Source organism: Schistocerca piceifrons, chromosome 2 (genome assembly GCF_021461385.2).
Source record: "Schistocerca piceifrons isolate TAMUIC-IGC-003096 chromosome 2, iqSchPice1.1, whole genome shotgun sequence".
In the NCBI taxonomy this organism is placed as follows: domain Eukaryota; kingdom Metazoa; phylum Arthropoda; class Insecta; order Orthoptera; family Acrididae; genus Schistocerca; species Schistocerca piceifrons.
Window position 1 is genome coordinate 961006398 of NC_060139.1, and position 144179 is coordinate 961150576.

At 44.0% G+C, this 144179-nt stretch overlaps 1 non-coding gene across 1 annotated transcript; it reads right to left on the minus strand.

The window, feature by feature from the left end:
• Positions 1–68184: 68184 nt before the first annotated feature.
• Trnat-agu lies at positions 68185–68256 on the minus strand. Its single transcript has one exon. It is a non-coding gene; the product is annotated as a tRNA-Thr (tRNA).
• Positions 68257–144179: the final 75923 nt, after the last annotated feature.

Here is a 144179-nt window from a genome sequence, read left to right on the forward strand (position 1 = left end):
TGAGCAGAGATGAAGCTCAACGGGAGCCAGTATTGTGGACGATCAAGCACTTCCCATCGAAAACGCTGGAGGAGCATCTTCATTGCGCCTGCAGGGAGCGGCCGAGAATTGTCATGAAGAAGGAAACGTATGATAGTTATGTTATGTGGGCTGCATGATATCGGGAGAAATTTCTCACCAGGCCCTCGTACTTGGCGCGCGGCACTTGTTTTCTAGGCATCTTTATATGCTCATCAAGCGCCCAGAACTGAAAAGAGCGACGTGATGCGATCGAGGGTATACTATGAACACTGGCCAACACATCTCTGAAAAGCTTCATCGGATTTTCACAGTGGTTTCCATTTCCTGACCGATCAGAACTTACCTTCCGAAGATCCCTCGCACATTGTCGTGTCCAGCCGTAGAGAAACGGAGCCAATGGTTTGACCAAGGCGGCACAGAGCTAGGTGATGCTATACCGGAAGAAAGGCCATCGACGTCGACCACGGTCGACAATATCAAGGCAATCGAAAAAGCAATAGAAAAACTAATTCGCCATAAACGCAAATTTTCCAACAATGAAGAAGCTCGCACGGCAGTTCTCGAGTGGCTGCGTGACCAGGGAGAGGATTTCTATCGTCGAAGAATTGAACGAGTGGTAGAAGGTTCTGGCCGCCCTTCGTAGGGTTGGTGACTATGTTGAAAAATAGTGTCACGTGTCTTTGTCACTCTGTAGTGCAATGCAGCTTTCAAGAAAAGTTATATAGTAATGTATAGCTTACTGTCTGAAGAGCCCACGTAAAAAGACACACCATCTCCCAATTCCAGCCAAATTCGATATTGCAGTGCCTGTGTTATTCTAAATTACGATGCAAAGTTCCTTTGGAAATGCATGAATGCATCGCAATTTAGAATAACACAGGCGTTGCAATATCGAATTTGGTTGGAATTGAGAGATGGTTTGTCTTTTTACGTGGGCTCTTCAGACAGGCACAGTGTCGACTACTGCGGGAAATCCGTGTTCGAATCGCGGTCCGGGAGAAATTTCCATTGTCGTCATTCCAGTCTACAGCTGAACGTTTCTATATTCGCAATAGCGAGTACATTTAATCCAACAATATTGTCGAAAGGTGTTCCTTGCTGGCAAGGCAAACGCTGGAACTAATAATCCCTCCCGAAATACTCTTGAATCGGGGCTTTCTTTGTTCCAGTCACAGCTCGCTGAATTTCCGTGAAAGATGTCGAGCTCTAAAACGGACCGAACGAATGCGAACCGTAACATTTACGGCGACACGACTAAATTCTTTTATGCTCAACGGCACACAAAAATATTTTTCACACCTGTAAAAAGAGTTACTTACTGTCGTTATCAGTCATTCCTGCGTTAGTGATCCATAAAGAAGAAGAACTACTAGTTGAACCACGACTGCTTTGAAATATTTCATGGTTGCTCAAACGGTGAATGGTATACGTTGCATTTCGGTGAGTGAAAATAACACGTCAGAAATAAATACAATATTTGGGAAACAATCTGAGCAGCCGTCTTCGGTTGTTAGCAGATGACGCTGTCGTTTATCGACTAATAAAGTCATCAGAAGACCAAAACAAAGTGAAAACGATTTAGAAAAGATATCTCAATGGTGCGAAAAGTGGCAGTTGACCCCAAATAACGAAAAGTGTGATGTCATTCACATGAGTGCTAAAAGGAACTCGTTAAACTTCGATTATACGATAAATCAGTCTAATCTAAAAGCCAAAATTCAATTAAAGACCTAGGTATTGCATTACGAAGAACTTAAATTGGTAGGAACACATAGAAAATGTTGTGGGGAAGACTAACAAAAGACTGCATTTTATTGGCAGGACACTTAGAAACTGTAACAGACCTACTAGGGAGACTGCCTACACTACGCTTGCCCGTTCTTTTAGAATACTGCTGCGCGGTGTGCGATACTTAGCAGATAGGACCGACGGAGTACATCGAAAAACTTCAAAGAAAGGCAGCACATTTTGTATTATCGCGAAATATGGGAGAGAGAGTCACAGAAATGATACAGGATTTGGAATGGACATCATTAAAAGAAAGGCGATTTTGTTTGCGACGGTATCTTCTCACGAATTTCCAATCACCAAGTTCCTCCTCCGAATGCGAAAATATTTTGTTGAGACCGACTTACATAGGGAGAAACTATCACCAAGATAAAATAAGGGAAATCAGAGCTCGTACGGAAATATATAGGTGTTCATTCTTTCCGCGCGCTATACGAGATTGGAATAATAGAGAATTGTGAAGGTGGTTCGATGAACCCTCTGCCAGGCACTTAAATGTGATTTGCAGAGTGTTCATGTAGATGTAGACGCACTTTATTGTTATCTGAGAGGTCCCTGAGATACTCCAAAGCACATAGCATTTTCTTCCTTACCAACATTAGTCACGACACTACCTCCAGTACAGCTCTTTCTTTGTCGCGCCAAACGAATCACGCAACGCAAATAAAATGACTGAACTTCCCTCGCGTATCGTTTACCGTTGCAGGCTTACTAGATATGCACATATATGTGAATAGAAGCCCACACCTTTGTTTATGACTCCTGTTGCCCCATCATACAAGTGTCAGAGACAGACTCTCAGAGTGACGCAGAATCGTGACGTCAGAAATGTGTTTACATTCTTGAGCCTCATTAGGCGGTCTTTACGACAAATGCATCGAGATATTCGGGAGTTTCTCGAAATATGCGCTCTTATTTCCGACGCTAACATTCGCTTGCATTATCAACATGAGGCCCCCAGTGTTATGACTCTTCCACATACGTAAAACAACGTCTTAAGCAAGGCTCAGGGCTACGTGCGTTTGTCTTTCTGCTATGGGGACAGCTGCGTGAAGGATTTCGCAGTTGACAACTTAGTCTAGAACACCCTTTTTCGTTTGCCAAAACACTCCACGTCATTTTCAATCTTCTATTTTTCTTCCATCCATCCAGTCGCTATCTTTTATCGTCCTAAATACCAGAACTCATAAACTGGTTTTATAAGTTCATTGTTAATTAGCGCTATTTTCTTTTCGAAAGTTCAGCGAACATTGTTGTTTTTGTAGCTGTCTTTAGTCGGAAAACTGATTTGATGCGGCTCTCCCACGTCAGTCAAATCGGTGCAAGCCTATTCATTTCACAACAACTACTGTAACCAACATCATCAAGAACTGGTTTACAGAAGTCGAGCTTTGCTGTTCCTCTACAAAGTTTACCTCTCAATCTTCCTTCACTCTGACGATGCCGCAAGATGTGTGCTACCAGTCGGTTCGTTCCTGTAGTCAAGTTGTGCCCAAGTTTCATTTCTCCCCAGTTAGATTCTCTTTCTCTTCACAAGTTACCCTATTTACCCATATAATCTTTAGTATTCTTCGGTAGCACCAAATTTTTAATGCTTCTATTCTCTTTTTGGCTACACTTTTTATCGTGCAAGTTGCAGTTCCGTACAAGGCTACACATCAGACATATATTTTCAGAAAAAATATCCTAACACTTAAAGCTGTTAACAGATTCCGCTTTTCATTAAATGCTTTTTTGCTATCACCAGTCTACATTGTACTACTTCCATACTTCGTCTATCATCAGTTATTCTGCTGCCCGAATAGCAAAACTCTATCGCTTTTAGTATTGCATTTCAAATTCCTTCAACTTCACCTGATGTCATTCAACTACTTTCCATTACCCTTGATTTACTGTTACTGGTGTTAATACTATAACCTCTTTTCAGGACACTATCCATTTCGTTCAACTGTCTTCCAAGTTCTTTGCTGTCTCAGACAGACTGTCCCACATAACTTCATAATTTCAGTGAGTATATTTCAGTCTTATTCTTATTTTTCTTTCGCCTTTATCCCGCATTTCTCCGGCATCGGAGGGGGCTAATTTCAGATTTGACATGGTTAGTTTAAGGGCTGGCCGGTTGCCCTTCATGTCGCCATCCCACCACTGTGCACACACTCAGAGACGATCATCGGTAAGATGGCTGACGTGACAAGCTACATCACTAGATATTCAATTCTACTGACTAGTATTAACTCCTAACCGGTCGCTACCAACTTTAGTTAGCAGAAACGCTGTATTTAATGGCTCTAGCTTGTCAGTAGATGAGATTTATTTAAATCTGAGTAACACAAGGAAATTCTGCTACTACCAGCGTCGCTTACACTTCTGATATACGCCGGCCGGAGTGACCGAGCGGTTCTAGGCGCTACAGTCTGGAACCACGTAACCGCTACGGTTGCAGGTTCGAATCCTACCTCGAGCATGGATGTGTGTGATGTCCTTAGGTTAGTTAGGTTTAAGTAGTTCTAAGTTCTAGGGGACTGATGACCATAGATGTTAAGTCCCATAGTGCTCAGAGCCATTTGAACCAAAATACTGGTCGCCCACATAAAAGAGCATACTGGTCGCTTCGGAACCATGTCGATGCTGTCGAGATGACATCAGGTAGTCTGTGACCGTCCACCTATGATGTAGGTCACATCAGTGAAAGGGGAGGGGGGTGCATGTGTGAATAGTTTACGTAGAACATGAGCAATAACACGGGTGGGCATAGAGACGCGACAGAATGGCAAGGAGAAGCTATCGTGTTCAGAAGTACCCATAAGCACACCGTAAATTAAGTTGTCCGACTGGTTGGTCTGTCAACACGGACAGTCCAATGCGTCTGCAAGGAACTGAGTACCAGTCGCAGCCGACAATCGTTTGCAGAGCGGGCATGAATTGCTGCTTTCGGTGAATGCAAGTCCGTCTCATCAGGGGACCACGCCTACTCTAGCTCACCGATTTCGTCCAAATTTATGGTACTTCCAGAGCTTGGCCAGAAATGAAGGTGACAGAAGCTGGAGCTCCGGACGACCAATCATTTAGAGAAAATGGCGTTTTTTTGGCGCAGGTCGGCGAGGCATGAACCATTTATGGCGTTCAGAATGAGATTTTCACTCTGCAGCGGAGTGTGCGCTGATATGAAACTTCCTGGCAGATTAAAACTGTGTGCCCGACCGAGACTCGAACTCGGGACCTTTGCCTTTCGCGGGCAAGTGCTCTACCATCTGAGCTACCGAAGCACGGCTCACGCCCGGTACTCACAGCTTTACTTCTGCCAGTACCTCGTCTCCTACCTTCCAAACTTTACAGAAGCTCTCCTGCGAACCTTGCAGAACTAGCAGAGTGAAAATCTCATTCTGGAAACATCCCCCAGGCTGTGGCTAAGCCATGTCTCCGCAATATCCTTTCTTTCAGGAGTGCTAGTTCTGCAAGTTTCGCAGGAGAGCTTCTGTAAAGTTTGGAAGCTAGGAGACGAGGTACTGGCAGAAGTAAAGCTGTGAGTAGCGGGCGTGAGTCGTGCTTCGGTAGCTCAGATGGTAGAGCACTTGCCCGCGAAAGGCAAAGGTCCCGAGTTCGAGTCTCGGTCGGGCACACAGTTTTAATCTGCCAGGAAGTTTCATTTATGGGGTTGCCGACCGCAGATCCGCATTCTGCCTGTTTACATATTTCTGTATTTGAATACGCATGCCTATACAATCTGTGTTCACAGAGCTACGTGCATACGTTTCTGCTTTGATGAAAGATCAAGCGATCTTTAGGACATTGACTGGCTCGCTAAATCACCCTATTTTATCCCCATAGAAAATGCCTGGGACTATTTGGAACAGCGATTGAAAGGTCGTAATCAACATCCATGCAGTTTGGTAGGTCTTCGGGATCTAATCAATACTTAGTGGTTTCGTCTGTTTATGGCCACAGTTACGGCATAGCTGAAGAAATTTGGCTAGAACCGAAGTCAGATGGCATTAACGTGACTTCGCCTTGGGGTGCTTATGTTTTGTCCCATGTTTTCGACCCTCGCATTACCAAGCGCGTTATTATGATTACCCCACGGTGATTGTTTCAGTATTATAACCTTATGTGAAGGTCTACACAACTGTGGTCTCATAACTATGCCTAAAATGGCTGAAATTGTATTCACACTCGTGAATCACGCGTTTTTGTTCTATTTTTATAGTTATTGACTGGATATATTGGTGGAGTAGTAAGACTACCCCACTTGACATGAAATGCCTTATTTTCTTATCTGCCGAAAATGAAAGTTTTACAAAATATTTCTCACATCCATCTTCGTTAATTAATTTCTCCACTGTATAATTCCAATAAGAAAGAAATACCGAAGGAATTTTTGCCCGATTGAAAGAAAAATATTCATTCTTCAACATTTGGTTTCACAAATCGATTGACTGTAGTTTGCCGTGTTCCAAAAGCAGACAATTCGGTAATCTTACGGTGCACTCAGCATCATGAGAGGCAATGAATGCATAAGAAATCGAATACAAGCCTGAAATCATATTCCTTTACAACAAAACTTAAGGTGCCGTAGATAATGGAGAAAAAATGACAAGGTAGTACTGCTGTGCTAGAGGAACTAGGTGGTACCCTATAAGAATTTTCATGGAGATGGTAGGTATTGCAACACTGTATGCATAATTATATTCCGTACACACAAGAATTTTCTGAGTGGCGGGAGAATAATCGTAGCCGACGGAAACTGTTCACCATTGAGGTTGCATGGCACCATGGAAGAGATAACTATAAATATTATCTACATTCATAAGGATGTACAAGATGCACTGAAAGCATGTGATATCGAAATTCCGACAGTAGTGATACATCCCCAGTGTTCCAAGTTACCAACACCATTGCGATTTCAAGGCTGCAAGAGGAACGAAGATCAGATAACAAGATTCCCTTGTGTAACGTATAAGAAATCCGTTTGTAGTACACTCATAGAAAAAAGTGTTAGTGTGAATTCCGACAGTAGTGATACATCCCCAGTGTTCCAAGTTACCAACACCATTGCGATTTCAAGGCTGCAAGAGGAACGAAGATCAGATAACAAGATTCCCTTGTGTAACGTATAAGAAATCCGTTTGTAGTACACTCATAGAAAAAAGTGTTAGTGTGAAGTGCATGGTGTGCAAAACTAAACAGTGCATGGGGGCTTTATTAAATATATGATTGAAAATATTTTTTGTTTTAGTATGTCTGTCCGATTACGCAGTGTCTCGTAATCGGTTGGCCCTGACTATTATCGTAACGCAATCTGACTGCAACAAACAATGTAAGAAAATTTTCGTAAACACAGTTAATTAATTAAGTCCCCAGCAACTATAAAACCTACAAAATCCAAGCACAAATGTAACTGTTCTGTATGTGGGAGTGTGACTCAACGTCCACATCTGGCACGGTTCTTCTCCAACAAGACAAGAATTTTTAAATACCAACTATACTGACGTGACAAAAGAAATTTAGAAAAACTATAATTACGCAAGAAAACCAAAATTCACTCTAATACCAGAACACAAGCCAGATACTTTGTTGACTGAACCTGTAGTGACGCATTATTTCAGACACACAATTAATAAAAGAACATTGTAGTTTTTACCTTCATATATATTGACGAAATGCACTCATTACAATAACATCTGCTATCTCTCCCATCAAATAACTGCATAAAACAAGGAACAACACTCTTTACTACCACATCTCACTCCGACTTCACGACAAGCAGTGCCCACTAGCACATCTCGGTACGAACTCTTAACACACACACTGTCCTCTACGAGCTCTCTACTACACTGTCCTCTACGAGCTCTCTACTAGCACTGACTGCTATGAATTCTTGACAATCACTGACTGCTATGAACTCCTAACACGCACTGTGGAGGCGGCTTAATAGTACTCTTTGGCGCAATCTCTGGCGCAGTGGCACAGTGTAGCCACCTTTCATATGCCCCTCCTCCACAGGCCAGAATTTGATGGTATTTTTGCCAGCATTGGTGGTGAAAATACCACCAAATTCGTCCACAAAAATACAGACAAAAATAAAAGATAATATTAATACCTAAATATCACATAATTAGTTAAAAATTTTGGCTTTGCACTGACCTTTTACTAACCTAATATATGAAATACAGTAAGCAATACAACTTCTTTTCATACATGTGACTTTACATAATAGTTTACACAATATACAAAAAAATCAGTTTATACAAATGTTCACATAAAATGCTTTCAATGATTAGTTTATACAAAAAAAGACACTAACAGGTGACATCTTTTCAGTAGAAGCAGTCCATCAGTTGCACCCAGTAAAGTTTAGCAGGTACACCCAGCAACAAGTAACATTAGTTCAGTAGAAGCAATCCATCAGAGGTACCCAGCAATGTTAATCAGGTGCAGACACCAATAAGTGACACCATTTCAGTAGAAGCAGTCCATCAGTTGCACCCAGCAAAGTTGAGAGCAGGTGCAGACACCAACAAGTGACACCATTTCAGTAGAAGCAGTCCATCAGTTGCACCCAGCAATGTTGAGCAGGTGCAGACACCAACAAGTGACATCATTTCAGTAGAAGCAGTCCATCAGTTGCACCCAGCAATGTTGAGCAGGTGCACACAGCAACAAGTCACATTAGTTCAGTAGAAGCAGTTCATCAGTGGCACCCAGCAATGTTGAGCAGGTGCAGACACCAACAAGTGACACCATTTCAGTAGAAGCAGTCCATTAGTGGCATCAGCAATGTTGATCAGGTGCACACAGCAACAGGGGACATTTTTTCAGTAGAAGCAGTCCATTAGTGGCATCAGCAATGTTGATCGGGTGCACACAGCAACAGGGGACATTTTTTCAGTAGAAGCAGTCCATCAGTGGCACCCAGCAATATTGAGTAGGTGCAGACAGCAAAAAGTCACATCTCTCAGCAGAAGCAGTTCCAAAAAATTCACCAGCACTGATCACACTGTTTATCAGAGTTTATGAGCAGAAATTAAACATGTCCTAGTGGCACCAATCATGTAGAAAAGGTACAGGTAACAGTCCATAATTTTTTTTTTTTTTTACAATCACTGATCACACAGTTCATCAGCAGAAATTAAACACGACCAAATGTCACACATCATGTTGAAAAGTGCAGGTAACAGTTCAGAATATTTATCATCACTAATCAGACAGTTCAGGCATGAACAATAGTTTGAATGCACATACAAATGCTTTTACAGTAACATACAAATCATAACAAACACACAAATGATATCAGATAATTGTCCTATTAACTATTACAATACACAAATACCAATAAACCTATAATATTTATGGGTGTCAGTGCAAGCCACTACAAACAAATAAAATAATATTTAGGAGATAGGTGGGTAGGATTAGTAAAGGAAAACACACAAAACACACTCACTCAACTTTCATCCACATTAAGTACTACTGTGTAACTGAATAGTGTTAATTGTGTAAATGAAATTCTGTCTAAATCTGATGTTCATCATGTGTATCAAGTAGTAGTGGCAGCAATGTATAACAGTCAATAATAGTTAGTCAACGTCATAGTCATCATGTCAAGACCAATGTTTGCCAAGCCAGATCAAAATGTACTGTTGTTGAACAACTGTCAGTGAGCCAAGATATGCAATTACTTCCTCTCTCCAAAAAAAAGTATATACTGCTTAGTTATTTAACAAAGTGTGTGTATAGACTATCTTCCTTCTATTTTAGTGTTCTAGTCTGCTCTCTTCATCCTCCTTGTTCCATAAGACCAACAAAAAAATATGCTCCTCACTTACTTTACCTCTTATACACCAAAACTCCAATAATCATCAACTTAATCTCAATACGTCACTAATACTTCTTCAATACGTCGATACATATAACTCTTATCATCAATATCATTTACCTTACCTCTTGTCCACAAAAACTTCAATAATCATCAACTTCATATACTCTCAATACCTATAATAATACGTCGATAAATATAAACCTCAGCACCAATATCATTTCACTTCCATAACAACTCTTTCCTCTAGTCAGTCTCCTCGAACAAGTACAGATAAAATCCTAATGCAACTTCAATTCAGCATCCCATACAATCCGAAGACACAGTGTCCACACACAACCTCTGTGTAATCCATCTGACCCAAATTTTCTACTCATTATAAATTATAAACAAAGAAATGCATACATGACCTCTAACAGACTTAGTTCGAATAACTCTCAGTAATTAAGTACGATTACGGAGTGTGAATAATCATAATGTTTCACAGTGTGTACACCACTTCAAGAATCATAGCAGAAGCAAACATGTGGAGTATTTTTTGTGTCGAGTGTCACTTCCTATTTCAATTGCTCACGAAAATGCAGTGTAATACTGTCAATGGTCTAAACCTAGTTTCGGTCTGTCATGTCGTTAGCCTCCTTCCTATTAGCATAAATTTATACAGCTTCCATAAAACCTCAGCTCATGTGACTTCTATGACTTCCTTGTACTAATGTCGTTCGTCGAATTATAGCAGTTAATTTTCTTATCTTAAAACTATAAGGCACTGAGCGTAAGCAAAACTTGCAATAGCGATTAAATATACCAGTAGAGAACAGAATGTCAACAAGTGGATGCAGCACAATTCCTACAACGAGGCTCTGCCAAGCGAACAATCTATAATTAATACAGTAGTGTGACCTAAACTCTATGTTTATACACAGTATATCAGCATTTCTATACACCAAATTAAAGAGCAGTTATGGCAACAAAACAGAAATGTGTAAATATGTAATCCATACGCATAGCAGTAAACATATATCTTACGTAATAAACAAGTCATTAGCATCATATCAGCATAAGCAAATAAATGTTCATATGTCATCTTAACAAGTAAACATGGAGGCCCAAGCAGATAAATCACAAGGTATAACTTACATACCTAAACACATCAGCACAATAAATCAGGTTACAATTATAATTCAAATAAATAAGCACAGCAGGCACATAATAAAAAAATATGACATTAGTGAAATAGCAGTGCAGCCAAGCGATGCATAATATACACAAATAACAATCCTGTTCATTAATCAATAATTGTCAAAATCAGTAAATGTACACAAGCATGTCGCTTCACAAGTAAATTCATAGAACATAAAATTTAGCACAAAGTATGAATCACGTAATCGCGAGCAGCAAATTACGTCTAAAGTACGTACCTAAGTGAATTTATGTTACCTGAAAAATAAACTCAATTAATAGTTACCCTTTTTTGTTTATTAGTTTCTTCTTGGAAATTACATTCTTTCTGAAATTTTCTCGATAGCAAGTCCTCTTAACGTCGGACACGCACAGAATTTACCTGAAGTTCTTAAATACTTTATACAACCGTATCCTGCAAAATACTGAATGTTAATAACACAATTCAACAAGTCCTTATAGCTTTATACAGAATTTAGTCGGAGAAATTAGACTGTGTATTTGTTTACGGCTGTCAGTGCATTCGCACTGAGCGCTCGATCAGCTGTAGGCGCGTGACGTAGGAAGCAATTGTTTGCGGTCAACGACTGCCTTGTGCGGCGCGCAGACTTGACTGTTGCTTTGAGTATGTGCCGCCGCCAAAACACAGCGCGGTATCCTTGTACTCTCTGCGTGTTTACATCTAGCTGTTAGTTTTTCACAAGTATGTCATTCCACAAAAATTTTTACGTTAGATATGTGATGTATTCCCTTAGAGCGTCGTGATTTAAGAGTTTCTACTTCAACAGTGTTATCATGTATAATTTTGCGAATTCTATATGGACCGTTATAAAGCAGAAAAAATTTGCGACACAAGCCTTTTCCTTTATGCGATAAACGGTGGGACTTAATTAATACCTTTTGACCAACTGACAAGATTTTTAAACGACCAGGACGTTTTGCTGATTTCTCTCTTCTAGCAGCCGCAGATGCAATATTTTGTAGAGCCAGGTTAACAACTTCAGAATGCCGCAGTTTCCGTGAAGGCGGAAAAGGAATGATTTCAGATATGCGATTTGTCGGTGCTTTATTTTTTAATATCAATAGAGGCGGTAAAGAAGTTGAGTCATTAGGAAGTTCATTCAGAATGTTTTGAAAAATATGAAGGTACTGATCCCAAGTTCTGTGATTCTGATGACAATAAAGACGGCACAATTTATTGATTTCCTTCATCCATCTCTCTGAAGCGTTAGATTGAGGGTGAAAAAGTGAAATGAAAATTGGTTTAATTTTACGACGCTGTAGAGTACGAAGCCAAATTTTAGAACGAAACTGTGATCCATTATCTGATATAACCTTATCAACACGCCCAACTTCTTTAAGAAAATGTTTGAGGAAAGCATTAGATACTGAACGAGCTGTTGCTTTGCGTAACGGTGTAAAACACACATATTTTGACGTCAGTTCCACTGCTACGAAAATGTACGCAAAACCATTAGTAGAACGAACCACTGGACCAAACAAATCGACTGCAGCCATCTCCTTTAATTTCGCTGGAATGATGGGAAACAACGGTGCTCTGTGAGAAATCGTTGGAGGCTTAGCCATTTGACATAATTTACATTTGGCAAGAACAGATCGAACACGTTTTTCCATATTACTGAAATAACAATTTTCTCGTAATTTATGAAAGCATTTTCGGGGACCAAAGTGTGCATAACTGAGATGCGTATACCAAATCAATTTATTGACCCACTCATCAGGAATACAAACTAACCAAACAGAGTTGTCGACCGATTTTCGTTTAAAAAGAATGTCATTGCGAACTAAATAATGCTGTCTAATCGCTACGCTTTCCTTTCTCCTCCACTTCTCCTTAATGTCCTTCCAGATTGGATCCTTATTTTGCTCCTTAGCGATGTCCTGGAGCGAAGACGAAATAAAGTTCTCAAACGCAACACCTTGAATATACATCAAACAATAATTGTTTTCCTTGTAGTCCTCTTCAGCACTTTGTTTCAAACCCATAGGTGCACGTGATAAAGCATCGGCAACAATATTTGAAGAACCCTGTATGTAAACAATACTAAAGTCAAATTCCTGTAGGTACAACGCCCATCGTGACAATCTGCCGTGAGTTAATTTTGTTGACATAAGAAATTCCAGAGCTCGATGATCGGTGTAAACCTTAGTATGTCTGCCAAACAAAAATGTGCGAAATTTTGTGAAAGCCCAAACAACAGCCAAAGCTTCAAGTTCCGTAATCGAATAATTCTTTTCGGATTTAGAGAGAACGCGACTTCCAAATGCAATAGTCTTCTGTACTACAACGCCGTTTTCTTCTATCTCTTGAAATAAATGTGCTCCTAGGCCTTTGTATGATGAGTCCGTTGCCAAACAAAATTCTTTTGATAAATCCGGATGTGAAAGAAGTGGAGCAGCAACTAAAGCATCACGAAGCTGTTCAAATTCTGACTGAGCTTCCTCATCCCAACACCAATTAGATTTCTTTCCAGATAGTTCACATAAACGAGGTGTGGCCAAATCGTCTAATCTAACAAAACGTCTAAGAAAATTACAAACACCAAGGAAACTACGAACATCACGTTTTGTAGTAGGAACAGCATAATTACGAATAGCATATAATTTTTCTGGATCAGGAAGAATACCTTCTGTAGAAATAATGTGACCGAGAAATTTCACCTGAGAACGACCAAATTCAGATTTTTCCAAGTTTACTGTAATGCCAACTTTTGCAAAGATACGTAATAATGAGTCCAAAATTTTGTTGTGCTCACTCCAAGAACGTTTAGCAATAAGAATATCGTCAACATATGAAGTAATGTTGTCACGAAGATAAACAGGTAAAATTTCATTTAAACTACGAATGAATGCTGCTGAAGATACAGTAAGTCCAAATGGTAATTTACGAAATTGGTAACAGTTACCAAAGGCTAAAAAGGCGGTGTATTTTCTACAGTCAGGGTGGAGTTCTATTTGCCAAAAACTTGCGCGCATATAAATCGTGGATAAAACTTTAATTCCATGGAAATGTTGAAGAAGTTCATCTAAATTTTGTGGGCGGTCAGTTTCAGGAATGATGATGTTATTTATCTGTCTGGAATCCAGAACCAGACGAATTGACCCATCCTTTTTAAGAACAACGTGTAATGGGCTAGTATAAGGACTGACTGCAGGCTCAATAATGCCCTGATCTAACATGTACTGAAGTTCATTCTTAACCTTGTCTCTGTAAGCCAAAGGAATAGCGTACGTTTTTCCGCGAAATGGTGTGTGTTCTTTCACTTTAAATAAATATTGTAAGCCTTGTATAGTTCCTGTGTGATGACTAAACACTGTAGCATGTGAAGTTAAAATGTGGTGCAGCTCTTCTCTTGCAACGTCATCTGGCACTTCAGCTTTCTTAACCTTTTCATTAATTAATTCTTCGCTATTAATTATATCATCCATCGCGTCCCTGTATCTATTGTCATTGTCATGAATAAACACATTGTCGTCATAATGCTCAACGAAAACATCAGAAGTAAGAAACCTTAAACATTTTGTATCTGACTCAGATCTTGTTAAACACTCGAAAAATTTTAAACATTTCGGCATTCCAGTAACAGTCAAATTCACACTTCCTTCTTTAAAGTTCAAAATTGCCTTATGTGCGTTAAGAAACTCCATACCTAATATAATTTGTGTACTGAGTAATGGAACAATAATAAAATTAGCAGAAAATTCGTATCCTTGACAAATGAAATTTAAATTGGTCTGTTGTCTGACCTCCACACTTTTTCCAGAAATCGCACCTCGAATTGTAGTTTTAGAAATAGGTAACACAGGACAAGCAATAGTTCTTTCACATATACGAAAAACTGATTCACTAATGACATTCAATGGGCTCCCAGAATCTAAAACTGCAGTGAACTTATTCTTACCCACACATACTTCAATAACAGGATGTAAAAATGCGTCTACATTATTTTCCTTTTCATCTAACAAAATGTCTCTCATGTCTTCCAGGCGTACGTAGTGTAAAGTCGTAGTGTCATTACTTTCTGAACCGTCTATATTGCTGCCAGAAGCCGAAGCTGCAAGTCATTGTCGATTGTTTGCGTCATGTCTTTGAGTATTCGCGTCATTTCGCGGATCAATTTCTACGATTTGCACTTGTCTCTCTGAAGTTCTGTCACGTGGAGGATGCCAATTAGGTCCCTCCTGTCTGTTGGATGCAAATTCTTGGCTGTGTCTGTTATTAAAATTTCTGTTTTCCTGTCTGTCTGCATAACTACTCCTTGTGTAATTTCGACTGTCACTTCTGAAATTATTGTTGTATCTACTACCCTGATTGTTTCTGTAGTAAGAATTTCTATTACTGTTTGAATAATTTCTGTCTTGATAATACCGATTACTGTTTCCGTATGATTGATCATTCCGATACGAATTACCGTTGTTATAGTTGTCTGTGTAATTTCTGTTAGAACGTCTGTTATTGTCATAGGGCTGGTATCTATTGTCGTGTCTGTTACGTCTGTCATTCTCAAAATTACCCATATAACGCCCGTTCCGATCACTATCTCTTTTCTCTGAAAGTCTATTGTAAATACTGTTACTGAAAAAGTTACAAGAGGTCCCGTCATCGTTGTCATACTCAAGTTCTTGCAACAAAGTCTTAAAAGTCTCAATGTCGTCTTTACATCTTCCAGCTAAAGCAATTTGTCTTATGGATTGTGGCAGCTTAGTTAAACAAATGCGAATTAATTCAGTCGGGCTATAAGGGTTGGACAAGAACTGATTCTTTCGAATCATGTCTTCAAAGTACTCTGCCGGCGTGCGGAACTCAGACTGTTTGAAATTACGCTGCATAATAAGACTGTGTTTGACTCTGTCTTGTGTGTTTTCGGACCAGTATGCCGATAGAAATGCATGATAAAAATCATTTAGATTATTACAATCTCTAATGAGTGCACGCATCCTCGTCGCCGGTTCGTTTTCTAAATATCCACACATAAATTCCAGTTTGTGACTTAGTGGCCAATTTGGTGGAAGTGCGTACATAAATTGATCTAACCATGCACATGGATCTATGTCATTCTTAGAATTGCGGAAGATCTTAAATTTCCGGACAGTCAAAAAGTGTTTATAGTCAAAGTTTTCGCCTCGTGGCGACAAAGACCTACCGCGTCTGTCCCAGTCCGAATGTCGATTATTGTAAAGTTCACGCGCCTGGCGCTCTCTTGTTGCTTCTCGTAAATGAAATAAATTACTTTCTTCATACCCCTCTGCTATCTGTGATTCTAAGTTCCTTCTACTGTCCTTTCCTACTATTTCACCTTCAATTTGTTTGACTTGCTTCCGTAATGCCTCAAATTCCTTTTTCACGCGTTCATTAAATTTTCCCTGATTTTCAACATGCTTATTTATGTTCTGATACTCTTCGGTTTCTGCAAATGGTAATGGAGCTGTATCATCCGAATCTCTGTCCCCATGTAAACTAAGATTTGTCAGTTTATCTGAAATTTCCTCAACTCTTTCCGATAAGTCACCTAATTGTTCTTTCTGTTTATTTACGTCTTCCGTAAGTGTCGCGACTCGTGTTTCAGTGTTGACACATTTGGTAGTTAACTGTTCATATTGTTGTGTTAGGTTATTTAATCTGTCATTTGGTACGGATTCCTCGATTTTTTCAATTATTTCTTCCTTGTCTTGTGCGCGTTGTAAATTTAACTCTGAAAATTTCTGTACTATCACGCGATCTCTTTCTTCCTGTTCTCTATCCTGTTCCCTTTGTCTGATTTCTACTGCAATTAATCTATTATTGTGAGAATTCAGAATCGGTTGTACTTCTTCCCTGATTTCTTTCTTTAATTCATCTTTCATATTTTTGAAACATGTCCCTATTCGTGAATCTATCCGTGTTTCCAAAGTTCCCATCTCTGTTTTAAATTCAGATCCTAACCGAGTTTCCATTGTTCCCATATCAGTTTTTAATTCAGCCCGTAAAGTTCCCATCTCTGTTTTTAATTCAGATCCAAACCGTGTTTCCATTGTTCCCATCTGTGTTTTAATTGTTCCCATCTCAGTTTTAATAGTTCCTATATCAGTTTTAATTGTTCCTATTTGTGTTTCCATATCTGTTTTTAATTCAGATCGTAACTGTGATCCCACATTTAATATAGCACTCATCAACTGCTCCATAGTAACTGTTTCAAAATTCTTTTCACCCCTCACATTTCCCACAAAACCAGCTTCCTTCTGCATGGCTATAAAGCTATCTGTGTTCGATACTATTCCAGAATCTTCTATCGTTGATCTCGTATTCTGTGAATTTTCTGATTGAGAAAAATTTTGAAATGGTTCCGGACTATTTTCCCGACTTATCACATTGTTTTCCACCTCATTATCCACCATACTGTTTTCCTCTGTTGGCGAGTTCGCCATGTGAACAATTTCGTCATTCTCACTATTCATCATTTTTGCCTTTTTCATTGATCGCGTAATCATTTACAAAATATACGAAAGATTCGTCACTGTACGAAAATCACACACAATAACCCCTTATCTCCAACAATACTATTCACACGCAATGTCTCCCTCAAACACGATCAACCGAACAATTGAAATAATTGCACAAGATTGTCAAACGCGTATACAAGGCAATAAAAATTAAATTTTGAACAATACCATTAGAAGAATGCCAATTACCAAATCTACACATGCAAAATAGACTACAATTACTAACTACAAATTACTACAACAATACCACTGTCTACTATTTTTTACAGTCAGAAGATTCCAAGGGACGATCCGAAGCAGCGGTCGCCACGTGCATGGGGGCTTTATTAAATATATGATTGAAAATATTTTTTGTTTTAGTATGTCTGTCCGATTACGCAGTGTCTCGTAATCGGTTGGCCCTGACTATTATCGTAACGCAATCTGACTGCAACAAACAATGTAAGAAAATTTTCGTAAACACAGTTAATTAATTAAGTCCCCAGCAACTATAAAACCTACAAAATCCAAGCACAAATGTAACTGTTCTGTATGTGGGAGTGTGACTCAACGTCCACATCTGGCACGGTTCTTCTCCAACAAGACAAGAATTTTTAAATACCAACTATACTGACGTGACAAAAGAAATTTAGAAAAACTATAATTACGCAAGAAAACCAAAATTCACTCTAATACCAGAACACAAGCCAGATACTTTGTTGACTGAACCTGTAGTGACGCATTATTTCAGACACACAATTAATAAAAGAACATTGTAGTTTTTACCTTCATATATATTGACGAAATGCACTCATTACAATAACATCTGCTATCTCTCCCATCAAATAACTGCATAAAACAAGGAACAACACTCTTTACTACCACATCTCACTCCGACTTCACGACAAGCAGTGCCCACTAGCACATCTCGGTACGAACTCTTAACACACACACTGTCCTCTACGAGCTCTCTACTAGCACTGACTGCTATGAATTCTTGACAATCACTGACTGCTATGAACTCCTAACACGCACTGTGGAGGCGGCTTAATAGTACTCTTTGGCGCAATCTCTGGCGCAGTGGCACAGTGTAGCCACCTTTCAACAGTTCATGAATATTTTTCCAGTACTGACGTATTAATGGTATAAAATTATTGTACAAGGTGTCCATAAATTATTTGTACAGTTTAAGAATTTAATACCTTTAAAACTATATTAGGCATTAACAAACGGGTTTCAACATGTGATAACATAACTCATAAAGTTTTGTTTATGGTTCAAATGGCTCTGAGCACTATGGGACTTAACTTCTGAGGTCATCAGTCCCGTAGAACTTAGAACTACTAAAACCTAACTAACCTAAGGACATCACGCACACCCATGTCCGAGGCAGGATTCGAACCTGCGACCGTAGCGGTCGCGCGGTTCCTGGCTGTAGCGCCTAGAATCGTTCGGCCACACCGGCCGGCTAGTTTTGTTTACTCATTTATACACATCAATGTGTGCGTCCTTAGTGGAACGGATAATGTGTAGTCAGAATTCCATTTCTCTCCACGTACGATTCAAGATCTCTGCGGTGACATTTTCAAATGCGTTTCGAATGCGTGCTTTCAAGTCCTGTAGGTCTCTAATCTCGGTTCAGTACACCTGATTCTTTACAAAACCCCACAGGAAGAAGCCTAATGGTGGGAGGTCAGGGGACAGTAGCGGTCATCGAATTGGACCATCTCGTCCAGTCCATCTGTCTGCAAACTTGTCATCTAGAAACTGATTTAGGTACCAGTTGGGTGGTGCCCCGTCGTGCTGGAACATGACATCAGGTTGCAGGTGTTCCAGCTGTGACACAGTAAACTCTTGTAACATGTCCCGATAACATTACCGTTGACGGCAGGCTCGATGAAAAAGAACGGACCAGTGATGCACCTGTGCATCAGTCTACACCAGACATCGACCTTTCTGATTCACGTGTAACAGGAAGATGCTGTGAACCACGTATATGAACGTTATGACGATTGAGTTTGACGGATAGTTGAAACGTTGCCTCATTGAGTAAAAAACTTTTTCCATGAAGTTACTGTCTGCTGCAGTTTTTCCAGTAATCCACTGCAAAATGTTCACGCTGAGGTTTTCTCATAGGTTCTTATGCCTGAAGGAGCTGTACCTTGCAGCGATATAGCCGTAACCTCTTATGGAAGACATTGTGCCCTGTTCATTGCCTCATGTCCAACTCTCTGGCTGTCAAACGCAACGATTTTGTCGGACTCCTTAAAAACGCCTGCCGTACTTTGCCTACGCTGCCATCTGAAACAGATGTGCGACCAGCCCCCTTTTTATCGAGAACAGTATCTGTCTCAATAACTGACGCATGCCAAGCCTGAATAGTTGACGGGAAGGTGGTTGCCTTCCACACCGCGCTCGCAAGTCTCGTCTGCATGAACCAGGCCACACACTGACAAGGAACCCCTTGAGTGCGTGGTCTTAAGTTCGACCTTTAGAAGGGCTCATTTGAAAGTGTTCTGTTAAAGATTATGACTGGAAAATTATTAGCTGCTAATGACTCACCACGTGCATCAGGTGGGCGACAGAAAACGACTGTCCGGGAGGTGCAGAGATCAACCTTCCGTGGAATGTATGCATTAACTTCACAAACTGGACGTCGTCGACATTCAAGAAATGTTCAAAACAAACCATTAACCTGCACCGTGAACAGCGAATGAAAAATGCAGCGCCGGCCGGGGTGGCCGAGCGGTCCTAGGCGCTACAGTCTGGTACCGCGCAACCGCTACAGTCGCAGGTTCGAATCCTGCTTCGGGCATGGATGTGTGTGATGTCCTTGGGTTAGTTAGGTTTAAGTAGTTCTAAGTTCTAGGGGACTGGTGACCTCAGCAGTTAAGTCCCATAGTGCTGAGAGCCATTTGAACCATTTGAAAAATGCAGCGGGTTCCCGAGTTCGATTCCCGGCGTGGTCAGGGATTTTCTCTGCCTCGTGATGACTGGGTGTTGTGTGATGTCCTTAGGTTAGTTAGGTTTAAGTAGTTCTAAGTTCTAGGGGACTGATGACCATAGATGTTAAGTCCCATAGTGCTCAGAGCCATTTGAACCATTTTTTTTTTTTAATGCAGCGCTACTGTGATCACAAAACTTTTGTGTTCTGCCTTACGGCAGGTCTTGTCATGGCGGAGGCCTCGTCAGAGAGGTCCACCGCATGAGCGTCGAGGGAAGTGATTCCAGTGGTGGTTTCCCGTTGCCTTCCACTGGTGATGATTAAATGATAATGAAGACATCACAACACTCAATCCCTGAGCGTAGAAAATCTCCGACCCAGCCGGGAATCGTACCCGGGCCCCTTGGCTGACCACTCAGCTATCGGAGCGGACTATGATCACAAAGGTTCTCACTATTAAGATCGAAGGCAAAATCCTTGGGAGATACAAGCCGTGCAGGACATTCAGCTAGGTATCCACTCTTAAGTAACGCATATAAAATCATATTTATTTAATGGCACGTTGAGGACTGATGGAATGTGATTGCATTCACCGAAGCGAAACAATTTGCCATGGAGATTATCGTGAAACCGGCTATCCTATAAGGCGTAGCTGCAGGTAGTGCGATAATATGTTTTATAGGCACGGGAGAAAAAACATCCAGAGGCTGAATTTGTCCAGTGGTTCCCGGTAGTATGAATTGAAATGGTTCAAATGTCTCTGAGCGCTATGCGACTTAACTTATGAGATCATCAGTCGCCTAGAACTTAGAACTACTTAAACCTAACTAACCTAAGGACATCACACACATCCATGCCCGAGGCCGGATTCGAACCTGCGACCGTAGCGGTCGCTCGGTTCCAGACTGTAGCGCCTAGAACTGCACGGCCACTCCGGCCGGCTGAGTTGAAATGTCGCACACTTTTAGGGAGGGATAGCTGTAAAGGAATACGATTCTTGTGCGCAGACCAGGAATCTTTAAAATGGAAGTTATTTTGAACAGCTACTGACGAAAAACAGTGGTAATACCCTAGTTGCAGTTCTCTTACGCCTGTAGGCCCGCTCTTGCTTGTTGTGATGTAAATATTCCCTACTGCTCTTGCAAGTCCACGCGCACGATGAAGAGTCGTAGGGGCAGAGCACCTCCAGTCTCTCGCAGCACAATAAATAACTTTCCAGCCAATTTACAGTCCAGATTAACAGTCGGCGTAATTGTATACGAATTCGTTAAGGTATTGATGTCAGTTGATCTTGATACAAATCTGTTGGTACCTCTAATTTTCAGGATATCTTTCATATGCAACTCCTCTTCAAATCCCGACTGGTCGGAGTTGAAAACAAATTCCCTACTGAACGATGGGTTGAGTTTGTTCATCCCATCTACAAATTTTTGGAGCGATTCCGCACTATGCTGTGAATTGTCAAGTTGACGCTTTGAACATTCGTTATCCTACGTCTTCCAGTACTGTAGCAATGCTTCTCTTGAAATCAATGAAATCAATGTCGCGCAAAATTTAGTGTGGATGACGTAGTAGGTAACTATCATGCACATCCCGTAAATTGTATCGAGCATCCTGAAATGCGCAAACACCAGTTCTTGTAACAAATGTGCCTTTTCCCCCCTTGAATACCCGTTGTTTTTCTTATGCAATATACAGGGTGAGTCACCTAACGTTACTGCTGGATATATTTCGTAAACCACATCAAATACTGACGAATCGATTCCACAGACCGAACGTGAGGAGAGGGGCTAGTGTAGTTGGTTAACACAAACCATTAAAAAATGCACGGGAGTACGTTTTTTAACACAAACCTACGTTTTTTTAAATGGAACCCCGTTAGTTTTGTTAGCACATCTGAACATATAAACAAATACGTAATCAGTGCCGTTTGTTGCATTGTAAAATGTTAATTACATCATAACTAACACTTGGTTTAAGAATCATGAAAGAAGGTTGTATACATGGAAGAACCCTGGAGATACTAAAAGGTATCAGATAGATTATATAATGGTAAGACAGAGATTTAGGAACCAGGTTTTAAATTGTAAGACATTTCCAGGGGCAGATGTGAACTCTGACCACAATCTATTGGTTATGACCTGTAGATTAAAACTGAAGAAACTGCAAAAAGGTGGGAATTTAAGGAGATGGGACCTGGATAAACTAAAAGAACCAGAGGTTGTACAGAGATTCAGGGAGAGCATAACGGACCAACTGACAGGAATGGGGGAAATAAATACAGTAGAAGAAGAATGGGTAGCTTTGAGGGATGAAGTAGTGAAGGCAGCAGAGGATCAAGTAGGTAAAAACACGAGGGCTAGTAGAAATCCTTGGGTAACAGAAGAAATATTGAATTTGATTGATGAAGGGAGAAAATATAAAAATGCAGTAAGTGAAACAGGCAAAAAGGAATACAAACGTCTCAAAAATGAGATCGGCAGGAAGTGCAAAATGGCTAAGCAGGGATGGCTAGAGGACAAATGTAAGGATGTAGAGGCCTATCTCACTAGGGGTAAGATAGATACCGCCTACAGGAAAATTAAAGAGACCTTTGGAGATAAGAGAACGACTTGTATGAATATCAAGAGCTCAGATGGAAACCCAGTTCTAAGCAAAGAAGGGAAAGCAGAAAGGTGGAATGAGCATATAGAGGGTCTATACAAGGGCGATGTACTTGAGGACAATATTATGGAAATGGATGTAGATGAAGATGAAATGGGAGATACGATACTGCGTGAAGAGTCTGACAGAGCACTGAAAGACCTGAGTCGAAACAAGGCCCCCGGAGTAGACAATATTCCATTGGAACTACTGACGGCCGTGGGAGAGCCAGTCCTGACAAAACTCTACCATCTGGTGAGCAAGATGTATGAAACAGGCGAAATACCCTCAGACTTCAAGAAGAATATAATAATTCCAATCCCAAAGAAAGCAGGTGTTGACAGATGTGAAAATTACCGAACTATCAGCTTAATAAGTCACAGCTGCAAAAGACTAACACGAATTCTTTACAGACGAATGGAAAAACTAGTAGAAGCCAACCTCGGGGAAGATCAGTTTGGATTTCGTAGAAACACTGGAACACGTGAGGCAATACTGACCTTACGACTTATCTTAGAAGAAAGATTAAGGAAAGGCAAACCTACGTTTCTAGCACTTGTAGACTTAGAGAAAGCTTTTGACAATGTTGACTGGAATACTCTCTTTCAAATTCTAAAGGTGGCAGGGGTAAAATACAGGGAGCGAAAGGCTATTTACAATTTGTACAGAAACCAGATGGCAGTTATAAGAGTCGAGGGACATGAAAGGGAAGCAGTGGTTGGGAAGGGAGTAAGACAGGGTTGTAGCCTGTCCCCGATGTTGTTCAATCTGTATATTGAGCAAGCAGTAAAGGAAACGAAAGAAAAATTCGGAGTAGGTATTAAAATTCATGGAGAAGAAATAAAAACTTTGAGGTTCGCCGATGACATTGTAATTCTGTCAGAGACAGCAAAGGACTTGGAAGAGCAGTTGAATGGAATGGACAGTGTCTTGAAAGGAGGATATAAGATGAACATCAACAAAAGCAAAACAAGGATAATGGAATGTAGTCTAATTAAGTCAGATGATGCTGAGGGAATTAGATTAGGAAATGAGGCACTTAAAGTAGTAAAGGAGTTTTGCTATTTGGGGAGAAAAATAACTGATGATGGTCGAAGTAGAGAGGATATAAAATGTAGGCTGGCAATGGCAAGGAAAGCGTTTCTGAAGAAGAGAAATTTGTTAACATCCAGTATTGATTTAAGTGTCAGGAAGTCATTTCTGAAAGTATTCGTATGGAGTGTATCCATGTATGGAAGTGAAACATGGACGATATATAGTTTGGACAAGAAGAGAATAGAAGCTTTCGAAATGTGGTGCTACAGAAGAATGCTGAAGATTAGATGGGTAGATCACATAACTAATGAGGAAGTATTGAATAGGATTGGGGAGAAGAGAATTTTGTGGCACAACTTGACCAGAAGAAGGGATCGGTTGGTAGGACATGTTCTGAGGCATCAAGGGATCACCAATTTAGTATTGGAGGGCAGCGTGGAGGGTAAAAATCGTAGGGGGAGACCAAGAGATGAATACACTAAGCAGATGCAGAAGGATGTAGGTTGCAGTAGATACTGGGAGATGAAAAAGCTTGCACAGGATAGAGTAGCATGGAGAGCTGCATCAAACCAGTCTCAGGACTGAAGACCACAACAACAACAACAACATCCGGAGATATTGTAACCTAAAGTTGACCCTTGAGTACCACTCCTCCGCTGTTCGATCGTGTGTATCGGGGAGCACCGAAATACACTCCTGGAAATGGAAAAAAGAACACATTGACACCGGTGTGTCAGACCCACCATACTTGCTCCGGACACTGCGAGAGGGCTGTACAAGCAATGATCACACGCACGGCACAGCGGACACACCAGGAACCGCGGTGTTGGCCGTCGAATGGCGCTAGCTGCGCAGCATTTGTGCACCGCCGCCGTCAGTGTCAGCCAATTTGCCGTGGCATACGGAGCTCCATCGCAGTCTTTAACACTGGTAGCATGCCGCGACAGCGTGGACGTGAACCGTATGTGGAGTTGACGGACTTTGAGCGAGGGCGTATAGTGGGCATGCGGGAGGCCGGGTGGACGTACCGCCGAATTGCTCAACACGTGGGGCGTGAGGTCTCCACAGTACATCGATGTTGTCGCCAGTGGTCGGCGGAAGGTGCACGTGCCCGTCGACCTGGGACCGGACCGCAGCGACGCACGGATGCACGACAAGACCGTAGGATCCTACGCAGTGCCGTAGGGGACCGCACCGCCACTTCCCAGCAAATTAGGGACACTGTTGCTCCTGGGGTATCGGCGAGGACGATTCGCAACCGTCTCCATGAAGCTGGGCTACGGTCCCGCACACCGTTAGGCCGTCTTCCGCTCACGCCCCAACATCGTGCAGCCCGCCTCCAGTGGTGTCGCGACAGGCGTGAATGGAGGGGCGAATGGAGACGTGTCGTCTTCAGCGATGAGAGTCGCTTCTGCCTTGGTGCCAATGATGGTCGTATGCGTGTTTGGCGCCGTGCAGGTGAGCGCCACAATCAGGACTGCATACGACCGAGGCACACAGGGCCAACACCCGGCATCATGGTGTGGGGAGCGATCTCCTACACTGGCCGTACACCACTGGTGATCGTCGAGGGGACACTGAATAGTGCACGGTACATCCAAACCGTCATCGAACCCATCGTTCTACCATTCCTAGACCGGCAAGGGAACTTGCTGTTCCAACAGGACAATGCACGTCCGCATGTATCCCGTGCCACCCAACGTGCTCTAGAAGGTGTAAGTCAACTACCCTGGCCAGCAAGATCTCCGGATCTGTCCCCCATTGAGCATGTTTGGGACTGGATGAAGCGTCGTCTCACGCGGTCTGCACGTCCAGCACGAACGCTGGTCCAACTGAGGCGCCAGGTGGAAATGGCATGGCAAGCCGTTCCACAGCACTACATCCAGCATCTCTACGATCGTCTCCATGGGAGAACAGCAGCCTGCGTTGCTGCGAAAGGTGGATATACACTGTACTAGTACCGACATTGTGCATGCTCTGTTGCCTGTGTCTATGTGCCTGTGGTTCTGTCAGTGTGATCATGTGATGTATCTGACCCCAGGAATGTGTCAATAAAGTTTCCCCTTCCTGGGACAATGAATTCACGGTGTTCTTATTTCAATTTCCAGGAGTGTACGTAGGGATCCAAAGGGAACGGTGATGGACCTTAGGTACAGAAGAGACTGGAACAGCACATTACGTCCACATGCTAACACCTTTTTATTGGTCTTTTTCACTGACGCACATCTACATTACCATGAGGGGTGAGGTACACGTTCGACGGGCGTTTCATAGGACGTGGAGGACGCATAAATTGGCCAGCCCGTTCTCCTGATCTTACACCTCTGGACTTCTATCTGTGGGTACGTTAAAGGAGAATGTGTACCGTGATGTGCCTACAACCCCAGAGGATATGAAACAACGTATTGTGGTAGCCTGCGGCGACATAACACCAGATCTACTGCGACGTGTACGACATTCATTACGCCAGAGATTGCAATTGTGTGCAGCAAATGATGGCCACCACATTGAACATCTATTGGCCTGACATGTCGGGACACACTCTACTCCACTCCGTAATTGAAAACGGAAACCACGTGTGTACGTGTACCTCACCCCTCATGGTAATGTACATGTGCGTCAGTGAAAAAGACCAATAAAAAGGTGTTAGCATGTGGTCGTAATGTGCTGTTCCAGTCTCTTCTGTACCTAAGCTCCATCACCGTTCCCTTTGGATCCCTACTTAATTCGGTGCTCTCCGATACACACGATCGAACAGCGGAGGAGTGGTACTCAAGCGTCAACTTTAGGTTACAATATCTCCGGATGTAATTTACATTTTACAATGCAACAAACGGCACTGATTACGTATTTGTTTATATGTTCAGATGTGCTAACAAAACTAACGGGGTTCCATTTGAAAAAATGTAGGTTTGTGTTAAAAAACATACTTCCGTGCATTTTTTTTATGGTTTGTATTAACCAATTACACTAGTCTATCTCCTCACGTTCGGTCTGTGGAATCTATTCGTCAGTATTTGATGTGGTTTACGAAATATATCTAGCGGTAACATTAGGTGACTCACCCTGTATATATGCCTTGAGGGATCAAGGGATCACCAATTTAGTACTGTAGGGCAGCGTGGAGGGTAAAAATCGGAGAGGGAGACCGCGGGATGAATACACTAAACAGATTCAGAAGGATGTAGGTTGCAGTAGGTACTTGGAGATGAAGAAGCTTGCACAGGATAGAGGAGCATGGAGAGCTGCATCAAACCAGTCTCAGGACTGAAGACTAAGCGTGCTACAAACAGCGTGCAGAATGGCCTGTAGGTGGCAGCATAGTGCAGACGCACATGTACCGTCGAAGTATCAGTATAAAGATGGCCGCCCCACTTGTGACTTGCACCAGGGAAGAACAGCGTTCCGTTATTCGGTTTTCGCGTAGTGAAGGTGTGAAACCTATTGAAATTCATCGACGAATGAAGGTTGAGTACGGTGATGCAAGTTTGTCACAGCAGCAAGTCTACGAATGGAGTAGGAAGTTCGCAAATTTTGTGACTTCAGTGGAAGATGCTCCTCGTCCAGGTCAGGCACAACGAGTTTTGACTCCACAGAACATTGCAGCAGTTGATGTCATAGCGAAGGAAAACCGCCGAGTGACACGGAATGACATTGGAGCATGTTTACAGACTAGTCATGGGTCAGCACACCACATTGTGCATGATGTGCTCCAGTTTCACAAAGTGTCTGCAAGATGGGTGCCACGGCAGCTGACTCCGGAAATGAGAGAACGGCGTGTTGATGGTTGTGAAGAACTTCTTCGGCTCTTTGAACGAGAAGGTTATGGCTTCCTTGCAAGAATCGTTACTGGGGACGAAATCTGGTTTCACTTCCACTAACCGTAAACGAAGAGAGCAGGCAAGGAATGGCGCCATTCCTCATCACCAAAACCAAAGAAGTTTCGAACAGAACCGTCAGCAGGGAAGCTTATGCTGACTCCCTTTTGGGACGAAAAAGGCGTCACTTTGGAGCATTACATGCCGAGAGGAACCACTGTCACCAGTGCATCATACAGAAATCTCCTAAAACATCATCTGCGGCATGCAGTCAAATCAAAGCGACGTGGATTGCTGTCAGCAGATGTCCTATTGCAACATGACAATGCAATGCCCCACACTGCCCGTACAACAGTTGCAACAATCACAGACCCGCATTTTGAGTGTATTCTCATTCACCATACTCACCAGACCTTGCCCCAAGTGATTTCCATATGTTTGGACCACTCAGAGACGCAATGGGAGGAAAGAAGTTCCGTTCTGATGAAGAGGTACGCCACGCGGTGTATGAATGGTTGCGCGGAACACCAAAAGAATTTTTTTCTAAAAGAATTTATGCACTTTGTAAGTGCTGGAGGACTTGCATTGAGCGTGGGGGAGATTATGTTGAAAAGTGATACAGCTTTGTACCACTTCTGCACAATAAATAATATTTTAAAAAATATTTAAGGTTTTCATTTGACTCACCCTCGTATGTTTCACTGGAGACGGGTTGCTGCCTGTCGGACAAGGATGATGGGCGACATGGCTCGACACCTATTTCAGTGCCAGTTTCACTTGTTAAGCACGTATTATCGTCATTGTACTCGTGTACATTTTCCGCACAGTCGAGCTTACACGACGCCACACATCCACTGACTCATCTTGCCAGAAACGCTGATACTTCAACTGCTGCTTCTTTCTCACTCCACAAAATTCCTTTGGTTCCTTTCTGACGAAACGTCAGCTTCGGCAACTGTTGTTGTAGGTACAAATCAATTATTCCTATGTTGATCGTTGCCATTCCTCTGCTTGATATCAACACCACAAGTACTGTAACACTGGTGAGAGTTACTCGTCGACTAAGCAGTTAAACTACGCTCCGTACCCTCATGCTGTGGTCACCATTGGACACCTCCAGTCCCGCACCTTGTTGCCACTAGCAGCCAATATTGTGGTTGCATGGTAGACGACTTGTGCGGCGTCCAAATCCGTAAGCTTCATTAGCCTTGTGCGACCTCACACTCAAGTGCTTCTTTGTGAACTTTCTTCTGTGGCGTCCACGTTTTATCAGGTTTACAAGTTCAATTTTGCGTCAAACTTGTGTCACTTGGGAGGTTAAGAAAACTTTATGGGTTTTCTTATCATTTGTTGCAAACCATTTGTTAATATCTAGTACAGTTCTAATGTTATTAAAGTCTTGAGTCGTAAAGATAATTTATGGGCATCCACTGTAACGTGTATATCTTTAATTTAAAGCGCATTAACAACTTGAAAAACTGTTTTTCAGTATTAAGTAAGCCCATTCATTGAAAATAACAGAATCTAAAAAGAAATATTACACTAAATCAGAAAACTGTATTGGGGTATTCGAATATCACGCTTGGTAAAATAAAGGTGTTGAAAAACTTGGCAACGGGAGGGTTTAGTGCAGTGGTTCCCAATCTAAAAGGTTTCAGATAAATTATATAATGGTAAGACAGAGATTTAGGAACCAGGTTTTAAATTGTAAGACATTTCCAGGGGCAGATGTGGACTCTGACCACAATCTATTGGCTACGAACTGTAGATTAAAACTGAAGAAACTGCAAAAAGGTGGGAATTTTAGGAGATGGGACCTGGATAAACTGAAAGAACCAGAGGTTATACAGATTTTCAGGGAGAGCATAAGGGAACAATTGACTGGAATGCGGGAAAGAAATACAATAGAACAAGAATGGGTAGCTTTGAGGAATGAAATAGTGAAGGCAGAAGAGGATCAAGTAGGTAAAAAGACGAGGGCTAGTAGAAATCCTTGGGTAACAGAAGAAATATTGAATTTAATTGATGAAAGGAGAAAATACAAAGATGCAGTAAGTGAAGCAGGCAAAAAGGAATACAAACGTCTCAAAAATGATATCGACAGGAAGTGCAAAATGGCTAAGCAGGATGGCTAGAGGGTAAATGTAAGGATGTAGAGGCTTATCTCACGAGGGATAAGATAGATACTGCCTACAGGAAAATTAAAGAGACCTTTGGAGAAAAGAGAACAACTTGCATGAATATCAAGAGCTCAGATGCAAACCCAGTTCTAAGCAAAGAAGGGAAAGCAGAAAGGTGGAAGGGGTATATAGAGGGTCTATACAGGGGCGATGTTCTTAAGGAAAATATCATGGAAATAGAAGAGGATGTAGATGAAAATGAAATGGGAGATATGATACTGTGTGAAGAGTTTGACAGAGCACTGAAAGACCTAACTCGTAACAAGGCCCCAGGAGTAGACAACATTCCATTATAACTACTGACAGCCTTGGGAGAGCCAGTCCTGACAAAACTCTACCATCTGGTGAGCAAGATGTATGAGACAGGCGAAATACCCTCAGACTTCAAGAAGAATATAACAATTCCAATCCCAAAGAAAGCAGGTGTTGACAGATGTGAAAATTTCCGAACTATCAATTTAATAAGTCACGGCTGCAAAATGCTAACACGAATTCTTTACAGACGAATGGAAAAACTGGTAGAAGCCGACCTCGGAGAAGATCAGTTTGGATTCCGTAGAAATGTTGGAACACGTGGGGCAATACTGACCTTACGATTTATTTTAGAAGAAAGATTAAGGAAAGCCAAACCTACGTTTCTAGCATTTGTAGACTTAGATAAAGCTTTTGACAATGTTGATTGGAATACTCTTTTTCAAATTCTGCAGGTGGCAGGGGTAAAATACAGGGAGCGAAAGGCTATTTACAATTTGTACAGAAACCAGATGGCAGTTATATGAGTCGAGGGGCATGAAAGGAAAGCAGTGGTTCGGAAGGGAGTGAGACAGGGTTGTAGCCTATCCCCAATGTTACTCAATCTGTATAAAGAAAAGTTCGGAGTAGGTATTAAAATCCATGGAGAAGAAATAAAAACTTTGAGGTTCGCCGATGACATTGTACTTCTATCAGAGACAGCAAAGGACTTAGTAGAGCAGTTGAACGGAATGGACAGTGTCTTGAAGGGAGGCTATAAGATGAACATCAACAAAAGCAAAACAAGAATAATGGTATGTAGTCGAATTAAGTCGGGTGATGCTGAGGGAATTAGATTAGGAAATGAGACACTTAAAGTAGTAAAGGAGTTTTGCTATTTGGGGAGCAAAATAACTGATGATGGTCAAAGTAGAGAGGATATAAAATGTAAACTGGCAATGGCAAGGAAAGTGCTTCTGAAGAAGAGAAATTTGTTAACATCGAGTATTGATTTAAGTGTTAGGAAGTCGTTTCTGAAAGTATTTGTATGGAGTGTAGCCATGTATGGAAGTGAAACATGGACGATAAATAGTTTAGACAATAAGAGAATAGATGCTTTCGAAATATGGTGCTACAGAAGAATGCTGAAGATTAGATAGGTAGATCACATAACTAATGAGGAGGTATTGAATAGAATTGGGCACAACTTGACTAGAAGAAGGGATAGGTTGGTAGGACATGTTCTGAGGCATCAAGGGATCACTAATTACTGGAGGGCAGCGTGGAGGGTAAAAATCGTAGAGGGAGACTAAGAGATGAGTACACTAAGCAGATTCAGAAGGATGTAGGCTGCAGTAGGTAGTGGGAGATGAAGAAGCTTGCACAGGATAGAGTAGCATGGAGAGCTGCATCAAACCAGTCTCAGGACTGAAGACCACAACAACAACATTTCCAATCTGGGGGTAGTTACACTCTGAGGGCTAAAATGAAATTTTCTGAGGGGTAAAAACTAACCGACTCGATCCTGATTCATTCACGAAACTAAGTTATTTTCGAAATATCATTACCATTATCATAAATCTGTAAGACTCTAATATTGATTATATAATTTATCAATATTTACTTTTTCTCAATTAGTAGCATTAATACGATTTAGGTTACAGGTTCCTCACACAGTCCATCCACTACAAAAGTACGTTGTGCTTTGTCTCGTGCATCATTAGTGATAAAAGTGAGACACATACGTAACAAATGTTAAATGTCTCAAGAAAATGTACTCTCCAAGCTGTAGATAGTATCTGCAGCAGCCGGCAGGGGTGACCGAGCAGTTCTAGGCTCTACAATACGGAACCGCGCGACCGCTACGGTCGCAGGCTCGAATCCTGCCTCGGGCATGGATGTATGTGATGTCCTTAGGTTAGTTAGGTTTAAGTAGTTCTAAGTTCTAGGGGACTGATGACCTCTGACGTTAAGTCCCATAGTGCTCAGAGCCATTTGAACCTTTTTTTTTTATCTGCAGCAGTCCAGAAATTGCTTCATTACTCGATTCGAAACAGACAAATGAATTAATTGATACCATGACATGACTGCATAAGGGCTACAATAGTGCTGTACACAGTATTATTATTGTTTCTATTAGTGGCTGTGGTCAGACACAAAGCATTAACTGCCTGAAGTCTTCCAATTTCTAGCAGTTCAGAAGTGAGGAGTGCAGCAATCAACTGATTAATGATCAGTAAGTATAGTGCGCACATTTTAACTTCTTCGGTTTTAAATGGGGTTGCAGAGTGCAGGTCAAGCAAATGTCACAATGGAGAGGAGTAGTGCAGGGGAAGTATGTTTTGTAACAAGTGTCTACCCACACGTTGGATAGTTAGCTTTCAGTTTTTTTTATCTGAGAAGGAGTTGTGGGTAGCACTTCCGATGCACCACGAATTCCTTCGTCATTCAATCTAAAACACATACACAAACTAAATATCATTCATATTTCATCATTAAAAAAATAAAAAGTGGTCCAAGAAAAAGTCTTTCATTCTACAGTTTAGATGAGAGCTAAAGTTGGTGATAATGTGGAGTGGGAATAGGCGGCGGTACTAATTAATGTCTCGTTGCACTCACCGGTAATGGTCTAAGAAAAGTTGAGAACCACTGGTTTAGTACGAGGCGTGCTTTTTAAATAAGTACCGTTTTGAAATTTAAAAAAAGACGTGCTAAGATATCTCAATAGTTTTATTTTTGCATGAAAGCCTGTACCTTGATCTACGCACTGACGCCATTACAGTCTGATTCTTCCTTGTTTACGTTGTGTTTAAGATGCCTCCGATAATCGTGAGTCCCGCCGACTGTGAAGTACGGGCTGTTATAACATTTCTTAGTGCTAAAGGCCTCAAAGCAATCTATATTCATCGTGAGATCTGTGCAGTTTACGGAGATAATATTATGAGTGATGGAATAGTAAGAAAGTGGGTGAGAGCATTTAAAGGTGGCCCCAGAAATGTGCATCATGAACAACGGAGTAGGCGTCCTTCGGTCGTTAATGAAAGGTTGGTGCAGGAAGTGGACAATAAGGTGAGAGAAAACAGACGCTGTACGATTTCCTCCTTGTGGGATTACTTTCCTAATGTTTCTCGTAGTGTTTTGCATGGTATTGTGACCGAGCACTGCCCGCATCAAGTGGTCGTGCGGTAGCGTTCTCGCTTCCCACGCACGGGTTCTCGGGTTCGATTCCAAGCGGGGTCAGGGATTTTCTCTGCCTCTTGATGGCTGGGTATTGTGTGCTGTCCTTAGGTTAGTTAGGTTTAAGTAGTTCTAAGTTCTAGGGGACTGATGACCACAGATGTTAAGTCCCATAGTGTTCAGAGCCATTTGAACCATTTTTTAACCGAGCACTTGAATTACCAAAAACCGTGCGCGCGTTGGGTACCGAAAATGTTGACGGATGTGCACAAAACCAAATGTTTGGACAGTGCATTGACTTTCCTTGAGCGGTACCGCAACGACGGTGATGATTTCTTAAGCCAAATTGTTACGGGCGATGAAACATGGGTGGCCTACGTCACACCAGAATCAAAGCAACAGTCCATGGAAGTTGAGCAACGGGATCGTTTTGCTGCAAGACAATGCCCGTCCGCATGTGGCGAATCAGACCAAAGATCTCATCACATCATTTCGATGGTAAACTCTAGATCATCCTCCGTACAGTCCCGATCTTGCGCCCAGTGACTACCATCTGTTCCTGCACTTGAAGAAACACCTTGGTGGTCAGCGTCTTCAAGACGATGACGAAGTCAAAACAGTGGTGATGCAGTGCTTAGCAAGTCAGGTGGCAGACTTCTATGAGGAGGGTATTCAAAAACTGGTACAACGTTATGACAAGTGCCTCAATATTGACGGAAATAATGTAGAAAAGTAGATTAAGGTACAGGCTTTCATGTACATCTACATCTACATGATTACTCTGCTATTCACATTTAAGTGCTTGGCAGAGGGTTCATCGAACCACAATCATACTATCTCTCTACCATTCCACTCCCGAACAGCGCGCGGGAAAAACGATCACCTAAACCTTTCTGTTCGAGCTCTGATTTCTCTTAAATTATTTTGATGATCATTTCTACCTATGTAGGTTGGGCTCAACAAAATATTTTCGCATTCGGAAGAGAAAGTTGGTGACTGAAATTTCGTAATTAGATCTCGCCGCGACGAAAAACGTCTTTGCTTTAATGACTTCCATCCCAACTCGCGTATCATATCTGCCACACTCTCTCCCCTATTACGTGATAATACAAAACGAGTTGCCCTTTTTTGCACTCTTTCGATGTCCTCCGTCAATCCCACCTGGTAAGGATCCCACACCGCGCACCAATATTCTAACAGAGGACGAACGAGTGTAGTGTAAGCTGCCTCTTTAGTGGACTTGTTGCATCTTCTAAGTGTCCTGCCAATGAAACGCAAACTTTGGCTCGCCTTCCCCACAATATTATCTATGTGGTCTTTCCAACTGAAGTTGTTCGTAATTTTAACACCCAGCTACTTAGTTGAATTGTACTATTTATCGAGTAATCGAATTCCAACGGATTTCTTTTGGAACTCATGTGGATCACCTCACACTTTTCGTTATTTAGCGTCAACTGCCACCTGCCACACCATACAGCAATCTTTTCTAAATCACTTTGCAACTGATACTGGTCTTCGGTAAATTACAGCATCATCTGCGAACAACCTAAGAGAACTGCTCAGATTGTCACCCAGGTCATTTATGTAAATCAGGAACAGCAGAGGTCCCAGGACGCTTCCCTGGGGAACACCTGATATCACTTCAGTTTTACTCGATGATTTGCCGTCTATTACTACGAACTGCGACCTTCCTGACAGGAAATCACGAATCCAGTCGCACAACTGAGACGATACCCCATAGGCCCGCAGCTTGATTAGAAGTCGCTTGTGAGGAACGTTGTCATAAGCTTTCCGGAAATCTAGAAATACGGAATCAACTTGAGATCCCCTGTCGATAGAGGCCATTACTTCGTGCGAATGAAGAGCTAGCTGCGTTGCACAAGAACGATGTTTTCTGAAACCATGCTGATTACGTATCAATAGATCGTTCCCTTCGAAGTGATTCATAATGTTTGAATACAATATATGCTCCAAAACCTTGCTGCAAACCGACGTCAATGATATAGGTCTGTAGTTCGATGGATTACTCCTACTACCCTCCTTAAACACTGGTGCGACCTGCGCAATTTTCCAATCTGTAGGTAGAGATCTATCGGTGAGCGAGCGTTTGTATATGATTGCTAAGTAGGGAGCTATTGTATCAGCGTAATCTGAAAGGAACCTAATCGGTATACAATGTGGACCTGTAGACTTGCCCCTATCAAGTGTTTTGAGTTGCTTTGCAACCCCTAACGTATCTACTTCTAAGAAACTCATGCTAGCAGCTGTTCGTGTTTCAAATTCTGGAATATTCCATTCGTCTTCCCTGGTGAAGGAATTTCGGAAAACTGCGTTCAATAACTCCGCTTTAGCGGCACAGTCGTCGGTAACAGTACCATCGCCACTGCGCAGCGAGGGTATTGACTGCGTCTTGCCGCTTGTGTACTTTACATACGACCAGAATGGAACCTATTAGCCTGGCCGCAAGTTGAGACGCTGGTCCGTGAGGTGACGCAGGGTGACTCACGGTGAGTTTTTGCGAACCACGCAACTGAATGGTCGTGCGGATGTTAGAGCGCAGCGTGACGTGACACAGTTCCTGCGCTTGGTGACCCTGCGGACCGCAGTTTCCTGTACGCAGTTCACTGCGAGGCTCACGGTGGTTCTGGCTGTTGGTAGTTCGAAATGGAAGAAAAGCTAATTGAAGCCGTACGTTTGCGCAAAGTGCTGTATGATACAAGCCACGAAGATTACTTGAAAACGAAGCTGAAAGCTGAGAAGTGGGAGGAAGTGGCCAAGGAAACGGACATACGAAATGGTAAGTTGCATTGTAATTCGTTAACATTCTACATTGACATTGTTAAAACTCTGTAGCAAATTTTCGTGATGTGCTCTGTCCTGGTTAATGTTTATCAAAAAAGATGCCTAGGTTCCTTACAATATCATTCCTTACTAGCGTATAGTCCTCCATATGTACCAGTGAAAACGGAATAGATGGATTTAATCACGCCTTTGATATCAATATAGAATCGAAACTATCGTCCAAGTGATGACACGAAGTTCTATGAGCACTGTTTAAATTGATTTGTTGTTGGATATTCCTTATGACTAATAGGATTCTGTTTCTGCTACGAAAATACGGTTTCTGTTAATTGATAATTCTGTTAATTGATAACTGCGATCCAACTTGCGATGATTGTCGCCGTGACTGACACTGCCTTGAGGATTGATGGTTCAAATGGCTCTGAGCACTATGGGACTTAACAGCTGTGGTCATCAGTCCCCTAGAACTTAGAACTACTTAAACCTAACTAACCTAAGGACATCACACACATCCATGCCCGAGGCAGGATTCGAACCGGCGACCGTAGCGGTCTCCTGCAAGACAGCCAAGCCACTATGACATAGCCGAAAGGCACGCGTTTAAGCTCACGCAGGCTGGCGTGAGGTCTGGAACAGTTAATGGAATAGAGACTAGCAAAAAAGGTACGTAGCTTCTGGAATACTTAACTTTAATCCATAATTGGAAAACACTGGTCTGACGGTACATGCATCACAAGATAAATAGCAAATGATAATGGCGCCTTGCTAGGTCGTAGCAAATGACGTAGCTGAGGGCTATGCTAACTATCGTCTCGGCAAATGAGAATGTAATTTGTTAATGAACCATCGCTAGCAAAGTCGGCTGTACAACTGGGGCGAGTGCTAGGACGTCTCTCTAGACCTGCCGTGTGGCGGCGCTCGGTCTGCAATCACTGATAGTGGCGACACGCGGGTCCGACGTATACTTCCGGACCGCGGCCGATTTAAAGGCTACCACCTAGCAAGTGTGGTGTCTGGCGGTGACACCACAATAATAATCAAATTTGCCCACTTCTCGCTATATATACAGTAGCCCTGGCGACACCAAGGGCTTTTCTCACCAGCTACTCTGCCCCTTCTGACTCACGCCATATGGTCCTCCTCGTGCCTTCTTCGGCGTGAGAACCTGTAGCCAGTTTCATCTAAGCGATGTAACACACCCATTCGAACTCAAACTCAGAATCGTAATCCGATTCTGAACTTATATCTATTAACATAGCAGAAGTAGTCGCCATCTCTGCCAGAGCCAAAGTTCCTCAGCAAACTGCGTATTGAAACTGCGATCCAACTTGCGACGATTGTCGCCGTGACTGACACTGCCGTGAGGATTGATGGTTCAAATGGCTCTGAGCACTATGGGACTTAACAGCTGTGGTCATCAGTCCCCTAGAACTTAGAACTACTTAAACCTAACTAACCTAAGGACAGCACACACATCCATGCCCGAGGCAGGATTCGAAACTGCGACCGTAGCGGTCTCCTGCCGTGAGGAATTTGGCGTGAGCCCCCCTGCGTCACCTCACGGGCCTGCGTCTCATGTTGCGGCCCGCCTTAAAGGCATCTCGCAATGAAGTCCGTGCCAAATTTCGCGCGTCTGTAAATGTAAAATAAAATTATTGAAATATCTTAGCACGTCTTTTTCTTAATTTCGAAACGGTACTTACTTAAAAAGCACGCCTCGTACCTGCCTGTGACAGAGGGCAGAGCGGCACGTTCACGTTGGAAGGGAGTGCGGCGACGTTCTCCAGGCTGGTGCCTGGTGTGTGTGTGTGTGTGTGTGTGTGTGTGTGTGTGTGCGGGTCACGGCCTGGAGCTGGAGCTGGAGCGGCGCCCAGCTGGGGAATGCGGCCAGCCGGCAGCAGTCGTGCGGCCGGCCACAGCCACCCTTCTCCGCCCGCCTCATTTCTTTCGCCACCGCGGCTGCCGGCGCTAGCCCGCCCTACACACTTTATGTCACGCGCCGCTTAAATCCTCCGCCGTGTGTTGACACACTCTGGCAGCGTGCAGGCCGACACACGCGCGCTCGCTGCACGCTGGCGAAATCCCCGCACTGTCACCAACTGAAGCTTATAAGGCTACCCCAGATGACCGATAACGTTTTAGCGTCGGTGCGCTGTAGACCGATAAGACGTGTGTACGCGACAAGTTTATGTCGATTTCGAATAAATCGTGTTGCGTATCGCGCTTCACATTTATGTCACTGGTCTAGATGTAGCTAACGGAATTTCATTCTCTGTACACTGGCTGCAAATGGACAGTGTTACATCATGAAGCACCAGTTCGACATTTACCAACTTTGAGGCGATGTCCAGCACGTAACCGGTATTAAATTATTAAACTTCCGTTCCATGAGGAAGTGATGTCCATCATCGACATCAGTATGCCGTGCGACGTCCCACAGGAACGAATACACTCGTGTATTCGCTGTGCCATGGAAGCAAATGACCTCAGAATGTCATCTTGAGGAATTTATTGCAATGTCTGACATACACGGTGTTAAAAAAATGAGAGGTGGTAGTACTCATAGAAACAAAAAAATAAGTCCAATAAATAGTGGTCCGGAAATGCATACTTTCTGAGGTAAGTCCAGTAAACAAGGGAATACATACTTCCTGCGATAAAAACCTATTTACAAACGTGTTAAGCGTGGCGTTCATTCATGACGATGCACCCCTCTGCCTTCTGGCATAATGAATGACGCACCCTTTGAAGTATACGCCGTTGTTGCTGTACCTGCTGGCACGAAGGCGCCACCCTGTAGTATCAGCACATCGTTGATTGGCGTAGCGTAGACCAATTCCTTCAAGTGACTCCATAGCTGGCCGGTGTGGCCAAGCTGTTCTAGGCGCTTCAGTCTGGAACCGCGCGACCGCTACGGTCGCAGGTTGGAATCCTGCCTCGGGCATGGATATGTGTGATGTCCTTAGGTTAGTTACGTTTAAGTTGGTAGAGCACTTGCCCGCGAAAGGCAAAGGTCCCGAGTTCGAGTCTCGGTCAGGCAAATAGTTTTAAACTGCCAGGAAGTTTCATATCAGCGCAAACTCCGCTCTGAGTGAAAATTTCATTCTAGGTTTAAGTAGTTCTAAGTTCTAGGGGACTGATGACCTCAGATGTTAAGTCTCACAGCGCTCAGAGCCATTTGAACCTCTTTGACCCAATAACCAAAAGTCTAGGAAATTGAGGTCTGGGTAATTAGTAGGCCACGGTGTCCCTACCCCCTCTTCTCCCCTGCCCCTGACCAATCCAATGGCCCTGAAAATGCCTGCGTCAAATGTTCGCACATGTTGTGACGAAAGTGTGCTTGTACGCCACATCATCCATGAAAGAAATTTTTTTTTTGCTGCAGTGGCACAGCCTCCAGCCGGCCGGAGTGGCCGAGCGGTTCTAGGCGCTACAGTCTGGAACCGCGCGACCGCTACGGTCGCAGGTTCGAATCCTGCCTCGGGCATGGGTGTGTGTGATGTCCTTAGGTTAGTTAGGTTTAAGTAGTTCTAAGTCTAGGGGACTGATGACCTCAGATGTTAAGTCCCATAGTGCTCAGAGCCATTTGATCCATTTTTGAACCACAGCCTCCAGCAAAGTGGCCAACACATTAATCAGGAAGTCCAGATCATGCCTCCCAATTAACCTTTACGGTAGCACATTTGGCCCTATTAATCTATAGACAACTACGCCAACTCGTATGTTGACTGAGAATCGGTGTTGATGCCCTCTTTCCTGAATTGCTTGGGGATTTACATCTGCCTATACGTGCTGGTTATGAAAATTCACAAAAGCATTGCTTGTGAACCCTACCTCATCGGAAGATAAAATCTTGGATGTGAACAGGGGATCTGCAACACACTTCTTTAGCAGCCATTGACAGTACCGCCGTCTGCTATGATGATCCTGTGGCCTTAGGGCCTGAACGCGCTGTAGATGATACGGGTACAGCAGTTGTTCATGAAGTACCTCTCAGATAAGAGAGTGGGGTACCTCTTCTGCTACGGCTGCTGCTGCTGCTAATCGTGGCGCACTGGTTCTAGGGGTTTCTTCCACCGAATGTAAGCACACACTGCTCCGTGTCAGCCGTGCGGACTGAGCGGGGCCTTCCACTGTGAGTCTTCCAAGGTGCAAGGATACCTGTGTCCCTCAGATGATAGAAAAGTCTGCCGAACAGCTTATCAGAGGACTCTACACTGTGGATATTTCTCAGCCTAAGAGGGCATGAGCTCCCAGGTTACGTCCATTGACTAAACCATAGCAGAATATCATATCCGCTGTTTCACTTGTCGAGTAGTAGTCTTCCATTGCTACTAACAAGTGGTGGAAGAGAACAAATGTAAATGAATCACACCATTTTTGCGTACAAGCAGCGCAATAACAGTAGACACAACACTGAATCCGCGTTTGGAAGGAGATAAAACACCATGATACGTACCCAGGGTTGACAGCACTGTACAACAAGGCAAACAAACACAACGAATACTAACATAGTCTACAACATGACTCGAACCACACAACTGAAGACCAATTAATGTCGGCCGCTGTGGCCGAGCGGTTCTTGGCGCTTCACGCCTGAAACGCGCTGCTGCTACGGTCGCAGGTTCGAATCCTGCCTCGGGCATGGGTGTGTGTGATGTTCTTAGGTTAGTTAGGTTTAAGTAGTTCTAAGTCTAGGGGACTGATGACCTCAGATGTTAAGTCCCATAGTGCTCAGAGCCATTTGAACCATTTTTGAACCACAGCCTCCAGCAAAGTGGCCAACACATTAATCAGGAAGTCCAGATCATGCCTCCCAACTAACCTTTACGGTAGCACATTTGGCCCTATTAATCTATAGACAACTACGCCTACCCATATGTTGACTGAGAATCGGTGTCGATGCCCTCATTCCTGAATTGCTTGGGGATTTACATCTGCCTATACGTGCTGGTTATGGAAATTCACAAAAGCATTGCTTGTGAACCGTACCTCATCGGAAGATAAAATCTTGGATGTGAACAAGGGATCTGCAACACACTTCCTTACAAGCCATTGACAGTACCACCGTCTGCCATGATGATCCTGTGGCCTTAGGGCCTGAACGCGCTGTAGATGATACGAGTACAGCAGTTGTTCATGAAGTACCTCTCAGATAAGAGAGTGAGGTACCTCTTCTGCTACGGCTGCTGCTGCTGCTAATCGTGGCGCACTGGTTCTAGGGGTTTCTTCCACCGAATGTAAGCACACACTGCTCCGTGTCAGCCGTGCGGACTGAGCGGGGCCTTCCACTGTGAGTCTTCCAAGGTGCAAGGATACCTGTGTCCCTCAGATGCTAGAAAAGTTTGCCGAACAGCTTATCAGAGGACTCTACACTGTGGATATTTCTCAGCCTAAGAGGGCATGAGCTCCCAGGTTACGTCCATTGACTAAACCATAGCAGAATATCATATCCGCTGTTTCACTTGTCTAGTAGTAGTCTTCCATTGCTACTAACAAGTGGTGGAAGAGAACAAATGTAAATGAATCACACCATTTTTGCGTACAAGCAGCGCAATAACAGTAGACACAACAGTGAATCCGCGTTTGGAAGGAGATAAAACACCATGATACGTACCCAGGGTTGACAGCACTGTACAACAAGGCAAACAAACACAACGAATACTAACATAGTCTACAACATGACTCGAACCACACAACTGTCTGAAAACCAATTAATGCCGGCCGCTGTGGCCGAGCGGTTCTTGGCGCTTCACGCCTGAAACGCGCTGCTGCTACGGTCGCAGGTTCGAATCCTGCCTCGGATATGGATGTGTGTGATGTCCTTAGGTTAGTTAAGTTTTAAGTAGTTCTAAGTCTAGGGGATTGATGACCTCAGATGTTAAGTCTCATAGTGCTCAGAGCCATTTGAACCATTTGAACCAATTAATGGTAGGTACAGTACTGTGAGTAAGACATCACATACCCTGCCGACACATTTGACGGAGCGCCAATGCAGCCACTGTGCTAATATCTGCAACCAAGAGTCGCACATCCCTTCCTATACATGCGTGTTTATCTCGGAAAGTATGCGTTTCAGGACACATGTCTTTTGACATATTTTACTTGTTTGGATGAGTACTGCCACCTCTATTCGACACTTTTCTTGAGCACCTTGTATATTACATTGCTGAGTAAGTTCGTAGCGTTTTTGTTTTGCATGTTGGTGTTCCGATTCCTATAGGTTTATTTAGTGATTGTCATTTTTTATTTGTGGTTCACTGTCGCTACTTGAGTTTACGTTTGGTCATTTTCTCATTTGGTGATAGTGAGTGGAGCTTTGAACGCTAGAAAATGGAGTGCCTAGTGGAGAAATCGGAACATTTCCGACACGTTCTTCTGTTTGAGTTCAGTAGAGGGGTGACAGAAGCTGAGGCAGCCAGAAACATTTTCGCCGTGTATGGCGATAATGCCATTGGACAGAGTATGACAATAAAACAGTTTTCTCGTTTTAAGGAGGATCGATTTGGCATTAGCGATTCTCCACGTTCAGGAGGACCTTCGGGGTTTGACGAAGTTCGTTCAAACGCATTAATCCACAATGACCCTTATCAGTGTACTCGAGGACTGGGAAATGTGATGAATTGCAATCATTCCACCATAGTGAGACATTTCCATGCCATAGGGAAAGTTCAAAAATCGAGCATAGGGGCACTGCATGCTCTCATAAAAATCAGGGGGTGGCCATTAGTGCATCCCTGCTTGCTCATCAGTTGGCTTGTAAATAACACCGACCACTCCTATCCTCTGTCGTCAACGGTGACGAAACCAGTCTCTTTATTTTAATATAAGTCAATAAGAAGGAATGATTGAGCCCAAACAGAGCAGCGACTCCCCATAAAAAGACCTGCGCGCATCCACAAAAAATAATGTTATGCATATGGTGGAAGAGCGAAGGTGTTCTGTTCTACGAATTGTTTCCCTAAGGAATAACCATCACTGTTGACATTTATCGTCAACAGGCAAGACGTCTTGCAGACCAGTCCAGGAAAAACGACCAGGAAGTCTGCGTGAAGTCATGCTACTCCACGATAGCGCTCTCCCGCATTCTGCTAGACTGACGATAAGCGCTATACAGAAGTTGTGTTGGGAAGTCATTCCCCACCCACCTTATTCACCTGATCTAGCGCCCTCTGATTTTCACCTTTTCCACTCTGTCAGACAGCCTTCAGGAACTTCCTTTCCTGATGAAAATGCGCTCGTAACATGGGTCCCCATTTCATCGCCTCAAAACACGGGATTTCTACGGTCGAGCAATCAAAAAGTTACCTCAGAATTGGCAGAATGTTGTGGTATTTAGTTCGAAGACTGATGCAGCTCCCCATGCTATTCTATCCTGTGCAAGCCTCTTCATCTCTGAGTAACCTACATTCTTCTGAATCTACTTACTCTCTTGGTATCCCTCTACCATTTTTACCCTCCACACTTCCCTCCAGCACTAACCTGGTGATTCCTTCATGTCTCAGAATGTGTCCTACTAAGCGATCCCTTCTTCTAGTCAGTTTGTGCCACACATTTCTTTGCTCCCCAATTCTGTTCAGTACCTCCTCGTTATTTACGTGATATACCCATCTAATCTCCAGTATTCTTCTGTAGCGCCACATTTCAAAAATTTCTATTCTTTTCTTGCCCAAACTGTTTATCGCATATATGGCTACACTCCAAACAAATACTTTCAGAAAATACTTCCTGGCACTTAAACGTTGACGAATATAAGTGTCTCGTTTCCTAATCTGATTCCCTCAGCATCATCCGAATTCATTCGACTACATTCCATTACCCTCGTTTTGCCTTTGTTGCTGTTCATCTTTATTCTCCTTTGAAGACATTTTCCATTCCTTTCAACTACTCTTCCACGTCCTTTGCTGTCTCTGACAGAATTACAATGTCATCGGCAAGCCTCGAAGTTTTTGTGTTTCTCCCTGGTCTTTAATTTCTACCTCAAATTTTCTTTTGTTTCTTTTACTGCTTCCTCATTGTACAGATTGAATAACATATGGGATAGGTTACAACTCTGTCTCACTCCCTTCTCAACCACTGCATTCCTTTCATGCCCTTCGACGTTTATAACTCCCGTCTGGTTTCTGTACAAGTTGTAAATAGCTTTCCTCTCCCTGCATTTTACCCCTGCTACTATCAGAATTTCGAAGAGAGTATTCCAGTCAACAGTGTCAAAATCTTTTTCAGAGTCCACAAATGCTATAAACGTAGATTTGCCTTTCCTTAACCTATCTTCTAAGAGACGTCGAAGAGTCAGTATTGCCTCGCGTGTTCCTACATTTCGCCAGAATCCAAATTGGTCTCTAATAGTTCTTCCATTCTTATGTAAAGAATTGGTGTTAGTATTCTGCAGCCATGATTTATTAAACTGATAGTCCGAGAATCATCACACCTGTCACTACCTGATCCCTTTGGAATTGGAATTATTATGTTGTTCTTGAAGTGGCGAATATTTGGCCTGTCTCATACATCTCGCTCACGAGATGGAAGAGTTTTGTTATGGCTGACTCTCCAAACGCTAGCAGTAGTTCTAACGGAATATTGTCTACTCCCAGGACATTGTTTCGATTTACGTCTTTCAGTGCTCTGTCAAATTCTTCTCGCAGTATAATATCTGCCATCTCATATTCGTCCACATCCTCTTCGATTTCGGTATTATTGTACATTTCACACATATAGAACCTCTATATACTCCTTCCACCTTTCAGCTTTCCCTTCTTCGCTTAGTACTGGATTTTCATCTGAGCTCTTCATATTCATTCGGCAGCTTCTCTCTTCCCCAAAGGCAGACTGAAATACCTCGTGGTCCGACTAGAATTCGATCCCACGACCTTACGGTTTCCAGACAAGCACCTTACCACTAACATCAGACCCAGAGCTTCCTCATTTATCTGTTGCGTCTATTCTGATACCTATCTTTCCCTACAATTTTAAAAATTCGTATGCTACTGAGGTAGAGGTTATCTAATGAAAGACTGCCTAAACGAGTTTTCGGTTACCGCTCATGAGAAAAAGGAATGCAGGCAGTTCATCCATAATACAGGTGGAACAAACGCATAATTTAATCTGCACACAAACCGTAAAGTCTGCTTCTTGGTAGAGGAGGCAGAACATAGTTTCCTCATGTAAGAACCCAGAACCATTTAAACCTTAAAATCAAATCAAACAACTTATCAATTTTTTATAGCTGTCTTGTGCTGTAGTCTTTCCCAATGGACATCAAATCAACGTTCCTCTGAAGATATGATAACTAGAATCTTCAAGCTGCTGCGCATCTTCAAGTCATCTCCAAGAATTTCCAGATCCGTGTCGTTTCTTGGTGCCAAGGAATCAAAACAAAGTCATTAAGAATAATACGTCTCCACTCACACAGGTGAGCTACCATTGGCCAAGACAGATAGATTCATCTTGATACTAAAGCCTGTCGCTTAGCGTATACATGCAATACTTTATCAGCTGATGCGCGATTCTTAACTAACTGCTTCATACGAATATATTAAAAAATGATAGAAACATTAATGTGACCACCGCCTATGTTCGACGTCAATGTGCAACAACCAGTCATAGCCGACAGGTGGGAGTACTAGCAGTATATGAAGCGAGCCAGGAGGACGCGGAAAAAAGTGCACTTGTTGTCAAAATGCAGAAGCGAAGCGATTTGGTTCAAATGGTTCAAGTGGCTCTGAGCACTATGGGACTTAACTTCTGAGGTGATCAGTCCCCTAGAACTACTTAAACCTAACTAACCTAAGGACATCACACACATACATGCCCGAGGCAGGATTCGAACCTGCGACCGTAGGGGTCACGCTGTTCCAGACTCAAGCGCCTAGAACCGCAAGGACACGAAGCGATTTATCTGACGTCCGAAAGGTCATGATCATTGACTTTCTCTCCAAGCGTTTCCAAAACGGCTAGGTTTGTAAACTGTTTGCTTGCCGTCGGGGTTAAAAAATACTGTGCATGACAAAATGACGTTATCCAAAACCTGGACTGAGGTAACTGTGTTGTACCGCAGGCCATAGATGACAGCAGTGAACGACGACTGCGGAGCTGTGTACGGGTGAATAGATGTGCATCTATTGAGCAATTGTCCGCCCAGATGAACCAAGGAGCCACCAACAGTGTGGCCTCAACGACCATTCAGCGAAAGTTGATGGCTATGGGACTGGTTGATGCACCCATGCTGACTATTGCTCATGGGTGACAAAGGCTGGAATCTGCACGCCAACACAGCAACCGGACGTCCATTGGGTGGTGACAGGGGGCTTTTTCAAATGAATCACGTTTTATGCTCCATCGGACAGCCGACCGTTGGCGTTTACAGCGTTAAATGCCAGAAAGCAAATACAATGCAAACAATTGTCGGAACGTCCCAGGGCGAACGAGGAAGTCTGGGAATGTTTTCATGGCATTCCCTTGGTGATCTCTTCATTCTGGAAGCGCAATATATCAACACTAGTATGCCTCTATCCTTGACGACCCTGTCCATCCTGCATGCAGTTTGTTCCTCCTCAATACAATGGCATGTACCAGTAACGTGCCACATGGCTCGCAGTGTACGTGCTAGGTTCGAAGAGCATCACGATGAGTTTGCCCTACTCTCCTGACCGACAAACTTCTCGGATTTAAACCGAGTCGAGAATCTTCGGGACCACCTCGATCAGGATGTACGCGCCATCGATTCTCAACGAGGAACTTAGGGCAGTTGGCCACAGCACTGCAGTCGGCGTGACTCCAGATTCCTGACGGTGTCTTCAGAAAATCACTGACTCTCTTCCTGCACGTCTCGCAGCGACTTATGCCCCAAAAGGTGGTTATTTAGACTTTTGACAGTTGATCTCATTCATATGACTAAGTTTATAAGATTTATATATTACATAGCTCCAAATACTCCTATTTACAAAGTTTTCTAAAAAAAACTAATTAAAGATGACGGTTTAATCAGAAATGCCCTGTTATAGTTTATCTTCTCCGCCCCTGGTAGCTGAGTGGTCAGTGCGACGGAATGTCATACCTAACGCCCCGGGTTCGACACCTGGTTGGGTCGGAGATTTTCTCCGCTCAGGGACTGGGTGTTGTGTTGTCCTTATCATCATCATTACATCCCCATCGACACGCAAGTAGCCGAAGTGGCGTCAACTCGAAAGACTTGCACCAGGCGAACGGTCTGCCCGACGGGAGGCCCTAGCCACACGGCGTTTCCATTTTTGATTAGTGTACCTTGAAGTATCGTTGAGCCTTGAAGACTCTTCGAAAGTCGCAGTATTAACAAAAAGATGCCACAGTGACAGTGAAATGAGTAATAAATAAAATTTTCGTAAGTAAGACGGGATCGCTTTGTAGGTCAGGCATCAAGTATGAGTATGTAAGTATGTAAGAAGAGCAATTCAAAATCGTAATGTTACTGACCTTAGACTCATCTGAGCTGTTCTCTCCACGGGCAGCGAACGCAGTAGAGTCGGGGGGTGACTTAGCTAGAAATCGAATGCAGTGGAACCGAAATTTTCAACTTTCGACGGGTCGGGCTGTAATAAAGTCAGGCGAAGAATCTCATACGTCGTTTAGCAGTGCAATGATGATGATTCTGGCTGTTTTGTGACTTACGGTTAATACCGCACTACAGTCAGCACAGGACGCGATGCAGAATAAAATTGTTGTCTACAGAAAGTGTCATACATTCCGGCAGTAGCGTATCTACTTATCAGCCAAAGACATTCACATATTTCATATAAAAGTGTGGTGGTTCTTCTGTGTACTGACTCCTTGAGCAGCCTGCAAGCTATTGACCAGTGCTACCCTCATCATCCTTTGGAAGCCACCATCCAGGAGTCAATCAATGCCCTGGGATGGTCCAGTCATTCAGTGGTGTTTGCGTGGACCCCAGGACACGCAGGAATCCCAGGCTACAAACTTGTTGACAGGCTGGCCAAACAGGCTAAGCGGAAATTGCTTATGGAGATCGGCTTCTCTGAACCTGAACTGCTTCTGTCTTACGCCAAGGGTTTTTCGGCTTTGGGAGACGGAATGGCATACCAGTACACACAACAAACTGCGTGTCATTAAGGAGACTGCGAATGTGTGGGAGTCTTTCATGCGGGCCGAAGACATTCACGTACCTCATTTGAAACAACAACAGTTGTGGGACGATACAAACTATGTTCAAATGTGTGTGAATTCATAAGGGACCAAATTGCTGAGGTCATCGGTCCCTAGACTTACACACTACTTAAACTAACTTATGCAAAGAACAACACACACACCTATGCCCGAGGGAGGCGGGAAGGAGGCGCCGCGCAATCCGTGCATGGCGCCTCAAACCGCGTGGTCACTCCTCGCTGCACGATACAAAAGACGCTGGTCGGTAAGTGGCAAGAACAGTACAATGGGGCTGTGTCAGAATAGCACGCCGAAAGATACGTGCTGTATTGTACTACTGTTCCACCTATAGACTCGTCGGGAACAAGTAAATTAGTGCAATTGACGTACAATGGCTTAAGGAATATATAGACGTCTGTAACCTTGATGGATACCTGGAACTTTAGGTATGACACCTACTGTGACGATACGTTTAATAGGGCACATTAGATATGGAACCCGTTAAAGAGATTGAACAGCTACCGGCAACGTTATAAGTCCTCCGTTACTTCTTCACAATAAAGTAAATAAAACCACCTCGTTGGCTGTCCTGTACCGTTAAAAGAGGGCCTCTCAAAGCAGCGGCGAAAAAGAACGACAGCTATTACCTAACGTCCTAACCGATCTATCCAGTGGGAACTCATGCTGAAAGTTACCGGAACAAACATTTCCTCTCCTCGCACTCATGTGTGGCCGATCAGTTCACAGAACTAGATTTCCATCAGTAAATGGACCCTGTCGCCGCTATAACATGCTCCATTGATTTCCGAAAGTTTTTTTTTGGAAACGACTGCAATTGCAGGCAACAGAAGGGCGTGACGGCAGCAGCAACACGGAAATCCGTCATCCACTTGCCGAAAGTGCAGTTGAGGCGATATACCGCCGAGAGTTGTGGTGCAGCTTTACCGAGAAGCAGCCGAGACAAAGGGACGATATGGGTCAATGACAGAATGCGACGGACTCTGAATACAAACAAGGCATAAAGAAGCGAAGGACTTTGAAACGCGACAGCATCAACGAAAGCTGGAGCGTAGTCCCTGGGCAACTCGTTTGACTCCTGACGAGAACGACGGATGCGACGAATGGAGTCGATGGAGCAGTGGGCACGGTTCCGGCTGTACAGTTATTTATGCATCTGTGTGGAATCGTTGCCAGTGCAGTTACGCTGGCGCGGAATGTTGCGCAACGTGTATGACTCAGCGCTGCGGACTGCATATCCAACAACACAAACAGCGGCAGTTGCAAAATAATCAGAACGACGCAAATTTTTAAATGTCAATAGTGTCAGAAGAAAAGCCTTCTAGGGATCATTTAAGACTGTTTTTATTCACGAATATCAGAGACGTTTCAGTCTATCGTCTTCGAAACATCTTAATCGCTGCTCAATTGGCACATTTTATGTTACTGTAACAGTAGATTCAAAGTACCTGAAGAACTTACGGGAACGCAGATAGGAGACCCCTACGACAATCGCCGATATATCGACAGGTGAACACGTCCTCATTTTCAAGGCCCAAATACACTGAAGTGCCAAAGAGACTGGTATAGATATGCGTATTCAAATACAGAGATATGTAAACTGGCAGAATACAGCGTTTCAGTAGGAAAGGCCTTATAAGACAAATGCGTCTGGCGCAGCTGTTAAATCGGTTATTACTGGCAAGCTATCAAGATGTAAGTGAGTTTGAACGTGGAGTTATAATTGGCGCACGAGCGATGGGACACAGCATCTCCGAGGTAACGATGAAGTGGGGATTTTCCCATACGACCATTTCACGAGTGTACTGTGAATATCAGCAATCCGGTGAACCATCAAATCTCCGACATCGCTGCGGCCGGAAAAAGATCCTGAAAGAACGAGACCAACGTCGACTGAAGAGAAACTTTCCACGTGACAGAATGCAAACCTTCCCCAAATTTCTGCAGATTTCAATGTTGTGCCGTCAACAAGTGTCAGCGTGCGAACCATTCAACGAAACATCATCGATATGGGCTTTCGGTGGCGAAGGCCCACTCGTGTACCCTTGATGACTGCATGACGCAAAGCCTTAGGCCTCGCCTGGGCCCGTCAATACAGACATTGGACTGTTCATGACAGGAAACATGTTGCCTGGTCGGACGAGTCTCGTTTCAAGTTGTATCGAGCGGATAGACGTGTACGGGTGTGGAGGCAACCTCATGAATCCATGGACCTTGCATGGCAGCAGAGGACTGTTCAAGCTAGTGGAGGCTCTGTAATGGTGTAGGGCGTGTGCAGTTGGAGTGATATAGGACCCTTGGTACGTCTAGATACGACTCTGACACGTGACACGTACATAAGCATCCTGTGTGATTGCCTCATCTATTCATGTCCATTGTGCATTTAGACGGACTTGGGAAATTCCAGCAGGACAGTGCGACATCCCACACGTCCATAAATGCTACAGAGTGGCTCCAGGAACATTCTTCTGAGTTTAAACACCTCCGCTGGCCACTAAACTCCCCAGACATGAACATTATTGAGCATATCTGGGATGCCTTGCAACGTGCTGTTCAGAAGAGATCTCCACCCCCTCGTACTCTTACGGATTTATGGACAGCCCTGTAGGGTTCATGGTGCCAATTATCTCCAGCACTACTTCAGACATTAGTCGAGTTCATGGCACGTGTTGTTGTGGCACTTCTGCGTGCTCGCGGGAATCTTACACGATATTAGGCAGGTTTACCAGTTTATTTGGCTCTTTAGTGTACAATGAGATTGTGTTTGATTGACCGATATTACAGTAAGTTTGGATGCAATCTCTCTTTACCCGCGTTCATATTTCTGATTCGATGCGTTTGGTTTGGGTTAGGTTCCATGTTGAATCAACTAACTTCTAAAGGGGTAATCAAAAAGTTTCCGTTTGAGGTCGTTGCTGCAGCCTATATCCATTATAGAGCGACTCCGATGTGGGTATATAAGCACCGATATGTACGCAAGGGATTAGTGTGACATTTGCGTCTTTCCGACGTGCGGGTGGTAAATGCGGAAATCGTGAAATCCGGTGACATTATCAGCGAATGCGTTCAACCAGGACTAATGTGCTGCTATTCTGTTTTGGCCACCCGAGGATAAGGACCAATAGACATTCATCGAAGAATGAAGAATGTTCAAATGGTTCAAATGGCTCTGAGCACCATGGGACTTAACATCTGAGGTCATCAGTCCCCTAGAACATAGAAGTACTGCCCGAGGCAGGATTCGAACCTGCGACAGTAGCGGTCGCGCGGTTCCAGACTGAAGCGCCTAGAACCGCTCGGCCACTCCAGCCGGCAATGAAGAATGTGTATGGGGCAGCATGTCTGTAGAAAACAAGCCCACCACAACGGACGCTGCTTCTTCGTGATAACGCACGTCGCCATATCGCAAAAGCCGTAACGCAAAACTTACGGACACTCAACAGGACACCGCGTGTTACCAAAAGGGTGTCTTCGGCCTGGTGCGTCGGTGGAATGTTTGCCTTAATGCTCACGGCGATGCTGGACTGTACGGCCTTCGAACCGGATCCTTTATTTCGCTCCTTATACATGTTTTGACTTCTACTTCATTTTTTTCAAGGATCTGTTCTGTGAATAGACAGATGAAGTTGGGATCCCTCTGTCACTTAATCCGTTTATGGGAGATTTAGAGAAAGTGTGGAGGAGTCGATGGCAGTGAAACCTGCATACTTTTTTAGATATCCCTGCGGCACTTGGCGTCCGTTACAGTGGACAGCTATTAATGCTCACGTCCTTGGCGCTTTCAGCCAGTCCTGAGGCTGCAAATGTACACAGTCCACTGCAGTGGGCACTCGTTACTGGTGCCGTGACCTGCACGCATTTGCAGCCTCACGACTAGCTGATAACGCCAAGGAATTGACCATTAAAAGCTGTCTACTGTTGTGAAACTGGTTCGCTATAGGGATGTATAGAAGTTAATTTTGTTGTTTGGCCTCATCGAAGTGAGAATTTAGATAGGATTCTAGAACATATAAGTTCAATCCATCAGAATATTCATTTCACTATGGAGACTGGAAAGGGAGGCTGCCTTCCCCTCCTGTTTAGATCTGGAAGATGGTTTGTTGATACGTTAGGACACAGAGGCTCTGGTGAGCACAGAGGGAATTACAGCATACAACAGAATGAGAGATTCCGTGTGACTGGATGTACTAGGTGGCTTGTTAAAAGGCTAACAGCTCCGCAGTAAAATTCGAGCTCTGACCTAAAAGGCTATATCTGAAAATTTCGTAGACGACAATCAAGCTGCGTCCCATACGACGACCTACCTTAGAGTCATCGGTGTAAATATTTTAGACATCCTGCATTTGGACTGCGAGGTTCGCCATCTAACAAGTTTTGTGCGGCTGCAGCGCTCCACTCATTCGACATAGGTGGGACCAACGGCCCCAAAAGCGCAGCTTTCACGCTGCGAAACTGAGGCCGCTGGTTCGGTTGCCCATGTAGTACCACGTGGAGGTGTGTCCGCGTGAAAATTTTTTAACTCTTTCTCTATGTAAACAGCAGCTGTATTATAGTTATAAAACTACTATACATCATATTGGGAGTAGCCGCGTGGGTAGGTCGCACGGTCTTGGGCGCCTTGCCACCGTTCGCACGGCTGCCCCCGTCGTAGGTTCGAGTCCTCCCTCGGGCATGGGTGTGTGTATTGTGCTTAGCGTAAGTTAGTTTAACTTAAGTAGTATGTAAGCCTAGGGACCGATGACCTCAGCAGTTTGATCCCGCAGGAACTTACCATAAATTTCCAGTTTCCATACTGGGAGTGGGAAATTATAAAGGAAAAAAATTGATTTAAGAAGAGCGATAGAAATGGACAGTATAGACTGGTTGGTTGGTTGGTTGTTTGGGGAAGGAGACCAGACAGCGTGGTCATCGGTGTCATCGGATTAGGGAAGGATGGGGAAGGAAGTCGGCCGTGCCCTTTGAGAGGAACCATCCCGGCATTTGCCTGGAGTGATTTAGGGAAATCACGGAAAACCTAAATCAGGATGGCCGGACGCGGGATTGAACCGTCGTCTTCCCGAATGCGAGTCCAGTGTCTGACCACTGCGCCACCTCGCTCGGTCAAAAATGGTTCTAAACTGAGGCCGCTGGTTCGGTTGGCCATGTAGTACCACGTGGAGGTGCGTCCGCGTGAAATTTTTTTAACTCTTTCTCTATGTAAACAGCAGCTGTATTATAGTTATAAAACTACTATACATCATATTGGGAGTAGCCGCGTGGGTAGGTCGCACGGTCTTGGGCGCCTTGCCACCGTTCGCACGGCTGCCCCCGTCGTAGGTTCGAGTCCTCCCTCGGGCATGGGTGTGTGTATTGTCCTTAGCGTAAGTTAGTTTATCTTAAGTAGTATGTAAGCCTAGGGACCGATGACCTCAGCAGTTTGATCCCGCAGGAACTTACCATAAATTTCCAGTTTCCATACTGGGAGTGGGAAATTATAAAGGAAAAAAATTGATTTAAGAAGAGCGATAGAAAAGGACAGTATAGACTGGTTGGTTGGTTGGTTGTTTGGGGAAGGAGACCAGACAGCGTGGTCATCGGTCTCATCGGATTAGGGAAGGATGGGGAAGGAAGTCGGCCGTGCCCTTTCAGAGGAGCCATCCCGGCATTTGCCTGGAGTGATTTAGGGAAATCACGGAAAACCTAAATCAGGATGGCCGGACGCGGGATTGAACCGTCGTCCTCCCGAATGCGAGTCCAGTGTCTGACCACTACGCCACCTCGCTCGGTCAAAAATGGTTCTAATGGCTCTGAGCACTATGGGACTTAACTGCTGAGGTCATCAGTCCCCTAGAACAGAACTACATAAACCTAACTAACCTAAGGACATCACAGACATCCATGCCCGAGGCAGGATTCGAACCTGCGACCGTAGCGGTATCGCGGTTCCAGACTGTAGCCCCTAGAGCCGCTCGGCCACTTCGGCCGGCATAAGGAAGAGCTCTCGGGAAATGACCCAGAGCCCGACATCACTGTGGAGCGTCTACCAAGGTTACTTACTGAGGGATGTTGACGTGTCAGCTACTTAACTCTAAGTTAGTGTGTTGCAGGTTTACCGTGGCGCCCGGTACAGTAACCGGCCACACTAGGTTATACAAGGTACATCGTGTCTGTATACTACTTAATACAGGATTTCTGTTGATATGTGATGTGTATACGACGGATTGCGTCTCTTTGTGTGTTTTATCGTGTCTTTACTCTTTTTCTAACTTACAGAACAGAGCACCGTCCGCAGGATTAACTGACGTTCGAAGCGCTGCAGAGGCGCGACTCCGTCCCATGGCGACGTAATTGCCGCCTCGCGCGCCGCTAAGCAGTCTCGTCGGAAGAACAGCGGTAACGCCGCGGCGTGGCTGCCGCTGTTTCCTGGAGGTCGAGTTGACAAGACAAGCGCGAGAGAACGGCGTGGGCGTGCGCCGTGGCGGCGCGCGGCGCGTGGAGGGGCGTCAGCTGTTGGTGGCCAGCGCCTGCCCCTACCCGACGGCGAGTCTGCGCGCACAGATCAGTACCAGCCCGGCCGCGCCAGCGATCGCCGCTCAGCTCCTTCAGCTCGTCCGCGATATGGGGTCTCGCCTTGGCTTCTGACACGCACTTCTAAGGCGCGAACGCCGCGGCCTCCTCACCTTACCGTGTTCCTCCGCACGCTCCTAGAACCGTCGCCTCTGCTTACCAGTAGCAATAGTGGCTCTTCTTTTTCTTCCGGCTCAGATAAAGCACTCACACGCGACTACTTGCTTACTCGCTCGTCGAAGTTACCAGCTAGGCCGTGGACAGTTCGTCGCTCTACCGTGCGTTGAAGTCTCCGAATATTTTTGCCCGTACGCAGTAGCCAGTTGCCGAGCAGCAGTTTGTTCAGCAAGACCGGTTTCTCAGCCGTGCTTTCGCACTCGTGTCAGCTCTCGCCTAGTACAGGTCGGATTAACCAATGGCGCTGCTCAACTTTAGCGCTCCTTTCGCTCACGCGCCGGCCACGCCGTCGCCGTTCTTCGCCGCCGCCGCGTCTGCCTCTGCCATCGGTGGCCTCAATACGGCGTCGGCTGTCAACACGCTCCTCTACGGCCCCCAGGGGCCGCCGTTCGCGTCTCCCCCGCCGCCTCCGGCACCGTCGCGACGCTCACAGCCCGGGCCGCGACAAGGAATCCCGCGTCCTCCGCCGCCCGTGCCGGCGGCGGCAGCGCAACAACAGCAGCAACAGCAACAGCGTTTCTACGGTGACGGCAGCAGGAGTGGTGGCAGCGACCTGCCTCCCAGACCGTCAGGGTACACTCGGATCGAGCAGCCGTCGGACTTGGCCAGTCAGCAGACGGCCAAGACCACTCTGCACGCGGTGCTCGATTACGACGACGACTTTGACGATTACAGCTACGAGGACGACGATGTACCGCCGGAGCTCCCGTCCAACTACAGGCGCACGGCGCTCCCAGCCGTGACCCCCATACAGGGGCCCATCTTCATCAAAAACGGATCAGTGCCTGTTGTGCCCCTGTACTCCTACCCAGTCGTCAACAACGGAACGCTCGTCCAGATACCGGTAAGAGCTGCTTTATGTTGTTTTTTCCCCTTGACACCCTTTTTATTCGTTGTTCTCCACTAACTGAACTTATTTAGTACATTCTCGCTTCTTTTCATCCAGTGTCTCTGCATCCATTCACTATTTTCCTTTCTGCGGTCTTCTGTCCGTCCTGAATTTCCTTTGGCAGACTTCTCAGCAAATTTGTGTTTGTGAATTAAATATCTAAATTTCGTTCACATTGAACCATTTTTCTCATGGATACCAATTTCTTTTATATCTTCATTAACTTTTGTTATCGACTTGTGGTTTTGCTGCGATAAGGCTAAGATTACAGTTTTCTTAATGATCCTGTTGTTCTCCATTCTATACAGGTTAATGTGAGACTGTAGTCGCTGTTTCCTGGTGGTACTTGTCATTTTATTTTGTAACTTGATAGATCTCCTTGCTAAACAACAATTAATTAATCCATCTTCGTGAATCATTTGCTATCCACGAAGCAATGCACTATTAAGCAAATTGCTCAAATACAGAGTTATTGAAGACCCCTCAAAGTAGTGTCGAAAGCTGTATTAATAGCGTTCTTGGTAAAGTGTTACGGGCTTCTGTTGCTAATAGATCTTATCTGTATTATGTCAGATTATGCGTGGTTGCAATCGCGCGTTACACATCCTCTATGAAGCTCAGAGGATCACCGTTGTAACGAGCTACTAAAAGGGTGACAATCTATTAGAATAACTCACATTTTCAAGGTTGCAACACAGACGTTTTAGATCACAGATGAATACTATTTTCTCAGGACGTCCAACCACGTACTTTGAACAGGATGAAGCCGAGCTCCCCCGATAAAATTTAGGTTGTTCAGAGATTCTGGTAAAAGGCGCTTGTGGTCTCCAGTTGCTCGTAACAAAACAATTTCATTTCGTTTGATAACTTTTCTCCTTTTATTTTTGTATCTGTATTGCACTGAAAATATTAGTCGATCACGAAATTATTATACCTGGCAGTGAGGGCGCTTCTATTGGCTTATCGTGGTCTTTCACGAGTAAATACTGAAACACATGATAGTGTATGCATAACTGTCTTGAAATTATTCCCAGCGCCATGCGTTTTCCTAAATCATCACATAACTGTTTTGAATCATTCCCAGTGCCATGCGTTTTCATTAATCACCACTGTACTTGTTGACCCTAAAGTTACCGTCTGTTTCCGATAACTGCCACAGGAGGCCAAGTATCTACACAACAGTGCACATGTAGACGCTACGTGCTGTGTGCCCTTTTTGGAAACAAACATGTTCCATTTAGTCATGGTGCTTGTGTTGACAACAGTAATGCCGGCTGTACACTTCGCCCTCAAGCTTGCATTCAGCAGTGGGTTTGTTTTTCTTTCGGCAGCGTTATACACAATAGTATGGAAGAAGGATTAGTCGATGTGCGTCTCATTCATGAATTCACTGAAGGCAACAGAAGAAGGGTACAACGGCGCTATGGTGAGCTGTTCTCACAGCGGTGGCAACCATATCACGACACTTTTGCATCTCTACATAGCTGTTTTGTATTGTTTTGTGTACTAGCATACTACAGACTTTCTCACCTCTGCGAAGGTATTTTCACAGAAACTGAACTAAGCGAATAAATCACAATTACATTCGTCCTCTGTTACTACCAGCTGGAGATCACGGGACATGTGTATCGAATTTTTGTTGGTGGAGTTCGGGTATACCTCTTAGAATGAATTGTGTTTTCATGGGAGCCACCTACCAAGGAGGACTTCTTGAAATTTCCGTGCGGATCAGAGGAAAAATTGTTTATCAGAATAATTTAAGTACAGAGTGTTTTTAGTAAACTGAGTCTCTGTAATTATACAAAACCTAACGAGCTGTAGCCTCGAAATAGGGCTCTAACTTTCTGAGATACGCCATTGCCTCATTCAACACAGGAGTGAGCACCAAGTCCAGACAAAAACATCTTTACGCCTCGTACACATTTGACTTACTCAAGATGTAGTTTTCTCACTCTTATACAAAAGACACTCAAACAAATACCTCCTTCCAGTTAAATGCGTAATAAAATAAACGTCAAAAATGTCTTTGAGTTCCATTTCTCCAGAATAGTGAAGCAAATGAAGAGACTTTAGGCTTCAACATCCCGTCGACGATGGTATTATTAGAGACGATCAGCCTTGGATTAGGTTGGAATGAGTAAGGAAATCGCTGTCCGTATTAAAGGAACTCTTCCAACACTGGCTTAAGCCATTTAGGGAAACCATGGGGAATGTAAATGAGGGGGGCTGCGGTAGGAATCTAACATTGGTCTTCGAGAGCGTCTTAGCGTCTCAACCATTGCCCCGCCTCCTTCGGAAGTAGTGGAGTAATTAAACAATTATCGAAGTTCCTGTTAGAGAAACTTGTAACAATGCGTCTCTTCTTCTAGTCACAATTATTATTAGCGTAGGTGGACAGCACAGTCACATTGCAGTCTTTACTTACACATTTGAGTATTTACTAGATATATAATTCCATAATACATGTTACAGTGGTACACTGCAAAATATAACATCGTAGATGGTGACTGCCTCGTGTGGTCATGTAACTGTAATAACGTTACCATTGTATGTGATAATATGATTTACACTCTTCAAGGTTTTCCTTTTCCTCACAGTAAGTGAAATGCAGCATAAACTTCTCTGTCACTCAATAATCCAATAAATTCGTTTCTAGTCTGGCTCGTAAACAGATGATTCGAAGAACTACCAAAGTTCACAACGTATAGTTGCTTAATTAACGCCTTTCCTTCGTTCAGATACGTCATTCCCTTTTAACGCTTTTACTTGATTTCCGATAACGTACAGATCCATAGAATCGTGAAGACACGATAGATGTCATAATGCTCTTTGGTGTTTCAAATGTAAACTTATAAATTGAGGCAGGGCAGTAAACTGTCATTCTTGTTCTACATCTTCTAATGCAGTCCCCAAGACACTGTTGAGTAAATCGTGGAGCAGCACTTCGTGTTCCTGTTAGTAGCTGCCTTCCTGGTTCCACATGTAAACGCAGCGAGGGAGATACGAGTCTTTCTATGCGCTCTAATCTCTTTTATTCAGCTTCCCATCCGTTCAGCAAGTTTTACGTAAGATCAGTATTTTCTGAGATTATTAGGAAATCTTTCGCCGTGGACTGCTGTTAGGAACTGCTAAACTCATCGAGCGTTTCTCCTTATTAGCACATAAACTGATATTAAGTTTCGTATGTGTTTTCTTTAACTCTTTCTTAAACCAGGGATACAAGAATTCTGTTTCCTCTGCACTTTAAAAATTTATAATCGTTTCCTTTTATCACCAGATTTGAACATATATTTCCAAAGACCGAATGTCAGTATAGATTTGAATGGCCACTCTTCTTTTTTTAATTTTAGTTTATTGGTTTTAGGCAAAGTCCATTTCACCGGATACAATAATGTCACAAAATTATAAAAACAGGACTTCTGGCTGATTTCATTACAAAATATAAACCCCAATGTGTGAGAAATTGACCTGCAAAGTACACTGATCTGATTGCAGAATTACATTAAGAACAACAAACCTTTAATATAAAATCCAACTACACCCATAAACATATGCAATGAAATGAAAGAGAAGCGCCTCAAATTCTGAGGCTCCCTTTTATAAAGGTGGGTGAAGTGGCAAATACATTTGACAACGAACCAATCCATGGACCTAAGAGCTGCTCTGAGAGAAAAATAATCAGTAATTTTCAAAATATTGTAGTGTGTTTATGTTCTTGGATGACTGTATCTTATTTTGTTAATATATGTATAATGTCGACGTCAGTGAGACAGAAATCACAGCTTGTAGAGGGTCTAAATTTTAACAATTGTCTCGTTTTATTAGCGTTCATGTGACCTGCTCTTAGTCCGTTAATTGTAATGACTTCTTTTCTCGTGAGAGCTGAGATGATAAACCAACGGGTGGTGCGGAATCTGTTGCTGAATCGCCCAATACTATGTGCCTTTGTAGTTACAACCCATACTTATGTCCATTCTATTTTTGCAACGGTAACTCTTCTATGAGTGTTCAAATATAGCTGAACACACAGATTTCCTTTTATAGGCAGGATGACAGTGACTAATTAAAATGCTGGTGATTTGTGAAACCGTCATATCTTTTTTTGTAATATTGTGCTTTTATTGATGACGATCGCTAAGACGGGATCACGCGTTCAAATCACTGTGTCTTTTTAAACAGTGCCTTCAATGTGTGGTCCATCTGTTCCTATCTGATCTATTCGTATAATATTACTACCTCGTGTGGGCTACTCTAGCTGCTAATACGTGCAGAATTATTCCGCAGGAACATTTGTCTGTACTGTCCACACTCGATATGTTAACTGTCCCAGGTGATACTCGCCAACAACAGCTAATTGATTCCACTAACAGCTTCCATTAGCATTGCCTCTCAGGCTCCGAGTTAGTACAAAGATTTTCAGTCATATAGCAGTTTCTGGGTACCGGTGTTCCCTCACAAGTATGTTCTGGAAAACAATGAAAGTAACAAATCTGTGAAAGTAATCATTCAGTGACAGTGTTCAGTATCTAAATCAGTATCGCTGTCTCAGTATTGTCCGTAATTATTTCCTAGATACGTCTGGTTTTGACTTAGGAAAGTTTTTCACAGCATCAGGACGTTCATCAGAGCCTGAAGTCGTGAAATGGGTCGTGTCTATGGAAACGACCTTACAAGATAAAACGTATTTATTTAAGAATATCTATAAATATTCAGTTATTTTCAAATACCGTCCCTTAGTAGACTGAAACCTCGTCAAATAGGAAGAAACTGTGCGATCGTAAGAATCTGTCTGCCGTAAGTCCAAACAGATGTAAAATTGAATATTTGAGTTTTATTTTTAATTCGGGTCATTAAGAAGAAAGCGATATGAAAATGTCTGCAGTCCTAACGCAAAGAATCTGCTTCCGATGGAAGGAATGTTTTGCAATAAGTGTGAAACAGAAATAAGGATGATGAAATAAGGCTTTCTATGCACTTTTTTTTTATTGAAATGAATGTACATTTCCAGTCAAATACAATCAGAAAAGCTTCACAAAAACTACCACTGAATAGAAATAGCTTGCACCACCTACGTCGTCAGTATTTAAGTATGAATAAGATTGCCATTCGTGAATTCAAATTTACATAACACTAAGGGGAATGTGCAGAACGCACATTCTTTGAAGCTTTACAAAAGACATATTTTCAGTTCTAAAATGGGATCTTCCGAAACAAAAAGCTACCATATTTCACTCGGATTGTCATTTCCATCCTGTAAGCAAGGTTATTGTTTAATGTCCTATCGAGATTTCTAAAGACGAGTGTAAACTCAGTAGGCTGGAGTCACATAATGGCTGCGGCCTTTCTGATGGAACCATCCTGGCATTTACCTGAAGTTAATTCCGTGGTAATGTTGGAACACGTGAGGCAATACTGACCCTATGACTTATCTTAGAAAATAGATTAAGGAAAGCCAAACCTACGTTTCTAGCATTTGTTGACTTAGAGAAAGCCTTTGACAATGTTGACTGGAATACTCTCTTTCAAGTTCTGAAGGTGGCAGGGGTAAAATACAGGAAGCGATGGGCTATTCACAATTTGTACAGAAACCAGGTGGCAGTTATAATGGTCGAGGGGCATGAAAGGGAAGCAGTGGTTGGGAAGGGAGTGAGACAGGGTTGTAGCCTATCCCCAACGTTATTCAATCTGAATATTGAGCAAGCAGTAAAGGAAACAAAAGAAAAATTCGGAGTAGGTATTAAAACTCATGAAGAAGAAATAAAAACTTTGAGGTTCGCCGATGACATTGTAATTCTGTCAGAGACAGCAAAGGACTTGGAAGAGCAGTTGAACGGAATGGACAGTATCTTGAAAGGAGGATATAAGATGAACAACAACAAAACCAAAACGAGGATAATGGAATGTCGCCGAATTAAATCGGGTGATGCTGAGGGAATTAGATTAGGAAATGAGACACTTAAAGTAGTAGATGACGTTTGCTATTTGGGGATCAAAATAATAATGACTTGGAAGAGCAGTTGAACGGAATGGACAGTATCTTGAAAGGAGGATATAAGATGAACAACAAAACCAAAACAAGGATAATGGAATGTCGTCGAATTAAATCGGGTGATGCTGAGGGAATTAGATTAGGAAATGAGACACTTAAAGTAGTAGATGACGTTTGCTATTTGGGGATCAAAATAACTGATGATGGTCGAAGTAGAGAGGATATAAAATGTAGACTGGCAATGGTAAGGAAAGCGTTTCTGAAGAAGAGAAATTCGTTAACGTCGAGTATACATTTAAGTGTCAGGAAGTCGTTTCTGAAAGTATTTGTATGGAGTGTAGCCATGTATGGAAGTGAAATATGGATGATAAGCAGTTTACACAAGAAGACAATAAAAGCTTTCGAAGTGTTGTGCTACAGAAGAATGCTGAAGATTGGATGGGTAGATCACGTAACTAATGAGGAGGTACTGAATAGAATAGGAGAGGAAGAAATTTGTGGCACAACTTGACTAGAAGATGGGATCGGTCTGTAGGGCACATTCTGAGGCATCAAAGGATCACCAGTTTAGTATAGGAGGGCAGCGTGGGAGACCAAGAGATGAATACACTAAACAGGTTCGGAAGGATGTAGGTTGCAGTAGGTACTGGGAGATGAGGAAACTTGCACAGGATAGAGTAACATGGAGAGCTGCATCAAACCAGACTCTGGACTGAAGACCACAATAACAACAATTCATGATACAGGTTGAGATCCAAGTCCACATGGTGAGACAGGAACTTGAACCCAGGACCTTACGAAAATGAGACGAGTGCACCGTCTCATTCGATTTCTCTCCTCGAAATCATCTGCAGTAATGCGAAGAAGTAACTGAAAACCAATGACTGGATGGGAATTTTAACTTTTGTTTTTTGGAATGTGGGTCCAGTTCGTCAACAACTGCATCACCTTGTTCGGGTGGAGACTGGTGGGGGAAATACAGTCTGCTTGCAATACACAGGGCTGGAAATATAAAACTGGCACGGAAGATAGACTGCTGTACAAAACTTAAGAACCAAAGTAACTTTTCCATGGCATGTCACTGCCAGGTAACATAACTCAATGGAACTTGGACCATACATAGAACTGCTGCAGTATAATACAGAAGGTAACTGAAAGAAGTACGTAATGAGGCCAACAGAAAAGACCCTTTTATTCAATGATAGTAACTACACTGAAGTCAGCGCGATTTATGATGGTTCCTGGACATTACAAAAGGCGGGACACGGTTCTCAACAGGATGTGTGGGGCACATGGACGGTTCTGTCTGCTCTGAAAAATGCTCCCATTCTGGCCACAAGGTGGGTAAGGAGTTCTTGTGATAGGGAGTTCAATTCCTCCCCAGCGCAGCTGACAGCTGTTGCATGGTTGTTGGTGCATGGGGACGTTCTGAAATACTTCTTCCCAACGCATCCGACACGCGCTCGGTGGCATTTAAGTCGTGGAAAGGAGCAGGCCAATCCAACAGCCGAATATTCTCTACTTCCAATGACCTCCATCACGTTCGCAGGTTGGTGCGGTCGCACATTGTCATCCACAAAAGTTGGATTCATGGGCGAATGCATCCTCAAGAGATGCAGATGGGGGAGGAATACAGTGTCACAATAACTTTGACCTGTGAGTGTACCGTGTTCAAAGATTTGGAGACCAGTACGCCTACGCAACTTCGTGAGTCTCCACGCTATAATACCTGGAGCACGAAAACGATGATATTCGACAGTGCTGGACGTAACCTATTATGGCAAGAGGCAGCAACACGTAATGCACCCAGGAAAATGTCGAATACGTTACTTGGCAGTGAAACATCTTGCGGAAGTTACACTCATATTGCCGGCCGTGGTGGCCGAGCGGTTCTAAGTTCTACAGTCTGGAACCGCGCGACTGCTACGGTCGCAGGTTCGAATCCTGCCTCGGGCATGGATGTGTGTGATGTCCTTAGGTTAGTTAGGTTTAAGTAGTTCTAAGTTCTAGGGGACTGATGACCTTAGAAGTTATGTCCCATAGTGCTCAGAGCCATTTGAACCATTTGAACACTCATATTCAGATAAAACAGAACATCTTGAATGACTAGTCATAGCACGATAATACTCACAGGACATTTACATTACTATGTTCTGCAGAACTGATTATCATTTGAATCATGTCAGCCCGCGGGTTCAAGGTCAACATTGATATCGCGGTACAACACCACCCATCGGTAAAATGTGCCCGCGTCTCTCGTTGTCGCTATAAATTGAAGGGAAAGGATTAGTGTGACTTGAACAGAGGCGCAGGTTGCTTCCCAGATGTGTGGGAGAACCGTACCGTCAGAACAGTGAGTTTGAAAGAGGGCTATTATTGGCATGAGAGACTGTGATGCGTCCATTCGGAAAATTACTACCCGTGTGGAGCGAAGTGTTTCGGCAGTGCAACGGGTGTGTGTCGAATGGTGCGTGTAAGGCCGTAGTACACGACGAGACGGGTCTGGTTGCAACACCCGAACCCCGCCCCCCTCCTCCCGAGAAGATCTACTGTAGATCTCATCCAAAGCCGCGCTGAGTGGCTGCGCGGTTAGAGGCGCCATGTCACGAATCGGGCGGTCACTCCCGCCGGAGGTTCGAGTCCTCCCTCGAGCACGGGTGTGTGTCTTGTCTTTAGCGTAAGTTAGTTTAAGTAGTCTGTAAGTCTAGGGACAGATGAGCTCAGCAGTTTGGTCCCATAGGAATTCACACACGTTTGTACATCTCCTCCAAATAGCATTGTGGGATAGATCTGCGTCCTCCTCGTCTCTGGCGCAACGGTGAAACAGTGTAACACATCGTACATTATCAGGGGTGACAGTCCGTCTCCGTTTATTACGGCATAGGTACGTGCGTGTCATCCACTTCTCCGCCTACCTTTCACCAATGTGCAGAAACGTGCTAGACGGCAATGGTGTATGGAACAGCATCACTGGAGACAGAAATGGCATCAGATAGTGTTTCGGACGAATCCAGGTTATGTTTCTTTGAAAATGATGGTCACATTTCGGTTCGCCGCGGACAGAGGGGGCAGCATCACAGTGACTGCATTCACATAAGACATACAGCGCCATCGCAAGGAGCTGTGATGTGGGATTCTATTAGGTACAACCACAAATCACAGCTGGTGCGTGTCCATGGCTCTGTGACCAGTGCGACATTCATGAATGATGTCCTGTGACCCATAGCCATACCCTATCTGCACAACACCCGACATGCCATTTTTCAGCAAAACAAGGCACGACCACATGTTGTTGCACGAACAAATATGTTCTTCATGTCACAGGATGTCAGCCTTTTGTCCTGGCTCGGCAGATCACCAGTCTTATCGCCAATGGAAAATGTGTAGGATATGGTGAAACGACTGGTGCAGCGCTGTAGCCCAATGCCAACAACCACAGACGAACTTTGGAACCAGGTGATTGCAGCATCGATGGCTATACCACAGGATGCCATTCGCGCCTTTTATCCTTTGATGCCATCACGAGTGGAACAAGTTATCAGGCCCCATGGCGGACCCTGTGTCTACTAGGCAACAGCATACGTGCTAATCCGACGTTACCGAAATGCTAATCATTTCTGCAGAACATACTAATGTACATGTCCCGTGAATATGAACGTCCTATCTCTAGTCGTTCAGGGTGTCCTTTTTTTGTAAATTTGAGTGTAGTTTCATACTTAAATTTTAGACACTAGTATATTTTTTGCACCTTACGATAGCTGACCCAAATTACATCATTCTTACCCCGGGCGGACGATGGAAATTGGGTTGCCTATCTTAAGCTGTATGAAATATTTTTCCAGGCATGTGTTATTTTGTCCACACTGTAGTATTAGCTAGAGCGGGTGTTGATGTATGGTGTGACTTAACGGCGTGTTTACAAAATTAAATGAGGTGTGCTGAGTGCTGAAAGGAATCGAAAAGATATGCATCATTTTTGGCGCAGTTTAACATTTGTGAAGGTGTCACTACTTTTCTGTGCCTCATAAATAAGAAGTCAGGATGATAGAACTAATTAACTCATACATGAAATAATCATATAATCAAGGTATCATGGAGCTGCTTCGTCTAAACGAAGCTCGTTGGTCGCAAAAATGAACGAAAAGCTTTAGTAACAAACTATGCGGAAGAGAACCGTAACTTCTGAAATACATACTTTCTCCAGGCCAGCGACAGTTACCTGACGAGTATCGTCAAGCAAATTTCGCATGTGTGTCCTAGTGCACGTGTGACCCATGATTGGTTGGTTTGTGGGATTGAAGGGACCAGACTACAAGGGCCATCGGTCCCTGTGACCCGTGTTTTCAAAACGAAGGATGAAGTCTCACGTGCGGCTACTTGGCCATGCAGGTGCCTGTTCTAGTCACAGGCACGTTCCTAAGACCGTTCGCATGAAAAAAAGAAAAGACTCTGGCAGTTCTTATATCTACACCTACACTTCCCAAGCCACGTTAAGTGTGTGGCGGATGGTACTTTCGTTATCACAGTCATTTTCCTCCTCTCTGAACCATTCACAAATGCTGCGTCGGAAGAAGGTCTTTTGATGAACTTCCATATGAGCTCTAATGTGTCCAACTTCGTTGTTGTGCTTATTTCGCGACACGTATGTGAGAGGAAGTAATATACTGCCCAACTCTTCTTCGAATGCACGCTCTCGGAATTCCAATAATAATCCACTCATTGACACAAAAAGCCTCTCTTGTAGCAACTGCCAGTAGAGTTTGCTGAACATCACCGTAACGCTCTCATCGGATCTTCTCTACTGTCTGACTAGCTAACCATGCCAAATTCGTTGCTGATCATGCACCTCCGCCACACACCGTCAGGTGGCTTGCGGAGTATGGATGTAGATGTAGAATACGGGACAAAAGTACAAGAAGAAGAAGAAGATTATTTTATGGGTTTTACTGCCTCCAGCGATTTTTCACAGCACCATAATAGAACGGTAATGGAGCTCTTCGGATATATGCGCCCAATATGTTACATCTACTTATGTTCAGGTCAAGTGCCAGTCCATGCACCAATACTCGATTCTTTGCAGGTCTTTATACATTTCGCTACAGTTTTCTTGAGTTGCCACCTTCTTATAGAAAACATGGTGATCCACAAAGACTCTCACACAGCTTCCGACGTTACTCACCAGAGCATTTACATACTTTGTAAAGATAAATAGTCCTATAATTCTCCCTTGGGGTATTCGTGAAATTACCTTCACATTTGCTGCTTTTTGTCCGATTGAGAACGACGTATTGGCTTTCATCTGCAAGGACATCCCTGTCGAATCATAAATCTGGTCACATTCTCAGTAAGCTCGTATTTTGTTCATTAAGAGACAGTGTGAAAGTGCACCGAAAGCCTCCCGGAAGTCGAGGAAGACGGTATGGACTTGGGCGCCTATGTCTCCAGCACTCTGGATATCATGGCCAAACACAGCACACTGTCTTTTGCAAAATCTCTGTTTGCGGAATCCATTATAGTTTTTATATGGAAGATTTTGATTCTCCAGAAACGTCAAAATGCTTAGCACAGGGCATAATTCTTCAACAGATTGACATTATCCTATAACTATATGCATCAGTTAGACGACCCTTATTGATAAACCGTTGGCCAAACAAAACGACGTGATCCGTCGAGCACCTCGAATGAGAGTGTCCGCACGTTCCAGCATACAGGACTCACAGCAGTGTGCGGCCGGCCGGCACGCAGGAGATCGTACAGGTTTGCGAGACATTGTTCCGATGATGGCAGACGCCTCGCACACCGACTCACCGTGCTTTTGTGCACTACCAGGTGTCCGTAGACATTCTGCAAGTGCCTATGAATATCTGCGTGGCTTAGTGTCAGATTTCTGCTTGGAACGCACTTCCGTTACAGGCGCCATTTTGAAGGTTACATATAGCGCCGCCACGGACCGGAACTAGGGGCTGAAAAAGGAGTATTCCACGATGTCCCACAACAAATTCCGCATATTTTGAACGGAAATCGGCCAAGAAAAAAATGTATTGTGTTACTTACTGAACGCCCCTCGTAAATCATGACTGTTGGTTCATGAGTCCCACATCCGATAACCAGTAACAGCCGTTTGTATGTAGCAGAGTGAATAGGTATGGAAACGGACAGTCACTTGGTGTAGTAGAGAGTTTAGGAAAAGAAGTAATGTTGAAACTGACACATGGACTCTCGAACACTTACCATAGTAAGTGACCAACACACCATATTTGTCCAAAGACGAAGTTTAATTTTGTGTATATAGACTCAAACGGCGAGTGAAAATTTGTACCAAGGCTGGGAATCGAACCCGGGTCTCCTGCTCACTAGGCAGGTGCTTTAGCCACTAAACCACCTTGGCACAGTGGTTCACACAACTGCACGCATTACCCTGGCACGCCTCACTCCTCGATCCAAATTCCCCATTACACACGAACAGAACTGAGACTGTTGACCTCGCTGTTGGGTTCAAATGGCTCTGAGCACTATGGGACTTAACATCTGAGGTCATCAGTCCCCTAGAACTGAGAACTACTTAAACCTAACTAACTTAAGGACATCACACACATCCATGCCCGAGGCAGGATTCGAACCTGCGACCGTAGCGGTCCCGCGGTTTCAGACAATAACGCGGTGGCTGAAGGCGGACATTTAGGGTTTCTTTTGCATAACGTGTTATCTGTATAGCACTGATAATAGCGCTGCTTGGTCTCTGAAGTACGTTTTCGCATGTTAGCAGCGCAACGCTACTGGAACGTATTTACGCAGTGGACTGGCAGTTGGGGTTGCTTGATTGCATCGATACAATCAACTACTTGATTCTTTGTCATTATTAACACAACATACCACACATGGTATCTACACTACTGGCTGGGAACGTACGTGGGGAGGGTAATTACGTATTCACGGCTTCTGCAGTGTAGTTCCACTACTGCTGTGACGGGAACCAACGACTTTATCGCAAGTTCACAAGTGTACTTGACAGATGTTCGCCATCCATAGCGTGAACGTGACAGCTTTCAGCTCCTCATTTGTCGCATGCACGGCGACTTCGATGCAACATGGAGACATAGTACAACGTTACTGATGACGTCCATCGTTGCATTACTCATAGTCCTCGAAGTACTGGTATACATCTCGTTGTTCCATGAGAACACTTGTATATCAAAAAACTGTTTCCAGTTTATCTCCAGAAGTTGGGACTCTTATATTCCTGATATTAATTTAAGTAAATTGTCATATGATTCCAGTCACACTTTACAGCAATAAAATTACTTTCATTCCTAGCGAAATCTGTAACACCCCAGCAATCTTCCACAAAAGCAGAAGCCACATAGTTCTGAAGATATAAATTTTGTTTCTTTTCTCAAACGATGTTTAATAATGGTTAACACGTGACATGTTCTTAGTTCCGTTACCTCGGTGGTTGGACAAGCTTAGCAGAGTAAATGTACTGTACTTTACCAAGACTATTACAGGATGGCTAAACAAAACTAACCTCGAGATTGCGCACCAAACTCCAATCTCATCATAGTGCAACGGCTGTTCAACGTACTGATACTGCTTTTCTGCTGCATAATAGCGTGTTGCATGAGTTGACATGCCCAAACGGGCTTTTCCAGGCCTAATCTGAAGATAAAGAAACTGAGATTCCAAATATCTCAACACCCGTTCATTCAGAGACAACAACACGTGCAGGGCACACTGGGGAAGCCTTAACTCCCTCACAACACAAGATTTGTAAGGATAAAAATGTAGGTCCTTATGCACACAGATTTGACAAGACGACCTTTTAATTTGATCTGCCAAGACGATCTTTTAATTTCAGTTAGCAGTGCCGTCCAGCGTTGTATGTTTTTGTCGGACTTTTCTGCTGACTACGTCATTAGAGCTGTGTTTTCTGTTGTTCGGACTTGTTCAGAATAGTGTACTGACGTTCACTTTGCTCGTTGGATTACTTTGTCAAGAAATGACGAAAACAGTTTTCTGGCTATTTCTATTTTGTCCCTCTCGTAGAAGACATCACTTTGCCTCTACGACTGGTGACAAGCTTTCGGCATAACGAGACTCCACCCTATTACTGAAAACATTTGGAGAATCACGTGTACACATTTCCATCTGCACTGTGTGAATTATGGTTAGATGATATTTAGCACAGCATAGCTTTGAGTATCTAACACAACAAGCACCTCCGCGACATTGACTGGCCACCGTATGCCTATGATGTCATTTCGATGCGGTATGAGCGGCATGAAGTCAGAATACCGCTCTCCAGGCGGCTGTCAGCTTCCCACACCATGTAGCCGCTACTTCTCACTCAAGTGGCTTCTCAGCTGGCCTCACGAAGCTGACAGCACTCCATTCCAGTCCTCCCACCAAGGAAACATTCCTGGCAGTACAGAGAACTGTACCCGACTCCTCCGCATGACTGTTAGACACGCTGACCTCCCAACTACGAAAGCAGGCCTAGTTCCTCCGTACGCTCGTTAAAATGTCGAAAGCGAATGAAGCTTAGGCCTCAGGCCTACATCTTGCCAACTGATTGTATAACAAGGTCGTTTACCTATGACCTCCACAAATTGCTCTGACAAGCAGTGTATTTCTACAGGGTGTTTCAAAAATGACCGGTATATTTGAAACGGCAATAAAAACTAAACGAGCAGCGATAGAAATACACCGTTTGTTGCAATATGCTTGGGACAACAGTACATTTTCAGGCAGACAAACTTTCGAAATTACAGTAATTACAATTTTCAACAACAGATAGCGCTGCGGTCTGGGAAACTCTATAGTACGGTATTTTCCACATATCCACCATGCGTAGCAATAATATGGCGTAGTCTCTGAATGAAATTACCCGAAACCTTTGACAACGTGTCTGGCGGAATGGCTTCACATGCAGATGCGATGTACTGCTTCAGCTGTTCAATTGTTTCTGGATTCTGGCGGTACACCTGGTCTTTCAAGTGTCCCCACAAAAAGAAGTCACAGGGGTTCATGTCTGGCGAATACGGAGGCCAATCCACGCCGCCTCCTGTATGTTTCGGATAGCCCAAAGCAATCACACGATCATTGAAATATTCATTCAGGAAATTAAAGACGTCGGCCGTGCGATGTGGCCGGGCACCATCTTGCATAAACCACGAGGTGTTCGCAGTGTCGTCTAAGGCAGTTTGTACCGCCACAAATTCACGAAGAATGTCCAGATAGCGTGATGCAGTAATCGTTTCGGATCTGAAAAATGGGCCAATGATTCCTTTGGAAGAAATGGCGGCCTAGACCAGTACTTTTTGAGGATGCAGGGACGATGGGACTGCAACATGGGGCTTTTCGGTTCCCCATATGCGCCAGTTCTGTTTATTGACGAAGCCGTCCAGGTAAAAATAAGCTTCGTCAGTAAACCAAATGCTGCCCACATGCATATCGCCGTCATCAATCCTGTGCACTATATCGTTAGCGAATGTCTCTCGTGCAGCAATGGTAGCGGCGCTGAGGGGTTGCCGCGTTTGAATTTTGTATGGATAGAGGTGTAAACTCTGGCGCATGAGACGATACGTGGACGATGGCGTCATATGGACCGCAGCCGCAACACGGCGAACGGAAACCCGAGGCCACTGTTGGATCACCTGCTGCACTAGCTGCGCGTTGCCCTCTGTGGTTGCCGTACGCGGTCGCCCTACCTTTCCAGCACGTTCATCCGTCATGTTCCCAGTCCGTTGAAATTTTTCAAACAGATCCTTTATTGTATCGCTTTTAGGTCCTTTGGTTACATTAAACCTCCGTTGAAAACTTCGTCTTGTTGCAACAACACTGTGTTCTAGGCGGTGGAATTACAACACCAGAAAAATCCTCTGTTCTAAGGAATAAACCATGTTGTCTACAGCACACTTGCACGTTGTGAACAGCACACGCTTACAGCAGAAAGACGACGTACAGAATGGCGCACCCACAGACTGCGTTGTCTTCTATATCTTTCACATCACTTGCAGCGCCATCTGTTGTTGAAAATTGTAACTACTGTAATTTCGAAAGTTTGTCCGCCTGAAAATGTACTGTTGTCCCAAGCATATTGCAACCAACGGTGTATTTCTATCGCTGCTCGTTTAGTTTTTATTGCCGTTTCAAATATACCGGTCATTTTTGAAACACCCTGTAAGATCCCCATCTGGAACAATCTTGAAAATTTTCGTACATTATTATCCGCTCTCGAGGTACGGAGGTTCAAAGTTATCCTATTTGTGCACGTAAAATACGCACGTAAAATTCGGTGTGAAGTTTGTAAAGTGACGTAAGCATGGAGAAATATGCCGCAAAGTCTCTCTGTTGTCATCTGAGAATCCCTGTGTTAGTACCAAGCACATGCAAAAATTTGGACTGAAGTGTAAAATTAGGTTTGCGTTATTCCAACTTCACATAACTGAACCACGTAAATTTTACTCAGCAGTACATTTCTTTTCGTGTGAGTTACATGCCCTGCCGTAGCAGGGAAAAGAAGGGAACTGCGGAAAAATGCACCTATCGCAGCACAAAATATGGGAGTACGTTCCGGTTTATTTACATGATTCTAACTGAAAAGTGGGGTACCAGCTGCCTAATCTATCTTTCTCAGAACATTTAAAAATTTTTACATGGGAACATATTCGCGGTCTTTTTAACTTGCAACTCACATCTCGCTCCCACAAGCTCCCATAACTGCAACTTGTTCATACCCACTGGTCCATCGCCGTAAGTCGATCATACACATCCAATTCTACTTTCCCATTCACCACTCTCATTGTAATTAACTCTTTGTGTCTCTCTAACTGTCGCTGTCTCCTGAGTCACAAACACTGTCTCCTTCGTTCCGTCCCACTAATACTGTCTCCTCTCATTGTCACTGTCTCCTTGCTCTCTCTTACTGCTGCTATCGCATTCATTCCTTCCTTCTGTTGCTGTCTCTTTCGCTGTCACTATCTCTCTCTTCCTCCTTGTCTTCGTCATAGACTGACTCTCACTATCACTGGCTCTCACCCACTTCCACTTTCTCCTCCTCTTTATTCCTCTCCCACTGGCACTGCCTTCTTGACTACTTTCCACCACTGTTCTCTCTCTGCCTACTATGTTCCACTACCACTGTGTCCCTCTCTTCCCTTCACACTGCCATCATCCCGTTCGCTCTTTCTATACCACAACCACTGTCTACTATCTTCCAGTATTTGTTACTTTTCCGTCTCTTTCCCACCGCCGTATCTCCATTTCTCTCAGCATAAAAAGCGCGATATGATCGCATGCGAATATATTTGCGAAATTTTTTAAAGATACTGAAGAAGGCAGAATGAGGCAGCTGGTACGCGCTTGTTAGTAAGTCTTTTAAAACAGTAGCATATTAGCCTTTTCTGTACTCCGATAGAAGCATTTTTTCGCTGGTTCCCTTTTATCACTGCTACAGCAGTGTATGTCACTCTCAGGAAATGAGCACTATGGGTGAGTAAAATTTTGATAGTTTGCTTATGTGTAACTGAAATAACGCAAAGCGAATTTTACTCCTCAGAACGGATTTTACATGCACAAGAACTTTGCATGTGCTTCAGTACAAGAACATGGGGTTCCCAGAACCCCTCTTATGGTAACGGAGACACTTTACAGCATATTTCTCCGTGCTACGCCACTTCATACACTGCGTTTTCACCTCACACCGGATATTAAGTGCGTATTTTAGTGTACAAGTAAGGTAAATTCGAACTAGCTTATCTCGGGAACTGACAAAGATATCAAGAACATTTTCAAGTTTGTTAGAAATCAGTATCTTGGGAATATATCACACAAATTTCAGTCATTTGCTATACATAGCCGTTTTCTAATTCGTGGCTCTAGTTTTTTCGGGTTTTCTCGGGAATGGTGTCTCCATTAGCCCCTTAAGGTGCGACATAGACCACACATATGCAAAAAGAACCATCCGATTTGCCTTATTTGCCTTCGAGGAAGAGTGTAATATTCATACTTCGTCCCTGTGCTGTAGGATAATTACAGTAAGATGATCCTTCTGTGGGATATACAAAAATGATCCGTAGCCCGAGGGCCATCCGAGGGAAATACTTGACCCTACTTTTCCATCACCAATAGAACCCAGTGTATGTATCCCGGAAAAATCCCGTTTTTATGCGCGGCGTTTTGAAACATATTACGTGGTGCACGCTGTCACATGCATACCGATAAATTTAAGCGTTAGAAAGTCTTTTCTGAAAGACTGATGTGGATGTAAACCATGGAAGATAAACAGCATACACAATAAAAGCACAGAAACTTTCGAAATGTGGTGCTGCAGAAGGATGCTGGAGATACTTCGGTTAGGTCGAATAATCAATGAAGAAATGCTAAATCGAGCTTGTGGGAGAACATCATTTTGGGCCAACTTGACTAAAAGAAATGTTCGGTTAATAAGACGCAAACTCATACATGAAACAATGGTTAATTTGATAATGGAGGAATGTGAGAGGTTTAAAAGTTATAGAGGGGGACTAAGACAGCTCAAATGGGTGTAGCTTACAGCAATTCTGCAGAGCTGAAGAGACCTAGGCATAATAACCTCAGATCACCTTTCGTAGTGAAGCCGAGAACAGTCACCTGTGGACAAAAGCAGCGAATCCTGTCACATAGGAAGGCGGACGTTAGTGGCCAGGTAGTTCCGTCTCCTTGTAAAAAGGTCAGTAGTTACTCGTCCGCCTGGTTTGCGCGAGCTGCGACTGCGTCCTCACGTGACGCAGTCCACAGTCTTCGACACGCGATCCAGACTCCCTGGTCGTTAACTTCGTTGGCTACCTGTGTCATTATTGTCCAGTACGTATCTAAACGCAAAGTTTGGCACCGGGTAGGGATAAAAGTTAACCGTAACTCACTCGCCAAATCCGTATTCATGGCAATATTCGTTCCACGTCATTGGACTGTACCATCTGGTTCGTTTCGTTATTCTGCTCTCGTCTTGCATTACTTACGTGGACTTTCTGATGTCATGCTGAAATACTGCATTAGAATGAGCAGTTTTCTTTCTTTGAACTACGATGCTTACTTTCACTTCATTCGAATGCCTGATCATTTCGTATGCGAAACCACGATCGATTCCTTCGTCGAAATATGTCAGCATCTTTAATAAACTCGCTGACATTGGAGATTTACATTTTACATGGTGCAATTTCAGTTTCGATATCTGCTTTCTAACTACATTGCTGTTTGCCTTGACGTGGCAGCATTTTTAGTGTTACTTACGAATTCTGTATTAAAAGATGCTCATTGTTATTTCCAATATATTTAACCTTGCGCATTGATGCTACTAATCGTCTGATTCTGTTTCATTCTGAACTTAAGTAGTATTAAAATTACCTTTAGCCATATCTAAGAGACTTTATGAAGCTACTACTTCAAGAGCAGACAGTTCCTCTCTACTGAGTAAACTTCGTTGAGTGCAATGTAGTCTGAAGTCTGTAGGAGAACATAATGAGTTTTGGCCCACTGATTTAACTATAACTCGCAATGGAATCTGGCTAAGCTATTTCAGGCTGACCGTACAGGGAGTGAATTTCATAAATAATTTAGAAAGACCTCTTCTCAAAGAGGACAGATATTCTAGCTAATCACAGGAGATGGGAAGGAGTGCTGGAGGCGAAAAGACTAGCAAGATACACTCCATAAAAATGACATTCATTAACATGAGGTGTTCCGTCCTCGAGTTTTAGCAGTCATTTAACAAAAATAATCTTATTATTATGGTTCCTCACGCGGGTTTATTCCTTAACAATTATCTGGACATTATCGTGTCAGCAAAGGATCGTGTCACCAGAACAATGGGACACGGATGCTCTTGTGAATGCGTTAACGTTCAAACACCCGCTACACCTGTGAAACGAACTCACTAGAAGATTAGTTCACCAATCAAAGAAAATCCTAGTAATCTCTATGAACTGCGAGTGGCTGTCGTGAAACCTAACTTGAGGCCGTTCAGTCTGCTCAAGAAGACCTGTAGAGCACAATGGAGAAATCCTGTCGTGGGTGAATAATGGAAACAAAATGGCCTTCCAGAAACTAAGTTCAAAAACCGGTAAAATTTACACTTGTAAAATTTAGTCACTTAATACCCTTTGACAACTGAATTTATCCCAGTAGTGCAGTAGTACGCTGCGGTGGATAGTTTTTAATGTCGCTTTTTTGTCATTTCTAATCAATTCTGAGTCTGCAAATGTACGCAGGACATAGCGCCAATATCGATGGTGATGTTGGTTTGTGGCGCGCTTGTCATCGAGGTCATCAGCACCCGTATAAGCTCCCAATCTTTCCAGTTCCAATCTCGACACTTCCCGAACGTTGAAATGATGAGAACTACACAAGCACCCAGTCGCTGGTGGAGAAAATCCCCGACCCCTGCCGGGAATCGAACCCGGGACCCCGTGATCCAGAGGTAGCAAAGCTAACCACTAGACCACGAGCTGCGGACCGTCAGTATGGGGTATCCAATGGAGTGGACTGCGTGCATTTGCAGACACAGGGCTGATTAAAAACACCAAAGAAGCAGCATTAACAAATGTCTACTGCAGTGGACAAGTGCACCACATGGTTAATTACTGCACAGGGTACCTAAATTATAAAACGAAATGCCTAACCGGTATCCTATTCAAGACGTTTTATGCTAAGTGGGTGTTGTGTGATGTCCTTAGGTTAGTTAGGTTTAAGTAGTTCTACGTTCTAGGGGACTGATGACCATAGATGTTAAGTCCCATAGTGCTCAGAGCCATTTGAACCATTTTTTTTTAATGCTAAGAATCAGCACATGTTACTCACCACACCATCAGACCGCGACTAAGAGATCACAAAACTACCTAAAACTTCCCAGACTCTGTGGTCTGGTGCAATGTCCCTGTCTGAGTGGTAGCGGGGGACGCCAAACATCGTAAAAAATTACCCCGCAGCTCAAACGCTTCACTAAATCGGGTGTATGTGAAAAAAATGCCTGTGCCCGTTGCTCGAGCCTCCCACTACTTAATCGGACGTGATTCGAATAAGAGTTCCGTGCTGGTGCGACTGACCAACGGCAAGACGAACTTATAAAAAGAACGGGACTAAATGTTGTCACTGGTCCGGTCACGCAAAATGCCAGCTTTGAAAGCTTTAACGGACTTTCCCACGCTTCTACAATCAGAAATAAGAAAGCTCTACTGATTGTACGATCGCACACGCACTTTCATCAACCACACATTCATATGTTATTGAGATAAACGTGATTCGGTTAGGAATAATTCTACCATTGCATATCTACGTCCAACCAGCCACACTTTCACTCATCACAGTCGGTAACTGTGATTATGTTATGGCTCTCAGCACTATGGGACTCAACTTCTGAGGTCATTAGTCCCCTAGAACTTGGAACTAGTTAAACCTAACTAACCTAAGGACATCACACACACCCATGCCCGAGGCAGGATTCGAACCTGCGACCGTAGCGGTCTCGCGGTTCCAGACTGCAGCGCCTAGAACCGCACGGCCACTTAGGCCGGCGATTATGTTATGGATAATGTGTATCATGAGATGTTGATATGAAATAAAATCAATAATAAAGTTGGTTCCCTATGCAGTTGTTCTCCCAGGCATTGCTACCTGCTGTATATGTATTGGAAAAGCAACCTGCTGAACTACATTGGAAATGAAGTCCCAGGCTTCTCTACAGAGCGTAGGGGAGCGATGCGGGAGACCCGGACCATCGTACTAGGCAAGGTCCTAATGGAGGTGGTTTGCCGTAGCCGTCCTCCGACCGTAATGAGGATGGATGATCGTAATGAAGACGACACAACAACGCCCAGTCATCTCGGGGCAAGTGAAAATCCCTGACGCCGCCGGAAACCGAACCCGGGACCCCGTGCTCGGGAGGCGAGTACGCTACCGCGAGACCACGAGCTCCGGACGCTGAACTATCTTGAGTAGGATAATAATTTTAGTGACAATTTCACGAAAAGTGCCTGAAACGGACGCCTTTCAATAGTGTCAAATGGAAAGTTTAATCAGCAAACAGTGAATCAACAGTCTTCAACAAAAATAAAATCCTTTTATTACAAATAACTATTAGAATGAAAATGTGGGTATTCAGAATAAATTACAATTTAGTACAAAAACACGTAGCATCAAACAGAGGTCAATATTTTTTATTTTTTTATTTTTAGAGATTGAACTGACCTATTGACTTGTACACTACTGGCCATTAAAATTGCTACACCAAGGAGAAATACAGATGATAAACGGGATTCATTGGACAAATATATTATACTATAACTGACATGTCATTACATTTTCACGTAATTTGGGTGCATAGATCCTGAGAAATCAGTACCCAGAACAACCACTTCCGGCCGTAGTAACGGCCTTGATACGACTGGTCATGGAGTCAAACACAGCTTGGATGGCGTGTACAGGTACAGATGCCCATGCAGCTTCAACACGATACCATAGTGCATCAAGAGTAGTGACTGGCGTATTGTGACAAGCCAGTTGCTCGGCCACCATTGACCAGACGTTTTCAGTTGGTGAGAGATCTGCAGAATGTGCTGGCCAGGGCAGCAGTCGAACATTTTCTGTATCCAGAAAAGCCCGTACAGGACCTGCAACATGCGGTCGTGCATTATCCTGCTGAGATGTAGGGTTTCGCAGGGATCGAATGAAGGGTAGAGCCACGGGTCGTAGCTCATCTGAAATGTAACGTCCACTGTTCAAAGTGACGTCAATGCGAACAAGAGGTGACCGAGACGTGCAACCAATGGCACCCCATACGATCACGCCGGGTGATACGCCAGTATGGCAACGACGAATACACGCTTCAAATGTGCGTTCACCGCGACGTCGCCACACACGGATGCGACTATCATGGTGCTGTAAACAGAACCTGGATTCATCCGAAAAAATGACATTTTGCCATTCGTGCACCCAGGATCGTCGTTGAGTATACCATCGCAGGTGCTCCTGTCTGTGATGCAGCGTCAAGGGTAACCGCAGCCGTAGTCTCCGAGCTGATAGTCCATGCTGCTGCAAACGTCGTCGAACTGTTCGTGCAGATGGTTGTAGTCTTGCAAACGTCCCCATCTGTTGACTCAGGGATCGAGACGTGACTGCACGATCCCTTACAGCCATGCGGATAAGATGGCTGTCATCTCGACTGCTAGTGATGCGAGGCCGTTGGGATCCAGCACGGCGTTCCGTATTACCCTCCTGAACCCACCGATTCCATATGCGGCTAACAGTCATTGGATCTCGACCAACGCGAGCAGCAATGTCGCTATACGATAAACCGCAATCGCGATAAGCTACAATCTGACCTTTATCAAAGTCGGAAACGTGATAGTACGCATTTCTCCTCCTTACACGAAGCATCACAACAACGTTTCACAAGGCATCGCCGGTCAACTACTGTTTGTGTATGAGAAATCGGTTGGAAACTCCTCATGTCAGCACGTTGTATGTGTCGCCACCGGCGCCAACCTTGAGTGAATGCTCTGAAAAGCTAATCATTTGCATATCACAGCATCTTCTTCCTGTCAGTTAAATTTCTTCGTGGTGTAGCAATTTTAATGGCCATTAGTGTATAATAACTTAATTTACCAATAAGGTTTTTCGTATGTCTGTATGTGATTTACATTTATTTCGATCATTGGATTCGTGATGACTGGGTGTTGTGCGATGTCCTTAGGTTAGTTAGGTTTAAGTAGTTCTAAGTTCTAGGGGACTGCTGACCATAGATGTTAAGTCCCATAGTGCTCAGAGCCATTTGAGCCGATCATTGGAGTCAGATCCTATAAGTATGAACAAAGTTGGCGGCCAGTCCTTAAGCTTCTCTTGTGAGAGGCCACGAGAAACGAGACTGTTTAGCGAACTATTCATCGTGACATACGTATGCGCGGCCGTTTTTCGAACAGAGATTGTATGCTTATGCTCTGACAAGTATCATGGATTTAATGAGGTGTGGACGAGCAGCTTACAGCGTGCTCTTAACCCCTGCCAGAAGATGTCGAATGCGCACTTTTAAAAAGGCAACAAGCCATCTTTGAAAGTTAAAATGTAAGAGACATTCCCACGCAAAAGGGACCCAACTGCTGCAGCAAATTTGTGCTTTTAAAAAAATCGTCCATTTACTGACGGTCGCCTTCACAGTTAGTGCCACCTGAGTGCAGATTCGTCTGCATTCTTCCTTCCACTGCTCAAAGCGTTCCCGTGAAGCTACGCAGAATCTCAGCTGCGTTTGCATTCTGACGTAGAGCGAGGTCAGGTCTGTCGTAAACCATTCGTCCGCTGCTACCGATTTGATCGTTTTTCATGAAACTTGTCTCAGCAGAAGGTCAGAGTTCAAGGTTGAAAAAGTATGAGCATTTTGCCTCTTTTTGGTCGAAGTATATTCATCTAAAATATACACAGCTGGCCACTGAAGTTCCATAACAAAGAAGAACAGCACTAAGGAAATTTTACTTAATTTTTTATACAGTACAGTAGGAGGAAAATGCACGCCAAGACAAAAAAAACGACCTACCACGAATGAATCATCCGAATGGAAGGGAAAACGGTAGATGTAATCTACCACGTGCAGAGAAACAAATAATTATAATTTCATAAAAACTGGATCATTCATGGGAAAGAGCTTCACAAACTGAGCAAATCAATAACACGTTGGCCCACCTCTACCCATTTTGCAAGCAGTTATTCGGCTTGGCGTTGATTGATAGAGTTGTTGGGTGTCCTCTTGAGGGATACCGTACCAAATACTCTTCAATTGGTGGGTTAGATCGTCAAATCCCGATCTGATTGGAGGACCCTGTCAATAATGCTCCAAACTTTCTCAACGGGGGAGAGATACGGCGACCTTGCTGTGCAGGCTACGGTTAGGCTTGCACGAACAAAAGCAGTAGAAACACATTATCTTGCTGAAATGTAAGCCCAGGATGGCTTGCCACGAAGGGCAACAAAACAGGACGTATAATATTGTAGACGTGCCGCCGTGCTATAGGGTACCGTGGATAATGCCAGTATGCCGGGTGGCAATCAAGCAATCCGCCACTGTCTGGGGCATCTCTAGCTACGTTCTCGCCGTTCATCGGGGCTCGATTCGAAGCGGGACTCATCACTGAAGACAACCATGCTCCAGTCAACGAGATTCCAGCCTGAACACGAGTCTGGTGACGCTCTGGACAACGGTTGGATACCATACTGACTATCGGCCGCCATACGGCACGACAAACATGAGTGATGGCCGGGCTGGCATTTCTCTGTAGAGCGTGTATGGGTGAGCAATATCCTGCCGGAAAATACCACGTGGAATGACGTTCGCGAATGGCAGCAGAACAGGTCGAATCACCAGATTCACGTACAAAATTTGCAGTCAGGTTGCGTGGGATAACCACAAGAGTGCTCCTGCTGTCATAAGAAATCCCACTCCACCCGTAACTCGAAATGTAGGTCCAGTGTGTCTAGCACGAAGACAGGTTTTTTGGCCTTCACTCTTATTGTTCCCTCTGGATTCTTATTTATGAGTCTTTCCCTAGAGCTTGTTCCTATTTTCCTGAGACTTTCGGCCTAAGAAGCGCTGTACCATGTAGGCACAGTTACAAAATGTACTGAAAATGTTTTCCATGTGCCTCATCAACGCATGAGTGTACGCGCCGTAACATGTTCTGTCTCACACGTTGACATCGCCCAGGCTATATCCGAAAAGTATCAAAGGCAGCATGAATACGCCGCTCCGGTGTCTCCACATCTGGAATGGGCTCTACATACACGATACTTTTGAGATATACCATAACCATAAATCGCATGTGCTGAGATCCGGCGAACGAGCAAGCCATGAAACTGGACTCCCTTGTCTGATCCATCGACCAATGAAGTACGATTGAGATGCGTCCGGACGTTTACGGCGAAGTGGACTGGAGCACCATCATGTAGCACACACTACTGCATCCCTGCTTTACATCCTTTCTAATCCGAACACTTCGTTCTTGGCCTTCACTCTTACAATGGAACTTCTTCCAGCAGGAGAGGCAAAGTCACCCGCAAGAAACGCCGATAGTTCGGGCCTGTTAGACGACGTGGAAGGAAGACTGGTCCCAAAATACGGTCGCCAATTATCCCGCCCCACACATTCTGGCTGCACCGATGTTAATGATTCGCTGTCACCGTACCATGGGGGATTCTGAATACTATCCCACAGATGACTGTTATGAAAGTTGAAGATACCACTCCGCGTAAAGGTGGCCTCGACTGTGAATAGGATCGATGACACAAATCCTGGAATCGTGGTTGCCTGGTGAAGAAACCAGTGATAAAACTGCTCCCGATGTGGAAAGTCTGTCGCTAGTCAGCCCTGCACAAGCTGTAAGTGATAAGAGTAGTAACAGATGTCATGCAGAATATTTCACACGACTGTCTGGCTTGCCCTGTACTGGCAGGCCAACTGCCTGGTACTGAAACGGCGGTCACCTTCCACAGTGTTAATCACATTTTCCTACCAGTCTGGTGTCCGAAAATTTCAGGTACACCCTTCATGATTTCCTGATTTCTCAAACGTCCCTGTCTCTGGCAGACGGCGAAACATTGCTGCAAACATTGAATGCTGTTGTTGACTGCGGGGATAGGTGTCCTGATACAACCTTTCTACCCGCCGCCCGTTGCCATTTGCCTTTCCGTAAGTAAACACCGTGTCGGCAATCTCTCGATTCGAATGCGGAAGAATTGCGTGCAACGTTGTATCACATCCATTACAACGTTAGTCGGGAACAGAAGTGAATCGGACACAATAGTACCAGTTACTATGGCAGGAGAGGGCGCTAGGTTATGACGTATGAGGAACAGTACCACCCTCTAGGAGGAAACCATGCATTGTGTAACTGTGGCTGCAAAGTACAGCGCGTATTAGACCGCAGTCTCTGTAACAAAGTATGATTGAATAAATGGTCTCTAGCATAGAAACCTTGCATTTCAGGACATAAGTTCATTAAGTTCATTAGACCTATTTTGTTCCGTGTCCTCTCATCGATCAATCAAAAAAAAATGGTTCAAATGGCTCTGAGCACTATGGGACTCAACTGCTGTGGTCATAAGTCCCCTAGACTTAGAACTACTTAAACCTAACTAACCTAAGGACAGCACACAACACCCAGCCATCACGAGGCAGAGAAAATCCCTGACCCCGCCGGGAATCGAACCCGGGAACCCGGGCGTGGGAAGCGAGAACGCTACCGCACGACCACGAGATGCGGGCATCGATCAATCCCTACAGTTTGTACACGGTGGAAAAAAATCGCCCTGTATACTGACATATACACTGAGGTGACAAAATTCATGGGCTGGGAAAATGCATATGTGCAGATGACGGTAGTACAGCGTACACAAGGTACAAATGGCTGTGAGCACTATGGGACTTAACATCTGAGGTCATCAGTCCGCTACACTTAGAACTACTTAAACCTAACTAACCTAAGGACACCACACACATCCATGCCCGAGGCAGGATTCGAACCTGCGACCGTAGCAGCAGCACGGTTCCGGACTGAAGCGCCTAGAACCGCTCGGCCACAACGGCCAGCACACAAGGTATAGAAGGGCAGTGCATTGGCGGTGCTGACCTTTCTGGTCAGGTGATTTATGGGAAAAGTTTTCCGACGTGATTTTGTCCTCAAGATGGGAATTAACAAACTGTGAACGCGGAGCTAGTTGCATGGGACATTTCATTTCGGAAATCACTAAGTCAGTCAATATTCCGAGGTCCACAGTGTCAAGAGTGTGGCGAGATTACGAAATTTCAGGGTTACCTCTCACCGGGGACAACGCAGTGGCCGGAGGCCTTCACTTAAAGAATAAGAGCAGCGACATTTGTGTCAGTGCTAACAGACAAGCAATACTGCGTGGAATCAACGCAGAAATCAATGTGGGACGCACGACGAACGTATCCGTTAATACAGCGTGGAGAGATCTGGTGTTAATGGGCTCTGGCAGCAGCCGACTGACGCGAGTGCCTTTGCTAACAGCACGACATCGCCTGCATCGCCTCTCCTGGGCTCGTGGCCGTATCGTTGGACGCTAGACGACTGGAAAACCGTGCCTGGTTACTTGAGTCCCGATTTCAGTTGGTAAGAGCCGATGACATGGTTCAAGTTTGACGCGGACCCCACAAAGCCATCGACCCAAGTTGTCAAGAAGGCACTGTACAAGTTGCTCCGTAATAGTGAGAACTGTGTTTACAAGGAATGGACTGGGTCCTCTGGTCCAACTGAACGGATCAGTGATTAGAAACGGTTATGCTCCGCTTGCTAGCATTTATAGACTTATAGAAAGCTTTTGACAATGTTGGCTGGAATACTCTCTTTCAAATTCTGAAGGTGGCAGGGGTAAAACACAGGGAGCGAAAGGCTATTTACAATTTGTACAGCAACCAGATGGCAGTTATAAGAGTCGAGGGACATGAAAGTGAAGCAGTGGTTGGGAAGGGAGTGAGATAGGGTTGTAGCATATCCCCGATGTTATTCAATCTGTACATTGAGCAAGCAGTAAAGGAAACAAAAGAAAAATTTGGAGTAGGAATTAAAATCCATGGAGAAGAAATAAATACTTTGAGGTTCGCCGATGACATTGTAATTCTGTCAGAGACAGCAAAGGACCTGGAAGGGAAGTTGAATGGAATGGACAATGTCTTGAAAGGAGGATATAAGATGAACATCAACAAAAGCAAAACGAGGATAATGGAAAGTAGTCGAGTTAACTCGGGTGATGCTGAGGGAATTAGATTGGGAAATGAGACACTTAAAGTAGTAAAGGTGTTTTGCTATTTGGGGAGCAAAATAACTAATCATGGTCGAAGTAGAGAGGATATAAAACGTAGACTGGCAATGGCAAGGAAAGTGGTTCTGAAGAAGAGAAATTTGTTAACAGCGAGTATAGATTTAAGCGTCAGGAAGTCGTTTCTGAAAATATATTGTATGGAGTGTAGCCATGTATGGAAGTGAAACATGCACGATAAATAGTTTGGACAAGAAGAGAACAGAATCTTTCGATATGTGGTGCTACAGAAGAATGCTGAAGATTAGATGGGTAGATCACATAACTAATGAGGAGGTATTGAAAAGAATTAGGGAGAAGAGAAATTTGTGGCACAATTTGACTAGAAGAAGGGATTGGTTGGTAGGACATGTTCTGAGGCAACAAGGGATTGCCAATTTAGTATTGGAGGGCAGCGTGGAGGGTAAAAATTGTAGAGTGAGACCAAGAAATGAATACACTAAACAGATTCAGAAGGACGTAGGTTGCAGTAGGTACTGGGAGATGAAGAATCTTGCACAGGATAGAGTAGCATGGAGAGCTGCATCAAACCAGTCTCAGGACTGAAGACCACAACAACAGCATGCTCCGCTTATTAAAGATTATTTGCAGCCATTCATGGGCAGCATGTTGGTAAACAACAGTGTCATGTCACCAAGCCACAATTGTTGGCGATTGGTTTGAAGAGCATTCTGAACAATTCGAGCGAAAGATTTGGCCACTATTATCGCCCGACATGAATCCCATCAAAAATCTATGCGACGTAATCGAGAGGTCTGTTCGTCCACACAAAATCCTGCTCAGGCAACACTTTCGCATTTATGGACGGCTGTAGAGGCAGTAGGGGTCAGTATTTCTGCAGGGGACATCCAATGACTTGTTCAGTCCATGTCACGTCGCGCGAAAGGAGGGCCAACACGGTATTAGGAAGTATCCCATGAGTTTTGTCACCTCAGTGTTTCAGCAGTACAGTTGCTATTGAAAAAAAATGTGGCGAATCGAAGTCGGCGGTTTCTCGTGAAGTCAGCGGCGGTCGTGGTCAGTGCTTAAGGACACTGGACACATATTGAGGAGGAGGGGGTTTCAATTTACAGTCGGACCGTACAAACGGTCGCAGTTTCCCACAGTGTACTGAATAACATTGCCCCTAATAAACTCGTTGTCTGCGGGATGTTAAACCGCAATATTCCGTTTCTCGAGGCGTCACGCATTAGCAAATGTTAACAGACCGACTCGAGTAAAAGTTCTCACGCACACTCACTTAGGCTGTCTCGTTAGCATCTCCCACGAAGTCGTTTCGCGCAAATGAATGAGTTGTTACGAGGCAGGGTGCACATTACGCTCTCACGCCGAGTTTGTTTTCTTCAAGCCTGTCGAAGCACAACGTCCATCTCGTCCCACAGACGCCCACAAACTCCGCGTTCGAGCAATTTTTTCCTGCACCGTACATTAAGTCGCATCAATAGTCTTAAACGTGATGTCACAAATAAATGTTTGCACCACTAAGTAATTGTAATAATTGTCTCCAGTGGAGACATCGGTTCAAAGTTACACCGTCCAGATGAAATCTTTATCGATCTCTCTAATTACTATTTCACGCGATAGTGTGTATTGTTACTTAGAACCACGAACATATTTAACCATCACGGAGTTCTCCTCCCACGTTCGCCCAAGAATAAAGCTGCAAAACCTCCATCAGCAGCACCTGTAAGTAAAGTGAAGGTAGTTTGCTTGTGAATCACGTCGCGTCATTTGCATAAGCTAGATTTATCCGCGTATTGCTTACCACAGTACATACGAACAGCTTCCACGGAACTCAAAATATGATCCTTAACGACTGTAAGCAACACAAATCAGTTTTAAAAACTCTTTGGTATAGTAAGCCAAACAGTAAAAAATTTCAATAAGAAGTTTGCCGTGCTTGCATGTTCAGTGAACAGCAAATTCGGTAATGTCACTTGCGGTATCCTGCAATTACTTTTTTCTGTCATTAAAGCTATTTGAATCACGCGGTTTTTCACGGACAGTATTGTTTCCTTGTTCGCCTTCTAACGCTTCACTTTTATTCTTTTTCTTGTTTCCTTCCTTTGTTTATCGATGTCAGAACAGCGCACTGAGAACACGTATCCCTAATGTAATACAAACGAACCATTGTGTTCCAATTGCGAAGCCAGTACAAAGGAAAATTTTCCAACTCATGCGAAAAATCTAGACTTCATGAATAGAAAAAAAAATTACGAATATGAGTATACGGAACAACAAGCAACACTTGGTTAATTTTTGTCGCAACTGCAAGGAACAAAATGAGAAAAAGCAATGTTACTATGCAGGTGATCCAGGTGGCCCAAAGTTTCTTCTTTTGTGAAACGTTCTCTATCAGGTAGCGTCATAATTCCGCTAAATGGACGGCAGCTATCACGTAAGCTAAAAGTAATAGCAGCGAAATCTGAAGGTCCCAAGCGATACTCCAAACACACTGTGACGCTGTAGATTTCCTATGAATTAAATGATAATTCCTATTAATTTTGTGTTTTTCCTCTGTGAATAGATAAACGTCTGATGCAAGATTGTAAATCAACGTCGCAGATTACAGAAACTTTTTGCGATTGGCTTACACTTATTTCATGGGTTTTCAGAGGTGAGATGTGATCTCCGTTGCACCGCTCATTTCTAGGAATTAGAAGTAACACAAAAACGACAACGGGTCGAATTTTTATTCGGCATAGACCTAAGAACAAGTCTTACCAGGCAATTGAGTTCCAACGCAGGAATTTTTTACAGCGTAGTGATTGACAATCGTCTGTGTATCAGTCGGCAATGCAAAAATAATGTCCAAATGGTAATAAGGCTGATATCATTTGAAATATTTCTATCAGTTACGTAGAAGAAACGGTAACTAAAGAGATATGTGGCACAAGGAACTGGTAGATCCATTGATAATGCTGATGGATTCTATTCTCACCTTTCAGCTTTGACACCACTCCTCTACTCGTAAGATGTAAGCGATTTCTTGTCACTGTACTGCTGAGGGTACGTGCGAAGTGACGAGTGTTTGTACTGCATAATGTTGCACCTGTCTTGTTGGCGAAGTGGAGCGCTACGGAACAGTTGTTCCCGCACTTGAGTAAGATTGAAATCTTCATCTGGGTATTCAGATTTACTTTTTCCGCCATTTCCTGAAACCGAAAAAATCTACACCGGATGACTGCTTTGGAAAGCTGATGATGGTGATGGTGATAGTTACATTGGCTTTTAGTTTATTTGTAGTAATTGAAGGGAACTACTCGAGTGAAACAAAAGTGTTATCTGGCGTCGCCTGTTCCTAATCTCTACAAACTTTGGCGAGGTAATCTGAGCAGCCCTCTTAGATTTTAAGCAGACGATGCGGTCGTCTGCCGTTACTAAAGTCGTCAGAAGGTCAACACGAATTACAAAACGATTCTGACAAGTGCTCTGCACGGTAGAAAAAGTGACAAATGATCGTCATCAATGACAAGCGTGAGATCCTCCACATGAGTACTAAAAAATAGCTTTAAATTTAAATTACTCGATAAGTCACACTAATTTCATGGTTTTCGATACATCTAAATATCTAGGGATTACAATTACGGGTAAGGTGAACCAAATACTGTGTTTTACTGGCGGAATACTTGGAAGATGCAAAATATCTGCCACAGAGACCGCGTATATTACGCTTATTCCTCTTCTTCTGCAATATTGCTGCGTGGTATGGGATCCATATTAGATGGGATTGACGGAGAACATCGAAAACGTTCAAAGAAGAGCAGCTCGCTTTGTATTATCGCGAAATACAGGAGAGAGTGTCACAGTCACGATACACGTGTTCGGATCGTAACCATTAAAATAATGGCTGTTTTCATTGTATCAGGATCTTTTCACGAAATTTCAATCACCACCTTTCTCCTCCGAGTGCAAAAATATTTTGCTGACTGCCGTCTACTTAGGAACAAATGGCCATCATAATAGAGTGAGAGAAATCAGAACTAGCATCGGAAGATTTAGGTGTTCGTTTCCCCCACATGGTATTCGAGAGTAGAACAATCGAGAAACAGTCTGGAAGTGGTTCAATGAATCCTCTACCAAGCACTTCAGAGTAGACGTGCAGACGTAGACGTCGATGTTCAGGGCGCTGACGGCTTGGTTTCGGCGCCATAGCAGAGTAAATAAAACCTAAGTGTTTCACAATTCCTTTACATGCGTATAGGATTTGTAGAGGGGACCTAGTAGACATAGTTCTGATAAGGAAGGCATGTCCGGAAGTATACAGTTTGGATGTAAAGTAAATTTAAATATCGGATCACTTTCAAATCTTCCGCTGCACGTCTTGGTGCGTAATAGTAGAACTGCACAACGCTTGTATCGAGAACTTTTCCCGGGTCGCCACAGTCCATCAGATGGTCTACTTTCGTCCTGCTGCAACAATGACTGCGAGAAACTGGCACGTTCCCATCTAGAAGGGTTGACTGCTTCTCCACAAACGCGCACCAGGGCTTGTGTATCGTTTATCAGCAGACTTTGAAAGGAACCTGACTGGTATAAAGTGTGAACCGGAAGACTTGCTTTTGTTAAGTGATTTAAGTTGCTTCACTACTCTAAGGATATCTATTCCTATGTTACTCATGTTTGCAGATATTCTGGAATATTTACTACTTCTTCTTTGGTGAAGGAATTTCGGAAGGCTTTATTTAGTAACACTGCTTTGTTGTCGATAGTATTTCCATCACTGTCGCGCAGAGAAGGCTTTGTGTCTTGCCGCTAGCATACTTCACTTGACGCCTTTCTGAGAGACAATCTCCACCGTGTGTATGAGAACATGCGACTCAGATACACCCTGTATAACCAACAACAGGATCTGTAGGAGGAGCAGTTCCCGCAGGTCAGAGCGTATTGTCTCAGCTTTGTGCGTACCGTGAATCGACTGATTTGAAAATGATCCGATCTTCAAACTTATTTTACATCCAAACGGTTCTCATACGGATAGGGGTTCCTTATTAAAACTTTATGTACTAAGTTCTCTCTACAGCCCCTAGAAGCCATAGAAGGAAATTTGATATATCCTGCATAAGGAAAACAACGCTCACAGGTTAACACTTTGCATTAAAATTGCCGAATTTTTCTCTCACACATTAAAGTGAAGCGTTTTACGGTATTCGCTGGTAGGGTAATCAGGCTCTACTTGATACTTGAATACGAGCTTTTGCGTTAATCTCTACTCTTCGGTTGGTATGAAGCAAGTGTTGAAGAGTCCACTAGAGGCTCGAGCCATGAGCTTCACGGTTTATGGACAGGGACTCGGAAGTTTCATTCCAGTGCACACTCCTCTGCAAAGTGAAAGTTTCATCATAGTGTCGAGATCTGCAGCGTGGCTACGACATTCCCTGTCGTATCCTTTCTCCTTGCGTTCCTAACCGAACAAGTTATGCGGCAGTGGGAAGGTTGGAGGTCAATTTCCTGTTAGAATCGAGATTTTCAGAGGAACAGAATAAGAAAAGAAATCGGTCTTGGTCTGTTGTAGGAACCATCCTGCCAGTTACTTGAAGTGGTTCGTGGTACTATAGAAAACCTAGTATATAAACCTATAACATAATGGCTGTATTATGGTGTAAGCAATGCTGCTCCTAAACGTGAATCCATTGCGTTACCACTGCCCTACAAAAGAGTATTGATTCCTATTAACTTCCGAAGCAACGTAGATGACGTTGAGACAAGTAACTTAACATAAAACACATGGGGCAGCAAATGTTGGGAAATACTCCAACAGTGGATGAAAAATGTTGCAGATATGACGTCACAGATGACGTACCTCGCCGCACGTGCAGCGCTTGAGCCTATCGACCTGTCACACCTAATCTTTCCAACCCAAGTTAAGTATCTCCATCGGTGTGGCGCTGGGACACGTGCGCGACTTTAGAGCATGGGGCCCCGGGTTCGAGTCATGCGTCTGGGAGACAGTATTTTTCCATTGCGTTAGACAGTTATGTCTTTACACTGAGATATTAATTTATTTACTAGGCTTGCTGTCTGCGCTGGTTTATTCCAAAGTACAGTACAACAAAAACCTACCGTACTGCATCTTATGTAAATGAGTGTAAGCTTCCGAACTGCGTCATTATCAGTAAATGGAAATGGAAATGCCGTGTGGCTAGGGCCTCCAGTCGGGGAGACCGTTCGCCTGCTGCAAGTCTTTCGAGTTGACTCCACTTCGCGACTTGGGTGTCGATGGGGATGAAAGGATGATGATAAGGACAACACAACACCCAGTCCCTGAGCGGAGAAAATCTTCGACCCAGCCGGGAATCGAACCCAGGCCGTTACGCGTGACATTCCGTCGCGCTGACAACTCAGCTACCAGGGACGGACACTATCAGCAAATGACATACGTCTCGTTTTCTTTACTGCATAATGACTCTAAACAAAAAATGAGGGAAGGAAACGAAAGAACCACAAAATAAAAACACCTATTGCTTGGTTACAGGGTGGACAACAGTTTTGTAACTTCTACATTTACAATAGATCACATTTACAAAATGCGTTCGAAACTTCACCGTTTGCTCCAGTGCAAGTATTGCATCACTCAGTCACCCCTCCATACTTAGGGTGAGATGTCGCATGTTCAACATTTGCCATGTGCTTTTGGGGTATTTTCCGAAATTTGCAGCCCCTTGCATCTTAATTATTTATCTTAGCATCATCTACGTCGGTACAGGAGTTTTTAAACATTAGTATTCCTTTTGGCCCTACTTCACAGGACAGAGATGCAGGGTCAGATACGAATTTCGAGAGTGGAATTGTGTGTTAGTTTCTATTACAAGGCGCTTGGGAACACTATTGCAAACGTCTGTGTGCTTGAGGGAACAGCTTTTCTTGAAACAAGCAAGCAATCGAAAGCCAAACATTATACCGCAACAGGCGATTCTGACCGCTTACCTTTCAGTTTGATGAATTTGCGAAAGGTTCGTCGCAAACATAAGAGGCGCTACATTATTGAACAAGTATTTGAAGAAACTTAGTGAATCGCATAAGACGTGTTGTCCACCAAGAGTGGAGAATCTTTCGGGTGGCCGGGTCACTCTTTTCTCCGTCCTTGTCCATAAATGCTTCACTCAAATCCTTGCTTCCTCTTTCTCTCACCGACTGCTCTACAGTGTCAAGTCACATAATCTGAACGGTGAGGCAACATTATTTCGCTTTAAATGGAACGTTAGTTCGCGAGCGCAGAGGCACTCGATTTGTTTGTTGTCTACAATAATGTAGAAGTGGGCCAATAAATTTGTTATGTACATCTATGCTCACGGTTATGGGACACAGCAATTAACGTTTCCAAAGGCTTCTTCTTCTTTTAGTGTTCAAACCTGAGGTTGGTTTACTGCTGGTGCTTGGGATGTCCGTAGTTCTTTAATGTCGTGGTTTCCCGTTTCCTTCCACATCCTATGCCGTTGACCATCAAGTATTTCTTCCGCCTTTGGAAATGAATTCTCATTCCCAGGGCAAGAGGGTGCTCTGCCCACCAAGCGCTAGGGTGACAACTTATCCCAGACGTCCCTCGGTCCCCGTCTATGTTTGCCATCGCATGAAGTGATGTTGCCTACTCTCTACCGCGTGGAGGTGTAGAACAGGAGTTTCCCTTCATTAGGTCTAGGATCTTAACGGCATTTCCTAGTCCCCTCCAGTCTTTTAGAGGGTATACGAAGGCAGAAATCTGAAAAAGAACGGTCTCGCTGCTACCGTCATATTAGTCCATCTGCGTGTTGCCACAATCATGGGCAGCTGCGTGACGATATCACTTTTTTTTTATTACTGCCTTTGTGTGCTCTCTTTTTGCATCCTGTAACACTGCTCCCAGATGTACCACATTTATAAGATTCATAGTTCTCTTACTGTACTGGAGAAACAAAATAAAATATTGTAAGACGTATGCGTTGCCGGCGATGGGCGAGGCATGGCAGAATCTCTGACCAGAGAGCAGTATGTAGTTAGTTGTTGCTTGTCGCTAGTCGGCGCGAGTCTGCGCGAGCCGGCAGTAGTAGTTAGTCTGCTTTAGTCTTCAGTCCGTGCTAGTAAGCTGTAGTGTGCTGTGGTCGGCGCGTGTCCGCGCGTATCGGCAGTCTGCTCTGGTCGGGACTCTGGAGGATGAGTATTATTGTAGAAGGTAAAGAAGCAGCCTTGCGCATATCTTGTAATGTATATTAACTGTTATTAACTTCTTTCAAAAATGCCGCAAATAATTTTCATAATATAAAGTAATTTTTTAAAGAAAAGCATTCATTTCAATTTAAAGAATATTTCCAATGCATGATCATTCGTTCCAACAATAAAAAAAAATATACGCCAGCATTGCACGAAGCTGTGCCCAAAAATTTCTACATAAGAACAGATATATATTCGCAGTTTTTATTGAGGTAAGAATTTGTGCTTTTTTTATTCAGAATACAGGGCCGAAGGGCAGCGCTGCTGTCCTCATAAAATTTACCAGGTTACTAATTTTTTTTTATTATTTTGGTCTATAGGAATTTTTCTGTTTCGAAATTAACATTAAATGAGAAAAAAATTTTCTGGGAACATTAAATGTGAATGCATTTCTGCACGCAGATTGTAAATGGGAACCAATTTTGTTCAGAGGTTACAATACTTTAAAAATTCATTTAATTATTATTTTTGTGGGAGGTTACGTTTGGTTCCTGGTTCATGGTTCTTGGTTTCTCATTTAAATATTTCTGTGACGAGGTTACTGGTTTTTGGTTTCATCATTTAAATCATATTTATTGTGGGGAGGTTACACTATATACTGTTAAACCGTCATGTCTGTTTGTTTTAGAACACGCTAATCCCCAAAACTACTGGACGAATTTTCAAAAGTTTTCACAAGTAACTTCAGCATAGTCTGGGTCACCTGCAGGTTTTCGTTTAGCTGAATTGAATCACTAAAAAAAAGGCATTGTGTTTTAAAGTTTTATTAAAACTTTCTTGTCTGGCCGTCTGTCTGTCTGAACAAGCTAATCTCCAAAACTACTGGACGGGTTGTTATGCGTTTTTCACAGCAAACTTCAGCATAGCTATGGGCGCCGTATGAGCCATATTTCATCAAAATCGGATCATGGAAAAAAAGATCTTCATACTTATTACAACAATGTATGTATGTATCTATGTGTGTTCCACAGCTCTTCCGAAACCACTGAACCGATTTCAACTTAATTCGGTACACGTATCACTTACTGTCTTCAAAGAATCGCTGTGCGGTTAAGGACCACTTACTACCAAAGGGGTGGAGCAGGGGATGAAAACGAATTGTAGCCCAGACGCGCGAATACCCAGATTTTATTCATCCAGTATCTGAGAACGAGATCGCCTGGTGACTTTTAACAAAATTTACACATAATTTGAAACGTTTACGAAACTTTTTCTCGCCGACACTCCCCAAGTAATCAGGAAAGAAAAAGAATGTTTATTACGTATTACATTTTCGCTGTTCATTTTCGCATCAGGCATAACGTTTTAATTTATTACTTCTTTACTACTAACTGTATCCGCGACACATTTTCCAGACATTGTTCCTATGTATTAATGAATGTACCTACAAAAATTGTATCTATCTACGACACGAAATTCAGGATATATGACACGGAGATGCGTGAAAAACTGCCGCATCATGCAAGACGTTTAAATTTATCATTAGTAACCCACTGAACCGATTTCGATGAAATTTGGTAAGGAGTTGTCTTGAACCACGAGGAAGCGTTGCTGGGCATCATTTCCGGGTTGTATTGCCGACAACATGCAATTTCTATTGCCTGTGTAAACGCATTTTAACCCTAAAATACTATACCAACTTCGAACCTTTCATACCTATACCTCCATCGATTCGACCACCACACATTGGTTTGGCCAGGAAAATGATTAAAATCGACGCAATTGTAGAACTATAAACCCTTTATAGCAGGAAAGTAAAGAAGAATACATTTCGAGGTTTACACTGTTTTCCAATGCAGTAAATCACAAAAACACTGATAGGTTCACAAACAAAAGGGCGTTGATACATATTTTTCACCCTCCGGGAACAATATGGAATAAGTACCCAAAAGAAGACTGCATAAGCTCTTAGACGATAATTTGAGTGCTCACGTGCCAGAAGTATTGAATAGCAACAACAGTTACACAAACAACAGAAGAAGAATGTTATCTGAGAAAAGTAACTCAAAACATTTTAGGATGTAACACGTATATCCAGTGGAAGCAGTCGATCATCGATAAATGTGGACTATGTTCAGTACTGGTGTTATACCAGTGGAACAACGCAGACTTTTCGTTTTCCAAGCCATTCCTGTCTTGCACATTAGCTCGCCTTTAGGTGGCACCAAGATGTGTTGGAAGTTGTCTCCCGAGGACGACGTTGTGGCTGACGACTAGGAAGCTGTTGATGATATCTTCTTCCTTAAACCACTCTCATTACTTTCGTTCTGCACATTTTTCAGTCCAGTATTTTTGAAGCGAATAGTTGACTGTTTTGCTTTTTGCTGTTTTTCCCAACAGACGCTTCCTTCTCAATTTGGGCCACCGCTTCGTTGAGCGTTTCCTCATCCCAATTTTATGCAGAGTCGACAGTGTCATCGGAACCGATGTCTTCTTCTTCGACGCCATTGTTTTGGTCAGAATCATCAGATGCTGATATTTCAAGATCTGATTCCATTGTATCATTAACTCTCCATTTTGGGTAATTCGTCAGAACATAAAAAGAAAATGAATGTTATGGAATAGATACCACAGCCCACTTGAAACCAAAACTTTCAAAACAGATCCAATCAGATACCTGTAGTAAATAGGTCGCTCATTACTAAACGTTCGTCGAATCGACGAGTCCATTTTGTTCATGAATATTACACGTTAGCCGGCCGGTGTGGCCGAGCGGTTCTAGGCGCTTCAGTCTGGAACCGCGAGACCGCTACGGTCGCAGGTTCGAATCCTCCTTAGGTTAGTTAGGTTTAAGTAGTTCTAAGTTCTAGGGGACTGATGACCTTAGATGTTTAGTCCCATAGTGCTCAGAGCCATTTGAGCCATTACACGTTAGTCGTTTCAACGAGTCAACATTTACGTGCACACCTATATCTCCGCCTGTTCGACGCAGCAACCTCGGAACAAAATATGGTTTACCTGATTGAATTGCAGTGTAGGTGACTTCCGCCAGAAGAATCACAGAGCCAAACAGACCCAAAGACACCGCTGCAAGGACGGCGCGACCCTCCCGTTCACAACAATAGGTAGGGGTTATTGAAGGGTAATGTATTCGTCGAATCGACTACCAGTAGTATTCTAGGGTTAACACCCCTTTTGTTTCCTGGACGGTTCAAGATCCAGAGTTAGGTTTCCCATCGTTCCCCAAAATCGCTTAGGCACATTCCGAGATGGGTCCTATTATAACGACGCGGCCTACTGCCATCTCTGTCTTTCTCCTAATACTCTTATGAGCTTGGACTCGCCGATCGGTCCGCCCTTTTTCGTTCGATGTTGTTAATCTGTTCACTTCCTTGTTCAAATGTATTGAAACTGCAGTGCCCGGCTCTTGGAGTAGAGCAGTGATTGTATGACCACGTCCCGCAGTACATTAATGACGTCAGAGTTGAGGTGCGTAGCGCCGAACCGACCTGCAGTTACGTAAGCGCGCCGTGCCCCACATCGCCACCCACACGCCCGCCAAGGCCTCCCTCCTTCCCTCCCTCCCTCCCTCCATTCCCCTCCTCTCCCCCTTCCTCCCACCCCCTTAGCTGTTGGCTGGAAGCTCCCGGCATCACGTCGCACGGCAAGCACGAAATGTCGCCGCTGAGCGGATAGCCGCCGATTTACGAGCCATTCTGTCCGGCTACTGCCGTACCGCACAAATACCAGCGAAAGTAGTTGTTGCCCGCTTACTCGGTTCCGTGATCGCTTCGGAGCTCGCGCGCCTGTTGCCCGACGGTGTGGGTTTCAACTAGCGCCAACGACCGATTGTGTCGCGACACGTGTAATAGTCCAGAAGACACGAGCGAACTCATATCCAGGATGGAGATAAGACAATCTGATAGCGGGGTCAGAGCAGAATAGCAGACGTAGAATCTAGCAAAATTTTTCACATAACTACAGGTCGGAAATGGACCATTCAGAAGCTATGGCCATAAACGGCAGCCAATCAGCGACGAGTGCACTGAAGTTGATGCATTTAAACTAACTTGCCTCAGTTAGTACCTGTGATGCTCAAGAGCAGATTTCCTAATTAACCGTTAACCGGTACTAAATGCGTTGCGGAGTGCTAGGAACACTACATTTACCGTGAAGTGCATGGCAGAGGTTACGTGCCATTGTACCAGTTATTAGGGTTTCTTCCCGTTCCATTCATGTATGGAACGATGGAAGAATGATTGTTTGAATGCATTTAAGCGTGCAGTAATCATCCTAATCTTATCCTCACGATACCAATGTGAGTGATACGTAGGGGATAGTAGCATATTTCTAGAGTCATCGTTTAACGCTGGTTCTTGAAACTCACGAAAAACACCCCCATACCTTAATACCACCGCCTCTGTACTTCATTGTTGGCGCTACTCATGATGTCAGGTAACGTCCTTCAGGCGTTCTCCTAATCCAGGCCCTTCCATCGGATTGCCACAAGATACAGTGTGACTCATTAATCCAAATCACTCGTTTCCACTCAACCACTGTCCGGTGACATCGCCTTACAGAAATCTGCGGCTTAAGAGAAACTTCTCGAAGATTGTGCCCTGTTCTTTTTAACTCCTAGGTACTGTCATTGTGCTATTCGGACTGCTAGTAGAACTACGTAACTCAAGAGTGAAAACTTCAACTGATTTCGTCCGATTTCTTTCAAGCACTTTCTACAATTCTCGACAGTTCCTGTCAGTCAATACATGAAGTCTGCCTGGGTTTAGCTGTGGCTGTTCCTTTGCGTTCCACTTCACAAGCACATCACCAACAGTCGACTTGGGTAGCTTTAGACAGCTTGAAACCTCCCTGATGGATCTGTTACTCAGGTCACAACCAACGAATAATCCACTTTCGATGTCAGTGAGCTCTCCTCTTTGACCCATTCTACTGTTATTGCTACTCTACTGAAAATATAATACACCCCGCCTCCTTTTATACTGGCGGGTCGCATCTCGTGACATCTAGTGGTCAGTTCAGCAATACGCAGGTGTGCCCGGATACGTTTGCTTGGAAAGTGTGTTGTCTGGCACGTATTGGTCGATTCGATTCTGATTTATTCTATTCTGGCCTTGTTGCTAACTTAACGCCCAAATTTCATCGCTCACACAAAAATATCTTCAGACATTTCCATCAAACAGAATCCCTACATCGGAAGTTAAGAATGTTATTCGGCATCAAACCAATGGAAGAAGATATGGCATGTTTGAGAGAGGGAGATTGTGAGTTACGATTTAGTGGCACTGTAATATTCGGTTGGGTGCCCGGACAGCAAATCTTGTTGTTTCGTGGCGTTGAGTCGAGACTTTCTTCTGAAGATGCATTGTCTGCTTAAAGAGCCACAACTACGGTCCACAATGAGGTCTCAGATCAGAGCTGATCATCGTCTTCTTAATTGCTTTACTGACCTCACAGCCATCAGAATAAAACTACAGCCAACATGGCACCTGAGTGGTTGTTGCTGGGAAGATGCTTCTCTTCGGATGCACTTGAAGTAACAGTAGTGCCCTTTTAAGTCCTCCTACATCGGGTCCAGCAACTGAAGAAGAGACGAATGTTGGCCCTAATTCGTGCAGACAACCGAAGAGGACATAATAGAAAATGTGAGTCCCCATTCAACGTAACTGCAGAAGGAACAATAGTAGTTTACCAGGTTGACATTACCTGCTTCACTCGAAAGCCAAAACAAGTTCCTGCTGAAGTATCCACACCACCCAAAGGAGACCATCTCACAAGAGCATGTCTTTAAGTAATTCACTATATTAGAGAAAGTTAACATTTCCTAGAAGTAGCGCCGGTCACTGTGACCGAGCGGTTCTAGGTGCTTCAGTCCAGATCCGCGCCGCTGCTACAGTCGCAGGTTCGAATCCTGCCTCGGGCATTGATGTGTGTGATGTCCTTAGATTAGTTAGGTTTAAGTAGTTCTAAGACTGGGGAACTGATGACCTCGATGTTAAGTCCCATAGTGGTTAGAGCCATTTGAACCATTTTTAGAAGTAGAGTGATACAGGGTAACCAAAATTATCTTAGATTATTTAAGTACTTGCGAAAGCATTGGGATAATTGTTGTTTTATATTCATCGCGGAATATACACAGATATGGAACTATTCACTGAACCGAAACTGAATCTGGGACCTTTGACTTTCGCTGGCAAACTTTCCATTTCAAGGCACTCAACGTTGCAGATCGATAATTCCTTCCGTATACGGAAAAATAACTGTATGCGTCTGAGTGTGTCAATGTAATTCCACTTGTATTGTTTACTTTGCAATGTCGCTGCTCTCTTTCTCAAGTCACCATCTGGTAACAAAAGTAGTATCTCGTGTGCCCCAAGGCATCGTGATCCCACCCAAGCAAAGGTTTATCAGATAGAACCAGCACACTAAGAGATTATCCGCTGACGATGCTGTTGCCTATACTAAAGTATCATCACTGGCCTAAGTTATGAAAATGCAGAAAGCCTTGGACAAAATTTCCATTTGGTGTAATGAATAAGAGCTCACATTAAATGTGGATGACCGCTACGGTCGCAGGTTCGAATCCCGCCTCGGGCTTGGATGTGTGTGATGTCCTTAGGTTAGTTAGGCTTAAGTAGTTCTAAATTCTAGGGGACTGATGACCTCCGAAGTTAAGTCCCATAGTGCTCAGAGCCATTTTAAATGTGGATGTATGTAAGATAATACCTATTGCAGTGAGATGGAACCATATAGTATCCGATTACCACGTTAGTGTTAAACAACTCAAGCACGTCTCAAGTTTAAATGTTCAGGGCAATACTAAGAAGCTACTTCAGGTAGGACGACCACGTAAAATCATTTTTAGGAAAGGCGTGCGGATAACTTAGACCTGTTTCAAGTGTTGCAGGAAAATTCAGTGCATCTGTAAGAAATCGCATACAAGATGCTGGAGAGATCACTTTTAGAGTATAGATACAGCGTTTTTAGTCCTTATCTTGCAGGGACGCCAGTGAACGCAGAACAGACTAGATACGCGCTGCTAGCACATACAATAAAGTGTAACGGAAATGCTCAAAGAACTTAACCCAAGGACTCTAAAGGTAGGAAAATGTTGCATTGCTTCTAAACTACCGTATAGTTTATTACTCCCCATTTTATTCAAAGGAAGTTATAAGTTATAGGTTATCATTAGTTAATTGCTATTATTATATCTCCAGTGTCATGTTACATACCAAAGCACGCACAAAGTGTCCTGTTTTATACCGCCTGCAATTGTAAATTTTACGAGTGTTTAGTAACCTAGGGCTAAATGAGTATTCTTGAAAGAAAGAAATCGTATTTCTCGCGAAATCCTGTTGGTTAAATTTAGAGAAGAAACTCGGGGTGTTTACCGAGGCCTTCAATTACTCCTTCCTCGCTCTGAAAAAGAATAGAATAGGAAAGAAAGTCGATAACTCTGATACGCCATGCACTGTAAAGCAGTTTGCAGGTTATACAGGCAGATATAGATGGAGGCCTCTCTCGTAAATAAACCTAGCGAGGAAGCTCAGTCGTTAGGACACTAGACTTTCGGGAGGAAGACCGTTGAAATACCCGTCCAACCATTCAGGTTTTGGTTTCACGTGATGTCCCTAAATCGCTTAAGGCCGATTTCCTTCTCCACCATTCCATAATAGGTGTTCGTGCTTCGTCTCTAAATGTTCTTACACGCTACTCTTTCTTCCTTCGGATAAGTGGACTCCATTCAAGATCAGAAAAGGTCCAGGCCACACTGAATCGAATTCAAGATTTCTGCGTCACCTACGCTAATACCAAATCACATCAGTAGACCTGTATGTTCAATCGCAGGTCCTCAGTTGAAAGAAAGGAAGCCTACAAGTCAGAATTCAACGCTATCTCGAGCCACTGGAGACTGCGTGCTTGCCCCATTCATGATAAGTGATATAGACTGCTGTGGCCATGTTGAATGAGCCATTAGCTTAATGTGATTTAGGGAAACAACAGAACCTGCGTCACAGGTGATGCTTTAGGATTAGCCGTGAGACGACGTCGGATTCTCTCAGCTCGCGGCTACGATAAATGTTGCTTTTATACGTCCCTGTTGAAGGCTGAAATAGAACGCATTCTTTTCATTATCTTATTATATATGGATGTCCATTAATGCGATTTTCTATTCGTGTAAAAAGCATCAATACAAATATAAAATAAAGACTATTTAAAGCAAGTTACATAATCTAAATACGCCTGAGGATAAGTGCACAGAGATTTTCATCATGGATGCCCTGAAGTGCCAGGCCAATGGAACATTTGAGGCCCTCTAAATTAAATCTGCTTCTGCGTAAGATACGGCACAGGGAAGGTAGCCAAGCAAACTGTTCGTGGACTGCGCTTTTACGAAGTCGCAAGTGATAGTAAAGAGTGGGGATCCCATTTTAGGAGATGGTATCTTTCAACTCGAGAGAGTACCCCAATGACGGTATACCACAAAATCCGCCCGTCTTGGGAGGGCCAGGAGAGAAATTTTCAGATAGTTCAGTTCAATGAGGATTGTTTACTGTCTTATTTTCCACATTCCCATTCTTTCTTTGGATGGAATCATTCGTGAAATGTTTTCATGAAGCTTTTCCTGTACCTTAGTCTCTGGGTACGTTGGTACGTAATAAGGTGACGAATGGTTGGGCTTGGTGGCCAGGTTTACTGTTTCCACACTGGCAGAAATCCCGCGACGGAATTCTGGGGGAGCAATACTTGCTAGATGGCATAGCTTGGCGAGTAGTGTACGCCGCAGACATCCATTAGTAAGCTTGCACTTCACGTTTGGTGCTACGTTGATCTCTGACCTGTACCAGACATGGCATGCGTATTCTACATCTACATTAATACCCTGCAACCCCCTTGACGGTGTATTGCGAAGGGTGCTTCCGGTGCCACTCACTGACACCCCCTTTCCTTGTTCCATTCGCGAATGGCGCGTAGGAACTATGATTGTTGGTAAACCGTCGTATACGCCCTAATTTCTTTGATACTCTCGTTGTGATCATTTAGCAAAACGTACGTGAGAGAAAGTAAGATGTGTGCCGACTGTTCTCGGAACGTACGCTCCGGAAATTTCAACAGCAAACCTCTCCGTGACGCACCTCTGTCTTCCAGCGTATTCCAGTGGAGTTTGTTGAGGGCCTTTCTAGCGCTCTCGCGCCGACTGAATAATGTCGTGACGAAACGCACGAAAATTCGTTACATTTTCTCCATATTTTCCATTAATTCAATCTGTTAATGGTTCCAGACTAGTTAGCAGTATTCAAGAATCGGTCGAACAAATGCAAGTGTTTTGTAAGTCAACTCTTTCGTGGAGTAATTACATTTCCTTAAAATTCTTCCAACAAATCTCAACCTGGTGTCTGTTTTTGCTACAATTTATTTTTTGTGGTCTTTCCACTTTAGGTAGTTTTGGATAGCTACTCCTAGGTATTTTGCGGTAGTCACTGTTTCCAGCGATCTGTCGCCAATAATCTAATAGTACAGAAGTGGATTTCTTTGTTTGTGCGCACTAGGTTAAGCTTATTTACGTCAGTGTCAACTGACAGTCCCTGTAGCACCCTCGATCGACTGCAGGTTTTTCCCTGCATATATCGATAGTGTTCAGGCGTTGCTACCTTCTTATAGACAAACACATCACCTGCGAACAGTCTCATCTAGCTACCGACGCTATCTATCAGATAGTTTATGTGTTCTTTAAGCAGTAAAAGAAGAAGAGAAGAAGTCGGGAGTTCCCATAAACCTTCTAAAGTTATTGTGCTCTCTTGACAAATCTCGATGAACTTCCTCACAGTTTCACTCCTGAAAATGTATCACAGCTCATTTACGGAAGGGATGTTACTCGTTTGGCATGCCATTATGAATTGTTTTCTTAGGCACGAAAGAGAGATTTTAATTTCTTCCACTGTTAAGGACCGATTTTCATTTTATTTCAGGTTTATGTAGAGGACGATACGCCATGTGTTAATGAATTATGCAATTTTTGTTGCGTATTATCGTCTTTCATCTGTTTTTGTGTTCTAATTCCCAGGCACAGTAGTGGACTCAGCCCTGCATTTTCTTAGCTGGGTAAGGAAACCACCTAAAAGCCTCACTCGTGCTGACTGTAGTGTCAGACCAGTTTTTGGCAACAGAACACTTTGCAGACATCATTTCTAACCCAGGTGCCAGATCTGCAAACGGCAAGAGAATGCTAAAGCTTCGAAGACAAGGTCAGGTGGTTTCCTTTATTTTGTTATTTTGCTACGGTTAACAAATTTATTGGAGTCTTTGTGACCACTTGTTGATTTATTGGCTGCTAGCTTTCGTCTCTGGATCTTCGACCGACGGACTCTCCGCCACCAGCAATGGCGAGCGTATATCTGACAATGCCAACCACTTACTGAACGCAGGCCGAAGATAAGGAGCAGTGGTTGTAAAAAGATCCCAACCCACATGTACCGTAGGCGACTGTCATTCCTTGCGTTGACAATCGGTTTCAAACGCGACAGGTAGTTATACTGCTGTTGAATGCAGATCCACCTTAATTGCTTGGCGACCGAATACTGTGTAGGGAACTGGTTGCGGGGTACATTTGGAACGCAGAAGTCCATTGCTCACAGAAGTACATAAAGCTGCACTTCTTCAGTGCACCAAACAACACAGAAGCTGGACAGTAGCTGACTGTAGAGCTACAGTGTGGCTGACAAATCGTGACTTGGCTTCTTTTCAAAGTACGCAAAGTGCGCCAGTGGCCCTGTGAGTCGTTGAACCTGCGATGTGTGGAGGTGGTTCAGTGACGATTTTGGGGTGTTTTCCTTATCATTACTTGGACGTACTCATTCGGATTACCGCGTACAGGTACCAGCATGCTTATTTCAACATTCCCAGTGACCATGCACTGCTTCTTCATCATCTTTATGTGAGTATGCTGCGGGAAACCCTGTCTTGAAGACGAGAACAGTCGTTCTTAGGTTCTCAAGCATACGTTGGTGATTTGATTAAAACTTCAGGACTCTATCGCACCTAAATTAGGGCACTAAATCACCCGACCGTAACTGAAAACACCACAGACGTTCGGTAACATTACAGGATATGATTATGAATGAAGGGCTTCTTGAGCTGGGTATGGCACACCCGAAAAAAACTATTGACTCTCTCCTTCGGCGAATTGAGACCATTATCGAGGCTAGAGGCGGTGTTGGAATTAGGGTGATGCCTACTAGGAGTGACTACCCATTTGTTGTAAGTTCTGGTGTTCCAAGTATAAGGCGCAATCAAAAAGTTTCCGTTTGAGTGCGTTGCTGCAGCTTACATGCAACATGCGGTATGTCCGCAGCTCGTGGTCTCGTGGTCGCGTTCTCGCTTCCCGAGCACTAGGTCCCGGGTTCGAGTCCCGGCGGGGTCAGGGATTTTCACCTAGCTCGAGATGACTGGGTGTTTGTGTTGTCCTCATCATTTCATCATCATTCGTGCAAGTGGCAAGACTGGACTGAGAAAAGGTTGGGAATTTGTACGGGCGCTGATAACCGCGCAGTTGAGCGCCCCACAATCCAAACATCATCATCATCATCATCATCATCTGATGCGGATATATAAGAACCGACATGTAGGCAAGGGATTAATGTGGCATTCGCGTGCCGTAAATGTGGAAACGTGAACTATGGCGACGTTATTACCAAATATGTCCAAACAGGATCAACGTGCTGTTATTCTTTTCTTGGCTACCGAAGGAGAAACACTTTTAGATATCAATCGGAGAATGAAGAATGTGTGTTGAACAGTGTGTCTGTCGAAATCTACAGTTGTGGAATGCTGCGCCAAGTTTTGTATTGGTTGTGATTCGATACAAGACACTGGTCGATCTGGGAGGCCAACCTCATCCGTTACGGACAAGTGAGAGACATTCGAGCACCTGTCCTATACATCTGGGCTCTCCCCATGCGATTATTACGCCTTGGGACCCTTAAAACAGGCCTTGAAGGGTCGACGATTCCTGTCGGACGATGATGTGTAGCAGATAGTTATGACTGCTTCAAGCAGCAGGACACGGTGTTTTACCAAATGGATGTCTTCAATATGGTGCGTCAGTGGGATGATTGCCTCAATGCTCACAGCGATTTGCCTGGTTGATATACAGATTCTGTACTCTGCGGCCTTCTAATGGCAACATTTTAGGGTGTAACAGGTGTAAGTGCATCTATTTTTATATATGGTACATTAATACGCATGTACATCAAAGTTTGGTTGTTTTTCCTCTGCGTCAGTCTTCCCATGAACACGTCACAAACTTAATGACTTGATGTTTTCTGCATAGTTGTAACTGCACCACTAAGTTAACTGCGCCTGTCTGTATAGAAGAACCGCTTTGCAAATGTCGTAAATACTGATGTAATGTTGTTCAGTGCACCGTCCTTAGTTATCAATAAACATATCCGCACTTATACCCATTACACCCAGTAGTATATCACCAGATCACAGCAAACAAGACAAAAACATGAAACTTACTGGCAGATTAAAACTGTGTGTCAGATCAGTAATCTAACAAGGAACGTTCACCTTTCGCAGGCAAGTGCTCGCCCAACTGAGCTATCCAAGCATGACTTGTGATCTGTACTCACAACTTTACTTCCTCCAGTACGTCACCTCCAACCTGAAGACAAAAATATAACAAAAAGTAACAATAACATAGCTGCACTAAGGATACGGTATTTTATGGTACCATGGGGCCTTCAAATGGACTCACGGATTAAGCATTGTCCTGGGACTCTGGAAATGCCAGAGTGAAGAATGCTGAGAGTAACTGAAAAACAGGTGGCTTCTATGTTCCAGGTGCGGATAACTTTCGTTGTCTGTCAGTTTTTGGCGTGGTGATGGGCGGTCTGCGGAGTCTTGAAATCTTCTTCTGAAAAACGCGATCAACTACGAGTAGTCGCACGTCTGTTGTATCAAAACTTAATCAAAAAAAAATTAATCTTCCTATTCTGTGAATCGTGAGGGGCTTTGGGCAACAACGGTGCAGTAAGAAAACGTGTGATTCTCACATAGGGTACCTACCCAAGGAGCATAGCTCCGGCGATGCCAAAAGTATTTTTTAAAAAAGCTGCTGAGCAGTTAAAGATTACCACCCACTGTTTGTCTCAAAACTGTATAGACGACCGGTGAATTAAATCAGTGTCCTCCTTAATGCGAGCTCACTGTGTTACCTCTCAGTCGGTCCCCACATGACACCAATCTATCACTCATGGCATGGACTGCACCTGCATGGCTAGCTTAAGTTTCGTTTGCTAGTGTCTTGGTCCCCCAGTTTCCGCAGGGTCGGCATGGTTACAATCGGATGTGGCATGGTTAATTTGAAGAGGTGGCCGGATGCCCTACCTGACACCCCCCCCCCCCCCCCCCGGGATGGAATCACTGTACCCCAGCTGTCGGCATGTAGTGTAAATCATGAAATAGTGCGAATATGTTTCAAATGTTTGCGACTCCTGTAACTGAGACAGGACGTGGGGACCAGCCTAGTATTCACCTAGTGGCATGTGGAAAACCGCCTAAAAACCACACCCAGGCTGGCCGGTACACCGGGCCTCGTCGTTAATCCGCCGGGCGGATTCGATCCGGTGCCGGCACGTCTACCCGAGTCGACGAAGCAGCGCATTAGCGCTAACCTGGCGGGTCGTAATTTCATAAAATACAGACGCCAGATTAAAGTACCTCTACGAGTCCTCTTAAAAAGTAACTGCGCACGTTAAGTGAAACAGAAATGCTCTGTATCAAAGGGCATCGGAACGGCACCAGTTGCTGGATCGATTCCAGAGCTGTAAAATGATTTGGGGAGAAGAAGAGGAGAGGTTGTAAGAACACAGTCTACTATTCTGCCTTACCATTTAAAAGAGTTTAGAAACACAGGAAGCACAATAAAAATTGCATAGATTCTGAGTATATTTCACTACACCAGCTGTGCTACATCGCACAGAAATATGATGAACTTGATATAAATCAGAAGAACATTGGGCCATGGTTTTGCTATGGACAGAGAGTTTACCGCGTACTGCAACACGGTTTGCTTCAGAAACAATGACCTCAATGTCACACAGGCTCGGCTCTTCCTTCCTGGAGATGGCTGTACTGCACGTCTCCCTCCTAATATTATCCGTCTACGAGTAGTCGCATGTCTGTTTATCAAAACTTAATCCAAAAAAATTAATCTTCCTTTTCTGTGAATCGTGAGGGGCTTTGGGCAACAACGGTGCAGTACAAGTGAGCTCTTGCCCCACCCTGAAAAATCGCTGACCTACCTTCCACGTTTGGATTCAGGGAATTTGCTCCACTGGTTTCTTCCGGATTCCCATCCCGTTGGTACCGTAAGCACGCTGTTCCCACTGGAACGACAGAAGAATTTCTCATTGTATAGTTTCTTGGTAAGGTCGATATTTCACTAAGCCTCAGACTGACATCATCTCCGTCTTCTCCGCTGAATTCCAATTCAACGGTCTCGTTCTCACTTCATGTCCCAATAAGCGACCATCGTGCAGCATTTCCCCAAACACTCGACCATGAACCGTGTTGCTGCTCCTTTGTCGTCTCTCTCGATCATGTCATTGACAGTTTGAAAAGTTCGTCGCGTTTTTACGTAAGTTTAATAAACGCAATGGATACAATTTTATTTATTTATTTATCGTATGGCAATACAGACACATAAGAAAGAAGCAGACAAATCGCTAATATAACAAACGTTAATAATTGCAAACAAACATCACTAATATAACAAAGTTTGAGGATTACAAACAAACGTCAAGTTTATTAATATAATCTATCGAATCTGAAGTTGTGAGCAGGAAGTCGTCGGGGCTCCAATTATAGCCTCTCCTGAAACACTGTTCAACAATGTGGCTGATGGTCTGATTTTCTCCGCAGTCACACTGAAGGGATGGTATTTTACCCCATTTATACTGGGAGTAAGCGCATCTGCCATGACGATTTCGAACCCTATTTAGAGTGGACCACGTTTTGCGTGGTAGGTCATAACCAGGTGGCTTTTGTGTGATGCAAGGCATGTTATCATTTTGCCATGCTTTCCATTTTTCAGACCATGCGTTTGTGATACCGAAACTTTCTTGTACACAGGTCCTTGCTGTTCTTGTTGGCGGGTTCCTAGATCGAAGTCTATTAGTGTTTGCAGCCTCAATGTCTTGGTGGATTGGCAGGCTTCGATTTCCCAAGATGTTTTTGTATTCACGTACAAGGGCGTCAGTACGTCGCAGGTGAGGCGCGGGATGTGGCTTAATATTGGGAGCCATTGCGTTGGAGTGGGTTTAATTACTCCAGAAATCACTCTTAGAGTGTTATGCAACTGGACATCCACCTTTTTTACATGTGGGCTGTTTAGCCAAATCGGAGCACAGTATTCGGCAGCCGAGAATACAATTGCTAAAGCAGAGGTGCGGAGAGTGGAGGCCGCTGCTCCCCAGGTAGTACCACAGAGCTTTTGAATAATGTTGTTTCTTGTCTTTAATTTTTCGGCAGTCTTTGTTAGGCGCTCGTTAAATTATAGTGTTCTGTCCAGTGTCATGCCCAAGTACTCCGGAGTTTTATTGTGCCTGAGAATGGTGTTTTCAAATCGAATGTTGAGCTCCGTTCCAGCGAGCTTGTTGTTGAGATGGAAGCAACTAACCCCTGTTTTGGAAGCATTTGGTTGAAGTCTCCACTTACGGAAATATTCACCCATTTTCTTCAGGTCTTTCTTTAGGATGTCCTCAGATGCCTCAATTGTCCTACATCTTGTAGCGAGGGCCCAATTGTCAGCATACACATAACAGAGACATTAGTCACCAATAATATATTCCTCCTTCACTATTCACAAAATTCTGCCAATGCTAGGATAACTATTGGATGGCACTATCCCCATACATGACACAAACGTTTCTGGCTGCCTCTGCTACTGTCCCCCCCCCCCCCTCCCTATTGAACTGAAACAGAAGAACATGTCATAAATGTTCCGAATGCTCCAATTGGTACTCCATTTTCTAGCGTCCACACCTCCACTCAGCATCGCCAAGTGACAAAGTAACAGTATATAAACTCAAACAGCAATAGTGAACTACAAATTTTAAAAAATCACTGCGTCTTCAGGCCACGAGTGGTCTACCGGGACCATCCGACCGCCGTGTCATCCTCCGAGGGGGATGTGGATAGGACGGGCGTGGGGTCAGCACACCGCTCTCCCGGTCGTTATGATGGTATTGTTGACCGAAGCCGCTACTATTCGGTCGAGTAGCTCCTCAATTGGCATCACGAGGCTGAGTGCACCCCGAAAAATGGCAACAGCGCATCGCGGCTGAATGGTCACCTATCCAAGTGCGGGCCACGCCCAACAGCGCTTAACTTCGGTGATCTCACGGGAACCGGTGTATCCACTGCGGCAAGGCCGTTGCCTAACAAATAAGAAAGATAATCGATAAATAAACCCATAGAAATTGGACTACCGACATGCGAAACAAAACCTTTACGAACATACACACCATCTGAGTAACAGTAAATACGTACCACTATTTCAGTATCACACTCGCCGCTTTGAGGCGACGAATCAAACAATTCGCATCATCACGAGGTCTAGCGTGTCATATCGCTTCATGGTGGCGATATGATCCGGTGAGTGTGCGAAGCTGCTGATGTTACATACTCCACAGCAAACAGGGTCACTGGAATAGCCGTCGAATGTGACGCCAGAGAGACAGGTGGCACTGACCATCTGGCTGGGCCCAGAGCTGCTGCTAGAGGCCGGCAGCTGGGCAGGCAGCACGCGCCGTCACGTATTGACTGACAGGCAGACGCGAGCTGTAATTACGCAGCCAGCACTTGGCGCGTAATTAATCGCTTCCACGGGCCCGCGGTCCGACTCCGCGCCGCGAGCGCAAGTCTCGGGCGATCTCATCGCGAGTGGCTCTTCAGAGTGCTTAATGGAATTACCGAGCAGCGGGTAGCTTAAGGCGGTGCCGTTAAGAGCTAAGATTAATGCACCAGCTGCCGCCTGCGGACACTGTTCGTCAGGGTCTGCCAGCGCCGGTATGTAGGGCTCTCAGGTAAGGGTGACTGGCACCTGAGTGCCATCGTCCCTATGCACATGTGCCGATGTTATATGCACATGGTTGGGGTTGGTGCGCTGGGCTGTCAACAGGGTAAACTCATTTCCAACTCTCTGAGTTGACGTTGTCATTTTCTGCCACGATATTTGCACAACTAGGCGCATATTTCATTGCTCGCTGTTTGGATTCCGAGCACACTGCGAACGCCAAGTGCGGCCATACCGATTGTTGCCGCCAAAAAATAAAACAGCAGCCTAGAAATTTAAGAACAAGCAAAACGCTGGGCGAAACCTTGAAAATGAAAGAAGGGCTTAGACTACAGGCCAATACAGCCCTTACGTTGTCAGATAAAGCAAGTCTCGCTGAAGAACTCTGACAGAAACCACAGAAAACTAGCGACTTCGTATACGAAATCCAGTGCCCCTGGAACGGAAACTTTAAAACAGTGTCTACGACCAGCTTTTCCTGTGGCTCCGATACACAAAATCTTAGTTAAAAAACGATTCTAAAACTTATAATGACCACCGGGCTACAGATACACAAATTGGGTATTAGTGTGACAGGCAGGAAATGTAACAATTCGACCATAGTACAGACTGGAGTGGAAGACATAATTGTAATAGTAATGAAAACTAGATGGAGATGGGCAGCTGGATCCTAGACGGTTCAAGAATGTTCTTTGCTGTATTTCAAAAGACGGAAAAAACTGAGACGACATCTTAGTGAACGATGGAATAGTAACGGAAAACATGTAGGATCGATATGGATACATGGTGCCGAGGACCGTAAATGATGGAAAGCCTTTTATCTCTCATGCTCTGTTCCAAAGAGTAAAGCGGCGTGATTGAACTTCGGTCCATGATAGAGTCGCAGTTCTTTTTCATACAATTAATAGGTGAACAGGTTGTATGACAGAAGCAGTTTCAAACCACGAATAAACTGGAAGCGGTTACCAGTCCCGGCATTTGTCTAACATCCAAGGGAAACCCACTAAAAATGTCGGTAGCAACTGGGGATTGTAGTATTTGTGTATTTGTGTGTGTGTGTGTGTGTGTGAGAGAGAGAGAGAGAAAAGAGAGAGAGAGAGAGAGAGAGAGAACGTTCCTTGAGGTGTGCCCTGTAGTTTCTAATGACTTCTCAGTTCTGTTTCCAATCATTTATATGGTCATTTATGATCGCAGTAACCATTTTATCCATCGTGTGAAACTGTAACCAACTCAGATCAAGAAACCCGCTACAGACTTGGTTTGGATAAAATAAATCGTAAATTAATTATAAGAACGAAGAAATGTAAGTTAATGCAGATGAGGAGCAAAACTGTCCTGTAATGTTCAGATACAGTGTTACTGGTGTGCTGCTTCACACACTCACGTCGATTAAATACTGAGTATCTGGAACCATTTTGGTCAAACTGAAACAGGCGATAGCCGCTTCACAACCGAATCTATTGTGATTAGGAACCAATGAACTGAAATGTGTATTTATTGTGTTATGGACACACACAGAGTACACCGCAGAACAACAACGTAGCTCCAAGTAATTGTTGAAAGTGACAACAGCCAGTCTCAATGAATGCATGGCAATGTCGCAGGATGTTCTCCCGCACCCTCTCAAAGATTCTTGGTTTGTGTGTGTGTGTGTGTGTGTGTGTGTGTGTGTGTGTGTGTTGTACCAGGAGCTGTTGTACCACGAGACCCTAGCAAGTAGGCCTTTATCCGTTTCTGATGGGATTTCATACACCAATATCTTCACGTAACACCAGAGGAAAAAGTCCAGAGGTGTCAGATTCAGCGATCGCGGTCACCGTGGGACAGGACCTCTCATTCCAATCCAGTGATGAAGGTACGAGTTGTTCAGGTGCTCGCGCACATTAACATTGAAGTGGGCTAGTGCACCGTCCCGTTGAAACCACATCCTTTTGCGGAAAAGATGGGGTACAGTCTCCAAGAACAGTGGCAGCCAGTTTGGAACCGCGTGACCGCTACGGTCGCAGGTTCGAATCCTGCCTCGGGCATGGATGTGTGTGATGTCCTTAGGTTAGTTAGGTTTAATTAGTTCTAAATTCTAGGCGACTGATGACCTCAGAAGTTAAGTCGCATAGTGCTCAGAGCCATTTGAACCATTTGAACAGTGGCAGCGCATCTCGCAGGAAAACCAGGTAACATGGATCAATCAAACGGGGAGGCAGCAAATAATGTCCTATTAGATGATCTTGAGCAATGCCCAACCATACATTGACAGAGAATTGTTGCTGGTAGCCACTGAAGTGGGTAGCGCAGCGATTGTTCTCACTCCGGACATGGCTGTTGCGGCTGTTGAAAACATCATCACGGGGCTTTGAACAATTACTAGGAGCTACCTATTGCTATGTGGTGCACACTGTGTGCATCCATAACATAATAAATGTGCATTTCCGAGCATTGGCTAACTATCTCAATACAATCGGTAGCGGACCCACTATCACCTCTTTCAATTTAACCTCAAAGGTTTGAGACACTGTTTAACCATAACGTCGAAAAGCGACATGCAGTGGGACGAAGCATGTAAGGTCGTTCGTAAAGAAGAGAAATGGTCGACTTCGGTTCATTGGGAGAATTTTCTGAAACGGTATCTCATCTAGGTCTGATTATGCACCGGAGAAGTCAGGGCAACTGACTGCCATGTTCAGAACCTGGGTTCATTTCTGGAATTGCCAGGGGTTTTCCCTTGGTGGGGGGACTGTAACTGGGTGCACTCAACCTCCTGACGTCAATTGAGTAGCTACTTGACTGTTATCGGCTCCAGATCACGAATACTGACACCGGACGGGAGATCGGTGTGCCAACAACACGCCCTTACATGTTTCGTCCAATGATGCCATTGGCAGAGGATGACACAGCGTTCGGTCGGTATCAATCGGCCCGCTGGAGCCTGTGGACGGAGCTCACGTTTTACGTAGCTCAGCTGTAAATTGGGCCTCGTACAGAACAATTTTTGCGACCCTCCCTTGAGTACTGCTCGACTGTTTAGGATCCTCACCACATTGGAGTAAAGGAAGACATCTAAGCAATTGAGAGTCATGCTTCTAGATTTGTCACCAATAAGTTTGATCAGCAGGCGAATATTACGGAAATGCTACCATTGGTGGCACCCACGGACATTTATTGACAATTTTGTAAACGTGGCTATACAAAGAAAACTTGTGTAGTTGCCATAAGCGCCTGCAGATAGGCAACCACTTGACACATCTCCGATGCCAGTTGCCTGCCTGCAGATGCTTAGGGCTACTTCACAGGTTTTCTCCATGAAGGCACATTTTTAAAGTTTTAAATAAATGTGGGTTGAGTGCCACCTAGGGTTTTGCCGAACTGAGGGGAGGGCCTTTGCCATTCTATTCATGTATGTATCAATGTCAAACCATCCGTGATCAAAACTTGGGGGTGAAACAGGAGCACTGAAAAAACATAAGCACCCATTGCTGCATCAGATCTCGTTAAAATTTTGTCGAATGGTTTTGAACTGTACACCATAGTAAAAATTGTGGTCGCACTGCACATAGAGGAGGGTGATCAAGTTCATAGGATTGATAGACCACACTGTTCTTGGAGAAAGGTTTACATCAGGGAGACATCAGCAGTATCAAATATTTTCAAGAACGTCTTCCTGTCGGCCATCGCAGTGCAAACTGTCGTTTTCTACTGCAAAATGTGTGGTAATCAACGTGCCAATGTAAGGAGTGCTTTCATTGATGCCCTTTATGCCACCTCCTCAGGCCTTTCCGTGTCGATTCTGAGTGGCGATGTGTCTGAAATCTTTTGCTCTGCCATCCTTAAGAAAACAGCGTGATTTCAATGCCGGGCGTCACGGTTCTGGCCTCCATCGCAGAGGCGTAAAAAGAAGGTGTGAAATGTGGGTATAGGGGGTGCGACTACCTTCCCATCGTGTGACACGCCCACGGTGACAAGGTACAGAATTTTGGTGAAATGTGGGGCCAATGTCACATGGTTAACCCACTTTACACATTACGTGAACTTCTGAGCTGTGGCATCTTTTTTTTTTTTTTCTTTTCGCACTTTTCGACACCTTGCTGTTTGAGGTGCCGTCGAGCCCGAGGGTGACGTCGCAATACGCCAAGCTTTTGCACCATTACAGGGGAAGTTGTTAGAGCCAAATTTCGGACCTATATCGCAGTGGGAGATAATTACTTCGTTTCGAAAAAGTGGTACATTTTTGCGCAGCGTAGGTTGACAGGAATCTACATCTACATCTACATTTATACTCCGCAATCCACCCAACGGTGTGTGGCGGAGGGCACTTTAGGTACCACTGTCATTACCTCCCTTTCCTGTTCCAGTCGCGTATGATTCGCGGGAAGAACGACTGTCTAAACCCTCCGTGCGCGCTCTAATCTCTCTAATTTTACATTCGTGATCTCCTCGGGAGGTATAAGTAGGGGGAAGCAATATATTCGGTACCTCATCCAGAAACGCACCCTCTCGAAACCTGGCGAGCAAGCTACACCGCGATGCAGAGCGCCACTCTTGCAGAGTCTGCCACTTGAGTTTGTTAAACATCTCCGTAACGCTATCACGGTTACCAAATAACCCTGTGACGAAACGCGCCGCTCTTCTTTGGATCCTCTCTATCTTCTCCGTCAACCCGATCTGGTATGGATCCCACACTGATGAGCAATACTCAAGTATAGGTCGAACGAGTGTTTTGTAAGCCACCTCCTTTGTTGATGGACTACATTTTCTAAGGACTCTCCCAATGAATCTCAACCTGGTACCCGCCTTACCAACAATTAATTTTATATGATCATTCCACTTCAAATCGTTCCGCACGCATACTCCCAGATATTTTATAGAAGTAACTGCTACCAGTGTTTGTTCCGCTATCATATAATCATACAATAAAGGATCCTTCTTTCTATGTATTCGCAATACATTACATTTGTCTATGTTGAGGGTCAGTTGCCACTCCCTGCACTAAGTGCCTATCCGCTGCTGATCTTCCTGCGTTTCGCTACAATTTTCTAATGCTGCAACTTCTCTGTATACTACAGCATCATCCGCGAAAAGCCGCATCGGACTTCCGACACTATCTACTAGGTCATTTATATATATTGTGAAAAGTAATGGTCCCATAACACTCACCTGTGGCACGCCAGAGGTTACTTTAACGTCTGTAGACGTCTCTCCATTGATAACAACATGCTGTGTTCTGTTTGCTAAAAACTCTTCAATCCAGCCACACAGCTGGTCTGATATTCCGTAGGCTCTTACTTTGTTTATCAGGCGACAGTGCGGAACTGTATCGAACGCCTTCCGGAAGTCAAGAAAAATAGCATCTACCTGGGAGCCTGTATCTAATATTTTCTGGGTCTCATGAACAAATAAAGCGAGTTGGGTCTCACACGATCGCTGTTTCCGGAATCCATGTTGATTCCTACATAGTAGATTCTGGGTTTCCAAAAACGACATGATACTCGAGCAAAAAACATGTTCTAAAATTCTACAACAGACCGACGTCAGAGATATAGGTCTGTAGTTTTGTGCATCTGCTCGACGACCCTTCTTGAAGACTGGGACTACCTGTGCTCTTTTCCAATCATTTGGAACCTTCCGTTCCTCTAGAGACTTGCGGTACACGGCTGTTAGAAGGGGGGCAAGTTCTTTCGCGTACTCTGTGTAGTATCGAATTGGTATCCCGTCAGGAACAGTGGACTTTCCTCTGTTGAGTGATTCCAGTTCTTTTCTATTCCTTGGACACTTATTTCAATGTCAGCCATTTTTTCCTTTGTGCGAGGATTTAGAGAAGGAACTGCAGTGCGGTCTTCCTCTATGAAACAGCTTTGGAAAAAGGTGTTTAGTATTTCAGCTTTACGCGTGTCATCCTCTGTTTCAATGCCATCATCATCCCGGAGTGTCTGGATATGCTGTTTCGAGCCACTTACTGATTTAACGTAAGACCAGAACTTCCTAGGATTTTCTGTCAAGTCGGTACATAGAATTTTACTTTCGAATTCACTGAACGCTTCACGCATAGCCCTCCTTACGCTAACTTTGACATCGTTTAGCTTCTGTTTGTCTGAGAGGTTTTGGCTGCGTTTAAACTTGGAGTGAAGCTCTCTTTGCTTTCGCAGTAGTTTCCTAACTTTGTTGTTGTACCACGGTGGGTTTTTCCCGTCCCTCACAGTTTTACTCGGCACGTACCTGTCTAAAACGCATAATACGATTGCCTTGAACTTTTTCCATAAATACTCAACATTGTCAGTGTCGGAACAGAAATTTTCGTTTTGATCTGTTAGGTTGTCTGAAATCTGCCTTCTATTACTCTTGCAAAACAGATAAACCTCCCTCCCTTTTTTTATATTCCTACTAATTTCCATATTCAGGGATGCTGCAACGGCCTCATGATCACTGATTCCCTGTTCTGTACATACAGAGTGGAAAAGTTCGGGTCTGTTTGTTATCAATAGGTCCAAGATGTTATCTCCACGAGTCGGTTCTCTCAGAGCATGTCGCTGAACTCAACATTGTCCTCAGAGGCAGCCCCCAGAGGTTTCACCGACGTGTGAGGCCCATGCGAGGTTTCGGCGCGCAGGTATGGCAGCGATGAAAGGCGGAAGCGGCGGCTGGCAATTAGGCTCTGGGAGCAGGCGGCCTCGCGACTCTAGCCCCACGGCCGCTCCCCGCTGCACGGCGGATATTGCGACCGTAGGGCGCAGACGGGACCGCCGCACGCGCCACGCTTGAGCAACTCCACCTTAGCTCAAGGGTGCTCCACTTTCGTGACCGCGCTGTCCTACACTGCATACGCGAGCGTCACTGCGAGGGTGGGGCGCGAATTAATCACCTCTGGTGAAACACTGGTGCAATACGCCTGCTGCAGCAGCACGCCTCTTTCCCAGTTACTCCGCTTCTGCAGGCTAGCACTCGCAATCTACATCTACATCTGTCCTCTGTAAGCTACCTTACGGTGTGTGGCTTAGGGTACCTCTCGCACCACTATTATTTTCCCCTTTTTCTAACCCAATCGCGATTTGGTGCGTGGGAAAACGACTGTCAATAAACTTCCGTACGAACGCTAATTTTTATGATTTTTTCGTCATAGCTATTTCGTGAATCATTTCTGTGGAGAAGGAAGGAAGGTTAGGGTTTAATGTGCCGTCGAATTGAGGTCATTAGAGATGGAGCGCAGCCGGCCGCTCTGACCGAGCGCTTCTAGGAGCTTCAGTCTGGAACCGCGCTTTGCTGCGGTCGCAGGATCGAATCCTGCCTCTGACGTGGATGTGTATGATGTCCTTAGGTTAGTTAGGTTTAAGTAGTTCTAAGTCTAGGGGACTGATGACCTCAGATGTTAAGTCCCATAGTGCTTAGAGCCATTTTTAGATGGAGCACAAGTTCACATGCAGACATCGAGGTGTCAGACACTCAGATCGGTACGAAACGTTGTGTGTCGACAGAGTATCAACAAATCTCCGATTTAGTTCGTACTATGTGCTGTCGTCCAGCAGAACGCGCGTAAACTTTAATTAAAACTAAAACCAGAACTACGGCGCGTAGTAAAAGCTAACTGTGAGCAAAATATACTTATAGCTACCGTGGAGAAGTTGGAGACGCGTTAGATCGTCGTACCAAGGGTCAAACCGCAATGATATTCTTTTTTATTTCATTGCATTATTCGTGAAAGTGTTATAGGGACTAATAATAGCTCCGGACGTGTGATACAATTGTTTCTTTATTCTACTGTTCTTATTGTTTACTTTTATTCTGTGAAGCTACAAATGCACTAGCTGCTTCATCACAAGTGGTGTCTGATCTGCCGGACATGTCCGACAGAACAGATATACTCTACAGGTTTGCTACTTTCAGCTAACGAAGAGAAAGCAGACTCCAGAAAGAACATTGCTAAAACTCCGATAAGTCATTTTACCTGTCAGGAAAATGTTCTCCTATATAACAGTTTCAAACGTAAACAGGTAAAAAATATTGTCATATGTAGTGTTTGAACGCAGGATCTTCAGTACGCCAATCTGACGCTCTACCACTTCACCCACTTCAAAGTTGAAGAGCAATTATCCACAGATACGTTTTCCTGTCCTCAATCGTTCTGGTGTTGCTTTAATTACCATTTACGCATATTCTACTGGACAACAGCACATAGCACGAATTAAATCGGTGTTCTCGGTGCTACTCTACAGACATACAACGTTTGGTACCGATCTTAGAGTCTGATATCTGGAGGTTTGGGTGTCACATTACTTCAACGATGTAGAAGGAAATCGGCCGTGCCCTTTCAAAACAACAGTCCCGGCATTTGCTTGGAGTGGTTTTAGGGAAAGCACGGAGGACCTAAATCTGTATGGCCGGACGCGTATTTGAACCGTCGCCCGCCCGTATTTGTGGGAGATGCAATATGTTGCCCAACTGGTCTCCGAAGGTACGCTCTTCGGATTTCAACAGTAAACCGCTCCATGATACAGAACGCCTCTCTTGTCTTGACTGCCACAGCAGTTGGTTGAGTATCTCTTTTAGGCGATCAACTTCCTTGTCACAGTTGATTACTCAAGACAAATGAGTCTGCCACAGCACCCCTGGCGTTTTTTTTTTTTTTTTGTTTTTTTGTTTTTTTTTTTACTCCTGCATTGATCCTCGTTTGTTTCGAGTTGTTATTTTTGTGTACACATCAGCAGCATAATTGATTGTGTTGTGAGAGCTGTCTGCAGTGCATTTTGCCATCTGTGAAGTTATAAGTTACTATTGTTTTTACGGAAAAATCGAAATATAGCAACAAAATGTAAGAACAGGGAATGATAGAGTTTATTAAAGACAAAATCAGAATGTATAGTGGAAGTTCTTATCAAAGGACGTGTGGTAAATTCTTTACATTCCTGAGCAATGAAGCAATAGGAAAAGGGTCGTCCAAATACACTCTAAAGCGAAAAAAGACACACCACGGAGGTACTTTCCGAATGGGACTGAAATCGGTAGATGTGTTGTAAATTCTGTCCAATTTGCGCGTTAGATCGTCAAAATCGAGAGCTGGTTGGAGGGCCCTGCCCATAATGCTCCAAACCTTCTCAGCCGGGGAGGATATGCCAAGAACGAAGATAAGCAGTAGAAATTCTCGCCGTGTCTAGGCGGGCATTACCTTTCTGAAATGTAAGCCCACGATGATTTGCCTGAAGGGTAACAAAACTGGCCGTAGGATACTGTCGAAGTACGGCTGTACAGTAAGGTTGCTGTGTATGACAACCAAAGGAGTCCTGCTACGAAAAGAAATGGAACCCCGTACCTCACTCATGGTTTTCGGGTCGTATGGTAGGCGATAGTCTATCCCACCATTGTCCGGGACGTCTCCAGGGTCGTCTTCGCTGTTCATGGGAACTCAGTTCCAAGCCAGACTCATTACTGAAGCCAACTGTGCTCCGTGTATTAAGATTCCACGCCGAAGACGTCTCTGGACATGCCCCGCACAGCGGTGAGATACCATCTGACTATCGCCCGCCATACCGATTTCAGTCCTACTCGGAAAATTCCTTCGTCGTGCATCGCTCTTTTTTTTCTTTGTCTTAGAGTGTATTTTAGAGTATATACATTTATTTGCTCGAAAAATATATACTCCCAAACACATCGAACAATACCTAGAACACAATAAGCAGCGCATGGTTTACTTTATCTTTTGTATGGCGTTTTCTTTGCTAAGCGCCTAAAACAGTGATCGTCAAAGCTTTTTGCTCGAGAGCCAGTATTAACATTGAGGGACGACACCTCCGGCCGCATATGTACCAATCTTATTATTAATTGGTAAGCTATACAAATCGGTAAGTTGCAAGCGTCCAGTAGACTAGTTGTGGTAAGGGCGCGATAAGTTGGCAGCTGGCCCCCAAGTAGCGATCGTTAAAAATCGGTACCATTCAGACCACTTCGTGTCATCTGTTCTCTATTTCAGATTGTTGCATCCTCAGCGACCCCAAAGTCGTAGCACAGCTTTGCCTAAGTCTTGTGTTGTCTGTGTGAACGGATCCTTAATTGGTTAATAAAAGTAATTGTACTTATGTTTCAAAGCATTATCCAATATGAGACACTATGACATATGATTTGAATGTCAGTTTTCTTCTACTCATGGCACTGTATTATAAGATCTTTAATGTAATGTTCCTCGCGCAAGTAAGTACCACATTTTAAGATGACCGCCTCTGTAACACGCATTCACAAATCCGTGTTACTTCCGTCTCAAAATTCATACCGCAGCAGTTGATCGCTACCAGACGATCGCACACGCGAGTTATCGGCACTGGAAGACAAAACAATAAACGTTTCCTGCTGTAACACAGCAGTGGCCACCCTACTTGACCCCTATACCCCTGAGTTAAGCGGCCAACTTTACTTTGCTCATGGACGAATTCATCAACATCGATTAAAACTAAGCACACCTTAAAATCGTAACTGGCTGCGTAAGTATATTTTTGTTACTATGCAGGAAAACTACAGCTCTTACCGTTAGTTGACGTTTTGGATTCTGCTGTTAGTTGTCAGGTGCATATTGTTATAAAATACGGCTGAGAATCGCGGGCCACACGAATACTTGATTCGGGCCGCATGCGGCCAACGCGCCGCAGTTTGACGACCACTGGCCTGAAACATCGAAAATTATTTGTCTCGAAAATAATTCTGACTTTTTCACCGTTGAAATAATTTTCATTAAAACATGTTTACCTTTTTACATACTTATTTGTCCTTAATATAGGTCTTTTCTTTGTAAAACCTACACTACTGGCCATTAAAGTTGCTACACCAAGAAGAAATGCAGATGATAAACGGGTATTCATTGGATAAATATATTATACTAGAACTGATATTTGATTACATTTTCACGTAATTTGAGTGCATAGATCCTGAGAAATCAGTACCCAGAACAACCACATCTGGCCGTAATAACGGCCTTGATACGCCTGGGCATTGAGTCAAACAGTGCTTGGATGGCGTGTACAGGTACAGCTGCCCATGTAGCTTCAACACGATACCACAGTTCATCAAGAGTAGAGAGTGCCCTATTCTGACGAGACAGTTGCTCGGCCACCATTGACCAGACGTTTTCAATAGGTGAGAGATCTGGAGAATGTGCTGGCCAGGGCAGCAGTCTAACTTTCACTGTATCAAGAAAGGCTCGTACAGGACGTGCAACATGCGGTCGTGCATTATCCTTCTGAATTGTAGCGTTTCGCAGGGATCGAATGAAGGGAAGAGCCACGGGTCGTAACACATCTGAAATGTAACGTCCACTGTTCAAAGTGCCGTCAATGCGAACAAGAGGTGACCGAGACGTGTAACCATTGGCACCCCATACCATCACGCCTGGTGATACACCAGTACGGCGATGACGAATACACGCTTCCAATGTGCATTCACCGCGATGTCGCCAAACACGGATGCGACCATCATGATGCTGTAAACAGAAGCTGGATTAATCCGAAAAAATGACGTTTTGCCATTCGTGTAGGTTCGTAAAGGGTAACCGCAGCCATGGTCTCCGAACTGATATTCCATGCTGCTGCAAACGTCGTCGAACTGTTCGTGCAGATGGTTGTTGCCTTGCAAAGGTCCCCATCTGTTGTCTCAGCCATGCGGATAACATGCCTGTCATCTCGACTGTTAGTGATACGAGGCCGTTCGGATCCAGCATAGCGTTCCGTATTACCCTCCTGAACCCACCGATCCCATATTCTGCTAACAGTCATTGGATCTCGACCAACACGAGCGGTAATGTCGCGATACGATAAACCGCAATCGCGATAGGCTACAATCCGACCTTTATCAAAGTCGGAAACGTGATGGGACGCATTTCTCCTCCTTACAGGCGGCATCACAACAACGTTTCACCAGGCAACGCCGGTCAACTGCTGTTTGTGTATGAGAAACCGGTTGGAAAGTTTCCTCATGTCAGCACGTTGTAGGTGTCACCACCGGCGCCAACCTTGTGTGAATGCTCTGAAAAGCTAATCGTTTGCATATCACAGCATCTTCTTCCAATCAGTTAAATTTCGCGTCTGTAGCACGTCATCTTCGTGGTGTAGCAATTTTAATGGCCAGTAGTGTAAATACCTATTTGCTTTCACATATGCCATTGTCTCCTATTGGATAAAAGTAATAGGAGAAATACCAAGACATCGAACTACCTTTTCAGTGTGTCACGAAAAAAAAAGCAAATAACAAAATAAAGATTGAGAAGACACGAAAGCACAAAGTCTATTTCTATAGTAGAAGTGCGCTCGGCCGATAAAGGTTACCTTCTGACGTTAGCAGACGCTGAATAGCCCCTTGTTTTTGCCCTACTTACTTACTTACAAGCAGGCCCGACGGGCTTACGCACTTCGAGTAGTCGATTTTGACTAGAAGCTGCGTTTGGTAGCCGGGCGGTTTAAGGGCCTTGCCACGGTTTGCGCGGCTCCCCCTGTCGGAGTTTCGAGTCCTCCCTCGGGCATGGGTGTGTGTGTTGTCCTAAGCGCAAGTTAGTTTAAGTTAGATTAAGTAGTGTGTGAGCCTAGGGACCGATGACCTCAGCAGTTTGGTCCCATAGGAACTTACCATCATTTCGACCAGAAAGTCCCACATGGAAAACGGGCTTAAGGCTCTCCCGCTTACTAAGCGGTCTTGTAATGAAACGAGCCGCTCTTCGTTGGTTCTTCTCTACCTTCTCTGATAATATTACATGGTGATTGTTTCACACTGATGTACATTGTCCCAGAATCAGTCGAACAAGTGTTTTGTAAGCCACTTCCTTCATCGATGATTACATTTGCGTAGAACTCTTCCAGTGAAATGGTTCAAATGGCTCTGAGCACTATGGGACTTAACTTCTGAGGTCATCAGTCCCCTATAACTTAGAACTACTTAAACCTAACTAACCTAGTGACATCACACACATCCAAGCCTGAGGCAGGATTCGAACCTGCGACCGTAGCGGTCACGCGGTTCCAGACTGAAGCGCCTAGAACCGCACGGCCACACCGGCCGGCTCTTCCAGTGAATCTCAGCCTTTCATCTACTTTCCTTACAATTCGTTTTATGTGGTCATTAAACTTTAGGTCGCTCCGCATTGTTACTTCGAGGTATTTTTCGAGTGTTACTGTTTCCAGTGATTTGCCACCAATAGCGAAATCGAGCGGTAGGAGATCTCTTTGCTTATTTAAGGGCAAAATGTTATATCTTTTACGTCTAGGATCAATGATCAGTCCCTACACCAATCATCTATCCTATAGAGATCTTTCTGCGTTTCGCAACATTTCGGCGTTACAACCTTCCAACAGAAGTCAACATCGACTGCAAAAGGCCTCATCGATCTTCCGACGATATCCACTAGATAGATATTTTTTGTATACTGCAATCTTAATGACCTGCTTTTGTGCTCCGCGCTAGCCTTCGTCGTATCACTTATTTTCAAAACTGAAAAGAAATCAGAAGCAATTTTCAAATGAATTGCGCACATCATAGGATTAGCTTTTTCACATTTATACATGTTTATTATCACTCACGGTGATGATCAGCAGTAAGTTAGTATTCACATGTTTCATGTAACAGGTCAGAAAGTTCACATATAAGTAGCCATCATCGATGCTGACTGACAGAAAACTTAATATACTACTTGACGTATAACTTTACATATACTGAATGGTGGGCGACGACCAACTAAATAAAGAAACTGACAAGGAACATGGTAACTGCTGTCTTTGAATGCTTGCTTTTGACTGGCGGTGACTTCGCATGCGACGCCTATTTAAAGACTTGCATAGAACAGATGTTATAAAATGTGTACGTATAAAGCTATTACATTTTAGATATTAACATGAAAGACAGAAAGGGTATAGCGTATAGATTCGCACAACGTTAAGACGTTGTTCTGGTTGACATTTGGCTAAAAGTCCTTTAACTGGTACAAATAGTGTTGTATTTTTTGAGGTGGAAGTTTCAGTGTGCATTGAAATTTCTAAAGTCCGCCAAGAATTTTTTCGAAGCTGAAAATGTTCTAATTCAAATGTTTCATAAAGTATCATGTTATTCTAGAAAAATGATATATTTTTGTGAGCACAAATCTTAGGACTGCTGTGCAGTAATGCCGAATTTTTGGAAGGATTACATATGATGATTACATATTATGATTTTGAATACCGATATCTTTCGAATTACACAGTTTTCAATCATTTACACGACTTTCACCTCCTGATGGTATGTGATTAAAATAGGTTTCCGGTTGATCTCTCCTTAGTTCCTTTTATTAGAGATACCGGTTTTTGAAATCATAGTTGAAAATACTCTCAAAATGATAGTTTTCTGTGCGTTTGACCGTAATGTTAGGTGACAGTGAAATTAAACTTAAAAATATATTTCTTTGCCGAATGTCTGTGGCATTTTCATCCGGTGAACATGATCTGCCTAGTAAATCGTCCTAAAATTTACTGAGTTTGTTTTCAAATACCGTGTATATACACAGTGTTCCACGATTCCTATTAGATTCTGCTATCAGCTGAAGAGGAGACTTGACGGAAACAAACAGATTTATGTTTTCACCTCTCACGCCAATGTTGATGTCTCTTGCTTATTTGACTTATAAAATTGTTTGATGACCACCATACTCGTTCGACAAATTGTATCTACACTCTAACTTCTTACACAGTCGGTCAAAAACACTTGTTGTAAGACTCACCAATAACCAGTGCAACCGAACACCCGACTCCGGTGGCCTTCAAAACGGTGCAGTAGGTCCGCGTCACACTCGACACTCGACTCACTGTTGACTGTGAACATTCTTGTTTCCGGTATCTGTTGCTTTTCATTGGCAGAAATTTACCATAGGGTGCCTGAACAGTGCGGAACCTTGGTATCGGTAAGGCGGTTAATAAATAAAATACCGTCATGTGATGGTGTCGTACTATGTAAGGACTCAAGATGGATACCCCACCACAGAGGAAAATTATATGAGAAATATGAACGATATGGAAAAAGCCAACTTTGTTTGCTTTTCTTGTAACGTGAAAATGCACCTTTCCGCCCATATGTTTCTAGTTAAAACCTTACCTACTAAGTCCTCTCTACAATCTCTAGACGCGTGCGGAACATCCTGCACAGGCACGACTAGCAGCTAAAAGCTTTGAGGCGCAGTCGACGGGAAACATATATTAAAATGTATGTTCCAGCATTGTATTACGGGATTTAAATTATCTGGATACCTCTGAAATAGTTTTCACGTGGATTTAATGCCAGTAAAAAGACAGTTAGTATCCAATCTTACGGCTGAGCCTTGTAATGCTGGTTATCACCATGCAGCAGAGGTTGAAGAAACGGCTTCTATGGACTTCCAGAAGGCTGTTTCACATTCTGATATTTACAACGAAAGGGAATCAACAGAGTGGTTGAACATCGACTCTCAAATCCCTGACTAATCTCTATCATGTCTTGATAAATCATTACTGAACGATTAATATTAACACTTCGATAGTGTTGAAAATACTTCGTTTCTGGAACTGGAAATTCTAGAAACTCTTGTAAATGCACACTAAGTTTGCCAAGTGTCTCGCAAGAGTGCACAGCAACTCGAGTGACTTGGCGAGAGTTTTACGGACTATTAGATGTAATAAGGGCGCAAATATGTGTCGTTTCTTTCATGTGTTGACAAGATCCTTATTTGCTAAAAGCGTTTCCTTGATAAAGTGAGTTGGTACTTGAAGGATTTCGGAACGTGCGCCTTAGACAGAACTGCCGAAAACACGTATCTGTATTCTAGAAACGGTTACGCAGTCGCCCTGTCCACATATACCACTGAATTTACCTGAAAATTATATCATTGTACAACGCGTAGTTCGGTAATATGGCGTCATAAACAATGAATTGCGTGAAACGCCTCTTTTACACCGGGTTGTTATAATTAAGGTGTAACTACTCACAGAGTGCCAGTGTGGGCTTTAATCATCGTATGACAGTGAATGTTCGCAGATATTCTATTGTGTTAATGCAGAACCGGTTTATGCTGAAAAACAAGTAGCAATTTCGGCCACCAGGTGAAAATCTGGCGCTGTGAATCCAAGAAACACGTACGGAAATGGTTTCCATTTGTAATGGATTATGAACGGGACGTGGTACGATGTCAAAGAAGTGAGAAAGGCATAATGTTGATTTTATTATTAACCGCCGCTTACACAGGTTGCTCAGTATGCACTGGGAAGGTCGACTAGATGCTGTACTGCGCCAAATTTGCACCTAGAGGCTAAAATAGAAACTAATTTTTTCTAGCGTAAATCGGTTCCGCATTAACGCATTAGTATATCCACCAAGTTTCACTGCCATACGATAGTTAAACCACACAATGGACGTCCGTGAGTAGCTTCACTTTAATTAAGCCACCCAGTACGTCAGAATTCGAATCTGTAATGGATCTTGCATGGCGAGGGTGGGCTGAGAAGGTGGTTACTGGTTTTGAGAATCGTTGAAGTGGCCAAAAAAACCGTTAATGCACTCGGGCACTCGTGAATGTGACCACACCGGTCGCAAGTTCTCACCCTCTTCCATCACTAAAACCACGAGCCCCCTCTGATATTGTGTATCATAGTAAGTAACTTTTTCCTAAGAGGAACTGTGTTCTTATTCTCTCCCTTGGAGACCAAAATTAGGCGTCCGTGTGGAGAACAAAACCGAGTACGGTCTATATCGTAGGGCGAACACAGAACAGGTCACGGCCACACACCTGACGCCGAGGCTAACCATCTGGTAACAGGTGTCCGCAGCACGGTTCTGACACACTTCAAGCAGCTATACAAATTCCAATGGAAGACTTCTAACTTTCCTACTGCAACACTGTCCCCAAATCAGGAAAATCTCTTGATCCTTTTTTATCTATACATATTACTCATTTATTCATCAGAAGACTAAAACAACAACAGTTTAATACTTTACATTATATTATTTTTTTCACATGTCAGCCGTCCACAAACAAGAAGACAGTCATACAGAAAGTCATATATTAGTAGCACTCATTGAAGTTCATCGCACTTTAACCATTTTTGCAATGTGCTAGTCCCATATCACAATCGTTCTGGCATAAGGCACAAAAACTTATCTCTTGGGGGGGTATTTTTAGCTATGATTTCAAAATCGAGTATTTCTACTTACAGGAGGTAAACAACAAGAAACCGGAACGTAATTTATTACGAGATGAATGTTGTGCAAGTGCCAGAGAAAATTCCTTGGATGAACTGGAAATTGAATAACAAAAATGTGGAAAATTTGTCGAACACTTAAGTTACGAAGTCGTTCATCGACACGGTGTCGTTCATAGTTACGTGTTTCCCGTGGCGCCTAAATGTGAGATAAGCACGCATCCGCGTTCACAACATCGTTCGAAGAATTTAGGAATTCATTAAATCCTCATCACGTTCTTTTCCACCATGTCCAGTTTCAGCTAAATTCTTCTCTGTGCATTTCTGCGATAATTTTCCAAAAGGGCCTCTACATTAACACGAAAACATTGAGTTGTGAAATACTTATTTCTGGAGAAAGGATCTAAAATTCTGCGTGGTGTCTGTTTGTTCCATATCGTGCCTCCCTACCACATTCGCGCAACGACGCTCTGAGCGTGTTTTTTAGGGAATTGACTAGTTTGAACCTGGTACCTGTTGCTGGTAAGGAGACGCCAGACCACACATGACATGTAGAATTCAGAAGAGTTCAGTGAGACTAGCGATGACATAACCAAATACTTAATGATTTCAGCGTCAGCTCCACTGCACTCCCTGTAAAAGAATCTTAATACTAACTAAATTTAGTGGAAGGGTTTCAAGGCTTTCCTATTTTTAGTTAGCTGGTAAAATAACGTCGAAAAAGCAGTTAAGTTTACCATTGGAAATTTTATTCTACTCACAAAACATTGTTTATAAATTGCACTATTGATAAAAGGAAATGTTTTAATACAGGATGGTAAAAACCAACTCGTTCAACAAAAATGTGAACGAATACTCCCTGAATGGGTTTCCAAGTTCTACAATGGATCGAAGGATGACCCATGCCATATCACATCAACAATCTAGGTTTAAATTAAGTTTCACAAGAGAGAAAACTATCAAAATGTTATACAGTGACCCTCAATTATCTTTAATTACTTATCTAACTTGTAAATTACAGTGGCTGGTGTGGCTTCTCAATAATTATATAACAGAAAAATCATCGCGTTTCAGATTTTTTCTTCAAGTGGCAAATGTGAACACCATGAGCTGTAATTGACGATCGACACTAGTACTACGCAAAAAGGGGGTGTAACAGATGAGACTTCTGCAGTTCTGAGTGAAGCTTTATGCGCTGTTATGCGGCATCGCGTGCGTTCATTACCTTGTCGATGTCTTCAGGGGGCGGCGGGCAGCACAGCTCCGCTCACCTCGCCGTCTCGGAATCAACTCTCCCCTATCTTCTCCTTACTACAATTTACCGAAGTTGGTTTAAAAAAAACTATCTGGCTGTGTTTTCAACTGACCAATCAGGGTCTCAATGTTAACCTTAAGCTCCGCCTACAAAAATTCTGTCTATCCAATGAGAAACGTTATACTTTTCGTGGTGGGGCAATGTTTTTAAAGTTTGCAACGTAACAGAGACGCGAAAAAGTCTCACGTTAAAACTTGCAGCTGGTGTGGTCCTTTTAGCGTTATCGTAAGATCTATACTGTTCTTCTGGAGGGCTCTATCTTTTGACATGGGCTGGGGGGTGGTCCTGATGTAACAGAGACGAGAAAAAGTCTCACGCTAAAACTTGCGGATGGTGTGGCCCTTTTTGTGTTATCGTAAGATCTATAGTGTTCTTCTGGAGGGCTCCAGCTTTTAACATGGGCTGGGGGGTGGTCCTAACGTAACAGAGACGCGAAAAAGTCTCACGCTAAAACTTGCGGGTGGTGTGTGGTCCTAGCGGTTAGCTGCCAACATGGGTGTCGGTCCCTTATCGTAGGACCTTCCAGCTTAACACGGTTCTGCTCTCGGCTTCTCATTTCTCCCCTCGGAACTGCGTCTGTCTCACGGTGGGAAGGTATGACATGCATTTAGGCATTCTTGTGTTAGTCTGTGATATTCCATTTGCTCACTCGTTACTCGTATTATTTTGGTTAATATAATGTCACGATTTATTCGGAGCTATGTGACATACTACTGGATTTGCTTATCATGTCAGGGTTTTCATGAAAGGTGTTGGATTTGCCTGACACCTTACAAGGACATCAATTACGTAGCGATTGGAGGTTGAACAACGATAATATAATCAAGTTCTAGCCTTCGGTAGGGATCATTTTTCACGGCTTTACCTTGATTTCTAAATTATGTTTTCCTAAGTGAGTATTTAGAGTTTAAAAAATAATCTGTAGGTTAAATTCTTTTGTCTCGGCAAGACAGCCTTCTTCTTCAGTTCAGTTGGTATTCTGGTTTTCACAGAGACTTTTCCTGTTTAAACCTAAATCCGACAATTCATCTGAAGTAATGTGTTCAAACAGTTCTACACCAACCAGAAACTCCCCTGTTCTTTAAAGAACCGAACTGCCATGTATAAATCAGCTACAAATTTCTGAGTACTCTACAAATGAATTAATATATTAAATATTTAACGTCAGTATGTGAGCGAGGAAAGGTGTGTAAACGGTTTGAAACTGCGTTTAAAGTTTGATGGAAGTCGCTCTCATTATCAAACACTAGATGAGCATACTGTGTATTCTGGATAATTTGCGCCCCGTTTTAAACAAAAGCTAGTCCTTCACGCATCTCAATGTTTATGAACTCACATTATCTAAAGTATGTATCGTAGAATGAGTTAATTTTGCAGGTAGCAAAATGCATTGCGAATACAGTTAGTAGTAAAGAAACAATAAATTAGAACGTCATGCCTGGTGCGGCAGTATTACTGCATGAACAGCGAAAATGTAGTAAGACATTGAACTTATTTTCCTTTCATCATTTTGTGAAGGGGCCCGGGAGTAAAAGTTTCGCAAAGGTTTGAAATTGTTTGTAAAGGTTGTTGTGAGTCACTAAGAGTTCCCATTCTCAAATGTTGCAAGACTATAGCCTGGAAATTTGCACGCGGTGTATTACGCTGTCTCGGGACACACAAAGTGTTTCAAATTAATAAAAGAGGTAGAGAACTTCAAAATAAATGTGCGAGGGTCGTTCAATAAGTAATGCCCAACATTTTTTTTCTCAGAATGTATTTATTGTTAAGAGTCAGAACTTGGTGACAATATACATCAATATGTCTTGTCCATGTCCTATTTTTCTACGTTGTCTCCATCAGGTTCTATGGCCATACGCCAACGTTGCGGAAGACCATGGATTTCCTGCTGGTAGAAACTCTTGTCCTGTAGGCGTAGCCATGTTTACACTGCACGACTGACACTCTTGTCATGTTCAAAGTGTGTTTCCCGTAAAGAGTCTTTAAGCGGCCCAAAGAGATGGAAGACCGTGGGTGCCAGGTCTTGACTGTAGGATGGATGAGGCAATGATGTCCAACCCAATTTGGCGATGTGTTCCCGGGTTCTCAGACTTGCGTGAACGTGCATTATCGTGTTGGAGTAAGATTTCTGCTGGATTCTTGTTCGGTGGAACACGCCGGAAACGGTTCTTGAGTTTACTCAGAGTGTATACGTGTGCCTCTGAATTGATGGTTGTCCCTCTTGACATCACATCCGCCGGCCGGAGTGGCCGAGCGGTTCTACGCGCTTCAGTTCGGAACCGCGCCGCTGCTACGGTCGCAGGTTCGAATCCTGCCTCGGGCATGGATGTTTGTGGTGTCCTTAGGTTAGTTAGGTTTAATTAGTTCTAAGTTCTAGGGGACTGATGACCTCAGATGTTAAGTCCCATAGTGCTCAGAGCCATTTGAACCATTTTTGATATCACATCCACGAGAATGACGCCATCACAGTCCCAGAAAACTGTCACCATGGCTTTTCCGGCAGAGGGGGTTGTCTTGAATTTCCTTTTTGTGGTGAATGAGGATGATGCCACTCCATGGACTGCCTTTTTGTTTCCGGCGCAAAGTGGCTCACCCAGCTTTCGTCCCCTGTAACGATCCGTGACAGAAAGGCCTCTACGTCGGTCTCAAAACGCCCCAAGAATTCAGATGATATGGCCTTTCTTTGAATCTTGAGATCTGTTGTGATCATTCGTAGAATCCTCTTTGAACATCCGAGAGTCCCGATCATTGCAGACGCACTTCCAATGCGTACTGACAAGCTGTAGAGCCAACTGTCGAGTTGTGATGCGCCGGTCGGCATGTGGGCGAGAGTTATTCTGCTGGGACTCGATGGAATGGTGTTCATAAACAGCAGGACGAGATGAGGAATCACCAGACTGACGCACAACTTTGCGGTCAGGGTGCATGGGATAGCCACGAGACAGCGCCTGCAGTCGTACGACATCGCACCCCAGACCGCTCCAGGTGTATGTCCAGTGTGACGTAGACAGGTTGGTTGCCGGCACCTAGTTTGTCTCCTTATCACCAACACACGGCCATTACTGGCACCGAGGCAGAAGCGGCTTTTATCAGAAACACGACAGACCTTCAACCCGCCCCTCCAATAAGCTCTCACTTGACACCACTGCAGTCGAAAATGGTGGTGGTTTGGAGTCGATGGAATGCACGCTATATCGAGTCTGGCTCGGAACTGTCCTTGAAGTAGCAGATTTGTGACAGTTCGTTGTGTCACAGTCGTGCCAACTGCTGCTCGAATTGCTCCCGCTGGTTGAGTATGATGCGCCACAGCCATACACCGAATACGATGGTCTTCCCCTTCGGTAGTGGCACCTGACCGTCCAGAACCCGGTCTTCTTGTGACTGTACACCATCGTGACCACCACTGCCAACAATCGTGTACGGTGGCGTCATTCCTGCCAAGACTTTCTGCAGTACCGCAGAAAGAACATCCAGTTTCTCGTTGCCCTGTTACACGAACTCGTTCAACCCAGTGACATTTTGATAATGACGTCGTTGTCACCTTGAAGGCATTCTTCACTAACATCAACTCGTAACGTCCAATCTCAATGCTAACTAACGCTCACGATCGTCACAGCGTGTATTTACATGATGGTTACATCGTGTATTTACACGATCGTTACAGCCTGCATTTAAAGCAAACCTGATAAACATCCTCATCGTGGCTACTAGCGCCACTCTTTTGCGACTGGGCCAAATCTGAACAGATGCCATCTTTCAGATGTAGGAACACCCCTACCAACTTTCGTTCATGTCGCATAACTCCTTCTTCGTGACACGATTTTTTTCCGACAGTGTATTACTTCGTCTCACATATGTCTCGCGCAACAAACACAACGAGTAAAATTAGAGAAAATTTAGCACATACGGATATCCAGCAACAGTCGTCCTTCCGACGCGCCATTCTCGAATGGTACTGGGAAAACGGAAAATACAGTGGTACGAAAAGAACTCTCCGCCACACACAGCGTAAGGTGGCTCGCGAAGTGTAGATGTAGATGTGGTGGCGAACAGATATTAATAATATCTTTTGCACATACATTACTGGTCATTAAAATTGCTACACCAAGAAGCAATGCAGGTGATAAACGGGTATTCATTGGACAAATATGTTATACTAGAACTGACATGTGATTACATTTTTACGCAATTTGGGTGCATAGATCCTGAGAAATCAGTACCCAGAACAACCACCTGTGCCCGTAATGGCTCTGAGCACTATGGGACTTAACATCCATGGTCATCAGTCCCCTAGAACTTAGAAGTACTTAAACCTAACTAACCTAAGGACAGCACACAACACCCAGTCATCACGTCTGCCCGTAATAACGGCCTTGATACGCCTGGGCATTGACTCAAACAGATGGCGTGTACAGGTACAGCTGCCCATGCAGCTTCAACACGATACCACAGTTCGTCAAGAGTAGTGACTGACGTATTATGGCGAGCCAGTTGCTCGGCCACCATTGACCAGACGCTTTCAATTGGTGAGAGATCTGGAGAATCTGTTGGCCAGGGCAACAGCCGAACATTTTCTGTATCCACAAAGGCCCGTATAGGACCTGCAACATGCGGTCGTGCATTATCCTGCTGAAATGCAGGGTTTCGCAGGGATCGAATGAAGGGTAGAGCCACGGGTCGTAACACCTCTGAAATGTAACATCCACTGTCCAAAGTGGCGTCAATGCGAACAAGAGGTGACCGAGACGTGTAACCAATGGCACCCCATACCATCACGCCGGGTGATACGCCAGTATGACGATGACGAATACACGCTTCCAATGTGCGTCCACCGCGATGTCGCCAAACACGGATGCGACCATCATGATGCTGTAAACAGAACCTGGACTCATCCGAAAAAATGACGTTTTGCTACTCGTGCACCCAGGTTCGTCGTTGAGTACACCATCGCAGGCGCTCTTGTCTGTGATGCAGCGTCAAGGGTAACCGCAGCCATGGTCTCCGAGCTGATAGTCCATGCTGCTGCAAACGTCGTCGAACTGTTCGTGCAGATGGTTGTTGTCTTCTAAATGTCCCCATCTATTGACTCAGGGATCGAGACGTGGCTGCACGATTCGCCATAGCCACGCGGATAATATGCCTGTCATCTCGACTGCTAGTGATACGAGGCCGTTGGGATCTAGCACGGCGTTCCGTATTACCCTCCTGAACCCACCGATTCCATATTCTGCTAACAGTCATTGGTCTCGACCAACGCGAGCAGCCATGTCGTGATACGATAAACCGCAATCGCGATAGGCTACAATCCGACCTTTATCAAAGTCGGAAACGTGATGGTACGCATTTCTCCTCCTTACACGAGGCATCACAGCAACGTTTCACCAGGTCAACTGCTGTCTGTGTATGAGGAATCGGTTGGAAACTTTCCTCATGTCAGCACGTTGTAGGTGCCGCCACCGGCGCCAACCTTGTGTGAGTGCTCTGAAAAGCTAATCATATGCATATCACAGCATCTTCTTCCTGTCGGTTAAATTTAGCGTCTGTAGCACGTCATCTTCGTAGTGTAGCAATTTCAATGGCCAGTAGTGTACTTCGTCTCACATACGTGTCACGAAACAAACACAACGAGTAAAATCAGAGAAAATGTAGCGCATATGAATGTCCAGCAACAGTCATCCTTCCGACGTGCCATTCTCGAATGGTACTGGGAAGACGAAAAATACAGTGGTACCAAAAGTCTCTCCGCCGCACACACCGTAAAGTGGCTCGCGAAGTGTAGGTGTAGATATTAATAATTTCTTTTGCACATACTATTTCCGGTTGAGACTCTAAATTCTGACACAACAAAGAAAAAAAAAAGGAAATGCGTGGATGGTGGTGTATGAACACGTAGCCGTCAGATCTCGAGTGTTTCCCCGTCGAGGAAGGCGAATAACGTAGAGTCTAAAGACCTCGCCGTTAACGACATGTTTACCACAGAGGCCATTAAGAGGCAACGGTAATTAAATTCCTTGCCGTCTTGCAGCAAGGCCACGCTTTTCCATACGAAATTAGGCGAGCTGGACAATACCAGTCAAGTTTCCTTCCAGTGAGTTGCCGGCTAAGGTGACAGCCCCCGTTCACTTTACAGCTACGGTGCAATACGAGAGGTTTTAAGACGCCACATACTTTGGGTGCCACTACTCCGCGTACCTATTCCTAGATGAGGCGATAAATATTCTGTCTTTTGCTTAATAACTCTTCTGCAGTTAATGCTATAAAACGAAAAATGACTTTAATAGCATTTCTGCGAAGTGAAACACACTTTTATTCTCATTGAATGAGTTGAGGTATTCTTGCGTAATCAGAGAGAAAATGAGCCAGGACTTGCAGGTAAACAACAAAACTAAGATATCAATATCAACTGACCGAGGGGACGCAGGGGTACAGGCACTGTGCTTACTTTCGCGTTGAGCAAGTTTGAAATGGGCGTCCAGCCGTTCTGACCTAGAATTTCTGCCCAGTTCCTAAAACGCTTGATACAAATTCCGCGTTGATTCCTTTGGAAAAGGACACAGACGATTTTCTTCCCTAGCTTTTCTCAAATTCGAATTCATTACGGTTGTCTAACGACCTTAATCTTTCTTATTCCTGTTTGTTACCGTGGATCAGTTCTGCGGTCTCGTCGTCCATTCAGAATACAAATCGAGGTGACTTGTGTGGGAAAAGCCTTGTCTGCTTATATTTATGTCGGCCGCTGTACGCAATGGCGGATACACAGCGTGAGGAAACTGGCTCAAAATATGACAATTATATTTAAATTTGAACAGTGATTGTGTGGACGAAAGTGTTAGCACGCCAATAGAATATGTATTACATCTACATTACCTTCACAAACTAGAAAGGCTAATCGCCAAGATATGAGAATGTGGCGCACAGAATGGACACTTTCGTGAAATTGTGGCGCCTGAACGAGGTTCGCCGAAGGATAATGTTTTCTGTCCAGACGAAGCTGCATGGGCTGCTTTTCTTCTGTGAGAATACCGTGATCGATACCTCTTAACTTGATATGCTGCAGTTGTGGTTGAGTCCACAACTGACTGCTGATTCTGAGAATTTCATTTTACAACAAGACGGAGCATCCTTTACAGAAACATCGATGTTTGTTGCCACTTAAACGCCGAACGTTTGCTCGCTGGATTGGGCATAGTGATGAAGATGATGTGGCACTGTCTCCTTGATCACCCAGGACGCCTGATCTGAAGCCTTGTGACTTTTTCCTTTGGGGGAACATTAAGGGCCGTGTTTACGTACCCTCATTGCCAGGAACACTAGAACAGCTCAGATAACGCATTAATGCTATTGTGATGAGCACTGACTGGATGTTGCTACATAAGATACGGAATGAACTTTACTACCACTTGGATGTGCGTCGTGCGACCAGGGGGACATTAATAGAACACCCAGAGAGAGAAAAATGCAAACTTGCTGAGTTTATGTTTCTATTCATGTGTCAGTTATATTTGTACGTTGTAATAGTTTGGGAAATATAGAGCTTTAAAAGCATATGAATAAATTGCGGAAGCACTGTACTTTTAACCGAAAAAAACTGCTTTCGAATTTGTTTTCTCTTTGAAGCAGACGACCTTCCCTGCTTGTCATACCAACAAGGTGGTCTCATGTTGTGCAAGGTAGCACGACATAGCGCCGTGTGGCTAACGTGTATAATGAAGAGCCCCTCACAGAGCTCCAGTAAATACTACCTGGAGAAAGCTAATGAATAAGTAATTGCAGTCTGAAGGTGAAAACAATTGTGACAGTAATTCTGAAGCGAGTCAGCTGATGGACTCGGCAAAGTGCAAGCTGCGCAGCCGAGATCTTATCTCTCCCTTTTTGTTCCTTTCCCAGTCATTGTTCTTACTTTTTCGTTGTAGTTGAAAACTCAGGCTTATGATAAATCTCCCGCTGTAACTGGTTGAATTTTGAAATATTCATTCGGGTATTGGAGCTAGTGACTTGCCTTGCCCTTTAACGTCAACTGCGTCCTCGAGTTTGTTTTGTCTGGCACGCAGCTGACATTTGCTTCGCACCGCTGACTGAAGTAAACTGCCATATGGTTCGCGTATTTGTGACGCAAACATACACGTGCAGGCGATGCAAAGTAAAAGGCTGGGGCTCTAATATTGGTGACCGCCCTCTTGGAAGAAATGAAAGAAGAAATCTAGAATTTCATCACGCACTGATTGTGACTTTCATCAATGCAATACTTTTGAAATTCTAGGTCCCTACTATTGTAATTAACGTTGATGCTTCCGGGCAACCACAAATATACAGTTGTGGTACATTGGCAGTTACAAACAAAAATATAGGCAACCATTAAAGAACAAAAGAACTGATGATGAATGTCCATGTTTTCCAGTGACTTGATTGCTTCATATGATGCAGTTTTTCCAGAAATCCGGCAAAAACAAGCACGTCCCAACTGCACTGGCTGGATGAACTGTTTCTCAGACTGGGGGAAGGAATGTGCACACCCCTTACAGCCGTTTTATCAACTTAAGACGCAAAGTCTGGATAAATATTCCATCCTTGTCCTGCGATCCTTTTATTCAGAGCAATTCTGTCTTTGTGTTCCATCCTTATTGGTCCCTCCTGGCTCTTGTACACGTAGCTCGTCTTTCTCTATAGAATATATCTATTTTTACTGAGGATGTCGAACATATTTTATCAGTGTACACTGTGGAACGGATTTTCTATATCGACAAATTCTGTTACACTGTTCTGATTTTTCTTAAGTCTTACTTCCATTATCAAACGAAACGTCAGAACTGAGTCTCTAGTGCCTTTACCTTCCCCAGAGCCAAGCCAATAGTCATTCAACAGAATATCACTTTTCTTTTCCATTCTGTTGTATATTATTCTAGTCATCAACTTGAATTCATGAGCAACTGAGCCGATTGCGCGGTAGTTTTTGTCCTTATAAAAAAAACCGTGACTTAAGACGTGATTACGTCGACCCTTGAGTATTAGTGTATATATATATTCAGCCATCATGTTTGGCGGAGAATTTACCTACGTCACTTTTTACATCCATTCACACAATTTTCCTCATCTCTTCCTACAAAATGGTCTGCTTTGCAGGAAATTCCTTGTACCAGGTCGTGTTTTCTCCTGCACAGCCGGCCATAGCTTAGTGATGCACATACCTCTTTTTACTGCTGTAAATCACATAGCTCGATTTCTCCGGTCAAGTCAAGCATCCTTATTGTAGCTGTCACCTGTCTGTCAGCTATCACTACAGTCTGAACGGATCGAAATCGATTCAACTACGAACTCGCAAAAGCATTAGCCGTTGGTTTAAATAATTTAAACAGACTGGGTGTGCAAAGGAAAAAGCACAAGCCGACCGCGTGTGTCAGAGGAAGATGTACGACGGAGTTTTGTGCCGCATTCCCAGTAAGTCTACTAACAGAGCCGGTCGAGAACTTGGAATACCCCAACCAACTGTACGGAAAGTTCTGAGACGGCCCTACCGATTACAACTTCTGCAGGCTCTCAACCCCAATGACAAAGAGAAGTGACTCGCATTTTGTGGTTATGTGCTAGCAAAGATGGACGATGACGCATTTCTACAGCATGTTTTTTTTAGCGGTGAAGCGACGTTCCACCTTAGTGGAAAAATGAACAGACACAATGTTCGCATATGGAGCTTGAAAAGTCTACATTCACCATTGCAACACGAAACAGACTCACAGAAGATCGACGTGTTGTGTGCCGTATCAAATACAACGGTTTATAGACCATTTCTCTTTGCGGAAAAAACTGTAACGGAAATCACGTACCTGGACATGTTGAAACAATGGCTGTTCCCTCAAGTTATCGAAGATTCCCAGAACTTCATTTTTCAGCAGGATGGAGCTCCGCCCCATTGGCACCGTGATGTACGAGGCTTTTTGAATGACTCACTTTCTCAGCGCTGGATCGGTCGCAGGGGACTTGAGGACCTGGCTCTGCACTTCTGGCCACCGAGATCTCCTGGTCTCACACTTTCTTATGGGGTTATGTGAAGGAAGCTGTTTACATCCTGCCTCTACCAACCGCTCTGAACGATCTGCGGAACCAGATCACTGCTGCCGTGTACTCGGTAACAGCAGATACGCTTTCGCTTGTGTGAGACGAGCTTGGCTACCGCGTCGATGGTTGCCGTGCTGCCAACGATGGCCACATTGAACTTTTATAACATTTACCACATTTATAAATATTAAATAGTTATTAAAAACAAATTAATTACAAATCATTAAATTTATTAAATGTATATCAAACATTATGAAAAAAAGCTTTGAAACTTCCTGTTTTAATTGGTATAAAGCATCTTCAGTTTGGATTTGTACTTGAATAAATACTAAGTTTTGAACATGGGTCCATCATTTAGAATAACCCTGCATATCAACTTGAGGTAAGGGACCATAGTGTGAAATCGACGGGGTCGGAAGTTACAAGCGACAATCGTTCTGATACCACTGACAGTAGAATACATCAACAGATGTGTTGTTGTTATTAAAACTGTAGGGCAGGCAACTTTCAGAGATGCTAGTATGGACCAAAACAAGAAAAAAAATCACTAAACGTGGACTCTAAAATTCATACCTTTAGAACTATGGGCAGTTGCTCAGTAAAGCAGGTGTCACTCACAGCAGCGAAGATGAGCTCATATTTCATAAGGCATGCATTTTAGAGCCCACGATTACTAGATATTTTTTCTTGTTTTGGTCCATACTGTCACCTCTGAAAGTTGACTACCCTACAATCTTAGCATCTACAGTACCTGTACATGTACTCTACTGTCCGAGGTATCAGAACGGTTTTCGCTTATAACTTTCGCTTCTGGACAACGGTCCCTTACCTCACTGAAAGTTTGCAATATCACCACGGGATCACCCTGTACATTTCTCAAGAAGATAAATCTAAATACAGTGTCCTTCAATGTTCAGACGACACGTTACCTACTCTTTCAATTTTCAGGAGTGTGGACAACTTTCCACACAACGTTTGTCAAGAACATCAACTGTGAATGTTGTTTTGGTCAAAAGTGAACCTTATTATCATTGCTTGTTTCTACATTCTGTTACCTTTTTTCGTAAAAAGGATGGTCTCTCATGACCTTACTTTCGCATTCACGTGTCTTAACAGCACAGCAGACAATTCTCAGAACATACGCTGTTCTCTCGTTTACATGCAAACGGAAACGGCCACTCGTGAGATAAGGTACGGGAACAAAACGCCAGAGATGCTGCAGTAGACTCACTTGCCGCAAGTAGTCGATTGATACAAGAAAATAGCTCGTGTAAAGGCGCGTACACACTTGACTAGGCCAAGGAAGGCCAATGAACAGCAGCCAACCGCTTCGTTGACAGAGACTTGCTTAGCCGGCAAATCGGAGCCAACGTAGCGGTGGCCTTGGCTGCCGTCGGTAACGTCAAAGCGTTGGCGGTTGGTTGACGTTGGGACCCCCATCCTAGTGTGGACGCCGGAAGTGTTGGTTGGTTCAGTAGCGGTTTGTTGTTTCTATAGAACGGGAGTGTATTTAAATCTTTTAGGGCAGCCGAAAGTCGCACTTAGTACATTTCATTGACTGATTTCGCTCTTTAATTTAACCAGAGCACTATCAGGAACTCTATAATATACAGTTTAATGCAGAATTGTTGTTTGTTAAATTATAGAGCGAAAGGAGTCAACAAAACACACTCAATGCGTCTTGCGGCTGCCTGGAAAAACTTAATTTTCACAGCCGCAGACAATCCCTGCACTCGCCATGGATGAGTATTTATTGTGTTGAAAGATACTTGAAAATAGAATGGAATACGGAGGCAGCATTGAAGCTGATAGAAGTTTATCGTGAACGGGAATATTCATGAGCCGAGAAATAACTCGCTGTTAGAAATTAATAACCATGTTTTCGCCGCGAACGACAAAGAGAAACAAACAATAATTGGAGTGACTTAACTTTCTGCTGCAGGTACGGCTCTCATAAGAGAGGTGTTATGTTAGGAAATTTTAGGACCTACACAATTCAATACAAATTAAAACAAAATGGAAATAATTTATTGCTCATACTACAACTTCCCTTCTTATTATTTTATAGAAATGTCAGACAAATAATAATCTTATGAGTTAGATTTGTAGTGTTCTTTTTCTTTAACTCTTTCGAATGAAGAAGCTTCTTTTTATTTAAATATATATCTTTACTTTTCAGGGGATCTTTGAATACAATTGATTTATTGCTGACAAAACCAAAACAAATTTCTTTTAAATGATTCAAATGCAGAATTTAGAAATACAATATGTATCAGGAACACTTACATGACATTAGTTCATATTTTAATAATAAATTTACCCAATGGCGAACATTTATTGACATATTTGCTCATGAATACTCATTCTATAAAGCGTTGATCTGTATCATTCTGTTAGGACGATAACTATCTTTCAGAACCGCAACGTGCCCTACTAGATCCGTTTTCTTAAAAAAATAAAATAAAAAATAAATAAATAAAAATAAAAATAAAAAACCAACACTGCAACCGAGACCAAACAAATCGAAGAAACCCTGTTATTCAGAACTAAAATACCGGTATCCATTTTAACCAGTCGGTTATTCCAATCCCTACTTTCACTGAAGAGCAGAAGCATTATAACCACCTGCCTAATAGCCGCTTGGGCTATCTCTGGAACGCAGTACATCACCGATTCTACATATCATGGATCCGACAGTTTGTTGGTAGGTTGTGGAAGTGTGCAGCACCTGGTTTCTACGCATCAATCATATAATTTCCGTGAACAAGGGGCTGCTGATTTGCGGGCGCTATGTTGGCCTTATCCAAAGTGACCTTGATTTCGACAAGATGTGTTCATGCAAGACGGAGCTCGACCTCATCGTAGCGGAAGAGTGTCTGATGTCCTTGAGGAGCACTTTGGGGACCGTATTCTGGCTCTGGGGTATCCAGAGGCCACTGGGATGGGCCTCGATTTGCCGCCATATTCTCCGAAACTGATCGTGTTCGACTCCTTTTTGTGAGGCTATGTTAAAGATAAGGTGTACAGCAATAGTCCCAAAACCATTGCTGAGCTGAAAACAGCCATTCAGCTCATCGACAGCATCGATCTTGCGACTCCTCAGCGGGTCATGCAGAATTTCGCTATTCGTCTGTGCCACATCATCGCCAGTGATGGCAGGCATATTAAACAGGTCATAACTTAAATCCGAATATCTGTAGTGACTCTAACAGACCACGGGTGTACTGCCGGTCCATAATGTCCAACGGGCACAATATTTCGGCGATCAGACATGTCGCCTTCGTCAGGTGCGCTGACGAACTGAGCTCCTGACGGCAGGCGGCCGTCCTAAATCCCCTTCCCCCGCGAGGCGTTCTCTCCGCGGCCCGCGCCCGTGGCCGCGCGTCGGCGGTCGCTGAGAGGCTGGCGTCGGCGTCTGTGGTCGCGTCGGTGTAACTGCCTCGTCCGCCCTGGTCGCTCGTTCGTTTTCTTTGCTGAGCCTCTTTTTAATTACACTCAGTGCTGGTTCCCATGCCTAGCTGAGGTTATAGCCGCAATCTCTGTTGATGAGTCCGTCCCCGGTACGAAATTCGATAGCCCCTCTAACGACGCTGTCCCAGTATTTAGATGTCTGTGCCAAGACCCTAGTATGTTGGTAGTCCATTTCGCGATTTTCGGACAAACAGTGCTCTGCGACTGCCGACTTCTTGGGGTACATAAGTCGAGTGTGCCTCTGATGTTCTCGGCAACGATCTTCGATGGTGCGCACTGCCTGTCCAATGGAAGTCTTCCCACACTCACAGGGAATCTGGTATATGCCGGCCTTCCGCAAACCGAGATCGTCTTTGACACTTCCCAATAATGCTCGTGTTTTACTGGGCGGGCAAAAGACAGTTCGTACTCAGTGTTTCCTCAATATTCGTCCTATTTTCCCCGATAGTGCACCAGTATACGGTATATAGGCGGTGGCTATCTCTTCCTCCGTGACGTCTTCCGTCTCCACACGTTGTACGTACTGTAGAGGTGGGGCGGAGAGCGCGTCTGACCTGCCATTCCGAGTACCCGTTTTTCCGAAATACAGTTTTGAGGTGTTCCAGCCCATGGGGCAGACTCTCTGCGTCCGAGATGGTGCGCGCCCTGTGCACCAGTGTTTTTAGTACCCCATTCCTCTGTAAAGGGTGGTGGCAGTTATATGCATGCAACTACAGATCGGTGTGAGTTTTCTTCCTGTATACCCCACGGCCCAGGGTGCCATCCGCTCTTCTTTTGACTATGACATCCAGGAATGGTAAACTTCCTTCTGCTACGGTCTCCATAGTGAATTTGATGTTCGGATGTATGGAGTTCAGGTGCGTAAGGAAGTCTAAGAGCTTGTCCCTTCCATGGGGCCATATCACGTGTTACCAACATAACGTAGAAAGCAAGTAGGTTTCCATTTGGATGACGCCAAAGCTTCCTCCTCGAAATACTCTATATCCAAATTCGCGACCACTGGCGAAAGTGGGCTCCCCATTGTGACTCCTTCTGTTTGTTCATAATATTCTCCATTGAACAGAAAATACGTGGAGGTCAGAACGTGCATGAAAAGGTCGGTCGTCTTCTCGTCAAATTTCTGTGCAATGAGCTCAACTGACTCTCGAAGAGGCACCCTGGTGAATAACAACGTCAAAACTCACCAGAATATCTGAGTCTTTCAACTTCAAGTTCTCGAGACGTTTTACGGAATCCATAGAATTCCGAACGTGATGAGGGCATTTACCCACGTAAGGGCTTAGTAGTTCTGCCAGGTATTTGGCCAGCAAATATGTAGGTGCCCTAATGTTGCTGACAATTGGGCGTAACGGCACCCCTTCTTTGTGGACTTTATGGAGTCCGTAAAGTCCGTGGACTGTTCGAGCAAGAAATACGCCGGGAGAAGTTGAAGAATCACATCTGTAGTGACGTTTACATGTTGAGTAAAGTGTGTGGACGCCGTAGTCTGTGACTAATTTACGTTTTCTTTTTCTTCATATAGTTCAATATTGTCACCCTGTGCTTTCCTTACTGTATCACGTTCCCACAACGGCACCAGGTGACATCCAATCTGACGGTGGGCAGTTTCAGAGCGTTTTGGCCTATCAGCGTAAAAGGGGCATGACAGTAAAAACTGGTAGGGAGGCTACAGTCGCCTGTGTCTGTTAAAGGAGAAGAGTGCGAGGTAGGCGAGGAAAGTGCGAGAGGAAAGTGCGTCCGCGTAGTGAGGAGCGCGACTCACGCGGCGGGTGAACAGGTGGGGCGGGTGGTGGCGTGGGCGTAGTGCGCTCCAGCGGGCCTCTCCGGGGCCCGTTAGCGGCCTGCTGGCCCAGTACGGCACCGGCGGCAGCCGGCAGCCAGCAGAGCGAACCCAGCCCAGCCAAGGCCGACGGCAGCGGCTGACGCCCAAGGTCACGCCGCAGCCTCCCTCCCCCCCCCCCCCCCCCTCTCTCGCTCTCTCTCGCTCACTCACCGGAGCGTAGCGCCCGTCTGGGGCAGACGCTCGCCCGCTTCCGTCTGATGACCCGACGGGCAAGGCCCAAGTGTCGAATACATTCACCATCTTCACAATCCGGCTGGCCGTGATAACCCCAACACCACACTCGATAGATGTACTGAGGTGACAAAAGTCATGGGATAGCGATGTGCACATACACAGATAGCGATAGTATCGCGTACGCATGGTATAAATAAGGTCAGTGAATTGGCGAAGCTGTCTTTTG